The sequence below is a fragment of the Zea mays genome, chromosome 2 (genome assembly GCF_902167145.1).
Source record: "Zea mays cultivar B73 chromosome 2, Zm-B73-REFERENCE-NAM-5.0, whole genome shotgun sequence".
Classification (NCBI taxonomy): domain Eukaryota; kingdom Viridiplantae; phylum Streptophyta; class Magnoliopsida; order Poales; family Poaceae; genus Zea; species Zea mays.
Window position 1 is genome coordinate 215,332,685 of NC_050097.1, and position 144,179 is coordinate 215,476,863.

Here is a 144,179-nt window from a genome sequence, read left to right on the forward strand (position 1 = left end):
CTTTCTTGCGAAGTGTTGCTTCACTAAATGAGAATTTAACTTGAAGCAACACCAAATGATATTGACAAAGAATAGCGCAAGAAAACTTAGAGAAGGAAAAACAAACAAATCACAAGCAATAAACACAAATGACACGGGTGATTTGTTTTACCGAGGTTCGGCCCTCGAAGGCCTAGTCCCCGTTGAGGAGTCCACTCAAGGACGGGTCCTTTTCAACCCTTTCCCTCTCTCCACCGATCACACAAGGATCGGTGAGCTCTTCTTCTTCTCAAAGATCACTCTCGATCCCACAAGGACCACCACACTCTTTGGTGTCTCTTGCTAGCTTTTACAAGCCTCCAACACTTTGGAGGAAGTTCGAATGGGAGTCAAAACTCCACGCGCAAATGAACACTAAGATGAAGCTCACACTATCTCTCAATGGATCTCACAAGGCACTAGGGCTAAACTCAATTGAGTAGCTCTCAATTGCTCGCTCTCTCTTTTGTGGCACTTGTATTGGTTGTAGTGGGCTAGATCTTGTGTATAGGATGTATCAATGAATATATGTGGTTGGGAGGGCTTGAGTATGTCAACTAGATGACTTGGAATGTTGCTTGGACTCCCACACCTTGAAGTGGCCGGTTGGGGTGGTATTTATAGCCACCAAACAAAATATGGCCGTTGGAGAAGGCTGCTGGCGATGGGCGCACCGGACAGTCCGGTGCACACCGGACAGTGTCCGGTGCGCCAGCCACGTCATCCTATCCGTTGGGGTTGGAGCTGGTCGACCGTTGGAGGCTTTGTCCTCATGTGGCACCGGACAGTCCGGTGCCCCTCTGATTCTCTGCTCTGACTTCTGCCGCGTGTACTGTTGCGCACTGTTCACTATCAGAGTCGACCGTTGGCGCGACCGTTGGCGCGAGGTAGCCGTTGCTCCGCTGGCGCACCGGACAGTCCGGTGTACACCGGACGGTCCGGTGAATTTTAGCGGAGCGGCCTTCCGTTTTCCCGAAGCTGGCTAGTTCGAAGCCACTTCTCTTTGGAGCACCGGACACTGTCCGGTGGTGCACCGGACAGTCCGGTGAATTATAGTGGGCTGCGCCTGAGAAACCCGAAGGTGAAGAGTTCGAAGGCAATCCTCCCTGGTGCACCGGACACTGTCCGGTGCCACACCGGACAGTCCGGTGTGCCAGACCAGGGAGCACTTCGGTTTCTTTTTGCTCCTTTGTTTTGAACCCTGTCTTGTTCTTTCTATTGGTTTCTGTTGAATCTTTGACACCTGTAGAACATGCAATCTAGAGCAAACTAGTTAGTTCAATTATTTGTGTTGGTCATTCAACCACCAAAATCATTTAGGAAAAGGTTCAAAGCCTATTTCCCTTTCAATCTCCCCCTTTTTGGTGATTGATGCCAACACAAACCAAAGCAAATATATAAGAGCATAATTGAACTAGTTTGCCTAAGGTAAGTGCAAAGATTGCTTGAAATTAAACCAATATTGATTTCATAAGATATGCATGAATGGTTTCTTTATATTTTTGACATTTTGGACCATGCTTGCACCACATGTTTTGTTTTTGCAAACATTTTGGAAATTCTTTTGAAAATCTTTTGCAAGTAGTCAAAGGTAGATGAATAAGAATTTTGAGAAGCATTTACAAGATTTGAGATTTTCTCCCCCTGTTTCAAATGCTTTTCCTTTGACTTAAACAAAACTTCCCCTTAAAGAAATCCTCCTCTTAGTGTTCAAGAGGGTTTTGATATTAATTTTGAAGAGGGTATATCAATTTGAAATTATATCACAAGTAAGATACCAATTTGAAAATACTTCTTTAAAACCAAATTGAAAGACTATACCAATTGAAAATTCATCATTTCAAGACCTTTTAATTTTTGAAAATTGGTGGTGGTGCGGTCCTTTGCTTTGGGCTAATACTTTCTCCCCCTTTGGCATGAATCGCCAAAAACGGATACTTCGAGTGAAATATAAGCCCTCTCTATAAGTTGTCTCCCCCTTTGGCAAATAATATATGAGTGAAAGATTATACCAATGTGGAGAGCTAGTGAAGAGTGATGGCGAAGGATAAATGGTACCGATAGAGTTGAGTGGAAGCCTTGTCTTCGCCGAAGACTCCATTTCCCTTTCAATCTACGACTTAGTATAGAAATATACTTGGAAACATATTAGTCGTAGTCATGGTACGAGAATAATAAGATATATGCATTTGTACCAAAATGAAAGAGATATGATCAAAAGATATGTCAATTAAGCATGATCATAGTTCTATATAATATAGATTGCTCCCCCTAAATATGTGCATTGATAGGAATACATATTTTGGCCTTGAAATGCCAATTGCACATAATGAGGTTAATGAGAACATATCTATACCATACAGAATGTGAAGTGCATTGTGTCCTAGTATAAGTGTGATGCTCATGACAGTTTATGCACTTATGAAAGCATGTTATAAGTGTCTTAAGCATTTTCCCTTAAGGATTTCAAAGAGGCTTAAGGACCATCCACCTTTGGAACAAAGGTAGCTTATCCTTGTTACAAGGTTAAGCTTTAAGCTCTTTGACAATAAGATTACTTCATCCAGTTTTAACAAAGATGCATAAATGCAGGAATGAAATGTTTGAGAGGTTAAACTAGGTATGAAGCAGGGAAAAATGTATGGACATGCTTTCTCTTCCTTTTATACAAGATATGTAAAGAAAGTATAGATAAGGAAGATTTTAGGTACAAGTTTGAATGAAAGGAGGTAGTTTTACCCTTTTGTACCTTCAAATAGAGATGCTCTCTTCATTGTGCTTTGTCCTTGGTCTTAGTTGCTTAAGACATATACTCAAGACAATGTATGAAAATATTTGCACAAGAGAGAGTTCTACAACTAGTGATCCTTTTCCAAGTCATGATTAACATATATCAAGTGGATCACAAATTGCATAAATGAAACATGAATTCACCTTTTAACTTAGTGCATATCTTAGAGAGATATCGATTTGAAAGAATGAGGCACTAAGAGTCATTTGATGTTATTCTATGATCAAACAAACAATGGATGCGATCAAGAGAGTAACATATTGGAATATGAATTAAGCTTAAAATAGGAGAATCCAATAAGCAAGCTATTTTATCAATGAAAGCAACAATCCTTGATAAAAGCGACATTATTTTAACAAGTTGGATTGATGTGAAGTAGCATACTTTATGAGAAACATTATTCTCATGTAAGAGACTATATGAAATTACTAAGATAAAGCAATAGTCTCAACATAATCAAAATATAGGAATGGACTCCCCCTAAAGATATGCATCAAGTAATTGAAAGAATTGATTTCGATGCATTCACTTTTAAAGACATAAAGGGAGACCCATTACACAACTTGGTCAAGGCTTATAAAATTTGCAATAAACAACTTAAGCCTTGTTATTCTCACAATGAAAAAGATTTAGAATGCTTACAACCACACCATTGATTGTTGTGAAGACCTTATTGTCCAAGTAGGTGTTGTTGTTCTTGATGTTCTTCCTTTTTCATTTGAGTGTCCTCCCTTTGTAGTTGTCTCTTTTTCCTTCCAAACTTATTGAAAATACTCAAGAGAGATGTCAATAGCGCAAGGGAGTATATGATGAATGATGATTTCTTTTTAGAAAATAAATATGAACAATTCATCATCCATAAGTCACAGACATGAAGTAAAATCCCTAGCATTAGTGCACATCATAAGAAAAGAGGAATATGCACTATTTAACCATTTGATCAATCATAGGAATTTACTTCTTCATATTGAGTTTATTAATCATTACTTTAAAAACAAGTCAATATGAGAACATTTATAGCAAGGTATGAAATAGATTCTAATGGACAAGTGCATTAATGAGATTGAGGTTGAATGCACGTCTTAGCCAATTTAAATTCAATAAAGAATCTATTTCTTTACAAAGATATAATTATAGTAAACAGTCATTGATGGGAACTACATTTGGTTAAGAATATGAGTTCTCATACCTTTGCTTTTACCTTTCTTCCTATGGGTGAAGATCAACCCTTTGAGGCTTGTGGTATTAAACTTGCACTTACTCTCTTGTTGATTTTCATAAGTAAGCTCAAGTGAAAAGTTAATGTCAACACAAGCACTAGTTTCCCATTTTGTAATCATTTTGATAAGGAATGAAAAACTAGATTACTAAAAGCATGGAAACTTCATAGCATGAACTAGAATATCCATAGAAGATGTTATGCTCAATTTTAACTCATAAAATAAGCATAACTAATCTTTTAAGATTATGGGAATAAATCTAATCCATAACATGGAGAGCGATAAATGTAGAAGAATCATATCCAATTTAAGCAATAGGACATACAACATAAATTATTGGATTGATTTGTCTTGTCATGATAAATTACGCATTTCCATAGAGAAACTTATTCTCTAAATGTGAGACTACTTAGGTTACTTAGATAAAAACATTAGTCTCACTATTCTAGACATAAAGAAGGATTCCCTTTTATAAGTGTCCTTAGGATTTGAATTCCTTACATGACACCTTATTCTTTTAAGAACATGGAATCCTTTTCTCTATCTAGATCATGGCAATAATATGATAATTAAAGATAAAAACATGTCATGGGAACTTGCAACAATTTAAAGCATGTAGATTGCCATAATATAGAAATGAAGAATATGCAATCTACCATATGAGAGGAATTTCTTCAAAGAATGGTGACATAATTTTAAAAACATCTTAAGTGCTCCCCCTTTTTTTTATGTGACTACACCAGACACATAAGAAATGATAATTTAAGATACTTGCACTTTAAAAGCATAAGTGTTACCATCCTTTGACGTTCCTCCATGTTGTAGGCCTTGATTTTCCGCACATGATGATTCTTTATTTCCTACAACATTAATATCTTCCCCGAGATGATATGAGTTTAAGATATAACAAATTAAAATAACCTTGGGTTAATCTTGAATATAGATCATTGAAGATTGATAGCTTGAGTCAACAAAAATTGAATTGACTTTCTCAAGCACCCCAAAGCTTCATACCATCTCCTCCTCCTGCAAAGCTTGTCAAGTATATTTTGGTACCCATCGCTTGATGGGTCCGCCAAGGTTAGTAAACAAAGATCTAGGAACCCAAAAGTCCTTTGTGTTAGCGCTTGGTAACCTCATTACCTTTCTAGCACAAGTTGCAATTTTGGGTTGCCTAGTTACATGAGAATTAATTGACAAGATAGGAGTGGAGTTGTTACCAATGGGACAATCCTTGCATTGATGTCCCTTTTTCCGGCATGTGTAGCATAGGCGTTTTTCAAGTTTTGAAGATTTCTTCTTTCCTTGTTTGTTGCTTGCTACATGGTTAGTAAAAACTTTCTTTTCTAACCCTATGCCTCTTTGTTTTAAATGGGGACAAGATCTAAGTAAGTGTCCCTTCTTGGAGCATTTAAAACAAAGCCTATCATCCTTGTTAATAATCAAGACACTTTTAATGTAGGGACATGATCTAATCAAGTGCCCCTTTTCAAAGCATTCACTACACTTCTTATTTTCACTTGTATGAAGTGTAACTTGATTATTACCTTGGATGTTACCTTTTATGGAGGCATGGTTGAGGCTTTTGGAAGAGGTGTTGATTTTCTTCTTTTGCTTCCTCTTTTTGGCAATCTTCAAGTCCTTGACATTTTCTTCAAGGGATGTAGTGCATGCCACGGTTGTTCCCGTCTCAAGCTTCTTCACCATGTGATCACGGTTATCTTGAGAAGGTTGAGCAATGCACTTCCCTTTAAGTTGTGTCAAGCTCTTCTTTAGCCTCTCATTCTCTTCTTTGAGCTTTTGACATGTGTCTTCTTTTGTTCCTGTGAATTCTAGCTCAAAAGAAGATTTGCTTGTCGACGGACAACAAGCATTAGCACATGGTAATGTAGTATCAATATGAACACATGTGCATGAGTGAGGTTGTTGGAATTTTAAGTTTTCTATCACAACCTCATGAGCAATGTTTAATATGATATGATCATCTCTAAGATTTTCATGAGAGCATAGGAGCATATCATATTTTTCTTGAAAAGCTAGATTTTCAATTTTTAGCTTTTCTACTTGGTCCTTAAGCAAGGTATTCTTATTTACTAATTGAGCTATACAATGTAAAGCGTTATCTTGCTCAATTGAAATAGTTTCATACCTTTGGACCAAATCAACATGAGAGCACTTTAGCTCCTCATGTTCTTTAGTCAACTCATCAAAGCATTGCATCTTCATGGAGAGAATACTTTCTAGCCTTTGACGAGCTTCGCCTTGCTCTCTCGCTCTTTCTAGAAGTTTGAGCATGATCGCCTTATCTTCTTGGCTTAGGCGAGCGTAGAGTTGCACAAAGCTTCTTTCTTCCTCCTCATCCTCATTTGTGCTTCCGCTATCATTTGCATTAGCCACACAACACATGTGGGAATCGAAATGGGAAGACAAACCTTTTGGAGAGGTGGATTCATCGTTTGGTCTCCATCGATCATTTTATTCTTCTTCCTTGCAAGGGTTAGTATCACAAAGACCAAAGGAAGTAGAAGCATAAAATGAACTATCATGTTTGGACTTATTAAATTTGCTTTTAATTCTAGTCCAAATATCATGCACATCACAAATGGGTTTGTCATATTTTATTATGAAGGCATGGTAATCTTCTTTGCTAAGGGATTTACTTAAGATGTCATAAGCTAGATAATTTAAGCGTATACATCTTAAATCTTCTTCGGAGGCATTTTCCCTAGCATAGTTAAGAGGAATAATACTCTTGTCTAAAATTTGTTCTAATTGTGGATCTATGGTTCGAAAAGCATTTATCACTCTAGTGGACCAAGAAACATAATTAGAACAATCGGAAAGTAATATCTCAAGAGTTACCTCCTTGTTCTCCTTGGACTTTTTGTTCTTTTGGGATCTTCTACGAGCCATCACTTCGAGTTGTTAGACTCAAGATGAAGTGCCTAGCTCCGATACCAATTGATAGTCGCCTAGAGGGGGGGTGGATAGGCGAAACCTAAAAATTAAAACTTTATCCCCCAACTAGATCCCTTGATTAGTGGTTAGAACAAGATAAACAATTATCGGAGAATAAAAGCTAAGTACTTTGCTTGTAAAGAATGTTGCTTTGAAATAATGCGGAATTGATAATCAATATAACTACTAGATATATGGATAGTAAAGCAAGAAGGCTTAGATGAGAAGAGCAATAAGTCAAGTTTCTTTCTTGCGAAGTGTTGCTTCACTAAATGAGAATTTAACTTGAAGCAACACCAAATGATATTGACAAAGAATAACGCAAGAAAACTTAGAGAAGGAAAAACAAACAAATCACAAGCAATAAACACAAATGACACGGGTGATTTGTTTTACCGAGGTTCGGCCCTCGAAGGCCTAGTCCCCGTTGAGGAGTCCACTCAAGGACGGGTCTTTTTCAACCCTTTCCCTCTCTCCACCGATCACACAAGGATCGGTGAGCTCTTCTTCTTCTCAAAGATCACTCTCGATCCCACAAGGACCACCACACTCTTTGGTGTCTCTTGCTAGCTTTTACAAGCCTCCAACACTTTGGAGGAAGTTCGAATGGGAGTCAAAACTCCACGCGCAAATGAACACAAAGATGAAGCTCACACTATCTCTCAATGGATCTCACAAGGCACTAGGTCTAAACTCAATTGAGTAGCTCTCAATTGCTCGCTCTCTCTTTTGTGGCACTTGTATTGGTTGTAGTGGGCTAGATCTTGTGTATAGGATGTATCAATGAATATATGTGGTTGGGAGGGCTTGAGTATGTCAACTAGATGACTTGGAATGTTGCTTGGACTCCCACACCTTGAAGTGGCCGGTTGGGGTGGTATTTATAGCCACCAAACAAAATATGGCCGTTGGAGAAGGCTGCTGGCGATGGGCGCACCGGACAGTCCGGTGCGCCAGCCACGTCATCCTATCTGTTGGGGTTGGAGCTGGTCGACCGTTGGAGGCTTTGTCCTCATGTGGCACCGGACAGTCCGGTGCCCCTCTGATTCTCTGCTCTGACTTCTGCCGCGTGTACTGTTGCGCACTGTTCACTGTCAGAGTCGACCGTTGGCGCGACCGTTGGCGCGAGGTAGCCGTTGCTCCGCTGGCGCACCGGACAGTCCGGTGTACACCGGACAGTCCGGTGAATTTTAGCGGAGCGGCCTTCCGTTTTCCCGAAACTGGCTAGTTCGAAGCCACTTCTCTTTGGAGCACCGGACACTGTCCGGTGGTGCACCGGACAGTCCGGTGAATTATAGTGGGCTGCGCCTGAGAAACCCGAAGGTGAAGAGTTCGAAGGCAATCCTCCCTGGTGCACCGGACACTGTCCGGTGCCACACCGGACAGTCCGGTGTGCCAGACCAGGGAGCACTTCGGTTTCTTTTTGCTCCTTTGTTTTGAACCCTGTCTTGTTCTTTCTATTGGTTTCTGTTGAATCTTTGACACCTGTAGAACATGCCATCTAGAGCAAACTAGTTAGTTCAATTATTTGTGTTGGTCATTCAACCACCAAAATCATTTAGGAAAAGGTTCAAAGCCTATTTCCCTTTCACACACGTCATTAGGCATAGCGTTCCTTAGTGCATAGTGGCCGATAGCAGTTGTTGGGTAAGTCGGCTTCGATGCTTGCATGCAACGTGAGTGGAGGGAGCCACGAAGATCGGCTTCGGCGACTTGCATGTAGCATGAGTGGATAAGGGGGCACGTCGTTAGTTGGCTAAGATAAGCATTACCGTCTTGCGTTGCAGCCAGTGATGTGTGGCTAAACAACTGAGAGAGAGAGAGGACGAGGAGACGCTCTGGATCGAGTTTAGTTTGTATTGCTTGTTTGGTACTCTAATGCCAGAACATTAGTGCCGTTTCATCTCGACATCATCTGACTTTGTCGAGTGTGAACAAAACACTTGAAAACAATGTATACGTGGTATGGTTTTGTATATAAGAGCCGTGGGCTGAGGTTGCCTGCTCTGCATGCGGATTACGATGTCTAATTATATATACCCGCCTTCATCTCCTACTGATGTATCGTCGGAGAGAGGATGGCATGTATTGGCGTAGCACACTCCCTTACCTAGTCAGACCAAGACTAATCAAAGCTCCAGCTAGCTATGGACAAATGGACAAATAAATTTCTCGCCCGGGAAGCCAGGAGTAGGAGGACCTAGGGGCTAGGGCTGGCTGCTGCCGATGCTCCCATATCAGACAAGTTGACGTCGTGCACGTTCTCACAGCCGTCGGCTACGCCAATACCAACATCTACGTACGTAGTCTACAGTCGTGCCCGTGCATTATATAGGATGACAGTACGGCTTGCATGTAGCGTGAGTGGGAGGGCAGCTGCATGCATGCCTACATGCATGCCTGCATAAAGGGAGGTGAGGGCACTTTGTGGTCTACATTAGCTTCTTAATAGTTAATAGAGATTTCAAACCTCATTCTGCGACTGCGAATGGTGTGGCCTACACCATATATGAGTAAACTACCGGAGACACGGTCTTATAAAATAATGAGAATATTGTGCACTTATTTAAATTCTGAAAAAGAACGACAATAGGAGGACACCATTAATTTTAAAACTGACGGAAGGAGGTATGAAACATGGTTTTGGCTATACATGTCCAAACGGGCCGGGCCGACAGTGGGTCCGTGACCCGGCACGGTCGTGGCCCGGCACGAGCACGGCCCGACCCGACTAGAGGCGTGCCCGGGCCGGGCCGGTCCAATAGCCGTGTCGGGCTTGGGTTGGCCGTCGGTGCCGCGGTGCAGGCACGGGCCCGGCACGGTAACGAACCGTTTGAGGGACTGATTTTGTAGCGGACAGTTTATTTTTAGCTATAATACTTATGATATGTTATTATATGAGAGCACTCTGACTTGTGATATGTGTTTATATGTGTATCTGAAATTCTTTGTCTAAATATGTATCTAAAATTGTAAATATAATTAATTAAATCTAAAATAAATTTGAAAATTACATTTAAATTCTGAATTTTGGAGTGTTTTTTTGTTTATGGGACCGGGCCCGACCCGGCACGACAGGCCCGCCGTGCCTCCGGCCCGGCACGACCCGTGTAAGAATAATTGTGCTGGGCCTGGGCCGCGTTAACCAGCCCGCGGGCCGGGCCGGCTCGGCACGATACCAAACCGTGCCGGGATTGGACTGGTGTCCATCGTGCCGGGCTTGGACTGGTGTCCATCGTGCCGGGCCAAGCCGTGCTCGGGCCAGGCCGGCCCGACACGACCCGTTGGACATGTATAGTTTTGGCTTTGTCAATCAAGTATGTGGATGTGGTATAAGATTGACAATGAATTCAATGCTATTCAAGATTATCGGTTTTACTCGTAAGAATATGAATGCTTGAGCATGAAAATATATATATTCAACATAAGAATTTTGGTACATTGATACCTATTTATAAAATTACTAGCAAGTTACTCGTGCTTTGCTACGATTTTTATATATCATATAAATATATATATTAAGATATTTATTTAAATATAATTATTGTTTATTTCTAAACACTAAAGTACGTGTGGTTTGGTGGTTAGTACCAAATTTTTGAAACTGGGGGTCTGGATTCCAGTGCTCGCTCTGCACTTTTTTTTGCGCGGTGTGGTAGCTGTGTGGGTGGGTCGGGTGCTGAGTAGGCGCAGTAGCTGGCTGTGTGGGCGAGTGCTGAGCAGGCGCAGTAGCTGGCTCTGTGGGCGTTAGGTTCTTAATAGAGTAGTATAAATAAATTGGAGCAAGGGGGTGTGGATTCTTAATAGAGTAGTATAAATAAATCGGAGAAAATGGGTGTGGCTTCGGGTGCTTGTTTTTACACTATTTTTTGTATGATGTGATAGCACGATGGGTGAAACGGTTGTATCACCAGGTGGCACATTAGGTTCTTAATAGATTAGAAATAGATAAGACCGAGTCAGCATACACCTTCGCCTTTATTACGTGGTACTCTTGGTAATTTCTTCAATGTTTTATAACTCAAAAAAAAATCGTTACCTTAATTTTGTATTTAAAGAAATTGTTGGTGAAATATACGAATTGACATATCAAGAAGCCGGTTAATATTTTCGTTGTATTTGAGCAAAAAGGAAACACTAGTGAGTTGTTTCTGCATTGGAATTTCAAATACTTCACGAATGTTTCGTTTGTGGAATCTAGTAAGTCATCATTATTTCGCTCAAGTTCTTGTTATATGTGAAATAGAATGAGTGGATCCATCACAACAACATTACTTACCAACTAATCATTAGTATTAGTACAAGAAAAATGATCATTCCACTGAATTTGAGATGCAGACTCATTATACAGGGTCTGACGGCCTGTTTGGTTCGGCTTTTTTCTGAAGAGCTTTTCTGAAAAGCTGGCTGTGGTAAAAAGCTGGTTGTGCAGAGAAGCTGGTGGTTAGAATCTAGGTGTTTGGTTCGCCTGCTGTGAAGAAAAGCTGGTGGTTAGAATCTGGGTGTTTGGATACGCAGATTCTGAGATTGTAGATTCTAATTAAAAAGGAAAACATATATAAACACCGAACCAACAAGAAGGTCATTACATTAAAATTAGTAGAGTTCATTACAACATAACTATCGATACATTGATATATTAAACTACAACACTAATGCATTTGTGTATGGTGTGAAAATTGGTCAAAAATGCCCTTGTTGTCTTATGTGCGTTATATAAATAAGCTCATTTGGACATCACTTATTAATTATGTTCTTTTAGTGCTACCGTATTCTGTATTGATTTTTTATACGAACTATATTCGGAAGCGTGTAAAAGTCAAGCCACAGAAAAAAGAACTGTCGCTAGACAGTTCTAGGCGACGCGGCCTTTCCATCGCTTCCGCTTGTAACAACTGCGGCCGCCAGAATCGCGACGCACAGAAGCTGTTCCAAAAGCGATGCGTTTGGAACCTCGAAGCGCTTATTCCGGCCAGAATCGGCTCCAAAAGCCGATCCAAACAGGGGCATCATCTCATGTAAAACAGATCGATTTCCCAAAACCAAACCCTCCATCTAAAATAGCCGGATTCCTGAAACACTACCCAGTTTCAGGTACTAAAAGGGTGGAAAAAGGCCGAGACGTCTTAAGGTCCACCCGACTTCATATTCCAAATGTAAGAAGTCGAAGTCCCTACGGCCGTGCCTTAGCATAACAGGTCAACATTGCCAACATAACGGCAATTGTGCAAGGTTAGAAAAAAAATGCAAAGGACCCCGGTGCAACGATCCAAAACAAGTTGCACCAGAAAATGAAAACATGGCAAGAGGCAATATGATGACACAGAATTGTACTCCATATCATAGCTTCGTCGTTGCAAAAACTGCAAGAGTAGCAGCTTGCGAGTCACAAAGCATTAAGCAACAACCTTAGCACACAGACTCACAAAAGACGATAACATAGCATAAAGCACCAAGGCAACGGCAATATTTGGCCTTTTTAGGTACAAATAAGTTTCTGACACAGTACTACCCCGACGAATACTGAAAATTAAACATCCTTAAAATACGGTAACTTCTTGGCACGTCACTGTATTGGTTTGTGCACTTAAACAACGGTATCTTCTCGACGCATTACTGGAATAATTGTGATATAGTAGGGTATCTTCTTGTCACGTTACTCCCATGATTGTGACTCAAAATCATCTTAGTCTTAAGCTCCTCTTGAAGAGGATGACGCTGGCCCATGCCCATTAATCCTTGGATCTGGAACAAAGGGGATGAATAGTAGTCAAACTTTAATAATATGGAATGATGCAGAAAACATATATCTTTACAAATAAACGAGATGAATAGTCAAACATAAATAGTATGGAATGATGCAGAAAACATATATCTTGACACAGATGGATTCTTACAGTTGCTTTTCGTGTGCTCCTGCGTAGGTATGGCGAGGTCGAGCTGTTGCGTCCTTCCATGGGCCAGCCCTGGCATGAGATTGGCTGATTGCTAGTCAGAGTCTTCATACACATCGTCATCATCAGAAAGCTCATCAAAAGAACGGATATCCAGCTGGTAGCGCAACATGCCACCAATGCCACCAAATCCTCTACAGAACTGGGATCCCTCCTGAGACTTGTTGGTCACAAACTCCAGCGAGCAACCAAACTTCTTGTATTCATTGGCAAACCATTCCAGGAGAGACATTTTTTCCTGAACTTCGAGATCAGTATTGGTAGATGGGTCACGGAAATTGCTCTGGTCAGCTTCCTGCTCTTTGTTCAGATGTTTTATAATAATTTCCCCAGTAGTACTGTTCTTGATCACATATCTGTTGATATCCAGATTTTCCCACACAATCAGGGTCTCGACAGCACCCATTTCAAGAGCCTTCAGAGTGTCATCAACACCAAAGACATATTTCCCAGTATCCTGACTGATCTCTTCAAAATACTTGCCAATTAACTTCTTTTCTTGAATGAATTTCACATTTGCTAGAATCTCAGCAGATAATTCAATAGCTTGGTTGAAACCGTTCTCGCCACCATACGAAACATCAACCACATTAAGTATCTTGGCTTGGAGTCGCTGATCAAACATGTCAGATTGGCTCAGCTCAGTCTTAAAATCTGCAGAACCGGCAAGAATCAATCCTGCAACATTAGGCTGACTAGTAGCTGGATTGATGAAAAACTGGGTAGCAAGTTCAGCTGTTTTGCGGACATAGTTATGGCGTTTCTCCATCCGAAGCCGAGCAAAACGCAGAGCAGACTGCCCTCCTCTACCATGCTTCTTTGGGAGGTCAACAGTGAATTTGTGAAGCACTTCACGGGTATTGCCACTTAGTGTGCCAAAAAGAGTACCATTACCATCCATAACAATGAACCCAAACTTGTCATCAGATTCCAAGAGCTCATTTAAAGCCTCAGTGTGGAACTTGTTGTCACAAAGGTAGAGTGACACATTGATAGGCTTGAATGGCTCAAAATCAATAGTAACTTTCTTTTCCTTTCCGTCTTCAGTAACAATAGTTCCAGTGTACAGAACCAATCCGTTAGGAGGCACTTTGTTGTAGAGCTTCAACCTCTGCTGAGCTGAGGTGATGGCAGCCAACACAGATTGACGATTAACTCTACTCTTGATGTTCGAAGCAGTACCATATTCATCACCTAACATCTTAGCCACTCGAGCAACCTGATCACGTGGAGGCATGATTAGAGAGATCATGCTTGTGCCATTGCCTCTGGCTGATTCCAATGCCTTGATCAGTTTCTTAATTTTCCAAATCTCAATGTTCCTGTCAGTCTCATGGCTATCAGACATCTTGACAGAACCTGGATGGTTAACTAACCTGCAGACCACAAAATCATACAAACCAGAAGAAATGAGATTCGAGGAGACAACTTTAAAAGAAACAACGGTAGAGAACGTACTAAAAATATTTGCACTAGGAGCTATCCCATCCCTCTTTTGTTTTGGTTAACATTAAGTCATGAATTGAGTTCCTCACAACCCACTTGGACAACCATTGACATCCAAATTAATTAGTCACGCAAACAAAAAACAGAACAGCACTTATGTAAACAATAAATCTTGGCCGAGTGAAATTACTTCAATGGAAGTAGCATTCTTTAACAATCCAGACTCGGAATAAAAGAACAAACAACATCAGCCTATATATAAAGACTACATCATTAAAGATTTATGACACACAAAATCCACTAAAGAAAATATTCAACTTTAGAAGATCTAATCAAATATGGGACAAATAGTTTGCCAGCAATGGTTCCTCAGTGCTAACAGTGAACCACTCAAGGCCCCAAAACAGTAAGGTTTCAAATAAATGTGATCAGAAAAAGTCTGTGCTCCATTCGTAGGCATCTCAATCTCAAATTACTATGCAATGTCCAGCAGGCCATTGCCATTATATAAGAAACCACTTCTAGTTATCTGGAAATTGTAATCACAAATGAAAAGAATTTTAGAAATATAAACAAAAGAAATCAATTAGCATGCATCAGCCAATAAATTAAGGAGATCTGGCTAAAAGTTGTAAATGTAACAGCTTAGATAAGATGTAACTAATACAAAGCTTGACCTTAACATTGGCCACAATTAATTATAGTTTAGCTTAGGACAGCTTGGAATGCTGTAACATTCAGGTATACAGCAATCTTAAAGATCACTCAAGCTCATCTCCTACTAGTACATACAATGTTCAACGTCCAACGTAACACCCAAGCATAGTTGTCAAGGCGGCAAGGCGAGGTAAGGCGACTGACCCCCTTTTTACCTTTTAAGCGATAAGGCGTATGATGAGGCGACGCCTTAAATATAGTTAAAATATAAAAAATATTGATATTTGAGAAAGTATTTAGGATAAAAACGAGGAAAAGATAAAAGAAAAATAAAAACTTAGCCCCCAGCCTACAAATCAGCCCAAAAGCCCACTACGCAATAAAATAGGTTAAGCCCATTTTCTCTCCCTCTCTCTCCCAGACCTCTCCCTCTCTATCTTCTCCCAGTCCCAGCTGCCACTCCCGACTCCTCCCCTCCCAGCGAGGCAGTGACCCAACCGCCTCACTCCCGACTCCCAGAGACCCAGCCACCTCCCCCTCTCTACCCACTGGCGTCTTTCCCTCTCCCTCTCCCTCTCTCTCTCTCCTGTGCTGACCGCTGCTAGAGGAGCCTCTGGAGCCGCCGCGCCGATGCTGGAGAAACCGCCACAGCGCCGCTGCTGGAGTAGCCATGAAGCCGCTGTTGGAGGAGCCGCCGTGCTGCTGTTGGAGCCACCAGTGGCCTCTCCCACTCGCCAGCAGGAGTAAGACGAACAGGACGCCTTACGTCGCCGGGGCGCCTTACCGCCTAAGCGACGCTTAAGCGTCGCCTTGGGGACGCCTTAACAACTATGCACCCATTGTGCAACTAAGAAGTCATTAGTGTTTAGAGTTGTGACAAAATAGTAACTGCTAAGTGAACATTTTTAAGTATTTCCACCTTCAAATACAATGCCAGGTCATAAAAAACAAAGGTATCCTAAATAAAAAAAAAACATCTGGGCAATGAATTACTAAGGACACAGTGCAGTTTGCAAGCAAGGCAAAAGTAACTTGAATGTAGCAATCAAACTAGACAACTGCTTTCCCTCAGTGCTTAGTTGCGTAGATCTATGAGCACTCTAACAGATATGTACATTTGTGCTATAACGTGAGATTTAAAAACAACAATTCACTAACTCAGAATGGAAAAAATATTTCCTCCTACCGCGCCCCAACCCCACAAAGAATTATCGAGCGACTAGTTAGTGTTTCTATAAAATCCCCACTCACATCCTCCGGGCATACTGAACAAATCAAACCAAACAAAAAGCAAAAACTTCGGCTACCAATACAAAGTACAACACGGATCTACAAAATACACACACCTAACAACTCGTGGACAGATTAAGGAACTACGGAGAACAGTCAGCCTAGCAGATCTCGAATCGCGACAGCAGATCTTCTCAGAATTAGACCGAATCAGACGAAACCGCCTTAACGCTACTGAATTTGACGATTTCGTCAACCAACTACGAAGCAAGCGCGACCCGATCAGGTCCGATAGACTCGCGAACCACTACGCGCCACCACACAACGATAAGAATCGACAGCGCTGTGAGAACCTGTCGCCGCGAGGAAGAAAGGATCTGGGTTATAGTTCCTTACCGAGGACCGAAGCGAGGGGAGGAGGCGGCGGCGCCGAGGGGAATTGAGGGCGGCGGCGCCGAGGGGAATTGAGGGCGGCGGGGAGATTCGTGGAAGCCTGAAACCCTGGCGCGTCTGGTTGTCAGCTGGTGTGACCCGATAAGGCCGTGGCTAGATATACCGCGTCGTTGCGGGCTGGCGGGCAGGTACCCGCCCGCACACGGGCCCGCGTGCAGTGGGAGCAAGTCGATTCGAGCGGCCAAATCTAGGGCTACTCGTGTCTCGTATGGCCTCCGGGCTCTCCCGGTTGTGATGCGGCTTGGACCGCACGGTAACTTCTAACTTGCGTGCGGACTACGATGGCTGCAGCAGACTGCATCCAGCGGCCCAACCAAGGGAGCCCAAATGCCCAATCAATTTGGAGGATTTTAGGCCTGATGTGGATGTGGACGAGGCCGAATGCGGCGGGGCACCCAGGTGAATTTGCTTTGCTCGGGTTCTATCTCGAAGCCTCTCGTGTCTCGGGTCGAGGGTACAGGATATAGTTTACATACGTTATGGTCCTGTTTGGCACAACTTATTTTCAGTTTTTTCACAAATTTAAGCAGAAGTTCTACCAAACAGCTAGCTTCTGCAGCCGCTTATCAGAATACACTAAAAGCAGCCAACAAGCAGAAGCTGCTTTTCACCAGCTTATCAGATAAGCTGCTTTTCAACAAGCAGCAGCTGTGCCAAACAGAGCCTATGTATAGAATCTCTTTTACAGACCCTCACATACATCAGCTGTTGGTCTATATAAATAGGAAAAAATAAATTACTAAAAGGTTATTTTGTAAATTTGGTTTGTTTTTGTGGGTCTCCGAGTGATAGATGTGAGGGATTGTAAAAGATAATGTTTATATCCGGTATGTAAAAAAAATTCCCAGGATATAGAGGCGGTCTTCCGCTCTTCCTCGGTTATATGCACGCAACAAAAAAAGTTTCAGCAGGATATACTATCTCATCTATGTAGGTTATTGTAACAAATAATGGCATAAGTACTAGTAGTAGATTAAAGCAGCCATAATACAAAGAGCGTTATCTAATTTCCGGAAGTTCGTGTGACTCAAAGGAATTAGAACGTTACCTTCATGAGGGCTAGTTTCTCCACTGCTAGGGCAGGTATAATTCTGAAAGTATAGATCAGTTTTCCAAGTATAAAAGACAGTATGATAGAATTTTGAGTTTTTAATCATAAATACAATTAAAAAACAATAGAAGAGTCTATTTCTTATATTTTATTAATCGATATCTTAGAAACATTTCAAAAGACCATATATTAAATATGACCATACTTGCCCTCAGTTGCGATATGAACAGGGAAATCAATCCACTGCATCTCCCATGTCAGGACTCCTGTAGTAATTCATGATCGCTGTCAGAGTTGTTTGTCTAGTCCAGCCCTACGTCCATGTAAGTATGGTTAATAATGAGATATAAATTTTACACTATAAAATGTAAGGATCAGATCGTGTTAGGATTGAATTCTATTTCTATTCAATAGAAATAAAGAAACACTTGGATCATGATATATTTGGATCATAATTTAGAACCCTAGCAATTTATAGAGAAACATTTAAATCATGATACATTACCACCCCTGTGTGTACGCGAGTGCTGCGCCGCCATGGCGAGACAAGACCCAGAGACATCTGTTTGTCATTTAACATAACCTGCGAGGTTTCGAAGTCAAACAGAGTACAGTTGGTCAGTCAGTAAAAAAGGGGGGGGGGGGGGAGAGAAATAGCTGCAACCATGGGAATCAGGCGATGATTAATCAAAGAGCTATCTCCTTTGAGAAGTCATTACGCACCGCTTCACTCCATTTCCATTGAGTCAGTCGGAGTCAAGGCTCGAGAGGAAGGATGCCGCGCTGTTTAGTGCTAAGTGACGCAGCCACCTCGCAGAGGCAGAAGCGCACAAGGTCAAATACACAAATCAATTTTAAAGAGGCAGGAGCCCGGTGTGAGTACGTGCGGCAGCAACAGCCGCGTTGGTTGGCGTTGCGTTGGTGTTGTTTCCCTTCTTCTCGTCATTGGTCAAGCGCGGTGTACTTTCTTCACCTCGCTGTAGAGTGACGCGAGCAAAAGGCTCACTCGCTTAGTCGCTTTTTGCTCTCGCTCTCCATGGCTCCTCCACCCATCCATGGTTGGTGCCTTGGTGGTCGCCGTGGCCCGTGGTCGTTTCAGACGTTCTCCCCGTGCAGGAGGCTGGATCCCTTTTGGGTAGAGGCGAGCGGAACTGTTCTCGAGCAAAAAAGACCCCAATGGTTGCGTGAACTTTTGGCCCTGTGTTCTCGGTCATTGGTTAGTAATTTGGAATCGGAACACCGAACACGCGTAGGATCTTGGGCTAAGTGGGATTTTCAGACGACCGCGAGTCCGCGAATGCTTCTGCTGCCAGTTGGTAGTTTCGTATTCTATGGCCTACTGGTCTACTGGGCACGTACAGTAGAGAGCAAGTACAGTAATATATCAGAATCGCATTTCCCTCGTGGCACTTTGTGCCCCCACAAGCCTGACACTTTACGGCAATTTGTACAGCACAAAAAAGATATTAGTTCCCCTTAGTAAAGAAAAAAAAACAGTTTTAACTCCAACTCCAAGCAGCGATTTGGTGCTACAGGAGGAGTAGCCAACTACACAATGTTGAGTCAGTTAGCTAACACTGTAGTCTCCCTGCATCTCAGGTAATCTATCGGCTTGGAATGCCAATGCTTTGCCAAATCCAGACCAGAGCTTCAACAACGCTCCATGCTGGCTTGTAAAGGATAGGTTGGATTCCTCAGGCGAGTCACTCACTGCTATGCGGGCCCGTAAGGGTAAGGCCGTAACGCCATGTAAGCCAGTAGCCAGCTGCCAGCCCACCACCCGAGACAGCCCAGCGTGGTGCACGCCAACGTGGACCTGTCCCGACCCGCAAGCGCCCTGCCGCCCTCACGTGCACCCCTCGCCCGTACGCACGCGCGCGGACGGGGTCCATCTCACGTGTCACGTCGGGCGGTCTGGTCCCCTGCCGAGGCACGATCCAACGGCGGGCGCGGGGCGCCCCACGCTGTGTCTCACAATTGGACTCGTCACGAGGCGGACAAGCACCGGTCGATATGGATCTGACGGCAGCAGTTGCCGGTAGAGGATGAAGCCGACAAAAAAGTTAAAGGGTGGATTAGTTAACGCGAGAGGGTTAACCCCGCCCGACCCATCCCTATTTCATTCGCTGGTCGCGTCGCCACCGCTCGCTCGCCCGCCTCCCCATCCAATTCCAAACGCAAAGAACCGAATTCCATTCCCCACTCGGGCTCCTCTGCCGTCCTCCTCCTCGCCTCGCCTTCCGGCATTTGCTCCAGCTCTTAGACCAGCCGCGCAATACGAGGCTGCCGAAGGGGATGGAGTCGGACGCGTCCACCTCGCCGCGGCGGCGCAGCACGAGCTGCTACAGCGACAGCGGGGACTCCTCCTGCTCCGAGCCCTTCAGCGAGTGCGGCAGCGACGACCTCTCCTTCACGCCCGCCGCGGGCATCCACCGCCTACTGCTCTCCTGCGCGTCCGAGGCGTCGGAGGACGCCATCTCCTCGCTCGTGGCGGAGCTGGAGCGCCCGTCGCCGTCGCTGGACTCGCTCCGCCGCGCGGCGATGGAGCTCCGGCTGCTGGCCAAGCACAACCCGGACAACCGGGTCCGCATCGCGGCGGCGGGCGGCGTCCGGCCGCTCGTCAGGCTGCTGGCGCACGCGGACCCGCTGCTGCAGGAGCACGGCGTCACGGCGCTGCTCAACCTCTCCCTCTGCGACGAGAACAAGGCGGCCATCATCGAGGCGGGGGCGATACGGCCGCTGGTGCGCGCGCTCAAGTCCGCCGCGTCGCCCGCCGCGCGGGAGAACGCGGCGTGCGCGCTGCTCCGGCTGTCCCAGCTCGACGGCGCCTCCGCGGCGGCCATCGGCCGCGCGGGCGCCCTCCCGCTGCTGGTCTCCCTCCTCGAGACCGGCGGCGCGCGGGGGAAGAAGGACGCCGCCACGGCGCTGTACGCGCTCTGCAGCGGCGCGCGCGAGAACCGGCAGCGCGCCGTGGAGGCCGGGGCCGTGCGGCCCCTGCTGGACCTCATGGCCGACCCGGAGTCCGGCATGGTGGACAAGGCCGCGTACGTCCTCCACTCCCTCCTGGGCTCCGGGGACGGCCGAGCCGCCGCCGTGGAGGAAGGCGGCATCCCCGTCCTGGTCGAGATGGTGGAGGTCGGCACCTCGCGGCAGAAGGAGATCGCCACGCTCTGCCTCCTGCAGATCTGCGAGGACAACGCCGTCTACCGCACCATGGTCGCTCGCGAGGGCGCCATCCCGCCCCTCGTCGCCCTCTCCCAGTCCTCCTCCGCCCGCACCAAGCTCAAAACCAAGGTACACACACACACACGCCACGTCTCGCATTATTCCCCGCATTCAACAGAAATATCCAATCAATTCGCCCGTCTCAGCTTAACTCGCAAACTAATGCGCTTCCGTTTTTTCCCCCGATTGCGCAGGCGGAGTCGCTGGTCGAGATGCTGCGGCAGCCGCGGAGCCCGAGCCTCCGCGCGCGACCAGCGGCGGTGGTTGCGGCGGAGTGACGGCCTCCTTCCCAATCATCCCCCCCACTTGTCTTCTTCGGCGAGACGAGCCGGCGCCGGTCGTCCGGCCGGCCGGCGTGCGCGTGTAAATACCAAGCACAGCGTGTTTGCGTCCGCCAGCGAGTGTACAGTTTCCTCAAGCGAGATGTCGTCCGGACGATCGAAGAAGTATCTAGTCTCCTTGTAATTTCTTCCACCCAAACCTTCCGTTTGCTCCCCTTCCGCCTCCACTTTCCACCCACTTTGGGTGTGTGTGTGTCTGCAGCGAAACTTCGAAAAAAAAGCTTCGAATTCGCGTGTGCCCGCGTGGGCTGGGCTCTGTGCTTCTGCTAGTCGCAGGCTCGCAGCAGTGTGTACGTGCGCGCGCTACGTCAGGAAATCAACTTGGTTTTCCGATCTTGTGGTGGAGACCAGCAAGAAAAAGGCTACGTATTCTCTATTCTGTTCTCGGGTTGGCTGGGGGGACCTGCAACTGCAATCGGGATTGGATGATTCCGCGGTTCCGCTGTGGTGGCTGCGGTTTATTACCCACCAGCCACGACCGTCGTCCATCGGCACCGGCCGGCCGGGTCCCTGCTCCGTGGCACGAACGGCGCCCGTCGGGTCGTTCTTCGTTGGCCGTGAGACTTGGTAAATCGGCAACCTTTACCGGTTCAACCGATCGCGATAGCTCGAGCTATTCTAGTGCCATCTTTGTCACCTACTACTCGACTACTCCCTCGCTTTCTTTCCCATAACGAGTACTACACTTACAGAGTTCAAAATTTATCTTAAATAGCTATAAAAACACCTAACACTAGTTGTCTTTTCTTACCCTCTTTATTTTTAAAAGATAATGGTCATAACTTTAATGAAACTTTTATAGTGATACACATGTGTTTTTTTTATACTAAGAACTAGTTTTAGAACTCCATTTTCTCAAAGAATTTCTATTTTTCTAAAAAAAATAAACCAATTTTCTATTTTCGTAAGAGAAATTTAACTTTTTTTTTGAAAAACAGAAAGCGAAAATGAACTAATTTTTATTTAGAAAATAGAATTTTTTTTTTGGTAAAATAGGGTTTCTAAACTAGCCGTAAGGTTGGGAAGAAGGGGATTGCATCACTGACCGAAGAACCGGGCTCTCTCCCCCGCTGCCGCTTCTAGCTTCTTGCCTTCATGTGATCTGGATTCTAGCTGACACGTTGTTGCCTGGCCCGGTGGCAGGCCAACTCGGAGAGAGGGAGAGCTGAAAACGACGGCGATCGCTCTCTGGCAGATGAATCTATAGTCCACCTAGCTGGTGGCACCGTGGTAGCTCCGGCCTCCGGGACAACCACAACGCTTTTGGCGGCCGCTTGGATTGATTGGTATCTTCGGAGATCTGAAATCTCAAGCACGTCAATCGCTTTGTCCTTTGTTAATTTGGCCCATCCGCTGCCGGAATGTATCTCTGCTTGTTTGGGAATGGCGTCGACGCAGAGCAAGTACCAGCTATCTGTCAGACAGATATTTTGCACCTTAATTTCCAGCTGAACGAGTTGATCATCAGGCAGAACCGTTGTTGAACTTCTTTTTTATCGTGTGGTTTAAAAAATTACATATATGATCTGACATGTCTAAGATGATTTTTCATAGCAACGTGCAAGTAACATACCCTTGCTAGACACCAACCAAACACAGTCACCTGAGTTTGACGACGACATTATTGTTTCCCCTAGCTAGTTCTGCCCTGGCGGCCACTCACAACATATCCGATGTGTCTCTCTAGAAGCTAGCAGAGTGCAGTGCTGGTGTGCCAGTCAGTCACCCACGCATCGGCATGACAGGTTCATGCATAATAACATGTGTGGCTGGCTTAATTAGGAACAATGGAGACAACATGGTTGACCCCTTGACGCTGACAAGCTTCTCTAGTCTCTACGCATATGCAGTATGCTGCCATCTCCGTCAAGCCTCTGCACGTTCACTGTGAATGATTGCGTGTCTTTGTTGCGGATTGCTGCATAGATCCGCATGCGAGATGGAAAGAGGCTGTACACGCACACGTCCCATGTGGCCTGTGGGAGGGAGGGAGCAGGCAGCCATGGGCTCGTAGAAGCTGCTGCATGAGCTGCGACTCGCCGATGATTGACCGGGCACACAGCGTAGATAATTTCGAATATTTGACCCCGAGCACAACCGCATAGTCAACGGTGCACCGCTCGGTAGAAACTTCAACGGGACGACTTTGGAATTTCGGAATCGTCCTCTTAGTATCCCGTCCGTCGTCGTCGCGTTCCAAAACTGCGCGCGGACAGTGGCGTAGACAAACAAGGGACGGAGGCCTTCGATTGGAGTACTCCTCGTACTGTTTTGTGCACATAGTGTTGCTATGAATTTGTATGCAGATACGACTCCCAGGGAACTGTCTGGAACAAGAAACCGAGTCAAATCCAGGAAGATTCCTGCTGTCGCATACTGCCGCCGCCTCCTCGACGACGACGATGGACGTTTTCTTGCTCTCACGCTTGTAAAAAACTAAACAACAACATTTCTGGGCTGTCGCTGGCGTGCATGTCTCTGCGCAGACCTACAGGTGTAGCTGTCCTGTCAGTCAGTCACCACTCACCACTCACCATATATATACTAGTACTAGTAGTAGCGCGGGCAAAGGAGATCTGGGCAGGGGTGCAGTGCAGATCCCCGCGAGGTTAAGTTTGTCTTGAACATATTATAAAGATTACACTATCTATAGAGTGAGATTTAAAATATAAGAAAAGATAAGATAACATGGAGAAGATGCAAACTGCTAGAGATAGGACGACATGTCTGTGTCAGTGTGTCACCACTGACACTATGCCGCGCGCCCCGGAGGTCCCCTGCTGCAAAGCAAAGGTGCCGCAATACCAAGGGTTAGACTACGAGTCTACGACAGCAGGTAATGTGATCCCAAATCCAAATAATGTAAAAAGAAATTAAACGACGACAGGTATTGTGATCGTGGGTAAGCTATACTTTTAAAGCGACAAGGGAAAACTAACAACGCGAAAAGGACATATGAATATGATTCCCTCGTAGTATATATGTCCACAGAAACGGCCCGGGTGTTGGGAATTCTCGTCACCAAACCCCGAGTGTGCATGAACACCACCGATCGCCGATATTCCAAAATAAACACGGGTCGTTCTTTTGGGAAGGGGAAACAAACATAACATTTTCGCTCCAAGTTCGGTCGTTAGCTCTCCCTACATCTGTCTCTGTCTCGAAGTTGTTGGGCCCTGCAGTTGATGTGATGCGTCGTGCGTCACGAAGACGATCCCTCTTCTTTGAAAGGATTTCTTGCCATCGTCGTCGCCTCTACTTGTTCCCTCTTCTTTCAAAGGATTTCTGGTCGTTCTGTGTCACCTCTGCTGTGTGCCGACTGACGGGTGTGAGGCTAGGGCGTTGGAGTACTACAGTTCTTTTTTCCCCAACCCCCTAGATATGCATGTAAAGCAACAACCATAGCCTCTGCTCCTCCGGATAATTCCAACAACGGACAGTCATTCAAGGCAGGCAGTGGATGTGGTGGCGTAATGGATATATATGGTTTGGTTTCGGTTGAGGGAGTGATGGATGGCGCCTACCTGACGCATCGGAACCACTGGCGGTGACCTCTCTCTCTCTCTCTCTCTCTTCTCTCGTTTTCGATCGCGACGTGCGATCCCGCGCCCATATCATCCTGCCGCTCGTCGCACGGGCCAGGACACTGGATGATGTGAGGAACAGCAGGCAGGTCGCCGAAGCTCTTAGGCTGTCTTCCAACAAGAGACTGTAAAGCACCCTATACTCTAAATGTAGAGGATTAGACGTCCGGTACAGTCCCAACAACAACTGCTAAAGGCTCCACTAAAATATAGCATGCGTTCCTCGTCCGCTACATTTGGAGTACAGGCGACCGTGCGCTATCAACTGTTCACTCGCGCGTTCAGTCATCCGTTCTCTCCAGCGCTCTCGGAAGCTTCTAGCTGGACCTGGGCGTCACGAGCTGATGGTCCGTGAAGAGGTGACGTGGTGGATATATTTGGAAGCCCTATTTTTTAAAGAAATTATTTTGTGTACATAACACACGATTTGCAACTTGTAAATGAATATTAAAAAAACTTTGATTACAAAAATATTCGTACGTGTACCATAATTTATAATCTGTGTAATTTGATCCGGTTAAAAAAAATTGATGCAACCATTTTTGTTAATATGATTGTTGAAAATATGGAGAATGAGATATAGATGATGAAATTTAGAGAACGTTGTTGGAGATAATGAAGATATAGATGACATAAATTTTTAGAGTGTGCTGTAAAAGATAGAGAATATTCATTTAGAGGATGAAATTTAGAGGACGTTGCTGGAGACAACCTAAAGCCGGCCTCTGCGGCTTCAGACCGTTAGACGTGAGGGTTTTACCCAGTCCAGACTCCAGTTCAGTGAAGGCCCATTCGAAGATTATGGAATCGACGGCCCAGTATCACTTCTTGCCAGGCTCGGAATGTGAAGCCCGTGTCTGGCCTTTCCGATTTGGACAACCGTGGACAATTCCCAGTCCCAGAGAAACTCTCGGATTCCTTGATCCAGGCGTAACAAGATCATATGAATCTCTACTAGGTATATGCCCGTGCGTTGCAACGGAGACATATAATACACAAGTCCCCGTTACAACGTATGGACACTCACCTAGTGTGAAGAATGAAGGCAAAAGCATCAGGTATCTTGCTGCCAGGAACACCGTCAGGGAGAATAGCAGATGGAGTTGCTGACGAGGGGGTCTCTCGGTCGTCGATGTTCCGCGCGGCCACTCGCCCTTCTCTATCTTCCGCCGCCAGGAAGAAGCGAGGGAGAAACAACCCAGCGAGGGAGAAACAACCCCAAACGTACGCACGGCGAACCGAAACCATTTCTCCAGAATATATGAGGTATTTCAAGATTGAATACCAAGACTGCCGAAGCAGTATATGAGGTATTCCAAAACAAAAACAAAAATATACTACGGCTCTCAAAAAATCCAGAGTCAACACCGGAGTTATGCCAGCCAAACATCCCGTTTATGAATTATACTAAGTTGTACAGTAGTGTCATCTCCCATTTTTCAGTTTGCATGATCCCTTTATCTCAAATGCTTGTAGAATAGAACTATGGATCCATGAGAAATCAGACGGTCCCAATTAATACCACGAAATTCGCATGTTCATCATGTTGAAAACAACGATAGAGACATCAAGTTGTGTGCATCGTGCACTCTGATTCGTATGAACTATGCATTTGCCTATGGACAAGGAATCTGAGTATTTAAGAACTCACGCCTGCTGTACATGTACCCATTTATTTGGCTTTTCTACTTTCCACACGCCGGAGCATCCCACACGCGAGATGCTTTGTGGCATGCCTTGAATTTGAATATACTTCAGGCTCCATCCACGGAGACGCTTACCTGTGAAGTGATCAGACACAATGATTAATATAAATACCCAACAGTACCATGGTAAGCATGGTGCCCTTAATATAGCGTGCACCACATTATTTTCTCAACTGGAGCTGAATCTGAAAATTCTGGCCATTGTTTTTAAAACTGTCCAAAGTAGGGTTCAAATGGTTGATATCTTGTGCATTGAAATAAACAAGCAGTGGTACACAGTAATCCAAACAGCAGCATTACCATTTGTTATGTGTGTCATCAAAGATGAGGGACTCAATATCTTGCACCACATGATCATCTATCTCAATTCTCAGGGTAGAGTTATGACCCAACTGCACAGTTATGGACATTAGTAACTACTGTTCCGTGGTAACAGAAAGATCCTTGATGCAAAAGGACTGACCTTGACAAAAGGCGTCCTAAGAGCCCTGTTCTTATACACTGTCGTTCTATCAGGTTGTCTGGACGGGAGGATCCAATCTCTGCAGCCAAGTAGCTCAAGTATGTCAAATTCAATCTAAAAGAAAGTACAGCAAAAGGCGTAAGAGCGTGTGTGAATCATAATATATTCTGTCATCAAAAGTCGCAGGAGAAGCAGTGGCTATCACCTCTTGTCCGGGCGAAGGATTCCACAATGCAGATCTTACACCACGTGAACACGGCCGTCAGAACATGAGCCGGTACGCTTGCTTCTTCTTAGATCGCCTCTCCTGAAGTTTGGGCAGCGACGGAAACCAAGTTGTTGCTGGATCACGGATATAACTTCTAATAGGCAAATAACAGATATAAAGTGCTGATTAACTAAGGATAAACTGTCCTCACAGGCTCAGAGTGAAAATAAGGTTTCAGAAATAGTTATTTTCAATCTAAAAAACGTAAGATAATTCAAAACATACCTGATGATAAGTTTGATGTTGTTTGACTTCTAAGTCTGATGTCATCATATCCTCCAAAGTATGTGCCATTCAAATTGAGTATTGTTGTTTGAGACCTTTGGTACATATTTATTTTATAAAAATGAGAGCAAAATTGTGTACCTGATGCTATATGCAGCAATGTTTAATATAGTCCTAATATCTTCAACTCTGCAACATGGTTATGATCAAGGTCTGTCACATGGTCAGCTCCTCCAAGGTCCTGTACAATATAGTCCTATAACAGCATTGAAATATCAAATGTCAAATAGACTATTTAATACAGGTTGCTGAATCAGCCATAGGGGGGAAAGATAAATCAATCCAACTTGCTGAATTTTCATCTTCCTTTCATAGACAGCTTCACGACCAGAAATATTTAGAGGTGCAGAACCTTTGAATGCAAGCCGCTTCGAGATGCAGTAAATAGACCGCCAACCATGGTAGTGCATCTTAAATCTTGTCCTTCCACTGCTAACAAATTGCTATTCATTAGATTAAAACAAATAAAATTTGAATGTGCAGCTCAACCAATTGGTTCCATGAATCTCAGGTCAAGTGTAACATGAATCACTTTCTAGGATATAAAAATCAAATCCAATGGCTCACATAACACAAGACAGTAATTGGCTAATTGCACATGTGCTAATTATCTCATCTAGAAAAGTGTTATTTCTTCAAAAAAAACGTATGGACTGTGGACATGTATGTATCATTGCATCATTATTCTCGTTGAGTTTTGTGCTGGGTTCCATACGAATATGTTAGCAGACGGAAAACAAGAGGGGTTGATTGAGATTCCAAATATTAATACATCTATGAAGCAAAACTTACCATTTTTCTGATCCACGCCATCGACATGTAGATTTTTTCCTGCATGTAGATAAGAGAAGACATAGAGAGAACAATCATTGAGATAGTGTTTTAAAATATCCACACATTAACAGAAAGAGATAAATTTGATTGAAACTTCTGCTAATAAAAAAGATTCGGGTAACAAGATATATATAAGAACCTTTGACCCAATCAGGAAAAGCTCCCCCAAGCAGGAACAACTCCCCGCTGCTCCAGCAGCCTCCCCCTCCACGTGCCCCACCCGCCCGCATCCATCGACCCACTCTTCACTTGATTGCTCTCTAAAAAAGAACATTGACCATGAGTCATCACATCAAACAGAGACTTAAAACATCCAACTCATACCCCATTCACTTGCTCTAGAAGAAGTGGCATGCATCTTCGCTTTAACAAAGTAGTGGCATGCATATATATTAACTGCATTTTAGCTGAGAACTCATTACTCTAAATGTAGTTAGTTATGAAATTATCAGTACGATCAGTAGTTAGTGAGGAGATGAAGATAATCAACAAATAGGAAACTGAACAGATCCTTATTGTGTCAATCTCAAATTCATTTTCCTATTTGATAATTGTGCCAAATAAAAGCAACATTACAATTTCTCAAATATGGTGAAGTACCCTACTAAATGATTCCACCATAAAAACCTGCCTAATTTTCAATGACCCTAAACCCTAAAAATAGTTAGACCAAGAGCTCTGCCTGTCGCAACGACTGACACGCCGCCGATGCCAGGAGGGAGGTGCCAGGAGGGAGGTCATCACAAGATCTCATTTTTTAACAGGAATTCGATGGGGACGAGAGGTTTGACGCGGCCTTACCGAGATCTCAAGGAGGTGCGCTGTGAGGTTCTTGGCGTCGATCAGGATGACGGTCTCGGCGTTCGTCACCTTCGACTTCTTCATCAAGGACTTGCAAGAACCTCGCAGCAGTAATATTCTAAAAGGGCTTGCAAGCAGTAAGAATTATGGTAACCTACACAAAGCAAATGTCGACCAGTAAAAAAGTTAGGTATTAGTCTTCCAAAAATTGCAGAGTACCTCTTGCTGAATCTGAAGCACATAAGGAGCAGCAAAAAGCTAAAATGACTTTAGTGATATTTGTGAGGTAACACCAGAAGGGGTTTACCAACGATGTTAACTTTGGGATTGAAGAGCTATGTTCAGATCTCCTCCCTGTAAACCCTTCGATTATGACCTGTATAGACAGATGGCTAATAATAAGTCAACAATTTTTTCATGAAAAATGCCACCAACTTATTCAGTGTCTAGCACCTTCCTGGAAATATTTATTAGCAGAGCGAACTCTTCCTTTGTCTTTTACTAAAGAATGCAGCTACACGAATAGGAGCAAAAGGAAAAGGAAGAATTGCAGTTAAATTTATGGGATTCTATGTAGTTCATGAACATAGGAGCACATACAATCATGGACGTCAGTTCTTGTTAGCACAACAATCTGCAGAAGGACTTTACAAAGGAATTCTTGATATACCCTTCAGATTTGAATAAGTTGCAATGTCGATGCATACCTAGCAATCTCGATGCAAGGCGGGGAGTACGCCTGGACATGGAGTCGTCCTCTTCGCCATCAATCTATCTGCTGGATCTGACCACCGTCGAGATGAATCCGACCACCACTGAGACGAATCTACCTGGTGGCTAGATTGAAGGACCGGAGGCTCGAATCCGTACCTTGCACCATCGATGGATGCCGGTGGAGCAGACTTGGAGGCAATGTCGTCCTCATCTCCACGGATACCATGTGATATTGCAATCTACCAGCAAAAAGATATAGTCAAACTGATCCTTCCTTTTTACAGAGCATCTTTAACTTGTAGTCAGCCTTGGTTGGTTTGTATCCTGATTAGGTTACCAATTTTGGTAAAAAAAAGTGTTGGAGGAAAATTTTGGCATCATACAGAAGTTGAAGTAGATAAATAGTGAGGTTCAAAATTTACAACAGACAAGCTCATGAAGGAATCAGGTACCAGTCCCACTAACCATAACTGACCAAACAAGATCATGAAAAGCTAATTATTATCTTATCTATACAACATCACAAGACCATGAAAAGCCAATTAAAATATTCATCACCTAAATAAAACAGGCGAGGTGGACACACAAGAACCAATGGCATTAGATGCCAAGTAGGGTGTAATTATTATCTTACTTGAAGAAATGTCTGTGCAATAACTCTGACAACTGGAGGAAGGCGGATGACAAACAATACCCCAAGACGATTCGGGTAGTTTTCTTGAACCACAGTGATAAACGGTAATTCTTGAATCTTCTTCATTGATCAAATTTACAACACCATGGTCAATTTGAGAAACTGAATTGAAAGAAAATAGTGAGACAATAGCCACTTTTCTTGCAAACAATTAGAGGAAGCGACAGGTGAAAACAAATCTGCAGTAAGTAAAGTAGGGGACAGGAGAGCATAACAAAAGCAATATGAATGTTAGTAGATAGCTCAGTCTCCAGCTAATAGGAAGAAATAGAGAGAAATATTAGTTTCAGATTTGGTTGGAAGCTCAAAAAACAATAGCAGGGAAATTTGCATGATAGTATGTAGTCTAATCAAGGCTGAAGCAGAGTTCATTCCCCACAACATCGGATGGTCGAAAATAGAAACTCAAGATTGCTTAATCACACTAAATATGTAAACATGTCTACTATATCACGAAATAAGAAAATGACTAAACTATGGAACCTAGTGTTAAACTGAAAGTATAGGACTGAACTATATGCGGCTTAGAAATAAATAATGAACTTACAGAGAACCAGTGAGGACTACAAAGATCATGTTGTGACCTTGGCTCCGGTGTACACCATCTCCAGGATCAGCTTAGAGCCATATCAAATCACCAGCGAGTAGCCGCAGAAGAGGAGCAGCATGACTGTGCCCATGCCAAGCCCAATGGCGAGCCCCTCTCGGACGTCGGACTTCCACTCAAAAAAGATAGAACAAGTGTTTAGGACAGTACTGAACATTTAGGAACTTTAATCCCCACATGCTAGTGCTACCATCTCCCCGGTCAAAAATTACAGTTTTTTCATTGACGCAATCGGAACAACATTACAGGACTGAAGAAATGGTTTTTTCATTGACGCATTGCATACCCACCAATTTGGTTATGGGATTGTACATGTCCTTAGTAACCAGTTAACAGAAATAGGTTATGGGATCAATAGAGTTGAGGAACAGAAAAATAGTGCGTGGTATGACACTTAAAAAGGATTTTAACACAGATCATTCCCAAATTACCGAAATGGAATAAACATTTCCAGTTTCTAAGGTTCTGTATTACATAATTGTTCGCAACGAGGAACAATTTGGTGATGCAGATTTTTTAAGCCCAGAGCAAGATCCAAGAATGTATTATTAAGGAGCAGGATTACAATAATTGAAGATGATCCTTTCTGCTACTGGAGCTTGACAACAATTTCCGTTGCCAGATGCATTCCCTACGGAGCAAAGTATTAGTTTGGATAGAAACCAAGTTATATCCAAGCTGAGCTGAGCTACCCATCTCCATGTATGTTCAGCATTCAAAACTAATAACAACATAAGTGTAAGCTATAATTGGCCCCTAGGAGTATGACAGATCTTCGGCCCGCACCACCCTTATCATCTCTAAAATTAAGCACATAGGTCTACTGGATAAAGATTAGAAAGAGCATAAAATACGTCTTTTGATGTACCAGCATAACCTATTTCATTTGAAGGCATCAAATCTTCTCTTGAACGGCTTAAGCATTATGCCTCCAAATTGCTCTCCAGTCATTCATATCGAAGAGATTATTCTCCTGTAAGCTCATATCAACATGGTAGGTTAGACTAAGATTTTGTTTTCCTTCCTCTCATACCGGAGCACAAAAAGACCACCCCATCTTCACATGTTCACCACGGAGGGAATCCATGCCCAGATGAGCTGGTTGCGAGTTCCCACAGTATGAACACTATGTGACCTCTCCAGTTCAATTCATGAGTTCACTGAAGTCCAGATGTTGAACTCATCCATTCTTAGAGTGAATGAACTCGAACTTCGTTTTCCACCTCCGCCATATGCCTACATTTTTATGATGTGGCAGAGATGAACGATCATATCCAACTAAAAGGCCATGCATAGTTAAAAAGAACATAATTACGATGGTGGCACACCTTTGCAATCTCTGATGTATTAACTGTACTGTCAGTAGTCCTCAAGCAAACCTTCAGGACACCCCGTTGCATGAAGACCACTGCTCCAATCGGCCTTTGATGAAAAGGGAAATGTTCTTCAATAAATTACCAAAGCAACACAAAAACAGCATGGATCTGTTCTGTTAAACCTCAATAGAGCTCACACCTTAGTCCAGCAGCAGCACTCCTCTGACTTAGCTCCAAAGCTATTTCATGGCTCAATTGTGTCTGTCCATCTGCTCTGATTGCCTTATAGTATGATAAAAATAATAAAAATATTTAGTATAGAAAATGAGACATTTGTAAAACCGATTGTATCTCTACTACACCATAAGGGTGGTGTGAGGGCGTCCACACCATCACCGTGCCCCCGCCACCCCGCGCGCGTCTTCCCCCGCATGCCGCACGCGTGAGACCCCCCCCCCCCCGAGCCCGCCCGCGAGCCCGTGCCCCCTGCCCGCGCACCAAGCTCCCTCCCCCGCGGCAAACTCCCCCGCGGCAAGCTCCCTCTCCTGCGGCGCGTCTTCCTCCTTGGATGCGACATGCCGCACGCGCGCCAGGCATCGCCCCGCCCGCCACAAATCTCGCCGCTAGGCACAATCCCCACACCAAACGCGCCCCCTGCCCTCGCCCTCGCCCTCGACGGCGCTGCCCGTTGTGATGGCGGGAACCGCGGACGCGCCCCACCAATCCCGACCCCGAGCCAGCCCGCCACCAAACCGCGCCCCTGCCCTCGCCCTCGACGGCACCTTCTTCATGGATGGCGGGATCTAGATGCGACGGAGTAAGAATAAGTTTGGTGGCCAGATCTCCTCTCATATTACCGCGCCCGCCTGATATGGAAGGTCCTAGATCTTTTCTCCCCATTACCGCGGTCGATGGATTTCTCGGCCTCGGCTACGGAGGCGGCGACATTATGAGCGTCGAGGTGCCACACTTCCACCCCGGTGTGCTTCTTGACCAGGGCGGCTTCGGGTTCGGCCTCGGCAACGTGGCGGTCTGCGGCGGATCTGGGCGCGCACTACGCGGCCAACAACATCGTGCTGGCCTCCTTCGCCAGCCAGCTCCTCGATAACGCCCTCGTGCCGCCGCTGGATGATCGTGCCGGCAGGAGGACACCGTCGGACGAGATGGACGACGAGCTGTACGGCGTCGCCGGCTGCAACAGCCACGTCACGGCGAGCTTGCGGTGCCCCAGCCAATCCGGGGCCACGGCGGTCTGGTCGTCGTCCAAGAAGTCGTACGATATCTGTACCAGCGCCGACGGACCAGTAACCGTGCCGGCCCATGACACATACCACCTCGTCGGGGCTGGGCTCTCCGACGCGGGAGGCCTCCACTACCCGCTCGCCGCCTGCAGTGGCGCCAACGCGTCCACGGCGGTGGTGGCGAGCGAGTTGTCGCTGACGCTGTGCTCCAACTCCAACTCCATCGCTTCCTCGAACAACACACTAAACGCCACGGAGCAGTGCTCCTCGAGAGCGAGCCGGTCCGCCCTGACCGAGCTGCAGTGGGCGCGGTCCCGGATGGCGCTGCACTTCGCCGCGGTGGTGGCGCGCTCGCGGTACACGGCCGTGCTCCAGAATTTGCTCAACGACGTCGCGGCCACATGCTGGACGGTGTCGCTGATGTGACCGGCGACTCATGCAGCGGCGTCGGCTCGGTTGGTGCGCCGTCCGCGGTGAGCTCCAACAGGTTCATGGCCTCGACCGAAGACGCTGTTACCCCTACAGCTGCCTGGCGTCCGTCACGCTGTTCTCATCGGTGATGAGTACCAGCTTCCCGCATTGGTCAAAAGCAAGGTCGGTTAGTCCCTTTCCCTTTCTGTCGTGATGTTGAATTTAATTTACATCGCCAGATTTGATAATAAAAAAATGCTGTGATATGCATGTACAGGTTTGTGAGGATGCATGATTTGGGAGGAGTTTGTTCGAGAGGCTAACATCTCTAGAATAGCCCAAGCACCTCCTCGAGCAGATGAATAAATAGGAAATATGAAGGGAGTATTAACTGTAGCAGTCACCCAAATATGATTACAGATCTAGATGTTCAGCGGAGTTTTCCACTTTTAATTGATTCCAAATAGAAGAAATATAGTAGTTTGCTTTATTAGAGAATAATTTGCAATTATATAAAACATATATCTGCAATGGTTCTTATCATGTGACTTTGTTAACTGCTCTATAGTGATTTGATTTCCTTTCACATAGACTGAAGCAAACTACTCTATATATTTATGTTCACCAGTTTAGCCATAGGTTCCAAACACTTGCTCAGATAAGACTACAGAAAACAATCGAAGCAGTTAGAAGAGTGGAACACTGCTGCCTTCTCATCTGAACTTACAGCTACTAAACACAAAGAGGTATGCCATCTTTTCTATATTAAACCTCCTTGGTCTGAGTTCTATACAAGATATTATTACTGCTACCTTCTTTACAGCTGCAGATGACCCCTAAGGATTCTAAACTGGTGATGCTAAAATACTGGTGATACACTACAACCAACAAGGTATGTATGCATTCTGTATTTAAAAATAATTCAATTACACTTCTCTTCCAGCATGAACTTACTGTTATTTCCTTTCTTCTACACCTTGGTGTGTGTTTTTATGCAGTTATTTAATAGCACTATTACACTACTTTCCTTTTCAACAGATTGATTCGCAGCAAGTGTTTGGCTGCATATAAGAAGCTTTCATAATATGAGGTCTCCCGGTGGGTTGTTGAAAGGATGGTCAGTCTTCATGACCAATATGAAGAAGACTGGATCATCAGATGTTTTTTGATCTTGGCTTGTAATTCTTTGCTGTTCCCAACAATCCAGCAAGGCATGTTGCAACACCCCACATCCAAGGATGTATTCTTTTTTTATGGTAATAACCCTTCAGTTATTTTTTCACAGAGGTTTAGTAATTCTGCTTTTATGTTGTAGTTTTTTAGATGCACATGATTCAGTAATTACATTGTGTGTAGATGTATATCACTATAAATATCCAGTAATAACAACCAGTTTAATGAATTCACACGTCCTAATAGTTTAATTATTAGCTAAAACTAATTTGGGATCTAACTTCATTTGTTTTCTTGGCAATTTTTCAAACTGGGTGGACATGATGATAAGAAGGTGATGGTTCCTACTATAATAACTTTGCGAGACATGTTTACTCATGCTGAGTTGAGAGTAAGTAGTTGAACTGTGCTTGATGTTGCCTTTAATATGCGCTCTTTTGATCCCAGAGACTGGGCATACTTGTACTTGTTTGCACATTAGATTATTTCAGATTGCTCTCACGAGGCTCATGTTTCATAGCAACTTTTTTTCATTGTGTATGCTAATTTATATGAACATCACTTTCATTCTCATACTAGAATAGTTTCCGAAATCAATGTTATAAAATCAATTTAGTTTGTGTTTCCTGTGTGTGTCCATTGAAAATAATGCAATACCTGTGATTCTTACACAACTGTCTCATGATTCTTTTGACAGATTACTGCAGGCAAGCGATTGCCAAATCTGGATTTGTGGAGCCAACACCTATCTGTTAAAATTTCTGGATTTCACAAATCACAAGAGAGTTGTAGAGAGTTCGAGCTGAGCAGAGATCTCGGTACTGCTGGCCAGTGGCCACACAGGTAATCTATTCAATCCCTTCCCATTGAAACTGCAATATTTTTTACTGCATTAGTTAAGAAAGCATACATGTACAATAGATATGCAATATACAGTAATAGATATAACAAAAGATCTAACAAGTATGGAAACAAACTAAATAAGCATGCCTCAATATAGTAATCGCACAATTGAGCACCACTTGCTCATAGACATAACACAATGCATATATATGATATAAATCGATAAAACATGTAATGGGGCCATCCAATCAGGAGACTTTCAAAAACACTAGGACAGTCAAGTGAGTTGGAGAAAACATTAAATATATATAACAAGTTTCCCAAGCCACATTGGTTGCCTTGCATTAGATGTTATTTTCCAATTTGAAGTCGGTGCATTTTTGTTGACAATTTTCTCTTTTTATTTCATTTTTCTATATTATTGTGAATTACTAAACCTTGGTGATAGGCCACAGAAACTTATTGTGACAGAGATTGCAGTGCCACCTGTTTCTATACGGCCTTCTGTTGTTGTTGGTAATAGTAGAACAAGGTTTGCTTTCTGTTTCTTAAGAGCTATTGTGCTTATCCTCATTTTTGTTTGGTGATTCAGAATAGCAGAATAACCTTGTGATCATGAATTGCAGTGCCACCTGAGCTTGCCCACGCTATGCATGGAAGGAGCGGTCGCAAAGCTTGCCCCAAATCTGCCTTGCCCCCGCCCCGGCTCTCAATCTCGCCATCCTCCAATCCGTCGATACCAGCACCCTTCAATCGGCCAATCAGCCCAAATCGACACCGCTCCATGGATACCGAGAAAGGTTTCCATCGACGACATGACCTATTTGATAACATGTCAAGCTGGACACCACACCAAACCCCATCCTTCTCTACTCTCGCCTAGGAAGACTACAGTCAGGTACGATGATGCAGTGTATGTAGTTGACAAGCCAGTGTATGTATTTGAAACTTCTATTGTGTGCTACTGGTATCCTAGGTTTTTTTTATCAGTTGCATTTTTAACCGATGTAAGATTAAGCAACCGATAATTAGAGGTACACGTGAGCATATGTTTTTTACCAAATAATTAGAGGTACACGTTAGCAACCTATTTGATAATACACAGTTAAATGTGAAACTTATACCGTTATTGCCAAATTTTTGTTTTTTCAATTTAATCATGTGCTTCTGTATCAAATGTTTTTTCCACTATATAGATTGCTCTTATCAGTTGCTTAATCTTGTGCTTCCGAATCATTGACACTGGTCTGTTATGATACTCCCTAAGTGTAAGTGAAGATGTATAGTCTCTACCCTCTTTAAATACTGCCAAGACATGCGCATTTCTCACCGATTCACCAGCATTTGCAGGAAATGATTGACCAGAAAGAACCATCATGCTTGCTGCTGCAAGTTTGTGGCCTCCAATCCCTCCTTTATGTTCTTGGCTGGTACCATTGCTGGTCGGACAAGATAATTCATTCTTCACACATGGTTCCTTTAGCTGTGAGAGATTTTCTGATTTTATCTGTCCTGTCAAAGGACACAGATTATTTGCCTCCGGACTTATTTTTGGTAAATTCATACCTGGGCAACCTAAATCCAGTGTCTTATCTTCATTCTTTTTCTGTTCAGTGCTAACAGAAGAAGGAATCAATGGTACTGTTGATGCCTGTGACATGTAGGACCGTCTTGGGCCATCAGTTAATCTGCGAACAGATTGAAATCGGATCTATAGGTGTTGATTCAAGGTGAAATTGGATCTGTAGGTGTTGATTTCCCCCATTTTTCACTCCAATATTGCATATTCCATTAGCCTGCGCAACAGATTGATACATGTTTTCAAGAAATCCTTTTTATGAGTGCAGGTGCAGTACAATGTCGCATTCGGCAATTCCTTCCCTTCAATGCTACCAAAGTATATCTGTTTTTGCTTATTAAACCTACTATTGGTTCAGTAATGGATTGCATATACTAAAGTAGTCCTGAAACATCACGTCATTGTCTCTGCACCTCTACATAATTATATTATGCTTAAAGTCTACCACATTTGTTATTTCAACATGAACCACAGGCTGCCCTGAATACTTATTTTTGTTGCATTTTTATTGACCTTATTGCTAGATGTTGGACTTGGGTCCAAATGCATACCAACAGTAACTATAGTAGTAGTAGATGGACAACCATTGATTTGATTACTCTGTCTGCCTGCCTCCATCGATTCAATATTATTGTGCAAGATGTTATTTGTTTGACTGTCCAATATTATCTGAATTCAAAAGCTTTTAATAGTCCAGTTCTTATGATCATGCTTTAGCAGTAGCTAAAAAGATGATCAGTAAATTTAAGTTGCACAATTGTATTACAAAGATGTTCAGTTTAACTGCATAAATTCCAAATTTCAACCTGCTGGACAAATTGGAATTTGTGCAGCGGTTTTTACTGTTTCTCATCTGTTTGGAATTATGATTTGAATTTGTCCTACACATTATAATATGTTCAGCTTAGCTGTACAAATTCCAAATTTAACCATTTCTCATCAGTTATTTTTTCTCTCGAACATGCAGGAGAACTGCACATTAATATATTAAGAAAGGAAAAAAAGGAAAAGGTCTGAGAATAGACCGGATACAAACGACTTCTTGCGGAGGTAAAAAAACACAAGAATGTTTTTTCTCATCAGTTATTGGAACTATCAGTTTTGCTTGAACATATTCTAGGCTATGGAAACTTGAGTGTTGATGCATGCATGCTTGCATGTTTTGTGGTTTTTAGCTTCAGGTAAAGGAAAGAACGGTTCTAATAACTCTTCCATTGTTGCTTTGTACTCACCATTTGCAATACTGATAGTTCCTTTTAAGCTGGGTTTTGGTCAACCAATGGTACAATTGTCCATTTACTTTTTTATATACAAATGATTTCAGATAGCCTATTTGTATTAGATTTTTTTTGCACATTTTTACTTGTCTTCACAATTCAAGATGCATCTTCACTATTAGCTGCTGATTGGTGATTGATTGACTGTGGTGTTAGATTTCCGCTGATAAATCTTATGCTGACCGACACTGTAGCCTATTTTATCCTTATCCAATTGGGCCAACGGTACGTTCTGTTGATTCTGGGTCAGATGTATGTGAAATTTGTTGGCTGATTTTGTTGCTGTGGTAATATACTAATATGTGACAAAATTAATATGGAAGTACATATATGTAAAAATAAGTCGTTTTAGTGGTCAAATCCACATTTCCAGCGATTTATGTTATAGTTCTTTTAAGTTTTTTTGTCTTTCTCGAGTTGTTTTTATGTTGTGTGTATTGTTTAGTGGACATGAAATCCACCTGCACCTTAAATGTGTAGTAGATTTATCTTTCTGGTTTCTCGGTGTTGGATTGTTGCAGGATGGGTTCAAGAATGGTTCTGATATGCCAATAGAGATGGCGATGGCGAGAATGACGAAGAAAATCAATCGGATTCCCATTTATTTTTACGTGAAAGATGAGATATTAAACAACTACTTCTGACTCGCGATCTCGCTGTCGTTGGCTTCTTATTGGAAGAAATCTTTTTGTTTTATTTTTGCCAGTTTATTCTTCTCTGGATCCTGTTTTGTGTTTCCTATGTGGATGGATACCTTAGATGATAGTCTGTGCGACCGGTGATGTGACCAAAATATTTGCTACTCTCGATGGGGCAAGTGCCCCGCCTAATGACCATGAACTGCCAAGATCTCTAAGGCCCTCTGTAATCAGTCTTGATGTGTGTTTCTGAATGTTCGAAATAATGCTTTTATATGAGATTAATGCTTATAACTCGCCATATGGCTGATGAGCTCTATGACCGGAGCTCTCTTCGAACATAGTAGTCTACAATTCTTCACGTGATTGAGTGAACTCTATGGTATGTTGGCTTGATTTCCATGGAATATTGTCAGCCTATCCTATATGTAGTCTTGTCCTTGAGTGGAATAGTTGAAGTTTCTGAGTTCCCCGAACTTATGGTCATCATATTAATATAGCGACAACTTGGATTTTTTGGTAGATTAGGTATGTTATTTTTTACAGACTATGATAGCACTAAATAGACTCGCCTTTCCTGACCCAATATTTTGCCTTCAGCTGCAACCGCTGGTTTATCAACCAATACATGTATTTGGTTATCTGGTTTATTTAGGATTTTTTCCTGAATTTTCCAAGGATTAGTTTACGCGAAGAAAGATGCATTTAAACTTTAGTATTTGTTGTTGCAACTTTTTTTGTTGTAACTATTGCCAAAGCAATTCTTGCAAATAAGACAAAATCCCCTGATTTAAAAATGTCCATCGAAGAAAAAATACTATTGTTTCATAACTTAGCACCCGTGAGACATGGATCGAACTATCATAAACCTTGGAAATGTATCAGTAATATATGAAGTGCATCCCCATTCCTGCTTATTGTGATTCTGTAACCCCATTCACACTGTGGCTGAGACTCGCTGGATCGCTCAAGCAGTACCTCACCAATGTCCTCTTAAAAATGTCCACATTTTTAAGAGGACATCTTGGCCCCAAATCAGAGGAACCCTCGCATTACCTCACCAATGTCCTCTTAAAATGTGGGACCAACAAAGGATTGAGACTTGGGAGTGATGTTGAGCACAGGCATCTAGATGCTATCATCCACCCTTCCAGGGCTGAGACCCTAATTTGGGGCCACTGAAGAGGTCCATAGGTTGACCACCTTTGGTCAGCACTTAGCTAGCCTCTAGGCCTCAGATCTCATGTATCATGCTTACATAGATCATGTGTTTGCCTCCATAAAGTTGGAGTAGCAACCATTATGAGTCAGGGGTCTTCTTATCCTGTTTTTTTTGTAAGATTGTCGATATATTTGTCTATCATTCAAAATTCTATATTGATCTTTTAAAAATTATTTGTGCAATATTATAAGGTTTGTTTGACATCGATTCATTCTATTTGAGTCGACATATTTATAAAAATATTACATATTTATATCTTCAATATAATATTACTGTTATGGTAGTATTTTATCACACAGATTTTATATATCATAGTGATGTTTGCCATTCTGTATCTATGTTTTATATTAAAATTTAACTTTCGTGGCAACGCACAGGCACACACCTATAACAATATAACACACATATGTATATAATTTATTGTGTTATTATACGGTTCCGTTGCAACGCACGGCACTCACCTATAACAATATAACACACATATATACATAAGTTATTGTGTTATTATACGGTTCCGTTGCAACGCACGGGCATTCACCTAGTGATACTTTTAAAACCGATTGTGTCTGTCCATCTGCTCCGATTGTGTGAGCCGCCGACTGTGTTGGCTAGGGAAGAGGGAGCCGGGGACGACACAACTTGCGCTAAGGCACCTAGTCGAGGGCAGAGCTGGAGGCCAACGCGTGGAGCTGCGACACCCTGTCAAAGAGAACCAGGAGGGCGCGGCGGGCGCGAGAGCGGCGGTGCCGAAGGCAGGAGGTGGGTTCGGCTCGAGGTGGCGACGCGACAGTCGTGGGACTCGGCGCCCGTGGCACCGCCATCGCCGCCCCCACCCAGGAATGCGCGAAGGCAGATCTGGACGAAGGCGGGTGGTGGGAGCGCGAACACCTGGGAGAGTGGGGATCGAGCTAGGGTTTTGCGTGTTGTTGAGGGAAAGACGAAGAGAGGGGGAGGCGTGAGGTTGAGAGAGGTTGGGCGATACGTGCCTGTCGTCCGCTCCCGCTCGCTCCTCGTCGCCGACCGGATCTAGCTGCTGTTGTGACCTCCTCCCCTCCCGCTTGCTGGCTGCCGCCGATCGGGTGGCCATGCCCGGCGCTCGTGGATGCGCAGCCCCATACCGACCGTGGTCCACGAGGTCGATGCTCCTCTTCTCGAAGGAGGTCCCAGCGGCGGCGAAGGAGGAGGACGATAGGGTCCTCAGAGGATGAGACCGCGTGGGGGAGCGGGATCCCGCCGGTCCGAGCAGGCGGCGGTGGAGGCGCGGCTCGTTGGCGGATGTGAAGCCAGGGGGAACATCATGGGAAGGAAAAAGGTGGTGGCATGGGAAGGAAGACGACGACGGTGCGGCGAGGAGCAAGCGGGGCCGGGCCGAGCGATCTGGCGCGGTGGGGGAGGCTTGGATTGCGGCGACCGCCGTGGATGGAAGGGTGCGGTGGGGAGGCGTGGATTGCGGCTCTAGCGTGGTGGGGGAGCAATTGAGAGCGGCTGTGGCGTCGTGGGAGCACATCCGTGCGATGAGGAGCGGAGGGAGAGGATTGTGCGGCAGAACATGGTGCACGATTGTGAAGTCTACACTAAAGCCTTATAGAGTAGTAAAGACTACTAATTAAGTACCTAACGTAGACGTCCACACCCAAGATGGTGCACTGTTCTGCCATGCCTCTATCCCGAGAATGCTGCCGCATCCCCTGCCCGCGCTCGCCCACGACCCACTCGGCTCGACTCTGACCTAGCGCATCTTCCCTCGCCCCCGTGCGCGCCGCCACCCGGTCTGCGTGCAAGGACCCCTCCCCCCTACGCGAGATAGTCGCCTTCCCCTCAACGCCGATCCACCCCGCCCTCCTCCCCACGCCGTCGAGGACCTCCTACCCCTCTGCTCCGCGATTACGGGGATCCGAGGCCGCCATCACCGCCCATGATCCTCGGTCGATCCCTGCCATCAACGCGCAGGCAACACCGTCGATGGAAGATGGCGCGCAGGCAACACCGCCCATGTTCCTCGGCCGATCCCCGCCATCAATGCGCAAGCAACACCGTCATCCTCCCCTCTGCTCCATGATCCGCCCCATCACGCCCTCCTCCCCTCGATCTCTTCGGCTACTTCAAGTTGGTTTGGTCCGATCTAAATTGTGTGTCTGCTCAGGTTTCGGGAGGATCAGCGGGCTCGTGGCCAGGGTCCCCCTGTAGAGCGAGGATGTCAAGCTCGTCACCGTCGACGACCCTTTCATCACCACGGACTACATGGTATGCCCCTCGATCTGCTGCGTTCGAGCTCACCCCGCACTGACCCTAGCCACCGTCGGCGAGGCCACTCCCTCCTCAAGTTGGTTTGGTCCGATCTAGACTGCGCGTCTGCTCAGGTTTCGGGAGGATCAACGGGCTCGTGTCCAGGGTCCCCCTCTAGAGCGAGGATGTCAAGCTTGCCAAATATGTGTGATCATGTGCTTGACTGCTTGCAAATTCAACATGTGCTTGCTAATTCATCATGTTCTTGCCAATACATCATCATGTGCTTGCTAATTCAGATCACTCCTTTTTTCTTTTCCTTTATTTTAGTTTATTTAGAGCAACTAAACTAGCCAGATTAGTGTCTGCTACCGATATGTGCCTTTTCCCCATGACAGTTATGAGACCAGTTTTGATTGAATCACCTTCATGTTTTCATCTAAATCATTTTTTGGTGTATCTCTCTACCTGTTTGAGTTCATCGACTGGTACAACACTTCATCTACTCTAAGTTTTGATCTACTCTAAGTTTCAATCATTATTGAACAACACTTCATGGATATGCAAATTTTGAACTTTGTTCTCTGATGCCCATAGAACTGAAAGTGTGGTAACCTTCTATTCATTGTAATAATATTTGCAGCCTAATGCCTTGTTGCTCTACAAAATGTCCCATATGTATTCTTCTGTACTCTAATCTTGTTTGTTGTTGTTGGTCATCCTTATACTTTCCCCCACTATTGCAAGGCGCTGTTGAAGCTATCGCTCCCGCGAATAAAGTTGTTGCGGAACTGGTGGGAGATGTAGCTGCGCCATCGTCAAGGCTGGCTAGGAGGCTACTACATGGATCATGGTGCCCTCCTCGGTGTCAGGGGATATGCTTGGATCAGAGTAGGGGTAGGTGAGGGTGATGATTGTCCATTTATCGCCTTCAATTTCTTCAATACCATTGATATTTAAGTCGTCTCATCGAGCTTCTTTATATATTATTCCGCAACTTAATCTATTTTCTTGTCCCAAAAATCATCACCACATCCAGTTATCTTATGTTGTTTTGATTTGTTGGTTGCTGCTCCCTGGAGAACGTTCATGCTATGGACACAAACTCAAGTGGACGTGGTGTTCGACAATTCAAAACATACCTATTGCATAGATTGGAAAAGGTATGCTTAATGGTTGGATCTAGATTGGATGCTCTTAATAGTTTGGTTGCATGCTTGCACCAAATAAGTGATTTTACAGGATATGTTTTGTAATAAGATAGGCTACTGGGAATTGCTATATTTTGTGAATGGTATTGTGTTTTTAACAAATACTTTGTTCACCTATTGTAGGTTCAGTTTCTCAACTTTGTTCTTTGCCCACAATAAGTGAAATCCATCATGATTGATCTTGGGACAAGTGGGTGGATGGAGTTGGTCTTACTATGGAGGGTGCTGGCCACGGGGAGCGATGTCGCTTATGCTCTGACTCTGCGATGACGTGCTGATATGTTTTTAGAGCCATGGATCGAATTTGTTTGCTTTGAAGGACAAGATCAGATTATTGACTGATAACTCGGCTTTGAATTTGGATGCCAGCCTGCATGATCTTCATCCAGCCTCTTGGTTTGTTCTATGTTCCTTTTATTTGGTGATATTATAATTTAACATGTACTTGTATCTGTATTTGCAAAACTTTGTGGGGTGACTTGTGTTGAAAACAGATCTCTCTCTCTTCAAATCCAGGTACTATGTTGCATGGTATCCCATTCCCCTGGGCATTGGATTCATCAGAGCAGCTCAGCAGATGGGGCTGCTGTTTTACCAGTCATAGGCCTACAATCTTACAATGCCAAAGTAAAGGACTGACATACCACATGAAACAAAGATGCCAACTAAAATGATTGGTGCAGATTAGAGGTACAACTTGAGGCCTGAAACAAGATATCTCTTCTTATTACATGATTTGATGTTTCCATGCTTCATTTTTCTGTTTACTGGGATGAACATGCTTGATTTGTGTTTGCAAAGCATATCAACTACTAGATGGGATACTAAAAATGGTTGGAGTTTTTGAGAAACTAAATCATACCTACTTGGGTCATATCTGTTAGAGCAACTTCTTATATAAATTTTAACTCTCTAATTCATAGATTTAAGGAGTTGCTAAATAACTTTGGTAGTAAAAAATTGTGAGTTCTCCAATAGCTCTCTAAATATATGTTGTATTTTTGTTTTGAATCTATCCATATAAAAAAGTCACACATGTCAACAACCACCTTCATTACATACATAATGTAACCATTTTTTGTTTAGGAAGTTAGTGAATGGTTGTCGAATGTGGATTGCTGGGTTCTTGGGGCTCAGGTGAATGTCCTCATAGTAAGTCCTTGCCATGTGGGTTGCTTATTAAGTGGCAGAGTAGCAGTAGGTTGCTCCATGTTTATTGATCACTATTAAATAGATGGTTCTCCAGATCAATGGGTTTTAAAACTATTGTACTTAAGTCTTCTCTTGTTATGCAGGCATAGTCGTGACTGTTATAGCTCTTTGTTAGCTAGGCTACTTATAATCATCCAATGGATCGAAACCAACAACTGACAATGCTTGGTTACAAGTTACTATAGCCTGAATGCATGCATGTATGTACGTACTTACATATAAATGTATATGTTTAGATGCTTCATTCTCACCTGAATAATCATTGAGTTGATTGCAAAGAGTCATAAAGAGGTGACACAATTCATATCCTGCACCAATGTGTCAATGCGTGTACCGGTGAGATGGTTAGGCTCAACGAACTTTGTATCTAGCCGTGTTAAACACTATACTTGAAATTTTTATTTGACCATGCTATTTAAGGGTCAACAGAAACATGTTCCGGTTCCCCCCAATTTACAAGTAATATCTACGTCAAGTGTGTTCAGATTCTCTTTGCAACGCACGGGAATCAAGTTGAAGTAGTGTTTTCTTGGCAGATGTTCGCCTTTAGGACATTGTTGCGAGGTAATGCTACAATATTGGGGATTACTTCATTCCTTAATCATCTAATATTTTTTCATCGTCTCTGCATTTCTTTCTGCAGGGGAATCGGATATGCCACAGGCTGCGTGATGTTGTTGTGGGGGAACGTTGTGACCGATATGTTCTCTACTAATCTCGGTACCAAGCTCTGACTTCACCTTTTCATCAGATGCAACTTCAGAAGCCCGTGAAGACCATCTACCTCATTGATCTTGTTACCCACCAGATATAAACTCTGATAATCCCCAAGTTAATGCATGTGATTTTTCATCCTATTTCTATAAGGTTTATGCATGTGATTTTTTCCATTGTTTCAGGTCCCAGCCAAAGAGCAAGTTAATGCACTATCAAAGGAATTGTTTGCGCTTTCAAGTGTCATAGGTATTCTGAGCACACTGATGGCTATCTTGTGTTATTGTTTTGACCAATAAAATCTATAATTTATCTGAACAAATTGATGCAATTGTCTCCCTGTTCTAAAATTCACATAGCATGTGATTTTCCCCTTGTTTCAGGTCCCAGCCAAAGGGCAAGTTGATGCACTATCAAAGGAATTGTATGCGCTTTCAACTGTCACAGGTATTTTAAGCACACTGCTGGCTACTTGTGTTATTGTTTTGACCAATAAAATCTATAATTTATCTGAACAAATCGATGCAATTGTCTCCCTGTTCTCAAATTCAATGGTAGTCACAGATCATAGAGAGTTCTATATGTTTCTGTTAGTATGATTGTGTTAAGTTTATATGTTCTATCTTGCCACTTTGCTCTCCAGCAGCTGATACTTGATATGGTTGCAGTTGCAGCTCATGTATATAGACAATAGATGCTATCCCAGTAGATGCACATCCTATGACACAGTTTGCCACGAGAGTAATGGCTCTTCAGGTGAGTACTTCCACTTCTGGCATGCTCTCTTCAAAGTATAATATCATAATTGTGAAATAAAATCGCATTTTCTTGTGATTTATTTACAATTTTTAGAACCGGATGCAAGTGGTATTTAAATTAATTTCCTATTGTGTCATGTATGCTCTTTGTAAATTCTAAAGCCTAAAAATGACTTAGTTTTCCATTTTAAATTAATTTATACATGTTCTTCCACTTCCGTTACCATTAACCCATGAATCTGATTACTTGTATATTTTCTGTTACCATTTACCTGTTCTCACCATTTGAGATTCTAGATGATGGTACCACACTACTCTGCTTGGCCCGTCTTTTTTAGGTATGTTTGTAGTTATTTGTTAAAACATTTTTTCCCTCTCCTTGATAATGAATCATCGACACTAGCTTCATGTAAGCCAGCACAGTGTGGCAGTGCCAGTGGCCGAGATTAGGACGTGATCTTAGTTAACTTTAGGTGTGCTTTGTCATAAATCAAGGCTTGGAAGGGAGCTTTCTGCCTTTCTATGATTTTTTTGTCCATTTGTTCCTCACCCTTTCATCGTTTAGTCACATGTTCTTTCCTTTCATTTTGATTATGAAGCTACAAAATATTTAGTAATGTCACACCGCTCTACGATGATCCATAGACTCATAATGTTATTGGCATTCTGAAGGTGCTCTTTCTTTGTCAATACAATCTAATGAGTGTAAACTATGCTAATGTTGCTTTTTATTTTAGGAGTTTACAACCTTTTTATAAGAGTTCTCTCAAGCTATCTTACAGATGTGAGTGAATCTTGGACAGAAAATGCAGATTACATAATGGTGAGTAGTAAATAATTTTCTCTCGAATGCATAAAATGGTATTGGGACGTGTGTTGCGATGCCACACACAACTGTGAAGTATTAACACCATATGATAGCTGTAATAAAATGAAATGTACCATTTCTATAAGATGACCATGCTAACAGAAGTTCTGGTTCATAAGCTCAAAAATCCTACTTCTAGATTTGTGTTTGCAAAGCATATCAATTACTAGATGGGATACTAAAAATGGTTGGAGTTTTTGAGAAACTAAATCATACCTACTTGGGTCATATCTGTTAGAGCAACTTCTTATATAAATTTTAACTCTCTAATTCACAGATTTAAGGAGTTGCTAAATAACTTTGGTAGTAAAAAATTGTGAGTTCTCCAATAGCTCTCTAAATATATGTTGTATTTTTGTTTTGAATCTATCCATATAAAAAAGTCACACATGTCAACAACCACCTTCATTACATACATAATGTAACCATTTTTTTATTTAGGAAGTTAGTGAATGGTTGTCGAATGTGGATTGCTGGGTTCTTGGGGCCCAGGTGAATGTCCTCATAATAAGTCCTTGCCATGTGGGTTGCTTATTAAGTGGCAGAGTAGCAGTAGGTTGCTCCATGTTTATTGATCACTATTAAATAGATGGTTCTCCAGATCAATGGGTTTTAAAACTATTGTACTTAACTCTTCTCTTGTTATGCAGGCAGAGTGGTGACTGCTATATCTCTTTGTTAGCTAGGCCACTTATAATCATCCAATGGATCGAAACCAACAACTGACAATGCTTGGTTACAAGTTACTATAGCCTGAATGCATGCATGTATGTACGTACTTACATATAAATGTATGTGTTTAGATGCTTCATTCTCACCTGAATAATCATTGAGTTGATTGCAAAGAGTCATAAAGAGGTGACACAATTCATATCCTACACCAATGTGTCCATGCGTGTACCGGTGAGATAGGCTCAACTAACTTTGTATCTAGTCGTGTTAAACACTATACTTGAAATTTTTATTTGACTATGTATAAAATACAATTATACAAGCGCCAATCCGTCCTCCATCTCATGAGCATACGAGCAGTTGAGCACCTCACGTGAACCAGTGCAGTGTGCTAATGCCGCTGACAGATCACTAGCTAGCTGCTTTCGACTTGCATGGCTTTTTTTCTTCTTTGCCTTTGTTTCATGCATGCTTCTTTATTCATCTACTCTAAGTTTCGATCATTATTGAACAACACTTCATGGATATGCAAATTTTTAACTTGGTTCTCTGATGCCCACAAAACTGAAAGTGTGGTAACCTTTGACCAGTTCTTCATCTTCTGTATTTCCATAGCTTGAATTTTCTCGCTCTTCATCTTATCACTAGAATCACAAATAGATTACGAAACTGGTTCTCTTAACAATATAACACATATTTTACATAAATTACCGTGACATTATATGTTTCCGTTGCAACGCACGGGCACTCACCTAGTTAGTATGTAATTTCTTAACAGGCAACGCGGCAGGGGGCACTATACTGTACAGGCCCGGTCATGATGTTTTATCAGCACCAGCCATGTGGATTGAATCTACCTTGGATCTAATACAATGTATGGTAGAATACTTCGACAAGTACAGAAACGGAGGGTGTTTTCAGTTTTCGTGTAATTAATCTTCTTTGTTACGGTGCATGGTCGCATAGCATTTGCAGCCTAGACGTCGCTTCCCTGCTTCTCGCCTCTTGTCAATGTACGGACACATATGTAGGAGATATAAAACCATGTGCGCGCGTAGGTGTTCTGTTGTGTCACGATTCGTCGTCTGCGTTCCCCCGTTGATGGCGCGTGGCAAGGACGTCCCTCGTGACGTTCGTCGCGACGAGGTGGTGGAGGTGGAAGCCCATCAGCCCATGTGTATGTAGCTCTGGTCTTCGGTTCCGGGACCGGGCGACTGGCCCAGACGCATGGCGGTTGGCGGAGCCAGCGGCTGACAAGTTGCCACGCCTGCCGCTGCGCACCTGCTGTGCCGGCGGCCGCGGTATTCCGAGCTCCGGCCTTCCAGTTCCAGAGCAGCTTCCGCGTGGTGGAGTGCTGCTGGAGTCTTGGATATCAAGTACTAACAACGTTTAGGTCATACAAACTAGTCGAGTGCGCGCTTTGTTATGTAGTTTACAAATCTGTACTAACTATTAAGACGGTATTGTAGACTGCCCCCGCCAACAACCGCTCGCCCGATCCCGCCGCGACCCATACAACGCGACCCCCGCCCGCCGCCAACCGCGAGACGCGAACGCCCGCCCGCCACGAACAGCCCGCACGTGTGCCGCGATACGCCCGCCGAGACCTGCCGCGAACCCTGCCCGCCGTCGAAAACCTCCCGCCGCTGCAATTCGCTCGCCCGCCTCTATCCGACCTGAGCTCAATAGAACCCCGCCCGCCGCCGCGAACCCCGCACGCCACGATACGCCCGCCTCCTCCCTCTGGTTTGCACCCGCACCACGTAAAAAGATGTGCACGGCTCGGTCGCCCGCTCGCCGCACCGCACACCCTAGCATAGGAGGCAAAGAAGTACAGAGGGAGGAGGCGAGCAGCAGATACACGGCGTGACAGACACCCAGGAGGGAGGGTGCTGTTTATCCATGCTGCTCCGGCTGAAGATCGTCGTCGGCGTCCACTCGGTGGTGCTCCCGGTTCCTGTTCGAGGCGGCTTTGGCCATGGTGCCTGCTACGCGGCAGTAGAGCCCTGCTGGCGCCGCAGCCGGAGGCCAGCGCTAGCGGCGGCGGGTGGCCTCGTCACGAGGCGGCCGAGGAGCGCCACGGTGGTGATGGCGCTGAAGGAGGAGCCTGAGGGCAGCCGTCGCGGCTTCGTCGGCAGCGGGCCGAGCTGGGACCCCGGGCTGGAGATCCAAGTCCCCTCAGATCCGTTCCTTCTCTGGTATTTGTTCCTATACTCATCTGTATTGGTCAATCTCATCTCTGCAGTGGCAGTTATTTCCCCTTCTTATGTGTGATTTTTTTCCTTGGGATAGGATTAGGAAGGACAGTAGCGAAGCTAGCAAAAATTTTATCGGGGTCATCAGTATTTTCTACTAGATCTTCACTATAGAACTATTGTTATTAACATCATTTTCCATTAGATATTCAGAAATTTACCGGGGTCAGCTGACCCCAAAAAAGGGCTGGCTCCGCCCCTGAGGAAGGAGAGCCTCAACGTGGGGGATCACATCTACTCCTGGAAGGCGACGTGAGTCTACGCGCATCACGGTGAGGTGATTCGTATTGTGTTGCTTTTGCTTATTAAATGGATCGGGTGATTGGATCATATTAAATGGGGTTTCTTTGAACTGAATTTTTTTTAGGGTTGAGATTTAGCTAGCTTCTTGGGCATGGATTGATTATCTAGATAAAACACCAGCACCATTTGGTGAGCATATCCACGAACCCTTTGTTTGTGCATTAAATCAGTATGGTATTGGTTGATTTGTTTCTCTACGTCCAGTTCTTGGAAAAGGCTACTTGCATTGATTCGGCAGTGTGAAGTGTCCTAGGATGACACCTTAGATCCATTAGTTTCTTACAAAATTAGTCAGTTAATTGTGGCAGTTTGCTGTTGTGAGCCTCCCTTTATTTCTCATCTTCCTTTTTAAGTTGTTGGCCTTTCAGAACAATATCTTACTTTTTTTATATACGAGTATGTTGATGCAATGTGAGATAAAAACTCATAGGTTTTGTCACATTTATCTGATTTTATCTTTGGCCTTTGAATATCACACAAATGTGTTTTGTTTAATACTGCTAAATGCTCACAGTGCTATAATTTCTTAGTTGTTTTTTGAGTTTTCAGGTTGTGGATGCTAAAGTTATTCATCTGGACTATAATAATAGCTGCATATTTTTGTCACTTAAAGATGTAAAGGTAATTGATCATTTCCTTTTATAAATTTTTTGAGCATGTCAGGCCTTCCTGTTTTCCTGTGTGGGCATGTGTTACTTTGCCACTTGCATCACCTTTTGGTTTGTAGTTTCATCCAAGTATATCATAGACTGCACACTATGCTTTGGACAGCTTTCCACATGTGTTGCTGCTATGCAGGTGATGGTGGAGACAACACTTGGCAAAGAAGAGTTGAAAGAGGCAGTTTTGATGTGCACTAATAGGGTTAGCTAGGATCTCCATGATGTGCATTTGATGGGGGACTAATTTATCGGGTTGCTAGCAGGATTGGAACAGCATACAGACTGAGGGCAACGATCGTTGATGGAGCTGCCAAGTTAAATGGTTTGTTCAATTGACATAAACAAAGGCAATTAACTCACATTCTACTACGTGGAACAAGAAATAGCCTTTCTAGAGGAGCAGTAGCAGGAACTGTGATATCATGTGTTGTTTATTTTGATTGCTGGTATCTGACTGTTTAGGAGGTAGAAAATGAGAAAAGTCATACCACTCTCATGTCCAAAAGATTCGGTCCAACTTAGTATGGAACATATTTTTTTCTTCCTATAAATTGTCACATTCTCCTCGCGAAAAATGTGTTATCTTGGCAAACACAATAGTATGTTTTTTGTCAACTTGTAATGGCTTTTCAATTAAATATCTTTACACGCAAGGTTTCACAAGCTGAGGGAATGAAGGTTGACATATCCACGAGGTTCTCATATGAAGAACTTTCCGGTGCTATAAACAACTTCAGTATGGACCATAAAATTGGGCATGACAATTTTGGTTTTGTTTAGGGAGTGTTTGAATGCACTAGAGCTAATAGTTAGTGACTAATTCTGCTGATCTTAGAGGCGAGGTCAGCTCAACCTTTTCTCACTGTGTAACATGGATAGGCAATATAGTTGGTGCACATGCACTCGAAAGTTCAATAGACAACTAATGTCTATGACCCCTTAAATAAACTAAATAAAAGGAAGTAATCCATCTGTGTTATGCTTACGATGTGAAATAATTTTCCCTTTTCTCTTTCGTGTGTCCAGAAAGTTGCCATAAAGAAAATAGATACAAATGCATCTCAAGAATTCCTTAATGAATACAAGGTTTTGACAGGCGTCCATCACTCGAACCTGGCTGGTGATCTTAGATTTTTCAGATATAACACATATTTAGTACTTATCTTAATTATCTTAATTACTAACTTACTATGCATTTTGTTTTTCATACTTTCCTCAGAAAATTAATAATAAAATTGACTAGAGTTCATAGAAGATTACATTTCTTAAATATGTAACATACCATTAGATGTTTTCATGCTGGAATATTTTTAACTTATTTTTTGGTACCCATATGTGCGCTTAATTGGTTATATTGTGTTGAGAGTCGTTGTGGATATGGAGGCCGCCCCTGCTCCTGTCTTGGCCAACGGCACTGTCCAAGGGGACACAGTGTAGTGATGATGTCGTTTCGTATCTATATTTCATACAATTTTTTTACTCCCGTAGCAACGCACGGACACCAACCTAGTTATATAGAGATTGCATAGAAAAGATTTTTTGGGTGATAATAGATGTACCTGTTATAGAAGAGAGCTAATGTTATTAGTATCTAAATATTGAAAAAGGAAATAAAGCACAATATATACATAGTAGTTGATACTTAAGTTACTTTATATAAGGGAAGGTATAGACAAAAAGTTGTTCAACAGTTACCATGCTAGTTATATAAGTGCTTTTACACCAAGGACAACAAAATACACATTAATGTAGAGATCCAGTACCTTAACTCTACTTTCGTTGTTATCAGCTTGCTACAAAAATTAAAAATTCAGTATTACCTTTTTAGAGATTGCATTTTTTTTGATGAAAGAAGATGTACCCAACATTTAAAAACTTAACAACTGATGGCTTCTTGCAGAATGTTTTATAGCCAAAATAAGTTATCATGTAATTTTTTTAAGTGCGCGTCGTGCCTGCTTAAAAGGAATACAATCGTAAATAATTAATCTCAAACAAATACATATATGGAGTATAAGAATGAGTGTGTACCTTGCACTGTAGAAAGGTGAATACAAATCAACTGAAGGTAATAAAAAGTAGTTTTTAGAAAGAATATACTATCGATTATCTAAGAAGTTCTTAAGACGAAAGCCACATTTTTTTACATCTTTTTCTCATGAAAAGGCCAAAAAAGAATAGTGTGGAATTATTAACATGAAACCACAGTATAAATGACCAAAAGTAAATAGGATAAGAAAAAAGTAAACACATGATTAAAAGGTATTGTGATCTAAAAAAATGAAGAATGTGTATATAGGGGGAGTGGTCGGAGAGAGAAAATCTCATACATCCCTTAAGCAAATCCAGAATAAATAAGCAGGGGCAGACCCACAGGTGGATCGAGGTGGGCCATGGCACACCCCCTAAGCCAGGCCCTCCATGACCCCGTCCTAGCCCCATTCAGTCGTTCCTTCGACCGTGTGTTGAGCAAGCGTCGATGATGCGTGAGTACGCTGGCGCAACAGATTCGTGAAGGCGTTTTATATGAGCACTAGTCGGTTGTCTATGCGTTGCAACGGCTCAGAACAATACTCACGTAGACTATCCACCAAATAAGTCACATGAACTCAAATTTATAAAAAAAATAGATCAAAATATGGAGTGGTTGCTAAACTAGATGCGCTCCATATAAATTATTGTACTTCATAGCAATTACTAACGTTTAAAACCAACAAATAACCTTTTCTTTTACTGTTAGTGTAACAAATCATTGTTGCTTCATCCAATTCAGTAACCTCAAACACCATGGAGTCCATTGCGCCAATGTGGTCTCAAAAACGACCTAATGCTTGCAAGAGCCAAGAACACAGGAGACGAGCACCGCATGGATCTTCAAATCCTAACACATATTTTGCAGGATCCACGAGCGTTCATCAGAATAACACAAACCATGTGCAGACAATAAATAAAATATTACCACACCCAAATTATGTTTAGTCCTTAGCACAACAAAAAACTAACACCCAAAACAATAGATGAACAACACAAAATTTTTGCAATGACAGAAGAATGTGTGACAGGTACATAGAAGCGGTAGAAACATACCGAGTCAACGCCATGGTAAGAAAAAGGCCATGTAGACAGGCGATGCCGAGCCATTGAACGGGTACCATAGACAGCAAATCAGTGACCCCATCCCTCGCCTCCCCACTTTCAAGGTTTCATAGATCAGGAAGGGAAGGGAAGAGGCGAGCATACATGTTCGTTGCTGGAGATGGACACGACGAAGACCTAGACATATATAGGCGACAAAGGTAGTGTACCGCTAGATACATATATATATATATAGAGAGAGAGAGAGCAAGCAAGCGAAGAAAGAAGCCTAGCCGGAGCAGCTACAAACCAAGAGGCACCTGCACCAGGCGCCAGCCCGAGAAGGGCGAGAGAATGCGACCGCCTTGTCCGCCTTGGACCCGCCGAGGCGACACAACAACACCACCAACTCCGTAGCATATGTCGACTGCTGCCGCGCTATGAGCCTTGATTATCCAATATCTTAGACATGGACTCATCATCACCAAGATAACCTAAGCGTGACAAGCGCCACCATGTCCTCCTCGGCGGCACACACCGAAGAAAGGCTAGGAGGACTCGCTTCGTACTTGCATCGACGAGCATCGGTCGACTCGCAGCTATGACAGTGGGCGGGGGCAGTAGCTTGGGGGGAAGAATGGGGCGAAGGCCGGGAAGCCGAACGGGACGTTCGACGACAGGTGAAAACGATGGTGCGCCATGCTGCGAAACGTCCTCGTGGACGTGCAATAGCCACTGCGCAGGTCGGTGTCGGCGCTGGTGTTGGACGAATACGGGGAGGAGACGTCTGCTCCTACGCCCTCTACCGAGAATGGGTTGCGAGAGGCGGAGACGCGAGGGGAGAGAGAAATGAAGCATGATGGTAAATGAGGTTCAAAAATTTGTATATACATATGTATAATTTATATTTTAAATCAAAACAACTAAGCATGATGTTATACTGTTTAGATGATTTTACCTAGTATATTCTACCCTTTTTCTATCAAGGCGTGGAGGTTGGTTGCACGGGGGACATGCGTGTTTAATTTGAAATAGATGCGAGATTATTTGTAAAAAGAAGGCGCAGGAATGGTAGGATGACCATTGAAACTAATGAAATATATAGATATAGATGTTCTGCTGAGCAGATAGTTTCCTGCTGTATCACGAGGAAAAGCCGTGAAGAAATCAAACGAGAAAGAGAAAGGCACAAAAAAATAAAGAACGAAAACAATGGGCAGTGAAATAAATAAAAATGGCAACCGCGCCGCCCTCATCTCCCTTCATCTCCTCAAGCAAAGCAAAGGCGAGCGCGAGAGAAACCTGAACCAACTTCCCAGACCCGCTACTCCCTCGCCGCGATTTCCTCACATGGCAGCGCTGCGCCTCCGCGAATCACTCGAGAGGAACGGCCCCCGCTTCTATTTATCCGGCCCTTGTCCCTGCGCCGACCCGCGTTGCCCCAGTCCCGATCTCGCCGCCCCCTTCTCCTCCCTCCGCGTCCATCGCACCCGCTCCTGATCCCGCTTGCTTGCTCTGGTTCTGCTTCCGCCGTTTGTCTCGCGGGTCCTGGGAGCTCCTGAGCCCTGGTTCTGTCTCTAGCCTGTCTTGCCATGGGGAAGAGTGAGTTTCTCTTGACGCCGATTGATTAGTGGTGTCTTGTTACCGTTTCACGGGTGGTGTAGTAGTTGGTTCTGATTGGTGGTTTGTTCAGGCAAGAAGAGCAAGGCCCGCGGCGGCAGGGACGACCTGCTCGACAGCAGCGACGCCGACAGCGTCAGCTCCTCGTCCACCGCACTGTCGGATCTCTCCATCTCGTACGCTACCGAGCACGTCAACTCGCAGGAGTTCGTCCTGGACAAGTACATCGACGCGCTCTACGAGAAGAGGTCAGGAGGGTCACTCTTTACGCGCTCTACGAGAACAGCTTCATGTTTGCTGTTCTGGCGCCGATGGTGAAATAGGCATTTCTGTTCGTGTGTTTTTTACTTCGATTTCGTTGAGCTTACTTAACTTATGTGTATTGTAGGCATAGATAGTTTACTATGTCGCATCACATTGTAGCTGGCTGTCTGGCTGACCCAATTGTAGTTGGCCGGGCAATACGGTTTTCTTGTTTGTTTGCATGACGTTCACTATATAATGCACGGGTTCGTCTTGGACTATAGTTTGATGTACTTAAACTGCAGTTGTCTATTATTTTTATTTTACTTTACAAGGTCCGGACCCAGGATAACCTGATGACTAGTAAATAAATCATGAAATATGCTGTAACTTGTTATTTTAGGGTTATTCGGTAGTGGATCGTGTTTTTAGTTTTTACTGTGGTTGAAGGTTGTCTTGGCCCTCATTTCATGGTGGATTGGTGGTGCTGGCTGGAAAATAATAGGAAGCAATTTATGAAATTAGAGTACCCTTCATTTTTTAAAGATAATCTGCCTTCTCAGAATTCCTTTCGCTTTCATTTTACTTCATGGAAGCTATAGGATATTAGCAAAATGAACACCAAATTATGGAGTGTATCCTATTCTTACGGCGACAGGTACTCAAATGGTTAAACCGCAGTCTGCAGCCCAGTTTTCACTTGGATATGATAAATTTGAATGGTCAAAGATTGGAAAATTACTTTCCAATGGTCAAAGTTGTTCAGCTGACGCTTTATTATTTGTGCAATAATGTTGATAGAGCGACAAGGACGAGAAGCCATGTATTTTGTGTATTTGCCTCCTGATGTAATTTCTACGGATGTTTCTGCTGTATTGTTATATTTCGCTTAATAACAACAATTGGCCATGGTTATTAATGCTGCCGATGTTTTCATTTCATATGAACAATAATTTATCATGGTTATTTATGTTGTTTGTGTGTTCATAGCCTACTAACACTAATGGATCATGGTCATTAATGCTCATTGTGTTTTCATAAACTAACCATCCATTATACTGATGCTACTGTATGTATTCTCTTTTAGGGGGTCTACAAGAGAGGCAGCATTGGGTAAACTGGTTGATGCCTTTGAAAGTTTTATGCTCCATGGCCTTGTGGAGGACAAGTATGTTAAGTTCCGTTAGTGAGCCTTAAATTATGAAATGTTGCATGATTTTTTCTTATTTCCCTCTAAATCATATTTTGAATTGCATATTTTAAATTGCCATGAACTCAACAAACTTCCCTGGTATCTCATGGTTGCATTATATACTATCCGGCTTAGCTCTCTTTCCGTTATGGTATGTTTTATCTAACTTGGTGAAATGTATAACCATTGCGTGTTTATGCTTTTGAAGGTATGCCACTCTGATGAGTCAATTAAATAATTCCGTGAAAAGGGGATCTACTAAGGAGGTTTTTCTGGCATCTCATTCCATTGGTATGTATATTAGTATGTATACTGCTCCTGTTCACATTAAGTAGTTCAAAGCAAACACTGTTGTTTTATGACAATGTATTTGGCCATTTTCTTTTGTGTTGTCAGGGTTATTGGCTATTACACTCGGTGTTGGGAGCAGTTCACATGAAATAATGGAGGAGTCACATCCCCAACTTTGTAGGGTACTTCAAGCTTGGTCCGATGCATCAAAGATGATATCTGTATGTATATTTTGTTGTCGTCATTTGACTTCCAATCTTTATCTGCACTTTCAGTAAGTAAATCTAAACTGACCTTCTGTAGGCACTTGATTGTTTGGCTGTCATCACATTTGTTGGAGCATCTGATCTGGCTGAAACAGAGTTATCTTTGAAAGCCATGTGGGATGTGATTCATCCAAAGTCTGGTTCAAATGTAATGTTCTCCATTTACTTGTTATCGTATTTTGCAAGCTAATGCTGAAAGGAGCTGCATCCAGTTTCCTCTGATGACTGTACATGGTTGGAATCTCTGCAGGTGGGAACTGTTCGGAAACCTAGGCCTCCTGTGTTAGCAGCTGCTGTATCTGCATGGACTTTTCTCCTGACTACTATTGGTTCATGGAGGATAAATACCAATATCTGGAAAGAGTTAGTGTTCTCTCATCTCTGTTTTCCTCCTGTTGTATGTTTGTGCACACTAACCTATCGGTGGATTTACCTAACCTACCTTTTTCCTACTTGTTAGGCCCATTGCATTTCTGTCTACTCTTTTGGAAGCAGATGATCGTGCTGTTCGGATGGCTGCTGGTGAAGCATTGGTTTTGTGCTTTGAGTTAAATCTGCTTGATGTTTCTTCTCGTGAGGACGATGGTGTTAACACAGGAGGAACAGCTGGTTCTAAGAACAAGCTTTTCTTGGATATGCAAGCATTAAAAGCAAAAATATCAGGTCTGGCCACTAATCTCTCTGCTGAGGCTGGGGGGCAAGGTGCAGACAAGAAAAAACTTACTGACCAAAGAGACTTATTTCAAAGGATCTTAGATTTTGTCAAGGTTTGTTAGTACCTGCTCTAGTTTAAGAGCTTCAAATCCTTGTTTCTGTTTCACTTATTATTGATGATCATCTTTTTGTAGTATGGTGACTGCCCTGAAGAATCAATCAAGATTGCTGGAAAACGTGATGTTTTAAGGGTGTCGTCATGGTCTGAATTAATCCAGGTGTTTGTTTTCTCTCTCCTTGCCTTGGCTTGCAAAATATTAATATTCTTTCATGTTCTCATTAGCTATTTGTTCTTCTTGTTAATCAGTTGAATTTCTTAAAGGGGTTTCTGGGGAAAGGCTTTCTGAAGCATGTTCAGGTTAGTGTCTTCTGAAAGGTTATTTGTAAACCATGTATTTAGTAAATGGCATGACAAGTTTTGAATTCCTCTGTATAGGAGAATGGACTTCTTCAGGATATATTTGACATTAAGGTTGACAAAACCGAAACCCTGTCGTCCACTAACAAGGTAATAAATCGGCGCCATAGATGTTGTAAGTTGCAATGGTAGTTATAAGTTTGTCAAGTTGATCAGTCTGGGTATAAGCTAACCACAGTAGTCTTTTACTGTGGATGACCATACAACGTTCAAAAGTTCAATCCTTTGGTAAAAGCTGATTATAACCATAAGGCATAATGTTTTGTCCTTGTCTCCTTGATTGCTTTGTGTAAGTTGGTTAACAATATAAACAATGGTATAGGAAAAATGCTATGTTAGCAATTTCATGTGTGATCTCAGTCACCGAAAAAGATATATATCATTATTGGCTTTAGTGTACCCCATGTAGTAAAACTCATTTTCCTGTAAATAAAGTTTCGATCTGTCTGTTTGCATGAACTGTTTAGATTTCACCCATTGAAACCGTAATAAGCATCTTCTGTTATGTCGATCTGCCTGTTCTCTTGGGGTTGCTTTTAGTATTATATATGGATTTCTGATCACAAACAACCCCAAACCTTCTGCAGAAAATCTTTAGGTCTGAAGAGGAAAAAGGAAGAGCTCTGAAATTGAACAAGGAACGTCGTCTAGCCCAGGTAATGCTAATGCAAAATGCCCTCTTCATGTGAAGAACTCTCCTTAACGTCACCCTATTTTTCTTCAGCATCGAACAGTAATAATTAAAATAATTTTATGGATACCTCATGCCTGGAGCTCTAAAAGTAACCCTTGTAAATATTTTCCCTCACGTTACTGTGGGTTCGCTGCAGGGTGGTGTTTCGTTACATGCAGGGAGATAATAGGTTATAAATTTTACACTATAAAATTTAAGGATCGGACTCTATTTATATTCATTTTTAACTAAAATTAATTAAAGGTCCAAATAAATCGTGAAGAAACATTTGAATCATGATTCATTATCACCGCTAGTTAGCCCATGCTCATCATAGCGTGTATATGGCTATGACAAACACTGTTTTGCTATTTAAAGAGTGGAGTTTAAAATAAGGAATGCGATAGGAGGTGGAATAAGGAGGCTGCTAGAGATAGCCTTACATGTTAGTCTCACCATGTATACAATCTTTATCACTATGCTTTTACTAATGCCAGCGAAACAAAAAAACAAGCAATGAAAAGGGTGCATAACCTATGTAACAACTGTAGTCAGAATAATGCTATTACACATACAATGTTTTGATGATTTCAGGTAAGGAAGAATGCTGTCATGTTGGACGACTAACAAGGTCACAAGGGTGGGAAGGCAACAGCCATTCCGCGTCTCTGTTTAAACTACTATTTACTGGGCTGTCATGTTGGGCCGTTGTCTGTGTAAACTACTATTTACTGGCACATTCCATTGGAGGTTGTGCCGTCATAGTACTGAGACACTTGAGTTATACTGATATAGTGCACGTAAGCGATTTACTATTCGTACATATGGAACGTCAGATAGCATGACTTATGTTGGAATAATAAAGTTAATTAGAAGTTCAGCTAGATTCATGTGGGAATAGCAAGAAGTTACTTCGAATTTTAGGGTTTGTTTGGTTCAGCTTCCTAAACTAGATTCGTTGCCAAAAAATTTGGAATCTCAAACAAATAAGTACAATAGAATTTTTCTTTCTATAGCGATCTGTTTGGTTGGATGTCGATATTGAGAGCTACAGAATTGAAATGGGACCAGGAACAAAACTGAGTGGTCATTGAAATGGCCTTGGATTCAATACCAGTGTTTGGATGGCACGAGAAATGGCCTTGGATTCAATACCAATCAATACGGAGCGGAATGACTCGAATTAGGGCATGTACAGTGGAGAGACACCAAAACGGTTCTCCAAGCACAGGAGACAACTAAGAGACTCTATTGTACAATGGAGTGTCTATAAACGTAGTCTATTAATAAATACAAAATTAAATGTATTTGTATAGCATCAGATCGATAGAACAGACGACAAATTCGTACAGTGGGAAGTGAGGCGTCTGTTGCTACTTGGTTTACGAGCCAGAGGCGTCTCTTCACGTAGAGACGGCTCTAAGATTTTTTTGCAAATAACCCCTTAAACACCTTAAGAGACTCCACATTAAACATCACTGTACATGCCCTTAGTGATGACATTGGGTCAGGTTTGGATTAGGTATGGTAAATATCCGCCCGCGACAATATCCGTGAGCATTACTTATACTCGTCTGTGATTATACCCGCAGGTAAGATTTTGTACCCGTGCTCGTACCTATTGGTTATCGGATACCCGCGGGTACACTTAACACAAATAAACAAACTGCTATATAGGGACCTATGGTTGACAAGGTAGAACAAAAAGTCCATGCAGATTGAAAGTTGCCTAGAGGGGGGTGAATAGGGCGAAACTGAAATTTACAAACTTAAACACAAACTACAAGCCGGGTTAGCGTTAGAAATATAATGAGTCCGCGAGAGAGGGCGCGAAACAAATCGTAAGCAAATAAAGAGTGTGACACGCGGATTTGTTTTACTGAGGTTCGGTTCTCGTAAACCTACTCCCCGTTGAGGTGGTCACAAAGACCTGGTCTCTTTCAACCCTTTCCCTCTCTCAAACGGTCCCTCGGACCGAGTGAGCTTTCTCTTCTCAAATCAACCGGGAACAAAACTTCCCCGCAAGGATCACCACACAATTGGTGTCTCTTGCCTTGGTTACAATTGAGTTTTGATCACAAGCAAAGAATGAGAAAGAAGAAAGCAATCCAAGCGCAAGAGCTCAAAAGAACACGACAAATCACTCTCACTAGTCACTAAAGCTTTTGTGGAATTTGGAGAGGATTTGATCACTTGGGTGTGTCTTGTATTGAATGTCTAGCTCTTGTAAGTGGTTGGAAGTTGAGAAACTTGGATGACTTGAATGTGGGGTGGTTGGGGGTATTTATAACCCCAACCACCAAACTAGCTGTTTGGTGGAGGCTGCTGTCGCATGGCGCACCGGACAGTCCGGTGCGCCATCGGACACTGTCCGGTGCGCCAGCCACGTCACCAGGCCGTTGGGTTCCGACCGTTGGAGCTCTGACTGCTGGGCCCGCCTGGATGTCCGGTGGCACACCAGACATGCACTGTAGAGTGTCCGGTGCGCCACTTCGCGCGTGCCTGACTTCTGCGCGCTCTGGCGCGCATTAAATGACTCTGCAGGTGACCGTTGGCGCGAAGTAGTCGTTGCTCCGCTGTCTCACCGGACAGTCCGGTGCACACCGGACATGTCCGGTGAATTATAGCAGAGCGAATTCCCGAAGCTGGCGAGTTCCAGAGACGCTCTTCCTTGGAGCACCGGACACTGTCCGGTGAATTATAGCGGAGCGTCTCTGGATTTTCCCGAAGGTGAGGAGTTCAGCGTGAAGTCCCCTGGTGCACCGGACACTGTCCGGTGGCACACCGGACAGTCCGGTGCGCCAGACCAGGGCACACTTCGGTTATCCCTTGCTCTCTTTGTTGAACCAAATTCTTGGTCTTTTTATTGGCTAAGTGTGAACCTTTGGCACCTGTATAACTTATACACTAGAGCAAACTAGTTAGTCCAATTATTTGTGTTGGGCAATTCAACCACCAAAATCAATTAGGAAATAGGTGTAAGCCTAATTCCCTTTCAATCTCCCCCTTTTTGGTGATTGATGCCAACACAAACCAAAGCTAATATAGAAGTGCATAATTGAACTAGCTTGCATAATGTAAGTGTAAAGGTTGCTTGTAATTGAGCCAATATCAATACTTATAATATATGCATGGATTGTTTCTTCATTTTTAACATTTTGGACCACGCTTGCACCACTTGTTTTGTTTTTGCAAATTCTTTTTTAAATCCTTTTCAAAGTTCTTTTGCAAATAGTCAAAGGTAAATGAATAATATTTTGCGAAGCATTTTCAAGATTTGAAATTTTCTCCCCCTGTTTCAAATGCTTTTCCTTTGACTAAAACAAAAAACTCTCACTAAATGAAATCTCCTCTTAGTGTTCAAGAGGGTTTTGATATATTAATTTTGAAAAACTACTCTCTCCCCCTGGTGAACACAAAGAGATACCAATTTGAAATTTATCAATTGAAAATCCTTAGTTTTAAAATTAGGTGGTGGTGCAGTCCTTTTGCTTTGAGCTCATGCTTTCTCCCCCTTTGGCATAAATCGCCAAAAACGGAATCATAAGAGCCCTTAGAATTACTTTCTCCCCCTTTGGTCATAAATAAATGAGTGAAGATTATACCAAAGACGGAGTCCTTTTGCTTGGGACTTATGCTCTCTCCCCCAAAGATTGAGAGTTGCCCGGAGCGACAACGAAGGATGAGTTACGGAGTGGAAGCCTTTGTCTTCGCCGAAGACTCCGATTCCCTTTCAATACACCTATGACTTGGTTTGAAATAGACTTGAAAACACATTAGTCATAGCATATGAAAGAGACATGATCAAAGGTATATAAATGAGCTATGTGTGCAAGTTAACAAAAGAAGTTCCTGGAATCAAGAATATTTAGCTCATGCCTAAGTTTGTTAAAAGATTGTTCATCTAGTGGCTTGGTAAAGATATCGGCTAATTGATCTTTAGTGTTAATATATGAAATCTCGATATCTCCCTTTTGTTGGTGATCCCTTAGAAAATGATACCGAATGGCTATGTGTTTAGTGCGGCTATGCTCAACGGGATTATCCGCCATGCAGATTGCACTCTCATTATCACATAGAAGAGGAACTTTGGTTAATTTGTAACCGTAGTCCCTAAGGGTTTGCCTCATCCAAAGTAGTTGCGCGCAACAATAGCCTGCGACAATATACTCGGCTTCGGCAGTAGAAAGAGCAACCGAATTTTGCTTCTTTGAAGCCCAAGATACCAAGGACCTTCCCAAGAACTGGCAAGTCCCCGATGTGCTCTTTCTATTAATTTTACACCCTGCCCAATCGGCATCCGAATAACCAATCAAATCGAAGGTGGATCCCCTAGGATACCAAAGCCCAAACTTAGGAGTATAAACTAAATATCTCAAGATTCGTTTTACGGCCGTAAGGTGAGCTTCCTTAGGGTCGGCTTGGAATCTTGCACACATGCATACGAAAAGCATAATATCCGGTCGAGATGCACATAAATAGAGTAGTGAACCTATCATTGACCGGTATACCTTTTGATGTACGGATTTGAGAGCACCTAGAGGGGGGGGGGGGTGAATAGGTGATCCTGTATAACTTAAACTTATAGCCACAAAAACTTGTTAAGTGTTAGCACAATAAATGCCAAGTGGCTAGAAAGGAGTCTCAACAAAACACAATACCACAAGAGATCAATCACAGAGTTGACACAGTGGTTTATCCCGTGGTTCGGCCAAGACCAACGCTTGCCTACTCCACGTTGTGGCGTCCCAACGGACGAGGGTTGCAATCAACCCCTCTCAAGTGGTCCAAAGACCCACTTGAATACCACGGTGTTTTGCTTGCTTTCTCTCAATCCCGTTTGCGAGGAATCTCCACAACTTGGAGCCTCTCGCCCTTACAATTGAAGTTCACAAAGAACACAGAGCAAAGGGGGAATGAGCAACGCACACAAGACTTCAAAAGATCAGAGCAACAACGCGCACACAAGTTGCAACAAGAGCTCGCAACACAACTCAAAGAGTTCGCAACTCAACAAGAGCTCTAGATGCTATCACAATGAAACGAATGCGCGAGAGCGATGTCTTGGTGCTTAAGAATGTTGTAGGAATGCTTGGTTGTTTTCCTCCATGCGCCTAGGGGTCCCTTTTATAGCCCCAAGGCAGCTAGGAGCCGTTGAGAACAAATCAGGAAGGCCATCCTTGCCTTCTGTCATCGGGCGCACCGGACAGTCCGGTGCACACCGGACAGTGTCTGGTGCCCGATTCCTTTCCTTAAATGGCGAAGCCGACCGTTGCAGATCTGGGAGCCGTTGACGCACCGGACATGTCCGGTGCACACCGGATAGTCCGGTGCCCCCTTCCGACCGTTGGCTTGGCCACGTGTCGCGCGCAGAATCCGCGGCCGACCGTTGGCCCTGGCGACCGTTGACTCACCGGACAGTCCGGTGCACACCAGACAGTCTGGTGAATTTTAGCCGTACGCCGTCAGCAAAATTCCCGAGAGCGGCCTCTTCGGCCGAGGCAGCCTGGCGCACCGGACACTGTCCGGTGCACCACCGGACAGTCCGGTGCCCCAGACCGAAACAACCCCTTGGCTGTACACAGCCAACTCTTTTCTTTTCTTTTTCTTCCTGTTTCCAATACTTAGACAAGTATATTAGTACACAAAACCAATGTACTAAGACATAGAAACATACCTTTGCTCTTGATTTGCACTTTGTCCATCCACAAGCATGATTTCACATTTAAGCACTTGTGTTGGCACTCAATCACCAAAATACTTAGAAATGGCCCAAGGGCACATTTCCCTTTCAATCTCCCCCTTTTTGGTGATTTATGCCAACACAACATAAAGCAACTAGAACAAGTGCAAAATCACTTCAAATAAAAATAAATTTGAGTTTTATTCAATTTTGGCATATATGGATCATCCTTTGCCACCACTTGGTCTGTTTTTGCAAATCAAACTCAAATCTCTATCTCTAGGTCAAACACACATGTTGAAGCATATAGAGAGTTATTCCAAAAGAGATTGGTCACAGATTTCAAAAACTCCCCCTTTTTCCCATAATCAACATTTCTCCCCACAAGAAGCCAACTTTTGATAAGAGAGACAATAAAAGAGTTTTGCCAAAACGAAAAGCTCTATTCTACTATTTTCAAAATCTCAAGTGGTAGCTGATCCATTTATTGCTTTGGCCTTTATTTTCTCCCCCTTTGGCATCAAGCACCAAAACGGGATCAATCTTGGCCCTTTAACCCCATTGCCTCACCAAAATCTTCAATTAAGAGTACAAAGGCAATAAGATCATAGAGATGAACTTGGAATAAGTTACCCTCTCATCGGAGTGCAGTGGAAGTCTTGCATGGTCCAAGTCCACCTTTTCCCTTTCAATTCTCCTTCGAGACTAAATCAAGCAAACTCAAACAAATGGTTAGTCTCAAAGGGTCAAGTTGTAGCACATCTCCCCCTAAATGTGTGCATCACTTGCAAAAGGACTTGTGAGGTCCGGGGAGTGCTTGTACAACTTGAGCACCATCAATAAGCAACAAAATGCATAAGGAACATGATCATACATGCATACGCTAAGCATAATATCCGGTCTACTAGCACATAAATAAAGTAAAGAACCTATCATGGACCGGTATGCTTTTTGATCAACGGACTTACCTCCTTTGTTGAGGTCTGTGTGTCCGTCGGTTCCCATCGGCGTCTTTGCGGGCTTGGCGTCCTTCATCCCAAACCTCTTTAGCAAGTCTTGCGTGTACTTCGTTTGGGAGATGAAAGTGCCGTCCTTGAGTTGCTTCACTTGGAACCCAAGGAAGTAGTTCAACTCGCCCATCATCGACATCTCGAATTTCTGCGTCATCACCCTGCTAAACTCTTCACAAGACTTTTGGTTAGTAGAACCAAATATTATGTCATCGACATAAATTTGGCACACAAACAAATCACCATTGCAAGTCTTAGTAAAAAGAGTTGGATCGGCTTTCCCAACCTTGAAAGCATTAACAATTAGAAAGTCTCTAAGGCATTCATACCATGCTCTTGGGGCTTGCTTAAGTCCATAGAGCGCCTTAGAGAGCTTACACACATGGTCGGGGTACCTTTCATCCTCGAAGCCAGGGGGTTGCTCCACGTACACCTCCTCCTTGATTGGCCCGTTGAGGAAAGCGCTCTTCACATCCATTTGGTACAACCTGAAAGAATGGTGAGCGGCATATGCTAGCAAGATACGAATTGATTCTAGCCTAGCCACAGGAGCAAAAGTCTCCTCGAAATCCAAACCTGCGACTTGGGCATAACCTTTTGCCACAAGTCGAGCCTTGTTTCTCGTCACCACCCCGTGCTCGTCCTGTTTGTTGCGGAACACCCACTTGGTTCCCACAACATTTTGCTTGGGACGAGGCACCAGTGTCCAAACTGCATTGCGCTTGAAGTTGTTGAGCTCCTCCTGCATGGCCAACACCCAGTCCGGATCTAGCAAGGCCTCCTCTACCCTGAAAGGCTCAATAGAAGAGACAAAGGAGTAATGCTCACAAAAATTAACTAATCTAGATCGAGTAGTTACTCCCTTGCTAATGTCACCCAGAATTTGGTCGACGGGATGATCCCTTTGAATCATCGCTCGAACTTGGGTTGAAGGTGCCGGTTGCGCATCTTCCTCCATCACATGATCATCTTGTGCTCCCCCTTGATCACACGCCTCCTGTTGATGAACCTGTTCATCGTCTTGAGTTGGGGGTAGCACCATAGTTGAGGAAGATGGTTGATCTCGTTCATCTTGTTCCTGTGGCCGCACTTCTCCAATCGCCATAGTTCGTATAGCGGCCGTCGGAACATCTTCTTCATCTACATCATCACAATCAACAACTTGCTCTCTTGGAGAGCCATTAGTCTCATCAAATACAACGTCGCTAGAGACTTCAACCAAACCCGATGATTTGTTGAAGACTCTATACGCCTTTGTATTTGAGTCATAACCTAACAAAAACCCTTCTACTGCTTTGGGAGCAAATTTAGAATTTCTACCCTTCTTTACTAGAATGTAGCACTTGCTCCCAAATACACGAAAGTACGATACATTGGGTTTGTTACCGGTTAGTAGCTCATACGACGTCTTCTTGAGGAGGCGGTGAAGGTAGACCCTGTTGATGGCGTGGCAAGCCGTGTTCACGGCTTCCGACCAAAATCGCTCGGGGGTCTTGAACTCTCCAAGCATAGTCCTCGCCATATCAATTAGCGTCCTGTTCTTCCTCTCTACCACACCATTTTGCTGTGGTGTGTAGGGAGCGGAGAACTCATGCTTGATCCCTTCCTCCTCAAGGAACTCCTCCACTTGAAGGTTCTTGAACTCGGACCCGTTGTCGCTTCTTATCTTCTTCACCTTGAGCTCAAACTCATTTTGAGCTCTCCTGAGGAAGCGCTTGAGGGTCCCTTGGGTTTCAGACTTATCCTGCAAAAAGAACACCCAAGTGAAGCGGGAAAATTCATCAACAATAACTAGACCATACTTACTCCCTCCTATGCTCAGATAGGCGACAGGTCCGAAGAGGTCCATATGCAGCAGCTCCAGGGGTCTTGAAGTGGTCATCACATTCTTGCTGTGATGTGCTCCTCCCACTTGTTTACCTGCTTGACAAGCTGCACAAGGTCTATCTTTTTCGAATTGCACGTTAGTCAAACCTATCACGTGTTCTCCCTTTAGAAGTTTGTGAAGGTTCTTCATCCCCACATGTGCTAAGCGGCGATGCCATAGCCAGCCCATGCTAGTCTTAGCTATTAAGCATGCATCTAGACCGGCTTCCTCTTTTGCAAAATCAACTAAATAAAGTTTGCCGTCTAATACACCCTTAAAAGCTAGTGAACCATCACTTCTTCTAAAGACAGACACATCTTCATTTGTAAATAGACAGTTATACCCCATGTTGCATAATTGACTAACAGATAGCAAATTATATCCCAAGGACTCAACTAAAAACACATTAGAAATTGAGTGCTCATTTGAGATTGCAATTTTACCTAATCCTTTTACCTTGCCTTGATTCCCATCACCGAATATAATTGAATCTTGGGAATCATTATTCTTGACGTAGGAGGTGAACATCTTCTTCTCCCCCGTCATATGGTTTGTGCATCCTGAGAGCACCTAGAGGGGGGGGGGTGAATAGGTGATCCTGTAAAACTTCAAAACTCAAGCCACAAAACTTGTTAAGTGTTAGCACAATTATGGCCAAGTGGCTAGAGAGGAGTCAAAACACAATAACCACAAGAAATCAATCACAGAGATGACACGGTGGTTATCCCGTGGTTCGGCCAAGTACAAAACTTGCCTACTCCACGTTGTGGCGTCCCAACGGACGAGAGTTGCACTCAACTCCTCTCAAGTGATCCAACGATCAACTTGAATACCACGGTGTTCTTGCTTTTCTTTTCTCAATCCCGTTTGCGAGGAATCTCCACAACTTGGAGCCTCTCGCCCTTACAAAAGATGTTCACAGAGAATCACGGAGCAAGGGAGGGAATGAGCAACGCACACAAGACTTCAAAAGATCTGAGCAACACGCACACAAGCAGCAATAAGAGCTCGCAACACAACTCAAAGAGTACACAACTCCACAAGAGCTCTATATGCTATCACAATGAATCGAATGCGCTAGATCAATGTCTTGGTGCTTAGAAAGGTTGTAGGAATGCTTGGTATTCTCCTCCATGCGCCTAGGGGTCCCTTTTATAGCCCCAAGGCAGCTAGGAGCCGTTGAGAACAAATCCAGAAGGCTATCCTTGCCTTCTGTCGTCGGGCGCACCGGACAGTCCGGTGCACACCGGACACTGTCCGGTGCCCGATTTGTTTCTATAAAAAGCTCATCCGACCGTTGCTTTCTGATGCAGATCTGTGCACAGTTGGCGCACCGGACATGTCCGGTGCACACCGGACAGTCCGGTGTTCCATTCCGACCGTTGGCTCGGCCACGTGTCGCGCGCCGATCGCGCGGCCGACCGTTGGCCCGGCCGACCGTTGGCTCACCGGACAGTCCGGTGCACACCGGACAGTCCGGTGAATTTTAGCCGAAGTCGCCGGAGAAAAACCCGAGAGCGGCTGGTTTGCTCCACGCTGGTCTGGCGCACCGGACACTGTCCGGTGCACACCGGACAGTCCGGTGCCCCAGCCCGAAACAGCCTTTGGCTGCACACAGCCACTCTCCACTTCCTTTCTTTTCTTCTTCTTTCTGTTTCTTACACTTAGATAAATATATTAGTACACAAAACCAATGTACTAAGACTTAGAAACATACCTTTGTTGAAGATTTGCACTTTGTTCATCCATGGACATTGATACACATTTAAGCACTTGTGTTTGCACTCAATCACCAAAATACTTAGAAATGGCCCAAAGGCACATTTCCCTTTCAATCTCCCCCTTTTTGGTGATTTATGCCAACACAACATAAAGCAAGTGGAACGAGTGCAAAACTACTTCAAATAAAAACTAACTTTGAGTTTTATTCAATTTTGGCATATATGGATCATCCTTTGCCACCACTTGGTTTGTTTTTGCAAATCAAACTCAAATCTCTATCTCTAAGTCAAACACACATGTTGAAGCATAAAGAGAGTCATTCCAAAGAAATTTGATCAAAGATTTCAAAAACTCCCCCTAAATCCCATAATCAATACTTCTCCCCACAAGAAGCCAACTTTTCACAAAAGAGACAATAAGAGAGTTTTGACAAAACAAAAGCTCTACTCTACTATTTTCAAATCTCTCAAGTGGTAGCTGATCCATTTATCGCTTTGGCCTTTATTTTCTCCCCCTTTGGCATCAAGCACCAAAACGGGATCAATCTTGGCCTAGGAACCCCATTGCCTCACCAAAATTTTCAATTAAGAGCAAATGGCAATAAGAGTTCATGAGATGGACTTGGAATGAGTTACCCTCTCATCGGAGTGCAGTGGAAGTCTTGCATGATCCAAGTCCACCTTTTCCCTTTCAATTCTCCTTTGAGACTAAATCACAACAAACTCAAGCATATGGTTAGTCTCAAAGGATCAAGTTGTAACACATCTCCCCCTAAACATGTGCATCACTTTGCAACGGACTTGTGAGGTCCAGGGAGTGTTTGTACAACTTGAGCACCATAATAAGCAACAAAATGCAGAATGAACATGATCAAAGGCATAAGCACATGTATGCTACAATTCAATCCAAGTTCCGCGAATCTAAGACATTTAGCTCACTACGCAGCCTGCAAAAGGTCTTCTCATCTAGAGGCTTGGTAAAGATATCGGCTAGCTGGTTCTCGGTGCTAACATGAAACACTTCGATATCTCCCTTTTGCTGGTGGTCTCTCAAAAAGTGATGCCGGATGTCTATGTGCTTTGTGCGGCTGCGTTCAACAGGATTTTCCGCCATGCGGATAGCACTCTCATTATCACATAGGAGTGGGACTTTGCTCAGATTGTAGCCAAAGTCCCTGAGGGTTTGCCTCATCCAGAGTAGTTGCGCGCAACACTGTCCTGCGGCAACATACTCGGCCTCAGCGGTGGATAGGGCAACGGAAGTTTGTTTCTTAGAGTTCCATGACACCAGGGACCTTCCTAAGAATTGGCACGTCCCCGATGTACTCTTCCTATCGACCTTACATCCAGCATAATCGGAGTCTGAGTATCCAACCAAGTCAAAGGTAGACCCCTTTGGATACCAGAGCCCGAAGCAAGGCGTAGCAACCAAATATCTAAGAATCCGCTTCACCGCCACTAAGTGACACTCCTTAGGATCGGATTGAAATCTAGCACACATGCATACGCTAAGCATAATATCCGGTCTACTAGCACATAAATAAAGCAAAGAACCTATCATTGACCGGTATGCTTTTTGATCAACGGACTTACCTTCTTTGTTGAGGTCGGTGTGTCCGTCGGTTCCCATCGGCGTCTTTGCGGGCTTGGCGTCCTTCATCCCAAACCGCTTTAGCAGATCTTGCGTGTACTTCGTTTGGGAGATGAAGGTGCCGTCCTTGAGTTGCTTCACTTGGAACCCAAGGAAGTAGTTCAACTCGCCCATCATCGACATCTCGAATTTCTGCGTCATCACCCTGCTAAACTCTTCACAAGACTTTTGGTTAGTAGAACCAAATATTATGTCATCGACATAAATTTGGCACACAAACAAATCACCATCACATGTCTTTGTAAAAAGAGTTGGATCGGCTTTCCCAACCTTGAAAGCATTAGCTATTAAAAAGTCTCTAAGGCATTCATACCATGCTCTTGGGGCTTGCTTAAGTCCATAGAGCGCCTTAGAGAGCTTACACACATGGTCGGGGTACCGTTCATCCTCGAAGCCAGGGGGTTGCTCCACGTACACCTCCTCCTTGATTGGCCCGTTGAGGAAAGCGCTCTTCACATCCATTTGGAACAACCTGAAAGAATGGTGAGCGGCATATGCTAGCAAGATTCGAATTGACTCTAGCCTAGCCACAGGAGCAAAAGTCTCCTCAAAATCCAAACCTGCGACTTGGGCATAACCTTTTGCCACAAGTCGAGCCTTGTTCCTCGTCACCACCCCGTGCTCGTCCTGTTTGTTGCGGAACACCCACTTGGTTCCCACAACATTTTGCTTCGGACGAGGCACCAGTGTCCAAACTTCATTGCGCTTGAAGTTGTTTAGCTCCTCTTGCATGGCCAACACCCAGTCCGGATCTAGCAAGGCCTCCTCTACCCTGAAAGGCTCAATAGAAGAGACAAAAGAGTAATGTTCACAAAAATTAACTAATCGAGATCGAGTAGTTACTCCCTTGCTAATGTCACCCAGAATTTGATCGACGGGATGATCCCTTTGAATCATCGCTCGAACTTGGGTTGGAGGTGCCGGTTGCGCTTCTTCCTCCATCACATGATCAACTTGTGCTCCCCCTTGATCACACGCCTCCTGTTGATGAACCTGTTCATCGTCTTGAGTTGGGGGTAGCACCATAGTTGAGGAAGATGGTTGATCTCGTTCATCTTGTTCCTGTGGCCGCACTTCTCCAATCGCCATAGTTCGTATAGCGGTCGTCGGAACATCTTCTTCATCTACATCATCACAATCAATAACTTGCTCTCTTGGAGAGCCATTAGTCTCATCAAATACAATGTCGCTAGAGACTTCAACCAAACCCGATGATTTGTTGAAGACTCTATACGCCTTTGTATTTGAGTCATAACCTAATAAAAACCCTTCTACAGCTTTGGGAGCAAACTTAGAATTTCTACCCTTCTTCACTAGAATGTAGCATTTACTCCCAAATACACGAAAGTACGATACATTGGGTTTGTTACCGGTTAGTAGCTCATACGACGTCTTCTTGAGGAGGCGATGAAGGTAGACCCTGTTGATGGCGTGGCAAACCGTGTTCACGGCTTCCGACCAGAAACACTCGGGGGTCTTGAATTCTTCAAGCATTGTCCTCGCCATATCGATGAGCGTCCTGTTCTTCCTCTCTACCACACCATTTTGCTGTGGTGTGTAGGGAGCGGAGAACTCGTGCTTGATCCCTTCCTCTTCAAGGAACTCCTCCACTTGAAGGTTCTTGAACTCAGATCCGTTGTCGCTCCTTATCTTCTTCACTTTGAGCTCAAACTCATTTTGAGCTCTCCTGAGGAAGCATTTGAGGGTCCCTTGGGTTTCGGACTTTTCCTGCAAAAAGAACACCCAAGTGAAGCGGGAAAAGTCATCAACAATAACTAAACCATACTTACTTCCTCCTATGCTCAGATAGGCGACGGGTCCAAAAAGGTCCATATGCAGCATCTCCAAGGGTCTTGATGTCGTCATCACATTTTTGGTGTGATGAGAGCCTCCCACCTGTTTCCCTGCTTGACAAGCTGCACAAGGTCTATCTTTTTCGAATTGAACATTGGTTAGACCTATCACGTGTTCTCCCTTTAGAAGCTTGTGAAGGTTCTTCATCCCCACATGTGCTAAGCGGCGATGCCACAGCCAGCCCATGCTAGTCTTAGCTATTAAGCATGCATCTAGACCGGCCTCTTCTTTTGCAAAATCAACTAAATAAAGTTTGCCGTCTAATACACCCTTAAAAGCTAGTGAACCATCACTTCTTCTAAAGACAGACACATCTACATTTGTAAATAGACAGTTGTACCCCATGTTGCATAACTGACTAACAGATAGCAAATTATAACCTAGAGACTCTACCAAAAACACATTAGAGATAGAGTGCTCATTAGAAATTGCAATTTTACCTAACCCTTTTACCTTGCCTTGATTCCCATCACCAAATATGATTGAATCTTGGGAATCCTTATTCTTGACGTAGGAGGTGAACATCTTCTTCTCCCCCGTCATATGGTTTGTGCATCCGCTATCAATAATCCAGCTTGAACCCCCGGATGCATAAACCTGCAAGGCAAATTTAGGCTTGGGACTTAGGTACCCAACTCATGTTGGGTCCTACAAGGTTAGCACAAATATTCTTAGGGACCCAAATGCAAGTTTTATCTCCCTTGCATCTTGCCCCTAACTTCCTAGCAACAATTTTCTTATCCTTTCTACAAATTGCAAAGGAAGCATTCAAAGCACAATAAATTGTAGAAGGTTCATTCACTACTTTCCTAACAACATTTCTCCTAGGCATTTGATGAATAACATTTCTTCTAAGCCCATTTCTACCATGCATAACATGAGAACTAGAAGCAGTCATAGCATAAGAGTCATAAGCATGTGAATCAAAAACATCATGACCTCTAAAAGCATTTCTAGAATATCTCCTATCATAGTACATGAAAGCATGATTCTTCTTAACACTATTAGCCATAGGAGCCTTCCCTTTCTCCTTGGTGGAGATGGGAATCTTATGGCTTGTTAAGTTCTTGGCTTCCCTCTTGAAGCCAAGCCCATCCTTAATTGAGGGATGTCTTCCTATTGTGTAAGCATCCCTTGCAAATTTTAGCTTATCGAAATCATTCTTGCTAGTCTTAAGTTGAGCATTAAGACTAGCCAGTTCATCATTAAGCTTGGAAATTGAAACTAGGTGTTCACTACAAGCATCAACGTCAAAATCTTTACACCTAGTACAAATTTCAACATGTTCTACACAAGAATTGGATTTATTTGCTACTTCTAATTTAGCATTTAAATCATTGTTGACACCTTTCAAAGTAGAAATGGTTTCATGACAAGTAGATAGTTCAAAAGAAAGCATTTCATTTCTTTTAACTTCTAGAGCATGAGATTTTTGAGCTTCTAAAAATTTATCATGCTCTTCATACAATAAATCCTCTTGTTTCTCTAAGAGTTTATCCTTCTCATTCAATGCATCAATTAATTCATTAATTTTGCCAATCGTAATTCTATCTAGACCTTTAAATAAACTAGAATAGTCTATTTCATCATCGTCACTAGAATTATCATCACTAGAAGAAGCATAAGTAGAGTTTCGAGTACTTACTTTCTTCTCCTTAGCCATGAGACACGTGTGACGCTCGTTGGGGAAGAGGGCCGATTTGTTGAAGGCGGTGGCGGCGAGTCCCTCATTGTCGGAGTCGGAGGAGGAGCAATCCGAATCCCACTCCTTGCCTATATGCGCCTCGCCCTTGGCTTTCTTGTAGTGCTTCTTCTTCTCCCTTTTGTTCCCCTTTTCCTGGTCACTTTCATTATCAGGACAGTTAGCAATAAAATGACCAAGCTTACCGCATTTGAAGCATGATCGCTTCCCCTTGGTTTTAGTCTTGCTCGGCTGTCCATTGCGACCCTTTAGCACCGTCTTGAATCTCTTGATAATGAGGGCCATTTCTTCTTCATTGAGCCCGGCCGCCTCAACTTGCGCCACCTTGCTAGGTAGCGACTCCTTGCTCCTTGTTGCTTTTAGAGCAATGGGTTGAGACTCGTGGAGTGGACCGTTCAACGCGTCGTCGACGTATCTTGCCTCCTTGATCATCATCCGCCCGCTCACGAATTTTCCAAGTACTTCTTCGGGCGTCATCATCGTGTACCTGGGATTCTCACGAATATTGTTCACGAGATGAGGATCAAGAACGGTAAAAGACCTAAGCATTAGGCGGACGACGTCGTGATCCGTCCAACGCGTGCTTCCGTAGCTCCTTATCTTGTTGATAAGGGTCTTGAGCCGGTTGTAAGTTTGAGTTGGCTCTTCTCCCCTTATCATGGCGAATCGTCCAAGCTCGCCCTCCACCAACTCCATCTTGGTGAGCATGGTGATGTCGTTCCCCTCGTGAGAGATCTTGAGGGTGTCCCATATCTACTTGGCATTGTCCAAGCCGCTCACCTTATTGTACTCTTCCCTGCACAAAGATGCTAAGAGAACAGTAGTAGCTTGTGCATTTTTATGAATTTGTTCATTGATAAACATAGGGCTATCCGAGCTATCAAATTTCATTCCATTCTCTACAATCTCCCATATGCTTGGATGGAGAGAGAATAAATGACTACGCATTTTGTGACTCCAAAATCCGTAGTCCTCCCCATCAAAGTGTGGAGGTTTACCAAGAGGAATGGAAAGCAAATGCGAATTCGAACTATGGGGAATGCGAGAATAATCAAATGAAAAGTTCGAATTGACCATCTTCCTGTAGTCGTTGTCGTCGTCCTTTTGGGAAGAAGAGGACTCATCGCTGTCGTAGTAGACGATCTCCTTGATGCGTCTTGTCTTCTTCTTCTTCCCATCTTTTCGCTTGTGACCCGAGCCCGAGTTGTTGGACTTGTCATCCCTTGGCTCGTTGACGAAAGACTCCTTCTCCTTGTCGTTGATCACAATTCCCTTCCCCTTAGGATCCATCTCTTCGGGCGGTTAGTCCCTTTCTTGAAGAGAACGGCTCTGATACCAATTGAGAGCACCTAGAGGGGGGGGTGAATAGGTGATCCTGTAAAACTTCAAAACTCAAGCCACAAAACTTGTTAAGTGTTAGCACAATTATGGCCAAGTGGCTAGAGAGGAGTCAAAACACAATAACCACAAGAAATCAATCACAGAGATGACACGGTGGTTATCCCGTGGTTCGACCAAGTACAAAACTTGCCTACTCCACGTTGTGGCGTCCCAACGGACGAGAGTTGCACTCAACTCCTCTCAAGTGATCCAACGATCAACTTGAATACCACGGTGTTCTTGCTTTTCTTTTCTCAATCCCGTTTGCGAGGAATCTCCACAACTTGGAGCCTCTCGCCCTTACAAAAGATGTTCACAGAGAATCACGGAGCAAGGGAGGGAATGAGCAACGCACACAAGACTTCAAAAGATCTGAGCAACACGCACACAAGCAGCAATAAGAGCTCGCAACACAACTCAAAGAGTACACAACTCCACAAGAGCTCTATATGCTATCACAATGAATCGAATGCGCTAGATCAATGTCTTGGTGCTTAGAAAGGTTGTAGGAATGCTTGGTATTCTCCTCCATGCGCCTAGGGGTCCCTTTTATAGCCCCAAGGCAGCTAGGAGCCGTTGAGAACAAATCCAGAAGGCTATCCTTGCCTTCTGTCGTCGGGCGCACCGGACAGTCCGGTGCACACCGGACACTGTCCGGTGCCCGATTTGTTTCTATAAAAAGCTCATCCGACCGTTGCTTTCTGATGCAGATCTGCGCACAGTTGGCGCATCGGACATGTCCGGTGCACACCGGACAGTCCGGTGTTCCATTCCGACCGTTGGCTCGGCCACGTGTCGCGCGCCGATCGCGCGGCCGACCGTTGGCCCGGCCGACCGTTGGCTCACCGGACAGTCCGGTGCACACCGGACAGTCCGGTGAATTTTAGCCGAAGTCGCCGGAGAAAAACCCGAGAGCGGCTGGTTTGCTCCACGCTGGTCTGGCGCACCGGACACTGTCCGGTGCACACCGGACAGTCCGGTGCCCCAGCCCGAAACAGCCTTTGGCTGCACACAGCCACTCTCCACTTCCTTTCTTTTCTTCTTCTTTCTGTTTCTTACACTTAGATAAATATATTAGTACACAAAACCAATGTACTAAGACTTAGAAACATACCTTTGTTGAAGATTTGCACTTTGTTCATCCATGGACATTGATACACATTTAAGCACTTGTGTTTGCACTCAATCACCAAAATACTTAGAAATGGCCCAAAGGCACATTTCCCTTTCACATCCGCTATCAATAATCCAGCTTGAACCCCCGGATGCATAAACCTGCAAGGCAAATTTAGGCTTGGGACTTAGGTACCCAACTCTTGTTGGGTCCTACAAGGTTAGTGCAAATATCCTTAGGGACCCAAATGCAAGTTTTATCACCCTTGCATTTTGCCCCTAACTTTCTAGCAATTACCTTTCTATCCTTTCTATAAATTGCAAAGGAAGCATTCAAAGCATGATATATTGTAGAAGGCTCATTAACTTTCCTAGAAATATTAACAACATTTCTTCTACCAACATTTCTTTCATGCACAACATGAGAACTAGAAGCAGTCATAGCATAAGAATCATAAGCATGTGAATCATAAGCATCATAACTTCTAAAAGCATTTCTAGAATTTTTTCTATCATGATACAAAAAGGCATGGTTCTTTTTAACACTAGTAGCCATAGGGGCCTTCCCTTTCTCCTTAGCGGGAATGGGAGTCTTATGACTTGTTAAGTTCTTGGCTTCCTCTTGAAGCCAAGTCCATCCTTAATTGAGGGGTGTCTACCGATCGTGTAGACATCCCTTGCAAATTTTAGTTTATCAAATTCATTCTTGCTAGTCTTAAGTTGGGCATTAAGACTAGCCAATTCCTCAGTTAGTTTGGAAATTGAAACTAAATGATCACTACAGGCATCAACATCGAAATCTTTACACCTAGTGCAAATCTCAACATGTTCTACACAAGATGTTGATTTACTAGATTTTTCTAGTTTAGCATTTAAATCATCATTTTTGCTCTTTAAACTAGCAATTGAATCATGACATGTAGACAACTCACAAGAAAGCATTTCATTTCTCTTAATCTCTAATGCAAGTGATTTTTGTGCTTCTACAAATTTGTCATGTTCCTCATACAACAAATCCTCTTGCTTTTCTAAAAGCACATTCTTATCATTCAAGGCATCAATCAATTCATTAATTTTGTCTATCTTAGATCTATCTAAACCCTTGAATAAGCATGAATAGTCTATGTCATCATCATCACTAGACTCATTATCACTAGACGGAGCATAAGTGGAGTCTCGAGTACTCACCTTCTTCTCCCTTGCCATAAGGCATGTGTGACGCTCGTTGGGGAAGAGGGATGACTTGTTGAAGGCGGTGGCGGCGAGTCCTTCATTGTCGGAGTCGGAGGAGCAATCCGAATCCCACTCCTTTCCGATGTGTGCCTCGCCCTTGGCCTTCTTGTAATTCTTCTTCTTTTCCCTCTTGTTTCCCTGTTCCTGGTCACTATCGTTATCGGGGCAGTTAGCGATAAAATGACCAATCTTACCGCACTTGAAGCATGAGCGCTTCCCCTTTGTCTTGGTCTTGCTTGGCTGCCCCTTGTGACCTTTTAGCACCATCTTGAAGCGTTTGATGATGAGAGCCATCTCTTCATCATTAAGTCCGACCGCCTCAATTTGTGCCACCTTGCTACTTGTTGCCTTGAGAGCAAGGGGTTGATGCTCGTTGATCGGTCCATTCAAGGCGTCGTCCACGTATCTTGCCTCCTTGATCATCATCCGCCCGCTTACGAATTTTCCGAGTACCTCCTCGGGCGTCATCTTCGTGTACCTGGGATTCTCACGAATATTGTTCACGAGATGAGGATCAAGAACGGTAAATGACCTTAGCATTAGGCGGACGACGTCGTGATCCGTCCATCGCGTGCTTCCATAACTCCTTATTTTGTTGATAAGGGTCTTGAGCCGGTTGTATGTTTGGGTTGGCTCCTCGCCCCTTATCATTGCAAACCTTCCAAGCTCGCCCTCCACCAACTCCATTTTAGTGAGCATGGTGATGTCGTTCCCCTCGTGAGAAATCTTGAGGGTGTCCCATATCTGCTTGGCATTGTCCAAGCCGCTCACCTTATTGTACTCGTCCCTGCACAAAGAGGCTAGCAACACAGTAGTAGCTTGTGCATTTTTATGAATTTGTTCATTAATAAACATAGGGCTATCCGAGCTATCAAATTTCATTCCATTCTCTACAATCTCCCATATGCTTGGATGGAGAGAGAATAAATGACTACGCATTTTGTGACTCCAAAATCCGTAGTCCTCCCCATCAAAGTGTGGAGGTTTGCCAAGAGGAATGGAAAGCAAATGCGAATTCGAACTATGTGGAATACGAGAATAATCAAATGAAAAGTTCGAATTGACCGTCTTCCTGTAGTCGTTGTCGTCGTCTTTTTGGGAAGAAGAGGATTCGTCGCTGTCGTAGTAGACGATCTCCTTGATGCGCCTTGTCTTCTTCTTCCCATCTTTACGTCTGTGGCCCGAGCCAGAGTCGTTGGATTTGTCATCTTTTGGCTCATTGACGAAGGACTCCTTTTCCTTGTCGTTGATCACGATTCCCTTCCCCTTAGGATCCATCTCTTCGGGCAGTTAGTCCCTTTCTTGAAGAGAACGGCTCTGATACCAATTGAGAGCACCTAGAGGGGGGGGGGGTGAATAGGTGATCCTGTATAACTTAAACTTATAGCCACAAAAACTTGTTAAGTGTTAGCACAATAAATGCCAAGTGGCTAGAAAGGAGTCTCAACAAAACACAATACCACAAGAGATCAATCACAGAGTTGACACAGTGGTTTATCCCGTGGTTCGGCCAAGACCAACGCTTGCCTACTCCACGTTGTGGCGTCCCAACGGACGAGGGTTGCAATCAACCCCTCTCAAGTGGTCCAAAGACCCACTTGAATACCACGGTGTTTTGCTTGCTTTCTCTCAATCCCGTTTGCGAGGAATCTCCACAACTTGGAGCCTCTCGCCCTTACAATTGAAGTTCACAAAGAACACAGAGCAAAGGGGGAATGAGCAACGCACACAAGACTTCAAAAGATCAGAGCAACAACGCGCACACAAGTTGCAACAAGAGCTCGCAACACAACTCAAAGAGTTCGCAACTCAACAAGAGCTCTAGATGCTATCACAATGAAACGAATGCGCGAGAGCGATGTCTTGGTGCTTAAGAATGTTGTAGGAATGCTTGGTTGTTTTCCTCCATGCGCCTAGGGGTCCCTTTTATAGCCCCAAGGCAGCTAGGAGCCGTTGAGAACAAATCAGGAAGGCCATCCTTGCCTTCTGTCATCGGGCGCACCGGACAGTCCGGTGCACACCGGACAGTGTCCGGTGCCCGATTCCTTTCCTTAAATGGCGAAGCCGACCGTTGCAGATCTGGGAGCCGTTGACGCACCGGACATGTCCGGTGCACACCGGACAGTCCGGTGCCCCCTTCCGACCGTTGGCTTGGCCACGTGTCGCGCGCAGAATCCGCGGCCGACCGTTGGCCCTGGCGACCGTTGACTCACCGGACAGTCCGGTGCACACCGGACAGTCTGGTGAATTTTAGCCGTACGCCGTCAGCAAAATTCCCGAGAGCGGCCTCTTCGGCCGAGGCAGCCTGGCGCACCGGACACTGTCCGGTGCACCACCGGACAGTCCGGTGCCCCAGACCGAAACAGCCCCTTGGCTGTACACAGCCAACTCTTTTCTTTTCTTTTTCTTCCTCTTTCCAATACTTAGACAAGTATATTAGTACACAAAACCAATGTACTAAGACATAGAAACATACCTTTGCTCTTGATTTGCACTTTGTCCATCCACAAGCATGATTTCACATTTAAGCACTTGTGTTGGCACTCAATCACCAAAATACTTAGAAATGGCCCAAGGGCACATTTCCCTTTCAGGATTTACCTTCCGTGTCGAGGTCGAGATGCCCATTAGTTCCCATGGGTATCTTGATGGGTTTGACATCCTTCATCCCAAACTTGCTTAGAATATCTTGAGTATACTTCGTTTGGCTTAGGAAGGTGCCCTCTTGGAGTTGCTTTACTTGAAATCCTAAGGAATACTTCAACTCCCCCATCATAGACATCTCGAATTTCTGTGTCATAATCCTACTAAATTCTTCACATGTAGACTCGTTAGTAGACCCAAATATAATATCATCAACATAAATTTGGCATACAAACAAGTCATTTTCAAGAGTTTTAGTGAATAAAGTAGGATCGGCCTTTCCGACTTTGAATCCATTAGTGATAAGGAAATCTCTAAGGCATTCATACCATGCTCTTGGAGCTTGCTTGAGCCCATAAAGCGCCTTAGAGAGTTTATAGACATGATTAGGGTACTCACTATCTTCAAAGCCGGGAGGTTGCTCAACATAGACCTCTTCCTTGATTGGTCCATTGAGGAAGGCGCTCTTCACGTCCATTTGATAAAGCTTGAAGCCATGGTAAGTAGCATAGGTCAATAATATACGAATTGACTCAAGCCTAGCTACGGGTGCATAGGTTTCACCGAAATCCAAACCTTCGACTTGGGAGCATCCTTTGGCCACAAGTCGAGCTTTGTTCCTTGTCACCACACCATGCTCGTCTTGCTTGTTGCGGAAAACCCATTTGGTTCCTACAACATTTTGATTAGGACGTGGTACCAAATGCCATACCTCGTTCCTAGTGAAGTTGTTGAGCTCCTCTTGCATCGCCACCACCCAATCCGAATCTTGAAGTGCTTCCTCCACCCTGTGTGGCTCAATAGAGGAAACAAAAGAGTAATGCTCACAAAAATGTGCAACACGAGATCTAGTGGTTACCCCTTATGGATGTCGCCTAGGATGGTGTCGACGGGGTGATCTCGTTGAATTGCTTGGTGGACTCTTGGGTGTGGCGGCCTTGGTTCATCATCCTCCTTGTCTTGATCATTTGCATCTCCCCCTTGATCATTGTCGTCATCTTGAGGTGGCTCATTTGCTTGATCTTCTCCTTCATCAACTTGAGCCTCATCCTCATTTTGAGTTGGTGGAGATGCTTGCGTGGAGGAGGATGGTTGATCTTGTGCATTTGGAGGCTCTTCGGATTCCTTAGGACACACATCCCCAATGGACATGTTCCTTAGCGCGATGCACGGAGCCTCTTCATCACCTATCTCATCAAGATCAACTTGCTCTACTTGAGAGCCGTTAGTCTCATCAAACACAACGTCACAAGACACTTCAACTAGTCCCGAGGACTTGTTAAAGACTCTATATGCCCTTGTGTTTGAATCATATCCTAGTAAAAAGCCTTCTACAGTCTTAGGAGCAAATTTAGATTTTCTACCTCTTTTAACAAGAATAAAGCATTTGCTACCAAAGACTCTAAAATATGAAATATTGGGCTTTTTACCGGTTAGGAGTTCGTATGATGTCTTCTTGAGGATTCGGTGTAGATATAACCGGTTGATGGCGTAGCAGGCGGTGTTGACCGCCTCGGCCCAAAACCGATCCGAAGTCTTGTACTCATCAAGCATGGTTCTTGCCATGTCCAATAGAGTTCTATTCTTCCTCTCCACTACACCATTTTGCTGTGGCGTGTAGGGAGAAGAGAACTCATGCTTGATGCCCTCCTCCTTAAGGAAGCCTTCAATTTGAGAGTTCTTGAACTTCGTCCCATTGTCGCTTCTAATCTTTTTGATCCTCAAGCCGAACTCATTTTGAGCCCGTCTCAAGAATCCCTTTAAGGTCTCTTGGGTATGAGATTTTTCCTGCAAAAAGAATACCCAAGTGAAGCGAGAATAATCATCCACAATAACTAGACAGTACTTACTCCCGTCGATGCTTATGTAAGCAATCAGGCCGAATAGATCCATGTGTAGGAGCTCCAGTGGCCTGTCAGTCGTCATGATGTTTTTGTGTGGATGATGAGCACCAACTTGCTTCCCTGCTTGGCATGCGCTACAAATCCTGTCTTTCTCAAAATGAACATTTGTTAATCCTAAAATGTGCTCTCCCTTTAGAAGCTTATGAAGATTCTTCATCCCAACATGTGCTAGTCGGCGATGCCAGAGCCAACCCATGTTAGTCTTAGCAATTAAGCAAGTGTCGAGTTCAGCTCTATCAAAATCTATTAAGTATAGCTGACCCTCTAACACTCCCTTAAATGCTATTGAATCATCACTTCTTCTAAAGACAGTGACACCTACATCAGTAAATAGACAGTTGTAGCCCATTTTGCATAATTGAGAAACGGAAAGCAAATTGTAATCTAAAGAATCTACAAGAAAAACATTGGAAATGGAATGGTCAGGAGATATAGCAATTTTACCCAATCCTTTGACCAAACCTTGATTTCCATCCCCGAATGTGATCGCTCTTTGGGGATCTTGGTTTTTCTCGTAGGAGGAGAACATCTTCTTCTCCCCCGTCATGTGGTTTGTGCACCCGCTGTCGATTATCCAACTTGAGCCCCCGGATGCATAAACCTACAAAACAAGTTTAGTTCTTCACTTTAGGTACCCAAATGGTTTTGGGTCCTTTGACATTAGAAACAAGAACTTTGGGTATCCAAACACAAGTCTTTGACCCCTTGTGCTTGCCCCCAACATACTTGGCAACTATCTTGCCGGATTTGTTAGTTAAAACATAGGATGCATCAAAAGTTTTAAATGAAATGGCATGATCATTTGATGCACTAGGAGTTTTCTTCTTAGGCAACTTAGCACGGGTTGGTTGCCTAGAGCTAGATGTCTCACCCTTATACATAAAAGCATGATTAGGGCCAGAGTGAGACTTCCTAGAATGAATTCTCCTAATTTTGCTCTCAGGATAACCGACAGGGTACAAAATGTAGCCCTCGTTATCTTGAGGCATGGGAGCCTTGCCCTTAACAAAATTAGACAATTTCTTAGGAGGGGCATTAAGCTTGACATTATCTCCCTGTTGGAAGCCAATGACATCCTTAATGGCAGGGCGTCTCCCTCTATAGAGCATGCTTCTAGAAAATTTAAAATTTTCGTTCTCTAAGTCATGCTCGGCAATTTTAGCATCTAATTTAGCTATATGATCATTTTGTTGTTTAATTAAAGTCATGTGATCATGAATAGCATCAATGTTAACATTTCTACATCTAGTACAAATGGAAGTGTGCTCAACGGTAGGTGTAGAGGGTTTGCAAGATTTCAATTCTACAACCTTAGCATGCAATATATCATTTTTAGTTCTAAGGTCCGAAATTGTAGTATTGCAAACATCTAATTCTTTAGCCTTAGCAAGCAATTTTTCATTTTCAATCCTAAGGCTAGCAAGAGACATGTTTAATTCTTCAATCTTAGCAAGCAAATCATCATTATCATTTCTAAGATTGGGAATTGAAACATCACAAACATGTGAATCAACCTTAGTTAACAACTTAGCATTTTCATTTCTAAGGTTGTCTATAGTCTCATGACAAGTGCTTAGCTCACTAGATAATTTTTCACATTTTTCAACTTCTAAAGCATAAGCATTTTTAACTTTAACATGCTTTTTGTTTTCCTTGATTAGGAAGTCCTCTTGGGAGTCCAAGAGATCATCCTTCTCATGGATGACACTAATTAATTCATTTAATTTCTCTTTTTGTTGTATGTTTAAGTTGGCAAAAAGAGTACGCAAATTATCTTCCTCATCATTAGCATTATCATCGCTAGAAGACTCATATCTAGTGGAGGATTTGGATTTACCCTTCTTCCTTTTGCCGTCCTTTGCCATGAGGCACTTGTGCCCGACGTTGGGGAAGAGAAGTCCCTTGGTGACGGCGATGTTGGCGGCGTCCTCATCGTCGGTGGAGTCGCTAGAGCTTTCGTCGGAGTCCCACTCACGACAAACATGGGCATCACCACCCTTCTTCTTGTAATACCTCTTCTTCTCCCCTTCTTGTCGTCGCCCTGTCACTGTCACTAGAAATAGGACATTTTGCAATAAAGTGACCGGGCTTACCACACTTGTAGCAAACCTTCTTGGAGCGGGGCTTGTAGTCTTTCCCCTCCTTTACTTGAGGATTTGGCGAAAGCTTTTGATGACAAGCGCCATTTCCTCATTGTCGAGCTTGGAGGCGTCGATGGGTGTTCTACTCGGTGTAGACTCCTCCTTCTTTTCCTCCGTCGCTTTGAATGCAACCGGTTGAACTTCAGACGTAGAAGGACCGTCAAGCTCGTTGATCTTCTGTGAGCCCTTGATCATAAATTCAAAGCTCACAAAATTCCCGATTACTTCCTCGGGAGTCATTAGTGTATATCTTGGATTACCACGAATTAATTGTACTTGAGTGGGGTTAAGGAAAATAAGTGATCTTAGAATAACCTTAACCACCTCGTGGTCATCCCATTTCTTGCTCCCGAGGTTGCGCACTTGGTTCACCAAGGTTTTGAACCGGTTGTACATATCTTGTGGTTCCTCCCCTTGGCGAAGACAGAAGCGACCGAGCTCCCCCTCGATCGTCTCCCGCTTGGTGATCTTGGTGAGTTCATCACCCTCGTGCGCGGTCTTGAGCACGTCCCAAACTTCCTTGGCGCTCTTTAATCCTTGCACCTTGTTGTACTCCTCCCTACTTAGAGAGGCAAGGAGTATGGTTGTGGCTTGGGAGTTGAAGTGCTCAATTTGGGCCACCTCGTCCTCATCATAATCCTCATCCCCTACAGATGGTACCTGTGCTCCAAACTCAACAACATTCCATATACTTTTGTGGAGTGAGGTTAGATGAAATTTCATTAAATCACTCCACCTAGCATAATCTTCACCGTCAAAGGTTGGCGGTTTGCCTAATGGAACGGAAAGTAATGGAGTATGTCTAGAAGTGCGAGGGTAATGTAAGGGGATCTTACTAAACTTCTTGCGCACATGGCGCGTAGAAGTTATGGAGGGCGCGTCGGAGCTGGAGGTGGAAGGTGATGAAGTGTCGGTCTCGTAGTAGACCACCTTCCTCATCTTCTTTATCTTGTCGTCACTCCGATGCGACTTGTGGGAAGAAGCTTTCTTCTCCTTCCCCTTTCCCTTTTTGTGGGACTCTTCCGATGAAGCCTTCCCGTGGCTTGTAGTGGGCTTTTCGCCGGTCTCCATCTCCTTCTTGGCGTGTTCTCCCGACATCACTTCGAGCGGTTAGGCTCTAATGAAGCACCGGGCTCCGATACCAATTGAAAGTCGCCTAGAGGGGGGGTGAATAGGGTGAAACTGAAATTTACAAACTTAAACACAAACTACAAGCCGGGTTAGCGTTAGAAATATAATGAGTCCGCGAGAGAGGGCGCAAAACAAATCGTAAGCAAATAAAGAGTGTGACACGCGGATTTGTTTTACCGAGGTTCGGTTCTCGCAAACCTACTCCCCGTTGAGGTGGTCACAAAGACCGGGTCTCTTTCAACCCTTTCCCTCTCTCAAACGGTCCCTCAGACCGAGTGAGCTTTCTCTTCTCAAATCAACCGGGAACAAAACTTCCCCGCAAGGATCACCACACAATTGGTGTCTCTTACCTTGGTTACAATTGAGTTTTGATCACAAGCAAAGAATGAGAAAGAAGAAAGCAATCCAAGCACAAGAGCTCAAAAGAACACGACAAATCACTCTCACTAGTCACTAAAGCTTTTGTGGAATTTGGAGAGGATTTGATCACTTGGGTGTGTCTTGTATTGAATGTCTAGCTCTTGTAAGTGGTTGGAAGTTGAGAAACTTGGATGACTTGAATGTGGGGTGGTTGGGGGTATTTATAACCCCAACCACCAAACTAGCCGTTTGGTGGAGGCTGCTGTCGCATGGCGCACCGGACAGTCCGGTGCGCCACCGGACACTGTCCGGTGCGCCAGCCACGTCACCAGGCCGTTGGGTTCCGACCGTTAGAGCTCTGACTGCTGGGCTCGCCTGGATGTCCGGTGGCACACCGGACATGCACTGTAGAGTGTCCGGTGCGCCACTTTGCGCATGCCTGACTTCTGCGCGCTCTGGCGTGCATTAAATGACTCTGCAGGTGACCGTTGGCGCGAAGTAGCCGTTGCTCCGCTGTCTCACCGGACAGTCCGGTGCACACCAAACATATCCGGTGAATTATAGCGGAGCGAATTCCCGAAGCTGGCGAGTTCCAGAGACGCTCTTCCTTGGAGCACCGGACAGTCCGGTGAATTATAGCGGAGCGTCTCTGGATTTTCCCGAAGGTGAGGAGTTCAGCGTGAAGTCCCCTGGTGCACCGGACACTGTCCGGTGGCACACCGGACAGTCCGGTGCGCCAGACCAGGGCACACTTCGGTTATCCCTTGCTCTCTTTGTTGAACCCAATTCTTGGTCTTTTTATTGGCTAAGTGTGAACCTTTGGCACATGTATAACTTATACACTAGAGCAAACTAGTTAGTCCAATTATTTGTGTTGGGCAATTCAACCACCAAAATCAATTAGGAAATAGGTGTAAGCCTAATTCCCTTTCACAGATCCTATTCTACCAGGCCGGATACCCGCGGGTACACTTAACACAAATGTTTGCTATATAGGGACATGTGAGCTTTCCGACTGAATTCAATGTTGTCGTGGTCTTCTAGGCCGGATCCGTCGCTGTCGAGGCCTTCCCGACCGGATCTGCCGTCACTCCTATTCTACCATTGCCTCCCCTGGCCTTCGACCGACGTGGCCCCTCTTGCAGGCACGACCACCCTAACCAGCGCAGACGCGAGTGCTACCACTAGTCTTCCTGGCGGGGCTCCTCGACGACCAAACAAAGGAAGAAGCAAGAAGGTTCACAATCCACTGTCGTTGTCTTTTTTTGTTGCGTCGTCGCGCAGACCGTTGACACTCGAATGTCGACCCCTCCTAAGAACGAGGTTGTTGTTGCGTGTCTCCAAGCCGTAGCAGTGCCACTCATGGTATAGTTACCTTCGTCGGATCCGTTGCCCTACTGGGCGGAGGAACCACCCATGCCTGCTCCTCGCCGTCCAACTTGCTCATGGCCCAAGCACAACATCGTCCACCATCCTTCAGGTTGTGCCACCCTCTTCGGTGGAGGACACAACTGGGCTTTGCGATATCGTCTTCTCGCACGACGACTTTAGACCAGTGGCAGACGCATGACGAGAATTCATGGGGGGCCAAAAACCCACATGACAAATCAAGCAAAAGATCGTGAAAACCAACGTTGTATTGAATTCAAGTTTTATATCAATACACGATATAAATTCAAAGAAAAAATAAATGAACAAAAGAAGTAAATATACTGTTAAGTTCTTACTAGCCTAATAAAAATTGGGTGTACCTTGTCGAATATTGATCTCTTTGATGGGCAGGTGTGTCGAGAAAGGGGTGGGTCAAGGGACGTCTCTAGTTGAGAGATAGGGCTCGTTGGTTCGACAAGCTCGCTGACCTCCAAGGACGGGTCACATCATCGCGACGAACGAGATCAGACCTGTCGAGCAAGCTAGCGTCATGAGGATGACGAGCGAGGCGGGGGCACCGGGAAGGGGTGGGGTTGTGTAGTGTCGCGACATAAGGAACGAGACATCGAAGTGGATTGGATCAGGCGGTGTCGATAAGAATGGGACTGGGCCATAGTCAAAATGTTCCTAGATCGATGGATTGAGAAGCGGGGTCATGGGTCGTGGGTCGACACTTTAAAAAGGAAGTATACATCTACGGGACGGGAATATTATGAATTTGATATATTGAGTCTAATGGGCCGATGATCTTGGGTCGATTCTATGGGTCAAGGCTCGTGTTCTCAAATTTCAATAACAACCTAACACCAGTCTAGTATCATCTCATTCTACCATTGGAACTTTAGGTTATCTCTATCAGATTCCCTATCTTATCTTCTATTTTAAACTTTACTCTACAAATAGTGTCATCTACAGTTCTGCGTCCCCTGTTTTACATTACTTGCTGGAGACAGTATTATATTTATACAAACAGAAAAACTTCAACCGACCTAAAACTTCAATTTTTCTCTATACTAACACTAAATGAACATTAGATATATAAGAAAGAGAAAATTGAGGGGGGGGCATGGCCCACTTTGTCCCCCCTCTCGGTCCGCCCCTGCTTTAGACTAGCGCCCCCTCGTCACCTATGACCGTGATGACCTCGACTTTGACTACCTTGACATTCATGGGCTATCATCTACATGAAGTGCACACCGGTCTCTACTCTAGCCACGATATTCACACTAAAGACCGGTGTGCACTTATATCCTCTTGCTTTGCAATTATTGTCCACTCCAACAGCAAACTATACTGTTGGGGATGGATTGATCAGGCACAAGGACATAATCTGGCTAGGATACAATACATGGGCTTAACAACATGTGCTGCAAGCTGTTTATAGTCGAGGGGTAGGCGAACATTCTATATTTCAAGTATCAGAAACTCGTTTTCCTAGCTAGGTATGAACAATGCAAGAACGTTAGACCTGTCGACAAGCCAAAGTGGAACATGTCAAGCTTCCAACTGAAATATTTGGATGTTCCAACTCTATGTTGGCAAGTAATTTGTATGTGTTTCGTGAATGGTTTGCCAATTAGAGTTTGATTGCACCAACACTAAATTATCCTCATCTTAGACGTCATGGTCATTCAAACTTTTAAATCGAGTTCATTACAATACTTTTAACAAATTGATTGATGTAGTGTATCGGGTCGTGCGTCGTTTGGCACGACCCGTGCCAAGTGTCAGGTTGGATCAGGTTCGAGTCGGGTCTTGGGTTGTTTGGCACAACCCTTATCTGACTCGTGCCTAGTGTCGAATCGAGTCAGTTGGCCCGTGCTTTTCCTGCTGGGTGTGTTAGGTTAAGTTTTTTTGGGTTTGGTCGGCTTTTTGGCTTTGGATCGTTTTTTAGATTGGCTAAGGTTTTTAATAAAAAAAATCATGGCCATGTGTGCCCGTGAATGGTTGCGGATCAAAAACTATGACCTATACATATTCATTGTTGTGGTCGGATTGGGTCGTGTTTTTTTAGTATGTCAGATCGGGTTGGTCAAGTCAAAAGGTTCATGCTTAGATCTAGAATATACAATTATATCCAAAAAAGTTCTTAATTTGATTTTGTGAAGTATACACACATGTATGAGTAGCAGTCCGTACTATGATTTTATTTTTAATAAAAATATTACTCAATTACACCATCTAGGTATACGGATCGAACAAACATTGTGAAACAGGGTGGCGATTCCAAGCTGCAACCATTTGTATTCCGTAAGTTAAGCAATGATTCTGATATCTGGATACCTGCAGAAGAAATCAATGACAATGAGACGTGCCTATGAAAATAAGAGATTATGATATCTGCAATGCAATGATTATATCTATTATATGGGCCCCTAAGCCTGTAATGCTTGGGCCGAATCCATTCAACAGTCCATCTATGAACGGCCTCTCACAATGTTCTCTTGTCTCTCTCAAAAAGCCCGAAGAGAAGTAATAAAGCCAGCCTCCATTCCCCGCCAATGTGCCAGGCAGTTGCGATCTCCCGTGTCGTGCGCCGGCGTTTCAAATCCGCCCCGCGTCACCCGCCACAAATCAAGCTCCGCCTCCCCCACCCATTCTCTCCACCCCTCTCAGCATCGCACATTTCGCACCAGCTTTCTCTCTCCTCACCCACCCTTCTCCACGAATGGCGCCTCCGCCCACGCTGACGTCGTCTCGGTCGTCTCCCTCGCTGCCCTCGTCGCCGCACAGGCCCGCGCTCCGGCCGGGCAGCCTGCAGCGGCTGCTCCGCCCGCCAGACCCGTCCGACGACGACGACTCCGCCCCGACGCCGCGCTCGCAGTCGCGCTCCAGCTCCCGTGAGCGCGCCCTGCTCCAGGTCACCAACATCACGCCGGCGCTCTCCGGCGCCGACCCCTTCTCAGGCCACCACGGCTTCTACCTCCGCCTCTCCGACTCGGCCCGCTCCTGCTACGTGTCCCTCCACGCCGACCACGACGACCTCATCCTCGCCAACGGCCTCCACATCGGCCAGATCATCGAGGTCGACCACCTTGTGCCGTCCGTCCCGGCGCCCGTGCTCCGCGGCTTCCGCGTCCTCCCCGGGCGTTACCCCTGCGTCCAGCAGGAATCCGGCGATGACGACGTCGTCAAGGAGGTCGTCTCCGAACGGCCGCGCCGGCCGTCGCCGACGCCCCCGCTTCCGGAGAGGAGAGCGCGACAGGCGAGCTCCCCTGCCTCCGTCGCCCACTTCCACAGGTCACGGTCAATAACGAATCTATCTGAGGCGGGATCGCCGGCGAGGAGGAGGGAGAGCATGCTGAGGAGCTTGGACTCCCCGAAGAACCTGAGGAAGATCAGTGTCCCGTCCGTAGACGGCAACAGCAGCGACGACGACGACGCGTCGTCGTCCTACTCGTCGTTGTCCACGGCGAGGAGGAACTGGGATTTCAGCGGGAACATCAAGGACGTGAGACCCGTCGCTCCCCGGAGACGTAGCAACAGTGTAAAGCCATTTCTTGCAGCCCATATATATACAAGTGTTTACTTCACCAAAGTAACTAGAAATCAAGCTAATCCAGTGAAATTTGCTGTATCATGCAGGTTTCTCCAGGTAAATCCGGCTCAAAAACCATTGCACAGCAGAACGACGTGGTGAATGATCCACTGGAATCCGTGAGGAGAAAGGCAGAGAAGGCGTTCAAGGTGCTCTCCAGGAGGAACAGCCACGCGTCTATCAAGGCACCCAGAGACAGCTCCGGTGCCGCCACACCGATGTCGCATAGTGCTTCATCAAGTGGCATCAAGTGGTGCGAGAACAATGTGATATGGAGCTCACTCTCCTCAAGCTTGGTGCGTCATGGAAAGGTATGTATGCTACTACTTCATCTGCTCCTTTTTCTCCTTGAATGAAGGCTTGAATCTGTGCCGTCGAAGTTTCTACTAGTTCGCATACTTTACACGGCATGCTGTTCTTCTCTTCTGTTACCCCAATAAGCTAATTCTTCTGATTTCCCATGGCAGGAAGCAATGAAGCAGAGAGACATGGAGCTGCAAGCTGTGCTTGATGGACTGCTAGAAGCATCTGCCTCTGAGAAGTTGATAAAATGCCTGAGGTGAGCAACGCTGAGAGACTGCAAGTATGATTTGTTTACGGTAAAGTACTAGTATGAGAAAACTGATATCTGATTATCTGAAAAAAAACAACACTAGAACTAACTTTCTAAATCTTCAGAAAATGTGTATGCATGGTGTAAGAAGCATCATCTCAATATTCATTTCTCCTTTTTCAGCAAATACTCCGAACTACATTCTGACAAGGACGACGACCCAAAGGAGGTCATCAGCAGGTTCTTGAAATTCTCTCAAGAACTGGATCATGCCATCTTCATTGCTCAGTCACAGGCCAGACTCAGGCACCCAAAAGCATGCTGTTCCAACTCAACACCCTCAGCTTCGCCTAGAGCTGCTACGAAGGCAGCGTTGGACAGGAAGCAATCTGCCATATCATGGGTCAGAGCGGCCATCGAAGCGGATCTGTCACCCTTCTCCAGCCACACGACGAGAGGCGCATCTGAATCCGCGAGGGCGTCATCAGCGGCCGAACTGAAACCCGTGAGCCCACTGTTCTGTTCCAAGCCAAAGTGCAGCTGCAGCAGCAGGCTCTCGAAGAAACCCGCTGATGCTTCCACCGAAGGCGGCAGCCTAAACGCAGCAATGGACCTGGCTATCGCGATGCGCTCCGACGGCAACCGGTGGTTCCTCAACTACATCGACAAGTTCCTGGACGACATCGAGGGCGACTACGCGACGTGTGACTCCCAGGTCGCGTCCTTTCTGCAGCAGCTGAAGAAGGTGGATGATTGGCTCAACGGCGTGGTGCGACATGAGAGGATGCTTTCCATTGATAGAAGCGGCAAAGACTGTGTGTTGTCAGAAGAAGAAGAGAGTGACGCGTGCGAGAGAGTTCGGAGGAAGATATATGGGGCGCTCCTCAGACATGTGCAGTATGCTGCAATGGCGCTCGAGGGTATCAACAGTGTAACCGATGAAGAGAAAGAGCTGTAGACTGTAGCCAGGCACACAGATAAAAAGAACATACAGGAGGTTATTGTGCAGCATATGGTCTGTCGAATGCTTTGGTGTTGAATACTTGAATAATATTGTTGAAAAAATAGTTGCGCTGATAAATGTCGATCACTCTGGAAACGTAGAACTAGATGACTGAAACTTCTGCACTTCTTTTTTTTTCGCGAATACGTGGGAGGCCTACGCATCTTTGTATTAAGAAGATGAAAACATGATTACAACTAAACAGAAATATAAACAAGATTGGGCGCTAAAAGGAAGAAGAAAAAGCATTGGTGAAAAAGACATTGACTGGTAAGTTGTAACAGAAAGCAAAAGGAACCCAGGAGGACGGCGCATGATAAGAACTAGGTCGAAAGCACCAGTAAGTAGCCAAGCTCAACTATACCAGAAAGCTACACGGTCCGTATAGAACGAACGTCAACAACAAGTCATAGATAATGAATTTGGGTGTCCTGCATCTGAACCAAACACGAAGTTTACCTCGATCGAAACCGATCGACAGTCTGTTTTGGCTAAGTACCAGGTGTCCTGAATATCGTTATATGAATCGAACAAATAGAATGTCGTTATGCATGTGATTGGTTGCTTATTTTCGCTTTAGTGTTTGCTTGTCCTATACAGATAAGCTAGAACCAACATAAATGTATCTAGTGTCTTAGGTCCCGTTTCAATCTCACGGGACAAACTTTAGCTTTCTGCTAAACTTTAGTCATATGAATTGAAGTGCTAAAGTTTAGCTTCTTTGGGTGTTTGGACTACTCTAATAAAGTTTAGCATATTGGAATAAAAAGACACACATGCCCCTAATACGGAGAGAGAACTAGGTTAGAGGGTATGTGGTGGAAAATGGGTTCCCTGGCCCACGTTTAGCTCCTTTTAGCACTCCTTAAACAGCTTATGAGATAATATGTGCTAAATTTTATCACACCACCATTAGCTCTCATGTTTAGATCACCAAATGGCTAAAAGTAGATAAAAAAAGCTGCTAAAGTTTATCTCGTGGGATTGAAACAAGACTTTAGTCTTTGATTGTCCTGTACAGATAAGCTATGTTTTGACAAAATTGAGTTTGGTTGTTTATATTTTATTGCAGGTAGTCATATCTATGTTCCAATAGAGGTAGGAAAAGTGATAATTTAATTATTTTTGTGTGTTTACCGTTTTGAGTAAATCATTGTCCAAATATGATACACTAAATAATGTGCATTTGGTCTACTTTGAGTATTGTGCAGACCTGCATAAGTTTTTTTTTTGTTTGAAAGTTACTGTTGAGGAGAAGGTCTCTGACCCAAGATCCAAAATGACAATCAATATTTAGATGTTTTTTTAGTCAAAGATGTTAATCTAGACAAAGAAAACTCACCATTGATCATTGAACTCTCATAGGATTACTTCGGAGAATGTGGACGAGCCAAAGATGTTGCAAACAAAGCTTCGATGCCGACAAAGAGAACCTTCGCCAGAAGATGACGTCCAAAGGGAACATATCAGAAGAGGAGATAGAAGAAGTTTCGATGAGGAGAAGATGTGCGTGACACGCCTGCGCGGTAAATTGACATAATTATAGTAAAGTTATTATGTAATAAAAATGCATAAAAATATAATTCCGTACGAAAGTGTACCGAATCTTGACCCTATAAATAGTTGAACAGTGAGCACCATAAGGGTCGGACATTCAATGTAATCGCCTTTGCTATATTCAAGTCTCCATAGAACCTCCGGAGGTATACTCGTAATGCCAAAGTTTGTGTTTGAAAATGATAACACCTCTAGCATTCATAGGCATCCGAAGTTCGTATTTGTCTGTACAAAAGCATCTTTATTTCCGACTGTAGACAGATTTTAGACTGTTGTACATTTGTTCATACATGATTAAATAATTATATTCAAAGATAAAACTTGTCATCTATATACTCCTTTTGAACCTTTGATAAACTTCTCTTCTCCAAAGGTTCAAAAGGAGTATTATCGAAGAATAGCAAAATGGTCCCACCGTACCATCTCTCGTTTTGAACCTTTAGAGAAGAGAAGGATCTATCAATATAACCATGTTGCTCTGTTGTTGTTTTTTCATGATTTTGATAGATCTCCAACACACAATGGGTTTTATGCGGATATTTGAACTATGCGTTTGCAAGTGTGCAAGCGTGAAGCAAATGTTAATTATGATCGGTAACCATGCTACTGCTTTTGTCAAACTAGTTTATCTTTTAATGTAACCAAGATGACATTTTCTACTAGTATAAGTTGCAGAAATACAAATGCTAGCCTTGAGTGACATTAAAAGTTATTTGTCTTAAACGTGAAGCCGATCATATAATTGGACTGTGGAATATTGATTGTATTGCATAGGAGATGTGTACAATGTATAGACTCACATGACCCTAACCCTAATGGACCAGCAACTCAACAGTGGTGCTGGCTCACACACACAGTCTAACATCCCCCGCAGTCTCAATAGGGGCACCACATACGATGAGACTGGAGTGGAAGACGAAGATAGGAGCCGACGAGTTGAAATCCTCCCGTAGTCGCAGCGTCGTGAGGGTGTGAATGTTGCGGCTGGAGTAGAGACCGGTGTGGACTCCGAGAAGACGATAGCCCCTGGATGCCGAGTTAGTCGAAGTCGTGATGACCGTGGTCGGGAGACACGCATCAGTAGCCTGTTCTTCGGGAGGGGTCGACGTTCGAGCGCCAACGGTCGGCAGGGCGACCCAACAAAAGAGCACCAGCAGGCCGACCTTCTTGCTTCTTCGATCAACCGAATGTCGAGGAGCCCCGCTAGGGAGGCCGACGGTAGCGCACGCGGCTGCGCCGGTCATGGTGGCCGTGCCTGCGGCAGAATAGAAGGGGTAACGGCGGATCCGGCCGGGAAGGCCACGACATCGACGGATCTAGCCCGAAGATGATAATCCGGCCAAATGGACGACAGATCTATCCAGGAAGGCCGCAACAACGTGGATCTGGCTGGGAAGGCCGTGACAGTGACAGAACCAACGATGGCAGTGACGAAGGGGGTGGGCGACGAGGCGGGTCTAGCCTGGATCCGGGCAGGGGCCTGCGCCGGACCTAGCAGGAAGGGTTGATGCTAGCGACGGGAGAAGCTCGAAGTTAGGGGGCGTTGCTGGCGCGTCAACGCAGTCAGGGAGGAAGAAGCATGACGGCCAATGCCACGGCGAGGAGAGCACGGCGGCCAGGGCACCGCTGGTCAGAGCAGGCGCGACCTAGTGGCGGGGGCGCTGGCGAGTGAGCACAGGCGCTGCCACTGCTGGGGAGGCGTCCATCTCTAGGCATAGCCGACGACGCAGCTGGAGGCGTCCCGGTAGTGCGTGCGCGGGCAGCGACGAGGGAGGCCACCGGGGAAGCTGCTGGCAGCATCTGAAGGGGGTTGGGTCGACGTAGAGGAGGTCGACGCGATCGGAGGCGACTTTCGACGGGCGGGGGACGCCCGCGAGGAAAGCCCGACAGCTGGGACTGGCCCCGGTATGGGCGGATCTGAGTCGCCGGTGGTTGGGCCGGCACCGCGAGGAAGGAGAGGGAGAGGTGGCCGGTGGGGAGGTGTCGCCGTGCCGTGGTCGGGGAGGGGGGGTGGGGAGCGGCCGTGCCTCCGTGCACTGGTGGGGAGGGGCGGCTGCGTCGCCAGAGGCCGGCGGCGGGGTGGACGGCCGCGCCCGCGCCGCGAGTGGGGAAGGCGGTGACCGCTAGAGGCCGACCGCCGGGCGGATGACGCGCTTGCGCCGCGAGCGGGGAAGGCGGGGTGGTCGGGGCTGCGCTCGCCATAGGTCGGCGACGGAGTGGATCAGTGCCGACGAGCAGAGGGAACGCCGGCGGTCGGATCTAGGGGAGGAAGGGGAGGGCCGGCGGCTGGGTTGGTGGTCGTCCCCGGGAGGGAACTCCTGAGGGCGGCGACGTTGGAGCAGGGCGACGACCGTTGGGGTGGAAGGGGAGGGGAAGGCCGACGAAAGTGGTGGGTTAGAGGAAGGAAACCCTAATCTGATACCAAATTGGATTGTGAAATATTGATTGTATTGTGTAGGAGATGTGGTACAATATATATACTCACATGACTCTAATCCTAATGAGCCGGTAGCCCAACAGTGGTGCCGCCCTACACACAGAAAACACACACATTCTAACACATATCACCACGACCTTTGATCGTTTAAATGGTCACAGCAACTTCCTTGTATGCCTTTGTTGGAGATACCAAGAAGCAAAAACAAAAGAAACTGAAAAAGGTGCTTCATTACAAGTATGATACAGGGGACCATATGATCCACAACAAAATGATTCCTACGCGATTCAATGTTAGAACCTAGCACCGTAGCTCCGGATAGAGATTCATTTTTATTACTTTTGCAGAGAGTAGATGTTCAGATCAACATTGCCGATGTTAATTCCATTGTACGCGATTGGCGCATACATCCATGTGTCGTCACAGCTCAACAGCTGCACAGAAATTTTAGACATGCGGTTAGTGTTAAGTCACATTTTTACACTATAATATCACTTTTTTTTGGTTTTATGCATATCTTCAGTCTCTTCTGACATGCAGATTTCGATGACACACCTTAATCTGGAGCTGTAAAAACTTGACATACTGCGCCGCTTCCTCGAGCATCGTGCTAATGTCAACCTGTCAGATCACATTTACCCGCCCAAGTTAGACATGAATTTTTGCAATAACCAAATTACACGAAAGAAACAATGCGTTGCAGGTAAATATAGTTCCATGAGGAACTAACTTACTTTTGTTCCATTTGGAACCAAGTTCTGCAAGATTCTCAACCTTTCGTTGATCCTCTCTCTCCTCTTCTGCAGAATTCACATTTACACCCATCAGAATCCCAGATCAAACCCCCCGAGTCATTTTTGTAACTTGTTTGTGTTAACTTTTTGCAAAAAAGAAAAAAAACTTCTGAATTTTTTGTACTTACTTACCCTTGCATAGAGACTCTGAGGTTCAGTTGCTGCTCCGCGGCTGGCCCTGGCGCAGGTCTTCTTGGAGCTTGAATTCGTATTTCCTTCGAAGTTCCCGTCCTCGGAGGTGCAGCTACTGGAGCTTTGCGTGTCAACACAGGCATAGCCGCCATCATCGTCGGCGTCGCCGATGTTATCCTTTTTGCTCGCCTTCCTGGATTTCTTTGATCCCTGCATTGCATCAGTAAGCACGGATTGCAACACTCAACTGAAAGTAATCATTGAAGCATAAGTATTTCTATGTTTATTACCTTGGTGGTAGCACTAGCACCAGCCTTCCTCTTCTTAGCAGCAGGTGCGGCGTTGGCTGCTTCTTCCTCAATGACTGATGAACGTTTGCCATGCAGAGGGCTCGAATCCTCAGTGAGGTAGGCGACAGCGCAATGTGGATCGAAGCCGCTTGGGGGGAGCGGGTCCCTGACTGGAAACTCAAAGTTCTCGGCTGGATCAAGCAAACTGGTAACGCTAGAGCTATGGTCTGGCTGAGGCCAGCACTGTGGAGGGACAGCATAGTTGAAACAGCTAGAGGAGAAGTTGGCGGAGTCGGTGTCAAGGGTAGGCAAGAACAGGGCTGCTATTGCTTCCATGGACTCATCCACATGCTCATACTCGTAGGTGAAGCAGTGATCATCAGCCGCCCCAAGAAACTGAGCCATCATGTCGATCTCCATTGTTGGCGCAGATGGAGCGTAGGATCCCTCCATTTTAGTAGTAACGTGGGAGGAGGGCTCAAGGCAAGGAGAGACTACAGCTCGGAGAAATTCTGCTGCTGCTGCTGCTACAATGCCTGAATGCTCCTGCCTTGTGCCCCCCAAAAGGGTATTTGTAGGTAGGGTGCAGGTGTCCCCCATTGTTGACCAAGGATGGTAGCTTCACAATCAGCATCAGATTGTCTGTCTGGCCTTTTTAGCGAGCAAAAACTAATCTTCAGAGTCAACCCCGTGGGGCATGGTGTTAAGTTGTTGCAGCAGAAACTCTTGATCTTAATACCGACAGAATAATGAAAGCTGCGTGCAACAATTATGTCGCGGTACGCGAGCCGAGCCACAGCATTGTATAATCTTCCAGGCAGGATTAGTGATGCCGATATTGTTTATCTCGGGGAGGAGATTGGCTCGGCCATTGGAGCAATTACTCGCCTTGCAGATCGTGAGGAGTGGTGGCGAGCTGAAGGCGGAGAGATTGTGTGAATGGTGGTTGTCAAGCTCACGGCTAGGATCATGCCGCCTTGTGCTTCCCGTGGAGGTTGCAGAAACAGTTGTTCCCATTCCAGCATCTCCAAGAGCTGTCAGAGAAAGACATATTCCGTCGCTCAGAACTGCCGGCGAGACACAGATTTCCGCCTTCATATATATTTGCTGTTGTAAAATGCCTGTGGCTTCAATTATAACCTCTAATTATCACTTTATGAGCAAATTGTTTCAAACCATGAATTACAATTAGGCGTCAGTTGTATGAATAAAATGTTTTCTGGTTGTTGCCTTGTTGTGTACTCAGTCTCCAGGAACTCCGTACATGCAAATGATAGTGTTATGGGGTGTTTGTTTGGATGCAGGTGCTAAATTTTACTTCCCGTCACACAGGATGCTTGAGTGCTAGTTAAAAATATTAAGTATAGTCTAATTACAAAACAAATTATCTATTAAGTCTAATTAGTTCATGATTCGTCCATGTGATGCTACAATAAACATTTGCTAATCATGAATTAATTAGATTTAATAAATTTGTCCCGTCTTTGCCTTTATATATGTAATTGTTTTTATAATTAGACTATTAATATAGTCAAATTAGTATTAAAACATTACATTTGACATGGACTAAACTTTACTCAGGTGAACTAAACACTCTCTTAGTAGCATTCAACTGGCATATCTGGTCCACATTGTACTTTAGTGTACAAGATGTACATATTAAATTGTGTCCATCTATTTCAGATCTAACATCTCTTGATGTCTTGTCTATTCTATAAAGAACATACACTGAGTATGGTAGAAGTGGTAGAGGGTAGTCCCACATATACTTGATGGAGATTGTAAGTTTTTCAATAAAGGAAGTAATGTTATTAATAACCAAGATTAGAATATCAAGAAGATACAAAGTCTTGGCTAACTTACGACTTATGTTGAACACACAAAGCCATATCAAAGAAAAGAAAATAAAAGGAAACATCAAACATGCTCTAGTGACCTTCAATTCGAAGGCTAAATCGCGACCCATGCGTCTAGGAGAAAAAAAAAGCCTTGAGCACTTACATAAAAAGTTGTGATCCCGGTGCAACCCACTCCTACAAATACGCCCAATGTAATATAGCTCACCTTGAGAGGCAGTGGGCCACTATATGGATAACCTTCAAAGAAGAAAGCACATCTTTTTTAAAAAGAGAAATAATTCTTCCAATCAAAGTGACCAGCAAATAGATGCCACGTCTAGCATAAACAAGGGTGTCAGTTCGACATCAAGACCATGTAACCAATCACTAAACATATGTTCCATATTGTCAGGTTGCTCTTTCTCAAGCAAGGCAACACTCAAAGAATGAATGGTTAATTGTTTCATTCTTATGGAAAAAGCAACAAGTTAAATCACCTTGCCAATTGTTTATATTCTTGCAGATTTTGGTCATGATTTAAGAATAACTTAGCTTGAACTTGTTCTAAAAAACCCTAATTATGACAATATTTTCAAATCTACGATTGAATCATAAATTGGATTGAGCTCAAATTTGTGGAGACCTTGGAAACACATTTTTCAAGGTGTGTGTAAAATTTCATCTCAATCGGAGTCCATTTGATTTAGTTTCACATCAAATTCGAGTTGCTGAAACGAGCACCTGATAGCGACACAGTTTTAGATCAATTCAGACTTTTCGGTGTCTGATTTGTAATCCATTCGTTTTGCTGGTCTCATGTTAGTCTTAGTAACACTTTGTAATCATGAGATCATTGGTTTGTTGAGGTGCTATTGGTTTGAACGCTTATTTCATCTCAATTAAAGTGAAGAGCTCAATTTCATTTTTTGGCAGAAAATTTTTGATTGGCTCCCATTCACCCCCCTCTGGTCGCCTCATCGGTCATTCAATGCAAAATATATTTGTATACTATTATTAGCAATATGTAGGCGACATTTATGTGCTATATTTTTACTGTCGAGGAGTGAGTCGAAGATCGTTTCATAAGTTACAAAGTAGGAACACATTCCGTTGATACATAAAATTATTTCTCATATTTTATACCATGAATTAGAGATAGGCTTATATCTGAATATGAGCTTTGTAAAGAAGTGGAATGTCAAATTCTAAGCCAAATAGACTATCTTATTAATAAATTTTAATTCCTACAAAATAAATAGATCCAAACGATCCCTTAGCTAATTTATCTTTTGTGAGCACCACCCTATGTTGTAAGGAACATAGAAAAACTTTAATTTTTAACGGGGCTTTTAGTTTCCACAAATTTCTGTTTAAATTGGGGACGTTATTAAACACTAATGCTGTATGTAGTAATTTTACTAAGAACTGATGGACATCGTACCTGCAGTGAAACTTAACACTATCGTACTTTTGTTCTTCTTAATTGCATCTTTGTCGCTTTAATTGCTTTCGTACACACCATAGCATTAGAAAACTAAAGGTTATTCTGAAACATAGGCGCAATCATGAATACTTTTTTTGCTCTGCTCGTTGCATACCTCTTTCTAACTGGTCCTCTGGAATTGACTTATTGTGTACTTGAGAAACTTGAGCTCACAAGATAATTTATTTTAGTTTGGAATGTACTGTATGCTACTTTGCAATACTCTGCACCAATCCTGAATCGCCGTATACCTGACTGGCACCGTATTTTAGCAATTTAACTTGGCGTACTTCCATTCTTAGATTCCAATTTAACTGTACGACTGAAAGTCCTGTTATAAGGAATTAGCATCCGCTGCGCGTACTTGTACTCTAGGAATTTGTCTAGAGTAGATTGTTGTTCTTAACGAAATTTAAAAGTAGATCTGAGAAGTCAATAAGCACCGTTTGGGCATTATATATGTAGCGCTCCAACTGACATGCAAGTGCTCCTTTCGTTTTTTTATTTATCATCGTTTAGTTTAAAAATAAAATAGCATGCGATAAATATTGGAGAATGGAGATAGTACATACTTGGAAATATTAAGCCCACGGTACTAGTGCTTTGTACTTTAAGAATAACTCAGCTTGAACTTATTCTAGAAAACTCCAATTATGACATTATTTTCAAATCTGCGATTGATTTAAAAATCCGATTGAGCTCACAATTTGTGGAGACATTGGAAACACAATTTTCAAGGTGTGCGTGTAAATTTTCAGCTCAATCGGAGTTCGTTTGATTTAGTTTTATATTCATGGACTGAATTTCGAGTTGCTGAAATGAGCACTTGTTAGCGACACAATTTTAGACCGATTCAGATTTTTTGGTGTTATATTTGCGATCCGTTCGTTTTGCTGGTCTCATGTGAGTCTTAGTAACATTTTGTAATCATGAGATCATTGGTTTGCTGATGTGTTATTGGCTTGAACACTTATTTCATTTCAATTGAAGTGAAGAACTCAATTTCAATTTTTGACAGTAAAAATTTGATTGGCTCTCATTAACACCCTCTGGTTGCCTCACCGGTCATTCAATGCAAAATATATTTGTATACTATTATTAGCAATGTGTAGGAGATATTTATGTATAATATTTTTACTGTAGATGATTGAGTCGAAGACCGTTTTATAAGTTGCAAAGTAGGAACACATTCCGTTGATACATAAAATTATTTCTTATACTTTATACCATGAATTAGATATAGGCTTATATCTGAATCTGAGCTTTGAAAAGAAGTGGAATGCCAAATTCCAAGTCAAATAGGCTATTTTATTAAGTAAATTCCAATTCCTACAAAATAAATAGATCCAAACGATCCCTTAGCTGAATTATCTTTTGTGAGCACCACCCTACGTCGTAAGGAACATAGAAAAACTTTAATTTTTAACAGGGCTTTTAGTTTCCACAATTTTCTGTTTTAAATTCGGGACATTATTAAACACTAATGTTGTATGTAGTGATTTTACTTAGAACTGATGGACATCGTACGTGCAGTGAAAGTTAACACTACCGTACTTTTGTTCTTCTTAATTGCATCTTTGTCGCTTTAATTGCTTTCGTACACACCATATCATTAGAAAACTAAAGGTTATTCTGAAACATAGGCGCAATCATGCATACTTTTTTTACTCTGCTCGTTGCATACCTCTTTCTAACTGGTGCTCTGGAATTGACTTATTGTCTACTTGAGAAACTTGAGCTCACAAGATAAATTATTTTAGTTTGGAATGTACTGTATACTACTTTGCAATACTCTGCACCAATCCTGAAGCGCCGTATACCTGACTGGTACCATATTTTAGCAATTTAACTTGGAGTACTTCCATTCTTAGATTCCAATTTAACTGTACGACTGAAAGTCCTTTTATGAGGAATTAGCATCCGCTGCGCGTACTTGTACTCTAGGAATTTGTCTAGAGTAGATTGTTGTTCTTAACGAAATTTAAAAGTAGATCTGAGAAGTCAATAAGCACTGTTTGGGTATTATATATGGGCAACGACTAATAAGCAAACAGATACTTATAGCGCTGCAACTGACTTGCAAGGACATACTTGGGAATATTAAGCCCACAGTACTAGTGCTCTGTACTTAGCCAAAAGTTCACAGCAAGAGTGCAAGACACTTGTTAATTAACTGAAGCTTATTGTACTCGGATTCAAGTTCTAGCGTACCATTAATTGTTTAGTAGTATATTCTCTAATTTGGAGAAAAAAGCTTAAACAACTAGCTATTGGACAATGGTTTGTATCATCTGTTTATGTTCTAGCCTACGTATTTCAGTCATGTTGACCAATAGGGGCCAGAATATATAGAGAAGTTTCGTGATGAATTCTGTCAGCAAACTGAAAATGTATATAAGACCTTTTGGGATCTTTTAAGTCCTATAGAAAGATGAGCTAGAGCTAACTCAATGTCAGCTAGAACTGTTGACATTTGCTCGACATGGTATATTATTAACAGTGGATCAGTTGAAGAAATCTTGAATATTTACTAATAATGTTCACCCTTGGTTCACAAAGCGAGAAGGAAGTTTCCAAAGTTGATCAATGGATCAAATTATTTATTTATAAAGAAAATTTACATTTCAGTTTTATTAGAGTACCCTTCCACATGTGTTCATCCTGCCTGCCTCCATGCACTGAACCTGCTTTGAATATCAACATGCTCCAGTTAATTGCATAAAGAAAAGTATTGAAGTTTACTTAGCAAAACTATGTTGAGATGCATTGTACATTCCATTTATACAGCTCTTACACAACAGGATCACGAATTTTTTTAAATTGCGAGACAAGGATTAATTATAGTCTGCTGTTAATGCAAGCATTAAAAATAGCTGGTCTTCGCTGTCACTGTTGTCACCAATTTAGGCAGCAAAGCTTGTGTCGGAATAATACCACACACATAGAATCCGTCAAGATTTTCAGTAGCTTGGTTCACTGTATTGGAATAAAAGTACACCAATATTACCTCACTAACTATACACCACAAAATCAAGATGAATCATTTTAAACTCCAAGCAAACGTGTCTCTGCTAAAAACTATTTAAGGTATATATAATCACAGTGGTTATCTCACTATGATGCACTATTGTACAGCTGATCTTAATTGCTGAAGCGTTAATGACACCGCATTATACTAACACATCGATCGGGATCATGAAAAACTAGTGCCAAGTTCTTTAATGAATATTCGATCCTTGTCAAACATGTTTCACATGAATAAGGAACCTAACTACCGGTCCCTAACCACCTAACATCCATATTAACTCCTTGTCTGATGTATACTGTAGTAACTAAATGGATTAGATAAACTAAGAGCTCAAGTTCATGTGTATAATAACACACTCCATGGAACCAAAACAGAAACACAGACTATTTATATAGGGCACTGCTACGGAGGAGGTATGACTATTCGAGTACAACTTGAGTAGTACCCGACAGTTAATATCACTTCTATGGAAAGCTAGCTCAGAAATGCAATCGACGATTTAATTAAATACATTGTTGTAACAGATTTATACTAAAAAACATTTGGCATTGGTTTAGTTTCATGAGGAGATTAATTATATTACTTGGCGCTGCTTGCGTGTCACAGTTTAACACCCAGTCACAGAATAAGAAAACTTTATACCCTTCAATTAGAACTTGTTCAGTTGCACATGGATTAGAAGAGATTTGGTAAATTCTCTTCTATTTAATTTTAACTAGCAAGAAATTTAATCCCCTTAAATTTACTTCAAATCGAACATGCCCTTAAGATGATCTTTTTGTTTATGTTCTTGATTAATGCAAACTACGGTTGTCACAGTCTGAGAATATATATAGTCTTGGTACTGGTAAAGTGTCTTCCAAGAGACCAGAACTCTAACAACATAAGACAACATATAGGACGTGATTAGTTGCCTGGCTGAACCCCGCCAGGCCCAACTCAGTCACCAACTCTGTTGTTTTGTTGCCTGCATCTCCTGTTGGGTGAGGTAGAGACAGGCTGAGCAGGGAAGCCCATTTTAGGCGTATGAGCTTAGCCAGGCTAGGCACAAAAACTGAGGTCTGGTTTTAATTAGTTTTCTTGTTATATCTCTTGATTAATATATCTAATTAAAGAATAGATTTCACTTTTGTGTTCATGATAACTTTATGAACAAAATTAGATCTCACTTTCTATATTTAATAATTTTTAATTTTTTCCGACTTCTTTTCCATCTAGCCAACCAATCAGAATCTAACGTGGACCTGATACAACAAAGAAATGGGACCAATCAAACAACCATGGTCCATTCCATACCATCCCAATTCAGTCTAGCTCAAAATCTCAGATATGCTCAACAGGGCCACCTAAACCAATCAGACTGGGCCTAAGAGGTAGTGTGGCACTCCTGGCATCCTCCAGGAGCCAAGCTTATAAACATGTTCTCGTAATAATCCTTTTTGAAATTTAGGAATCCCGAGGAAAAAATAATTCCACCATTAATTGATACTAAGACAAAATTGTATGATTTGGTTCTTAATATTGAAGCAAATGCATGTTGAACATACGTATTATGTTTTATTCATATTTATTGGAAGCAAACGTAATTGTACTATCAAATGTATGCGTTAGAGTTATATAGATAGAAAAATACAGCTTCACAAATCATCCCGTATGATTGCCCCGTTCATTAATTTGGCTAGTTTAAATAAAAGATAATGTACTACTATTGAATAAACGATCAGCATACAACGGACGCGTACGGTACACCCATAATTAAGTGTATTGCACTATTGCTGCATGGTAGTTAATAAATGACAGGTTATCATTAACCACTCTAAGGTATACTAATACGCAATGGGAAAGGTGGGCCGGCAAATTCGGAGGCCCTCTACTAAACTTCAAAAGAGAGCCTATTAAGCCTATTTTATAGAAAAAATATAACTGAAATTACATTGAAATAGAATACATGTACTCTGAATTGCAAAAACACTTGTGACTCTTTATAATAAATTTATCCATAGCTCTTTTTACGAAATTATATTGTAATTAGGCCTATTACTGAGCTCAAAAAGTTTTAGCCCCCCCCCCCCCTCCAAAGAATTTTGGACTCTGTGCAATCACACTTGCATAAAGCCCAACCCCGCGTAGTGTCTCAAGTTTCTAGCTTAACCTTCCAATTAGGCTCTGTTTCAAAGCTTTCAAACTAATAATTAGCAGTTAAAATTAGTTTATAGGTTTAGAACATGTCGGCTAATAGACCAACTAATTGTTAGTTATATCTAGCTATTAGTTGTTAGCTCCTCCAACATAGCTAACAACTTAGTAGCTGACTAACAATTAGCTCTAGAGGTTGGGAACATGACCTTATTAGCCTGTGTTTATAAGATATTTGACAAAGTACGAAGTCTTTGGCATATTTAAGTTATTTTTACACTATTTATTTTGGAACCAAGCTAACACTTTTCTTCCAAAATGGATGCATGCATGTTTATAATATTTAAATTAAAAGTTAGGTCAAAATTAAGCTCAACAAACTGTAGAAGATAAGCTCAAAATTTAAACTAATCGAAACCTGAAATTATTATTCATGATTAGAATGTGGTGAGTTCTTAATAAAGGATATAAGCGCACACAAGCGATCCTTAATAACATTCTTGAGATTTAATGATAAGAGATTAATTAACTACTAATGAAGACAACGCGTTCAAGAGCATAAATAGTTGGTCATTAAACATGCCAATACTATTTACAAAATCTCGATTAAACAAATAATGACGTGGCTTATAGTGAAGTTGAATCTTACTCTTACCCATTGTTAATGTTTAGCATTTTAGAGCCGATTCGTTGAAAAGGAGATCTCGAGAATTATGCAACTGACATTATTCATGGTATAGTTCGGCGGTAGTTATAGTTGCAAGAACGTGGAAGGAGATTGTTTTGATCACATATGATCATTTTTGTGTGGCTAATCTTCAACCTAAACCTCTATTTAATATTAAGATCGATGTACACATGTACGTGACTGTTCGCTTCGGATTAAAGCTTCGAACTGCTACAGCTTTAATTCATAGACACAAAACACTATAGAAACAGTAGAAAGTCGTTACACATTAAAGCCATTGGTAAAAAATCACATAGTCCTAAAGAAATCGGTAAGTACCTTTTTGAGTGATGAATAATTTTATTTAGAGCATTTACAAAAGTTATCTCCGTTCTGACTACAGTTAGTTATGCAGTCAGTTTGGCATCATGTTGAATATCAAGGTAGATTTTCACTAGCACAACATCTTCGTCATTTCTATATTGTCTTTCATACATACAGACGAAAAAAACATCTATAGTACTGCAGACGAAAAAAACATATACGATGCGCGAAATCGGCGACACCAAATAGAATATGTGTAGTACATCTTTCATTACACAATGGCGAAGGTACTCAAGAACGGGGTATCCAAGGCAAGGCTCATGAACCTCGACCAAGTCCACGCCACATGAGAGGGAGGCCTACCCCGAGGCAGCAGTCACGGCTTGCCCGAGTTAACCTCGGGCGGAAGACCAAGTCACAGCTCGTCTGAGGTCAACACCGAACGGGAGACGCGATCACGGCTTGCCTAAGGTCAACCTCGGGTGGGAGACAGAGTCATGGCTCGTCCGAGGTCAACCCTGGGCGGGAGACGTAGTCACGGCTCGACCGAGGCTAGCCTGGACGAGTAGCGCATTTCCGACTCGCCTGAGAGCGTCTCAAGCGATGCTTCGGAAGGTGCCCAACTCCGTCGACCAACTCTGCGAGGCGGGCCGGCCGACCAACTCTTTGGCTCGCCCGAGGCCAACCTCGGACGAGCATCGCATTTCTGATTTGCCCGAAGGTGTCTCGGACGACGCTCTAGAAGGAGCTCAGCTCCACCGACCAACTCTGCGAGGCGGACCATCCGATCAAGTCTCCAACGACCAACTCACTATCGAGCAACTCGATGAGGCAAAGATTTGAGTCCAGCGCTACTAATCCACGTCAGCTACGATGGACGCGTCACCATCAAGCCATGTCCAGACATACGCACAACACGCTGAATGGGCACCGGAGTCACTACAGTGACCCGTACAATGGAAGGACGCGACAACGCGCCATACCGAGTGTACGTCTACGCACGCTGAGAGGTGATGAAGGTCTCATGACGACATGAGAAACCACATCATGTACGACCACACCATGAGACTGATTCATGGGACCTGCCACACGCCACTACAAAGACGTCAACGGTGGACTCGCTATAGGAGCTAGAGTAACAGACGACGCCATATTGGGAGTACGGCTATACATGACCCTATGGAGCACCCACCACGATAACCTAGGAAGCAGATCTCTCTCTCTCTCTATATATATATATCCAGTAGATTACAAGTCCCACTGTAAGGTTGTACCCTTGAGATATAAAAGGGCAGGCCCCCCTCCTCTTTCATGGGAAATGCACATGACCATGCAAGCCACCCGGTGTAACACACTCTACTGCAATACTATGATCAACACTACACTGGACTAGGACTTTGGCCTGGACGAGTATAACCTAGTGTCTTAGTTCTCTGCACGGATCTCTGTGATCCACCATTCGAAGTGAGTCTGCGCTTGCATCCCACCGAACACAAATCTTATTGTCCCCTGGTTTCCGAAACCACGACATGAACATTTTCTAATAAATATTAATCAAGAACCTAGAGCTAGATAGCATCTTCTAAACAACTTTCTAAATCTTAAATTTAAGAAGTGAATAAAAAATGCTTCTCCAATAGTTCTTCAAATAGACATGCTAAATTTTTAGTTACTTGTTATCCAACCTCTTTTGCTCTTCAGATTTGGCAACTCGATACACTCCCCAAATATGGTTGGTGCTGATTTCTTCACACTTGGTGCTTATATTTTCCCTTTCTCGCGCAACGAAGTAGCTAGGTCCCCACATGCCTTGCTCACGTCGCCCCTAGAAAGCAGGCTGTCAGAGAGACAGAGTCTTGATCTGACCCTTAACTAGCACACATACCGCCAGAAAAAAGGTCCACCAAAACTAGATTCATAAGTAAACTACTCCATAAATATTAAGAATTGTTGGAGACTAAACTATTTTTACTCCTAATAACTATTTAGCAACTTGCTAACCATGAGTATAGGGAGCTTTTTTGTGAACTTTTGGAGTTGCTCTTAGACATTGAACATTGGCGGTAGTCGGCAAGGACAACAAAGCCTAGACGAGCACGTGTTGAATTGAGGTGGGGTGGCAGATCCACGCTTCCATTCCACCAAAGACCTTGTTCGGTTGCTTGGGATTGGAGGGGATAATCTCCTGCAATCCACCTCTAATCGAAAGCCCTAAAGAAATCTCCCTTTCATAATGTACAAATACTTGTATCCAACTGACGAAGGAGATATTAAATTCTTATATCTGAACAAGTGAAAGCGCCAATGCTGGCCACTGTTCACACCACTAGAATGGATCCTACAACTTTTATAAGGGAAAAATAAATTCTATAGTAAATTGCTCAAAAACTTCTCGTTGAGAAATGCTTCATATCTGATATATATCAAAGAAAACAAAAAAAAATGACTAAAAAATAAGTGTATCAAAGACTTATTCTTCATTCCATCGTTTACAACCCGTTGGAGACTTGAAATTCGTACTAAAATGACAGCAAATAAAAGGGACACCTACACGTAGTACGTGACCCAGGCCTTTTAGCTCTGGTCACCCTCCTCCTCCACCTCATTTTCAGGGCCCTTCATCTTCGTCCGCTTTTCCTTCATCTGACGAACCTCCACGGGGTTCGTCATATAAGGAAGAGATGGTTCATTCCTTCTTTGCGGCATATCCTACTATCCTCCTCCACCAGGTCCCTATGGTGGTAATGACCCTGGTGGCTATTGAGTCTTGTGCATCTCTCTGTTTTTGTACTTATTGCCAAAAAGGGGGGAAATCGAGGAAGGAAGGGTTTGAAGTAGAGTAGAGTTGAGTAGTTTGATTGATTGGCCACTCAGTGGTTTGTATCTTTTATTTTGTAATATTTGTGCAGTGAACATCGGGTCTGTACTAAATATTTTAATTCTGTGTTGTGATGGTCATCTGGTCATTAACATATTTTAATCTCATCTGTTGCAATTGCTATATGATCATATGATATTTGCTACTGCTAGTTTCTTGTATGATGTGTAATGAGATTAGTCAAAGAGTAGTTATATGCATCACATTTTCTAATATATAACACTCTTGCACCCCTCGGATAATTGTATATAGTATGAACTTGTTTACCTTCTCCAAATGTGTTGCAGGCTTGACATGTTAGGACAACACGTTAATTCAAAACAATTGCACACATTTAGGGGGAGCCACATATGTACAATTATCAAAAAGAATTTTACTGCTTCAAATATTTATCTTTTTAACCTTATATGTTTCGGCATCAATCACAAAAAGGGGGAGATTGAAAGTGCAATTAACCCTAACTGAGGGTTTTGATGATTTAATGACAAAACAAATAAGGGTACTAACAAGTTTGCTCCTAGTGTATACTCAGTATCTACAGAAATTAAAGGAGCTACAACTTTAGTTGAGAATTGGAAAGGTAAGTTTTAAGCACAAAGCAAACACATCAGTGGTGCCTTAAAAAGATTCCATGCGACGACCGTGTAAAATTTTATATATATCTTGAGTCGCAGGATCTACTTCTCCCTTAGTAGATCTCTGGCTGGGTGGCGGAGTGCACCCGCCCTAAGTCCTGAGATGAGGAGGGGCTTAGGCGTTTCGCTTGATTGATGGAGAGAAGGAGCAGTGCACAAGAACACACGGGGATTTAGAGTGGTTCGGGCCGCCGGAGCGTAATACCCTACTCCACTGTGAGATGTATTGCTTGGGGGCTTGTATGAGCTAGTGAGTCTTAGATTGCGTGTGTGTGTAACATCGCATGCCTCCCCTTTTATAGCTGAAGGGGGGCATGCACAAAGGGACTGGGCACCGACATGTGGGCCCAGGGACATAAAGAATATAGTGCTTGGATCCTCTAATATCTGTTGTCGAGACAATCCTCTTGCGCCCTGACGCCCAAGATCTGCGTATCCTTGGTGTACCGGGGAAACTTCTGGCGGAAGAGAAGATGAGTATAGCGCGCCGCTCAGCACAGGCATATTGTTCACCAGCAGACCTAGCAGGCGGGCTGTCTGCTGGATGACCTTGACGCCGCCTGCCAGCGGATGGGACAGGACGCATTTAATGCTGAGAGGGCACGTCGCCCATCGGCGCAGTGGCAGGCGGCGCGTCTTTTCCCCAATAAATGCAGGGGCTGCACGGCTTTTCGTCAGGGTCGACCCGGTAGCTTATGTCATGGGCCACAGCAGCGGGTCTCCACCTGAGTGGGAAGTCGAGGCGAGGCCCGCACACGTGTCAGCGCCGGACCCCTGCACACACCGGGGTCCTTCTCGCTCCGGGACCTTGCTGGAGTTCGGATTTACCCGAAGGCTCCGGACTCGTATATAGGGGTCCGGTGTCCTTTCGTGGGGGTCCGGCCTTACTGGGGTGTGGTGTCTTTCCCTGCCACGTGGCGTCCTTTGGTCTGCCCATCCAACAGGGTCAGACGCGGTCCTCCGCGCGGCCAGGGGACATCGCATGGGTGCGATGTCTTCATGCTCCATGAGAGAGTACCCCTGATTTAGGGTACCGACAACGATGTTTGCTATTTCTCAAGCCTCTAAATTCAAAGATGATTTTTTAAAACCAAAATTATTTGGACACTCTGTGTACGACTGTTGTTAGGATTAAAAAACGAAGAGTGTTCCTGTTGAAAAGCAGTTGAGTTTTTTTAGCTGAGTTGAACTTCTTCATCTGAGTTGAGCTTTTTCGGTTGAGTTGAACTTCTTCAGCTGAGTTGAGCTTTTTCAGCTGAGTTGAACTTATTCTCAGCTGAGTTGAGCCTTTTCAGCTTAGTTGAACTTTAACTTCAACTATGAAACCATCTGGTCAAAACCAGTCGAACTTGCCTCTGGGCCAGTTGAACCTGAGTTTTCTCTCCTAAACTTTCTGGTCAAAACCAGCTGAACTGGCCCCAGGGGCAGTTCAACTGGTCTCTGGGTCATCTGCCCAGTCTGACCTGTGGCAAACTATCTGTCAGCCTGACACCAGGCGGTAGGGGCAGTTCAACTGGTGTCAGGGACTTTTTGACCAGTCTGACCAGCAGTCTGCTAGTCAGACTAACTGTCATTTTGCCCCTAGCGGTTGAACGAGCCTCCCACAGAAAAGTCGAGCCCAACAACTCTTTTTTAGGAGACTCTATAAATCCCCCCCTCATATCTCTCTCCTCATTTACCCTGGTCGCCCCCACACTTATTGCTCACCTAACTTGAGACAAAAGCACACACACACACACTCTCTCTCTCTCTCTCACACACACACCCAATCTAGCTCTCAAATCAAATTGATTGAAGGTGCCCTTTTGGGGTGAGGTTTGTGCTTGTGCCCTCGGATCTAATTTTCCTCTCCTTGTCATTCTCATTTCTTGACCTTGTTGCAAACACCTCATGTGCGATATTTTTGTTCTTGGAACCCTAGGGTTTCTAGACGGATTGAAGTTTCTTGGGAGTCTCCAAAGTTGTGGACGACCACAAGAAGTTTGTATTCCCCGCTCTTGTGAGCAGATTTGAGAAAAGAATCCCTTGACCTTGGTGGTCGGGTTGTGGAGGATTAGGGTTGGAAAATACCCGCCCCTTTGTGGGCTCCTCAACGGGGAGTATGACACCTTTGTGGTGTGGCCGAACCTCGAGATAAAATCTTGTGTCTTGTGTTCTTGCTTGACCTGTATTTGTGATTTTCTTTTAGCCAGATAGGCATATATATTCATTCGTCGTGTGGATCTCGTGGTGAATTAACTCCCGTATTTCTCACCATCCACACTTAGTTTATCCCTCTCGTTTTCCATTCTAGAAATCCCTCTTGTATTTCCGCGTAGTTCAAAGCTTAGATTTATTGTAGCAGTTAGGCTGATTCAGAGTAGTCCAACTTGCCTTCATAGCAGTTGAACTAGCCTGCACCAGTTGAACTGTAGATTGGACATTATCTCGAAGTTTGTGCTGATAATTTTTAGGTTTAGCCTATTCATCCTTCTCTATGCTACTTTCACGTATCCTGAAAGTTTTCCACCTCTTTTGCCTGCCGAAATGTGATGTGTTTGTAAATGAGAAGAGCTCAGGGCAAAACATTGCATGTATCATGTTATTCCATTGATCTTGCCACAGTTGTACTGTCTTGCCATCTTGGATGGTCACTTTTGAAAGTCTTTAAAAATATCCATTGTTTTTAGGACATCTCTCCACCAGAATGATCTAACCTTCCTTGAAAATGAAATTGATCCATTTCTATAGTGATTGTTCCAGACTATGTCGACCCATGGGACATTAGCTTTGTTAAGAAATTTGTGAATGTTTTTCATGAGCAAAGCTTTATTTTGTGTTACCAGATTCAGAACCCCCAATCCACCTTGCCTTTTTGGTCTTCACGCTAGTTTCCACGCCGCTTGAGGAGGCTACTTAGCATTTATATCTGCTCCCCTCCATAGACAATGTCTTCGATACTTATCAATCTGTTTCACAATTGTGCTTGGGATCTAAAGGGAACACATATAGTAGGTGGGTAAAGATGAGAAGGCTGCATTAACCATTTGCAACCTCCCTGCCAATGACAGAAAAGTGATGTTGAAGAAAGCCTCCGATCAATCTTTTGGACAAGAGGAAGAAAATCTTCGAGTCTTGGTTTGGTTAGCCCCATAGACCATAGTAGATAACCCCAAATACAAATAGGTGAAAGGGAACGATCCTATCTTGCAGTGAAAAGTGTTGGCAAGAATCTGCATTTTTCCTCGGATACATTTGTAGGATAGATGCACGGTTTTCATGCCATCAATTGCCTGCTAACATTTTTTTGTGTTGTAGATCCAGCGAGAATGATGCTTAATTAGTTTCAGGAAATGAGATACCTTTTATCCACACGGGAAGGAAGCAGGATATGTATATGTGTGTGTTGATTGGTTCCCACCAAACAAATGTGTAGTTTGCTGCTTCCTAGACATCTGGGATATTATGGGCACTTTGTTTGCTTTTGGAACTGCACTCTAATTGCCGTTTGTAATGCTTGGTGGTTCCAAACTACAGCTGTGCTCTATAATATATGGTTTGTGCACAGAACGTTCCGGTTCTGTTCTCTTCAAAAAACGCATGGCAATGCAAGCACCGTCCCGTTTACCATATCAGCTAAAGCTTTTATAAACGGTAACAGTTAGAGAAAGATATTTTTTAGATAACCGAACAAAGGTCCCAACCTCTACATTGATTTAGAAGGTATTTGGCTCGCCGAAATGTAACGTAAATAGATTACATGTGGTAATGGATATTAATACTTTTGTTTGGTTGAGCTCTTTCTAGTAATACTAGGTACTACTATCCAATTCAATTGTAACTAGTAACTATTACCGTCGGTAAGAGATCCTATTATCATTCTCTTAACAACGTCTGAACCAAACAGATGTAGACAACCGAACCGATTACAACAACTATAAACAAATTTCGAAAGAATTTTATCATCGAAACGAAGAAAGGCTAAGCTTCAGTTGTATTCGAAAACCGAACGGACATCGCGCGTGCTAATCGCATCTGTTGCCAGCCTTCATCACAACTGGGCTGGCTGCACTCGAACGCCGCCTCAGCAACTCCAAGTAGGAAGCACAATGGGGTCTCAATCGGCCACGTCGAAGGCGTCAACAACTGAAGAACCTGATGGGAGCGGGTACGACGTCCAAGCGTCAAGTACAGCGGGCCACAATGGATCGTGTAACCAGGAGTGGGCTGTACGTGTGTGGGTCGTGGGTTATGAACGACGTCCTGTGCGGGCGCTGGCCGATGGGTCGCAGTACTTAAGTAACGATCGGAACTCTGAATGGGCATGGAAGAACAGAATACAGAAAATACTCGCCCTTTCTTCTACCTCAAGCATTCCATTCCTGCTACCTCGGATCTCCCTCTTCCTCGAATCCACAGTAGCAAACTAGCAGGAAGAGGTGGAGGATTAAGGAAGAGAAACTCTAACCCTAAGAAGCAGCTAGAGATGTGGAGCCAGAGAGGACGAAGGCGACGCCGGAGGGAGGAGGAAGATGATGTTGTATCTGTTCTGTTTTATCATGCCCTCTTGCTGTTCCTCTTGCTTCTTGTAGAAAACGCCCATGTACTGAGGCCGAGGCCCAAGGCCCATACGACAGCCCAACTGTAATCCTTGACATCAACCACGCCACGCGCCCACGCTCTCTCAGTACACAAAGACACCACTCTGCCCACCTCTCGAACGATCAGCCTCTCCATGGCGCTAAGCAAGCCACCGGCGAAGCTGCCAGGTGCAAAAGCTACTCGATGGCCAACAACTCGATGGATCAACAACTCGATGGCCAGTTGCCCACTGTGTTCCATATAGCGGCCATTTATATCTATATATACAGAAAGATCTTTGGTGTGCCCATAATATATAAATGGATCAACAATTCGATGGCCAGTTGCCACTGTGTTCCATTTCCATATAGCGGCCATTGTCGCCCAGCACACCGCGAAGCTGCCAGGTGCAAAAGCTACTCGTGCTTGCGTCGAAGAAATCGTGCTACTACTAGCTCTGACCCTGCTGGCTTTGGAGAGAGGCCAGGCCAGGGTCTCCACTCGCCGTCAAAGGTGCAGCGCTGGCGCCACGTTTGCTCAGCTCCTCTACTTCCCTACGTACACAGCGCTAGTCTATGCTCTAATAATAACACGTTTCAGCGGGGACTATAGATGTCCAAATGGGCGGCCCGGCCCAGCCCGAGCCTGTTTAAGTCCGGCCCGTTTGAGCCCGAATAGATAACCGGGCCGGGCCGGGCCGTCCGACGGGTTACCTATGCCAACCGAGCACGGCACTGAACCGGCCCATCCGTGTCGGGCTGGCTCGGAAAGCACGGCCCATGAAGGAGCCCGTGCCAGCCCGAGCACGACAAATACACAGTTGGAAATTTACACAGTTTACATATTTGCACATGCACATAAATCACACAGACATACAATTAAGTATATACAGAGTTACAGATTCACACTTGCACAAGCACAAATCAGAAATATAAAGATAAGTAATATAAAGGATTAGAGTTGTTCGTGCAATGACCGCTTCATTAAAAACCTTTCTAGGTAAAAACTCACTCCTCGTGAGAAAACCCTAGAAAGGAAAAAAGAGTACAACCCAGCTTTGATTTAATAGTTCATGTCAAGGTTGTTTTGGTTACATATTACAACTTACATCACCAAATTTCCAAATCAACAAAATAGAGTAAGAACTAGGAAGATAAAAGTCCTAAGGGTCATCAAGATAAAGTCCTTCAAATGCATCTTCAAGTTCTTGATCCTGTGTACAGTGCTGACCTCTAGCTTCACCAAGTTCCCAGTCTTTCATGCAAAGAAGCATCTCTACCATTTCTGGTGCTAGGCGCCTTCGTCGTTCCTCGATTATCCTGCCACTGAGACTAAATGCAGATTATGAGGATATAGTTGAAACAGGAACAGAAATAACATCCCTAGCTAAGATGGAGAGAACAGGATAGGACAACTTATGTTCATGCCACCAGTTTAGGATATTGAAGTCCTCATCAAACTTCTGCAAAGTGTCACTATCCAGATAGGAGGACAACTCTGTGTCAAGTGAACTAAGGCCAGCACTAGAGTGTGCTTGTTGAAGCAAAGCAGATGCTGATGTTCCACTACCAAGGTTAGGTGTGGTAGAACTAGGATAAGGGAACTCAGAGGTACAATCAAATGCATAAATCAATCCCTAGTTTTGTTTTCTTTTACCTGTGACAGTTGGAGGAGGAGCCACTTGCTGCCTAACTGCACCAAACTTCAGATCATATTTGTTAAACATTGTACACAGTTCACTTTTCACACATGTATAGTAAAGTGAGTAGTCACTACCAGATAGCCCAGATAATAATCTCAAGATATTGCTGAAACCCCTTAGTTTGGCTCTAGGATCTAATATAAAAGCAAATGCATAGAGCATAGGAATATCCCTCCAATACTTAAGAAACTTAGACTTCATAGGAGCAACAACATGTCTAAGCAATGCATCATTCTCATACTGATTTAAATGCTGGACAATGTCAAGGATGTTATGCATTATAAGTGGAGATGTAGGATAGTAAACCCCAGAAAGTGTCACAGTAGCATCATAAAACAGTTCAAGAAACTCAAGCAACTTTTCAGCCACATACCAATGTGAATTTGTCAACGGATTAGGCTCATCTGGTTTTCTAGGATAGTTAGTGTCCATGAAGACACCAAATGTTTTCTTGTAAGGAACTAAATGCTTAAGCATAAGATATGTAGAATTCCATCTCACAGCCATGTCAATGCCAAACTTACGAGGGCACACATTCATAGCAACACAGTAGCCCTTAATTGCAACAATGCGTTGATTAGAAGCATTCAAGAAAACTATTGTAGTTCTAAATGAATTAAGGTAAGGATTTAACCTTTTCAAGCCACACCTCACAATCAAGTTTATAATATGACAAGCACAACGTTGATGCAAGAATAAAGTACCAACATAACCAGACAATAATGGACTAAGCCTCTCCATTGCCTTAGAATTGGAAGAGGCATTTTCCAAAGTGATAGAAAAAACTTTATTAGCTACTCCATAATCCTCAAGCACAGTCATAACCCTCTCAGCAATGTTCTCACCAGTGTGAGATGTTTCAATTAGTCTAAGCCCAATTACTCTCTTTTCTAATAGTCAGTCCTTAGAAACATAATGAGCAACCACACTAAGATAGTCCTCCTTAGCATTACCACTCCAAATATCAGACGTAATTGCAATAGAAGTAACAGATTGCAAGCATTCAACAACTTTCGTACGCCGATCAGTAAAGAACTTAACAAAGTCTCTAGATGTGGTTTGTTTAGATACCTTTTAAAGACAGGATTATGAGATAGTCTAATATACTCTTCAAAAGCATGTGACTCAGCAAAATTAAGGGGAAGATCAAGGATAGCAATCAACCTACACATCTGAGTTCTAGCACGATCAGGACAGTAATCCCAGTTACGCACAGAACCATCAGGGTTAAACTTAAGGACTGACTGCTTGCCCTGCTTAGCAAGCTTAACTTTGCAATCGCGTTTGAAAGGGAATTAGGCTTACACCTAGTTCCTAAATAATTTTGGTGGTTGAATTGCCCAACACAAATATTGGACTGACTAGTTTGCTCTAGTGTATAAGTTATACAGGTGCAAAAGGTTCACATCTAGCCAATAAAAAGATCAAGTGTTGGATTCAATAAAGGAGCAAAGGGGCAACCGAGGGCACCCCTGGTCTGGCGCACCGGACTGTCCGGTGTGCCACCGGACAGTGAACAGTACCTGTCCGGTGCACCAGGGGACTCAGACTCCAACTCTTCACTCTCGGGAATTCTCGGAAGCCGGCGCGCTATAATTCACCGGACTGTCCGGTGTGCACCGGACATGTCCGGTGCTCCAAGGAAGCTCGGCCTCCGGAACTCGCCAGCCTCGGGTTCGCGCGGCAGCCGCTCCGCTAAAATTCACCGGACTGTCCGGTGTGCACCGGACTGTCCGGTGAAGCACGGAGCAACGGCTACTTCCGCGCCAACGGTCACCTGCAAGCGCATTTAATGCGCGCTCTGCGCGCGCAGTCGGCAGGCGCGCCCATACCGGTGCACCGGACATCAAACAGTGCATGTCCGGTGTGCACCGGACACCCAGGCGGGCCCACAAGTCAGAAGCTCCAACGGCTAGAATCCAACGGCATTGGTGACGTGGCAGGGGCACCGGACTGTCCGGTGTGCACCGGACTGTCCGGTGCGCCATCGAACAGAGAGCTCCCAGCAACGGCCACATTTGGTGGTTGGGGCTATAAATACCCCAACCACCCCACATTCATTGGCAATCCAAGTTTTCCAACTTCTAACCACTTACAAGAGCTAGGCATTCAATTCTAGACACAAACAAAGAGATCAAATCCTCTCCAATTCCACTCAAGCCTTTAGTGACTAGCGAGAGAGATTTGTCGTGTTCTTTTGAGCTCTTGCGCTTGGATCGCATTCTTTCTTTCTCTTTTGCTCTTGTGATCAACACTCAATTGTAACCGAGGCAAGAGGCACCGATTGTGTGGTGGCCCTTGCGGGGAAGTTTTGTTCCCGGTTGATTGAGAAGAAGGAAAGCTCACTCGGTCCGAGGGACCGTTTGAGAGAGGGAAGGGTTGAAAGAGACCCGGCCTTTGTGGCCTCCTCAACGGGGAGTAGGTTTGCAAGAACCGAACCTCGGTAAAACAAATCCACGTGTCACTCTCCTTATTTGCTTGCGATTTGTTTTGCGCCATCTCTTGCGGACTCATTTATTATTACTAACGCTAACCCCGGCTTGTAGTTGTGTTTATATTTGTAAATTTCAGTTTCGCCCTATTCACCCCCCCTCTAGGCGACTATCAATTGGTATCAGAGCCCGGTGCTTCATTAGAGCCTAACCGCTCGAAGTGATGTCGGGAGATCACGCCAAGAAGGAGATGGAGACCGGCGAAAAGCCCACTACAAGCTACGGGAGCACTTCATCGGAAGAGTCCCGCACCAAAAGGAGGGAGAAGAAGAAGAGCTCCTCCAACAAAGGGAAGGAGAAGAAATCTTCTTCTCACCACAAAGAGAAGAAGGAAAAATCTTCTTCCCACAAGCCGCATCGGAAAGGCGATAAGCACAAGAGGATGAGGAAGGTGGTCTACTACGAGACCGACACTTCATCAACTTCTACCTCCGACTCCGATGCGCCCTCCGTCACTTCTAAGCGCCAAGAGCGCAAGAAGTATAGTAAGATCCCCCTACGCTACCCTCGCATTCCTAAACATACACCTTTACTTTCCGTCCCATTAGGCAAACCACCAACTTTTAATGGTGAAGATTATGCTATGTGGAGTAATTTGATGCGATTTCATCTAACCTCTCTCCACAAAAGAATATGGGATGTTGTTGAGTATGGTGTACAGGTACCATCAATAGGGGATGAGGACTATGACACGGACGAAGTGGCCCAAATCGAGCACTTCAACTCCCAAGCCGCAACCATCCTCCTTGCCTCCCTAAGCAAGGAGGAATACAACAAAGTACAAGGATTGAAGAACGCCAAGGAGATTTGGGACCTACTCAAGACGGCGCACGAGGGTGATGAACTCACCAAGATCACCAAGCGGGAAACGATCGAGGGGGAGCTCGGTCGCTTCCGTCTTCGCCAAGGGGAGGAGCCACAAGACATGTACAACCGGCTCAAGACCTTGGTGAACCAAGTGCGCAACCTCGGGAGCACAAAATGGGATGACCACGAAGTGGTTAAGGTTATTCTAAGAGCTCTTATTTTCCTTAACCCCACTCAAGTACAATTAATTCGTGGGAATCCCAGATATCCACTAATGACCCCTGAGGAAGTTATCGGGAATTTTGTGAGTTTTGAATGCATGATTAAGGGCTCCAAGAAGATCAACGAGCTTGACGAGCCTTCCACCTCCGAGGCACAACCGGTTGCCTTCAAGGCAACGGAGGAGAAGAAGGAGGAGTCTACACCAAGTAGACAACCAATTGACGCCTCCAAGCTCGACAACGAGGAGATGGCCCTAATCATCAAAAGCTTTCGGCAAATTCTCAAGCAACGGAAGGGGAAGGACTACAAACCCCGTTCCAAGAAGGTTTGCTACAAGTGTGGTAAACCCGGTCACTTTATTGCAAAATGTCCTATGTCTAGTGACAGTGACAGGGGCGACGACAAGAAGGGAAAAAGAAAGGAGAAGAAGAAGTATTACAAGAAGAAGGGCGGCGATGCCCATGTTTGTCGGGAGTGGGACTCCGACGAAAGCTCAAGCGACTCCTCCTCCGACGAGGACGCCGCCAACATCGCCGTCACCAAGGGCCTCCTCTTCCCCAACGTCGGCCACAAGTGTCTCATGGCCAAGGACGGCAAAAAGAAGGTAAAATCAAGGTCCTCCACTAAATATGAAACATCTAGTAATGAGGATGATGACAAAAATGAGGAGGATAACTTGCGCATTCTTTTTGCTAACCTTAACATGGAACAAAAGGAAAAATTAAATGAACTAATTAGTGCCATCCATGAAAAGGATGATCTCTTGGACTCCCAAGAGGACTTCCTAATCAAGGAGAATAAGAAACATGTTAAGGTTAAAAATGCTTATGCTCTAGAAGTAGAAAAATGTAACAAATTATCTAGTGAGCTAAGCATGTGCCATGACACTATTGCCAACCTTAGAAGTGAAAATGCTAAATTAATTGCTAAGGTAGATTCTCATGTTTGCATTGATCCTAGAAATGATAATGTTGATTTACTTGCTAGGATTGATGAGTTAAATGTTTCCATTGCTAGCCTTAGAAATGAGAATGAGAAACTAATTGCTAAGGCTAAGGATTTTGATGTTTGCAATGCTACTATTTCCGACCTTAGAACTAAAAATGATATGTTGCATGCTAAGGTTGTTGAACTAAAATCTTGCAAACCCTCTACATCTAATGTTGAGCATATTTCCATTTGTACTAGATGTAGAGATATTAATGTTGATGCTATCCATGATCACCTAGCCTTAATTAAAAAACAAAATGATCACATAGCTCAACTAAATGCTAAGATTAGAGAGCATGACTTAGAAAATGAAAAATTTAAATTGGCTAGAAGCATGCTTTATAATGGGAGACGTCCTGGCATCAAGGATGGCATTGGCTTCCAAAGGGGAGACAATGTCAAACTTAATGCCCCACCTAAAAATTTGTCTAACTTTGTTAAGGGCAAGGCTCCCATGCCTCAGGATAACGAGGGTTACATTTTGTACCCTGCCGGTTATCCCGAGAGCAAAATTAGGAGAATTCACTCTAGGAAGTCTCACTCTGGCCCTAACCATGCTTTTATGTATAAGGGTGAGACATCTAGCTCTAGGCAACCAACCCGTGCCAAGTTGCCTAGAAAGAAAACTCCTAATGCATCAAATGATCATGCCATTTCATTTAAAACTTTTGATGCATCTTATGTACTTACTAGCAAATCCGGCAAGGTAGTTGCCAAATTTGTTGGGGGCAAGCACAAGGGTTCCAAGACTTGTGTTTGGGTACCCAAAGTTCTCATTTCTAATGCCAAAGGACCCAAAACCGTTTGGGTACCTAAAACAAAGAACTAAACTTGTTTTGTAGGTTTATGCATCCGGGGGCTCAAGTTGGATACTCGACAGTGGGTGCACAAACCATATGACCGGGGAGAAAAGGATGTTCTCCTCATATGAGAAAAACAAAGATCCCCAACGAGCTATCACATTTGGGGATGGAAATCAAGGGTTGGTCAAAGGTTTGGGTAAAATTGCTATTTCACCTGACCATTCCATTTCCAATGTTTTTCTTGTTGATTCATTAGATTACAACTTGCTTTCTGTTTCCCAATTATGTCAAATGGGCTACAACTGTCTTTTTACTGATATAGGTGTCACTGTCTTTAGAAGAAGTGATGATTCAATAGCATTTAAGGGTGTGTTAGAGGGTCAGCTATACTTAGTAGATTTTGATAGAGCTGAGCTCGACACATGTTTAATTGCTAAGACTAACATGGGTTGGCTCTGGCACCGCCGACTAGCCCATGTTGGGATGAAGAATCTTCATAAGCTTCTAAAGGGAGAGCACATTTTAGGACTAACCAATGTTCATTTTGAGAAAGACAGGATTTGTAGCGCATGCCAAGCTGGGAAGCAAGTTGGCATCCATCATCCACACAAAAATGTCATGACTACCGACAGGCCGCTGGAGCTACTACACATGGACTTATTCGGCCCGATCGCTTACATAAGCATCGGCGGTAGTAAGTATTGCCTTGTAATTGTGGATGATTATTCTCGCTTCACTTGGGTATTCTTTTTACAGGAAAAATCTCAAACCCAAGAGACCTTAAAGGGATTCTTGAGACGAGCTCAAAATGAGTTCGGCTTAAGGATCAAGAAAATAAGAAGCGACAACGGGACGGAGTTCAAGAACTCTCAAATTGAAGGCTTCCTTGAGGAGGAGGGCATCAAGCATGAGTTCTCTTCTCCCTACACGCCACAACAAAATGGTGTAGTGGAGAGGAAGAATCGAACTCTATTGGACATGGCAAGAACCATGCTTGATGAGTACAAGACACCGGACCGGTTTTGGGCCGAAGCGGTCAACACCGCCTGCTACGCCATCAACCGGTTATATCTTCACCGAATCCTCAAGAAGACATCATATGAACTCCTAACCGGTAAAAAGCCCAACATTTCATATTTTAGAGTTTTTGGTAGCAAATGCTTCATTCTTATTAAAAGAGGTAGAAAATCTAAATTTGCTCCTAAAACTGTAGAAGGCTTTTTACTTGGTTATGACTCAAACACAAGGGCATATAGGGTCTTTAACAAGTCCACTGGACTAGTTGAAGTCTCTTGTGACGTTGTGTTTGATGAAACTAACGGCTCTCAAGTAGAGCAAGTTGATCTTGATGAGATAGGTGAAGAACAGGCTCCATGCATCGCGCTAAGGAACATGTCCATTGGGGATGTGTGTCCTAAGGAATCCGAAGAGCCTCCAAGTACACAAGATCAACCATCCTCCTCCATGCAAGCATCTCCACCAACTCAAAATGAGGATGAGGCTCAAGCTGATGAAGGGCAAAATCAAGAAGATGAGCCACCTCAAGATAATGGCAATGATCAAGGGGGAGATGCAAATGATCAAGAAAAGGAGGATGAGGAAGAACCAAGACCGCCACACCCAAGAGTCCACCAAGCAATCCAACGAGATCACCCCGTCGACACCATCCTCGGCGACATTCATAAGGGGGTAACTACTCGATCTCGGGTTGCTCATTTTTGTGAACATTACTCTTTTGTTTCCTCTATTGAGCCACACAGGGTAGAGGAAGCTCTCCAAGATTCGGATTGGGTGGTGGCGATGCAAGAGGAGCTCAACAATTTCACGAGGAATGAGGTCTGGCATTTAGTTCCACGTCCTAACCAAAATGTTGTAGGAACCAAATGGGTCTTCCGCAACAAGCAAGATGAACATGGTGTGGTGACAAGGAACAAAGCTCGACTCGTAGCCAAAGGGTATTCACAAGTCGAAGGTTTGGATTTCGGTGAAACCTATGCACCCGTAGCTAGGCTTGAGTCAATTCGCATTTTATTGGCCTATGCTACTTACCATGGCTTTAAGCTCTATCAAATGGACGTGAAAAGTGCCTTCCTCAATGGACCGATCAAGGAAGAGGTCTATGTTGAGCAACCTCCCGGCTTTGAAGACAGTGAGTATCCCAACCATGTTTATAGGCTCTCTAAGGCGCTTTATGGGCTCAAGCAAGCCCCAAGAGCATGGTATGAATGCCTTAGAGATTTCCTTATTGCAAATGGCTTCAAAGTCGGCAAGGCCGATCCTACACTCTTTACTAAAACTCTTGAAAATGACTTGTTTGTATGCCAAATTTATGTTGATGATATTATATTTGGGTCTACTAACGAGTCTACATGTGAAGAGTTTAGTAGGATCATGACACAGAAATTCGAGATGTCGATGATGGGGGAGTTGAAGTATTTTCTAGGATTCCAAGTCAAGCAACTCCAAGAGGGCACCTTCATTAGCCAAACGAAGTACACTCAAGACATTCTTGCTAAGTTTGGGATGAAGGATGCCAAACCCATCAAGACACCCATGGGAACTAATGGGCATCTCGACCTCGACACGGGAGGTAAGTCCGTGGATCAAAAGGTATACCGGTCGATGATAGGTTCTTTACTCTATTTATGTGCATCTCGACCGGATATTATGCTTTCCGTATGCATGTGTGCAAGATTCCAATCCGACCCTAAGGAATCCCACCTTACGGCCGTAAAACGAATCTTGAGATATTTGGCTTATACCCCTAAGTTTGGGCTTTGGTACCCTCGGGGATCCACATTTGATTTACTTGGTTATTCGGATGCCGATTGGGCGGGGTGCAAAATCAATAGGAAGAGCACATCGGGGACTTGCCAGTTCTTGGGAAGATCCTTGGTGTCTTGGGCTTCAAAGAAGCAAAATTCGGTCGCTCTTTCCACCGCCGAAGCCGAGTACATTGCCGCAGGACATTGTTGCGCGCAATTGCTTTGGATGAGGCAAACCCTGCGGGACTACGGTTACAAATTAACCAAAGTCCCTTTGCTATGTGATAATGAGAGTGCAATTAAAATGGCCGACAATCCCGTCGAGCATAGCCGCACTAAGCACATAGCCATTCGGTATCATTTTCTTAGGGATCACCAACAAAAGGGGGATATCGAGATTTCTTACATTAATACTAAAGATCAATTAGCCGATATCTTTACCAAGCCACTTGATGAACAATCTTTTACCAGACTTAGGCATGAGCTCAATATTCTTGATTCTAGAAATTTCTTTTGCTAAGCTTGCACACATAGCTCTTTTGAATACCTTTGATCATATCTCTTTTATATGCTATGACTAATGTGTTTTCAAGTTTATTTCAAACCAAGTCATAGGTATATTGAAAGGGAATTGGAGTCTTCGGCGAAGACAAAGGCTTCCACTCCGTAACTCATACTTCGCCACCACTCCGAGCAACTCTCTCTTCTTTGGGGGAGAAATGAGCATCAAGGAAAAGGACTTCATCCTTGGGGGAGAGAGTAAAAGCTCAAACGCAAAAGGACTTCGTCTTTGGTATAATCTTAACTCACTTATTTATGACCAAAGGGGAAGATTGCACTTCCAGGGCTCTAATGATTCCATTTTTGGCGATTCATGCCAAAAAGGGGGAGAAATGAGCCCAAAGCAAAAGGACCGCACCACCACCACCAAATTCAAAAACTTAGTGCTTTCCAAAAGTCTTTATCATTTGGTATCCTATTGTGTTCAAAAGGGGGAGAAAGTAGTATTTCAAAAATGGTATATCAAAACCCTCTTGAACACTAAGAGGTGGATCTCTTTTAGGGGGAGTTTTGTTTAGTCAAAGGAAAAGCATTTGAAATAGGGGGAGACAATTTCAAATCTTGAAAATGCTTTGCAAACTCTTATTCATGTACCTTTGACTATTTGCAAAAGATCTTTGAAATGGATTTACAAAAAGAATTTGCAAAAACAAAACATGTGGTGCAAACGTGGTCCAAAATGTTATATAAGAAAGAAACATTCCTTGCATATCTTGTAAGTAGTTATATTGGCTCAATTCCAAGTAACCTTTGCACTTACATCATGTAAACTAGTTCAATTATGCACTTCTATATTTGCTTTGGTTTGTGTTGGCATCAATCACCAAAAAGGGGGAGATTGAAAGGGAATTAGGCTTACACCTAGTTCCTAAATAATTTTGGTGGTTGAATTGCCCAACACAAATATTGGACTGACTAGTTTGCTCTAGTGTATAAGTTATACAGGTGCAAAAGGTTCACATCTAGCCAATAAAAAGATCAAGTGTTGGATTCAATAAAGGAGCAAAGGGGCAACCGAGGGCACCCCTGGTCTGGCGCACCGGACTGTCCGGTGTGCCACCGGACAGTGAACAGTACCTGTCCGGTGCACCAGGGGACTCAGACTCCAACTCTTCACTCTCGGGAATTCTCGGAAGCCGGCGCGCTATAATTCACCGGACTGTCCGGTGTGCACCGGACATGTCCGGTGCTCCAAGGAAGCTCGGCCTCCGGAACTCGCCAGCCTCGGGTTCGCGCGGCAGCCGCTCCGCTAAAATTCACCGGACTGTCCGGTGTGCACCGGACTGTCCGGTGAAGCACGGAGCAACGGCTACTTCCGCGCCAACGGTCACCTGCAAGCGCATTTAATGCGCGCTCTGCGCGCGCAGTCGGCAGGCGCGCCCATACCGGTGCACCGGACATCAAACAGTGCATGTCCGGTGTGCACCGGACACCCAGGCGGGCCCACAAGTCAGAAGCTCCAACGGCTAGAATCCAACGGCATTGGTGACGTGGCAGGGGCACCGGACTGTCCGGTGTGCACCGGACTGTCCGGTGCGCCATCGAACAGAGAGCTCCCAGCAACGGCCACATTTGGTGGTTGGGGCTATAAATACCCCAACCACCCCACATTCATTGGCAATCCAAGTTTTCCAACTTCTAACCACTTACAAGAGCTAGGCATTCAATTCTAGACACAAACAAAGAGATCAAATCCTCTCCAATTCCACTCAAGCCTTTAGTGACTAGCGAGAGAGATTTGCCGTGTTCTTTTGAGCTCTTGCGCTTGGATCGCATTCTTTCTTTCTCTTTTGCTCTTGTGATCAACACTCAATTGTAACCGAGGCAAGAGGCACCGATTGTGTGGTGGCCCTTGCGGGGAAGTTTTGTTCCCGGTTGATTGAGAAGAAGGAAAGCTCACTCGGTCCGAGGGACCGTTTGAGAGAGGGAAGGGTTGAAAGAGACCCGGCCTTTGTGGCCTCCTCAACGGGGAGTAGGTTTGCAAGAACCGAACCTCGGTAAAACAAATCCACGTGTCACTCTCCTTATTTGCTTGCGATTTGTTTTGCGCCATCTCTTGCGGACTCATTTATTATTACTAACGCTAACCCCGGCTTGTAGTTGTGTTTATATTTGTAAATTTCAGTTTCGCCCTATTCACCCCCCCTCTAGGCGACTATCAGCGTTGATGCCTAAGCAAATGACCAGTACCACTAGTAGACACGACACTCAATGTACATTTGCACCAGTGACACTTACCACCATACCTGATCCTCTTGTCGTCTACAACCTTGTATAGTGGTTCAAAATCCTGCCACACTTTAGATGTGCAAATTCTCGTATGCTTCTTACCATCAACATTTTCTGAAGTATTTGCATCTCCAGAACCAATGTTGGTAGCAGCACCCTCCTCTAAGTTAATAGGGGCAACACTGCTACCATTGTTAATGAACTGAGATGGACCATCCTCATCAGCGGGCACAATCCTCATATCATTGTTGATGAAATGAGAATGACTGTTCTCACCACCAACATCTTGCTCCATCACAGCTCAGAGGCCGGAGCACCAGTTCCGTCGCCGCCAAGGTGGCGCTCACCGGTTCCTCACGACCTTGTACACATGTGAAAACCACATAAATTCAGTTCATATAAACAGATATTCACTAAATGGGAGAACAAATCAGTGAATCTCTAAATGACAAATATCACTAAAGCTTAACAGATTAGGAGCTGAACAACAACCTGATCAGGAAACAGTCAGTTCACTAAAGCACAACAGTTCACTAAAGCTTAACAGATATCACTAAATGGGAGAACAAGACAGTGAATGACAAGAACTAGACAGTGAACCAGACAGTGAAGCTTAACAAATTAGTTCATCAGTGCACTAAAGCTTAACAATACATTTGTACAGTTCATTTGTATCCAAGACAGTTCAATAAAGCTTAACAGTTCATTTGTACTTAACAGTTCACTAAAGCTTAACAAATCAGTTCATCAATTCAACTAGATCAGGAGCTTAACAACAGTTCACTAAAGCTTAACCAGATCGGTGCACTAAAGCTTAACACAGTTCATCAGGTGACCATACATCAACTAGATCAAAAGCTTAAGAGCAGCTCACTAAACCTTAACAGTTCATAGTGCATACAAATCAGTTCATCAGTTCAACCAGATGAGGAGCTTAACAGATATTACTAAAGCTTAACACAGTTCATCAGGTGACCATACAACAACCAGATCAAAAGCTTAACAGCAGTTCACTAAAGCTTAACAGTTCATAGAGCATACAAATCAGTTCATCAGTTCAACCAGATCAGGAGCTTAACAGATATCACTAAAGCTTAACACAGTTCATCAGGTGACCATACATCAACTAGATCAAAAGCTTAACAACAGTTCATCAGTTCACCACACCAGTGAGCAATAGATCAAGAGTAGGATATGGTTACCTTTGTGTTGGATGAGCTGGACAGGGAGATGGCACCAGTGAGCCGTAGATCCGGAGCACCAATTCCGTCGCCGACTCGCCGTGGAATTGGATGGAGTCGGCGCGCACTGGTTCCTCACGGATCCACACACGCACACAACTCACAGGAGCACTGGAGCAGGGAGGTGGAGCACCGGAGCACTGGAGCATGGAGGTGGAGCACTGGAGCAGGGAGGTGGAGCACCGGAGTTCGCTGTGTGCCGCGCACGGAGAGGCAAGAGCCAGGGACGGAGGGACCCCGAGACCTTGAGAGCAGGGAGCACCGGACTACCGGAGATTGTCGTACGCCGCACCGGGAGGAGGGAGCAGGGAGCACCTGAGTTCACCGTGCACCGCGCCAAGAGGAGGGACCCCGAGACCGAGAGAGCAGGGAGCCGCCGGAGTTCGCCGTGCACCGTGTCAGGAGGAGGGAGCCAGCGAGCCGCCAAGAGGAGGTACCCCGAGACCGAGAGAGCAGAGAGCAGCGGAGAGGAGCCGAGGAGCGGATGCGCGGCGCGATAGGATTTGATTTAGGGTTAGGGTTACGGGCGGCGAGACGGCGACGGCTGCGACGCCCATTTATGCAGCTGGGGCTGGGCTGCTAGGGGGCGGGGCCGGCCGGCTGGGCCGCTGCGAGAAGTGGGCTGCTGTTTTGGGGCTGGGAGACTGGAAGTTGTAGCGGGCCAGTTTCTAAGCCCACCAAATATCGGGCCGTGCTCGGGCCAGCCCAACGTGCTGAGATGGCTGTCGAGCACGGCACGCTCGCCGGGTCGGGCTGAGCCCAGGCCCGGATTAACCCGTGTCGTGCTTGTGCCGTGGTAAAAACCCGTGCTTCGTACCGTGCTAATGGGCCACGTGCTTTCTGGACATCTATAGCGGGGACATCGTATATGCCCTAATGACATGCTGTTTCAGTGAAGTTGTTATAAAATTAATGCCCATAGTCTATATAGATAGAGTTATCTGATCCGAGCGTCCGTCCATGAGCACGCCACTGCGTGCCTACGCCGTGCCAATCTCACACGTTGCCCACGCTTGTTTGATTAATTTCTGCTCCGACAAAATGCCCATAGAGTATAATCTGATCCGAGTGGTAGTTAAGTTAATTTCGCTGGCAATGTAATTGATTAAAAAAAGTATAATTGATTGATTAATTAATTGGTACGTATGCACTGCAGTAGCTACTCGCCATTGATGGATAAAATGGTCCGCTGACGGTTGGTTGAGGATGTATGAAACTACTCCCGCTGTCTCAAAATATAAGTCATTCCAAGATTCTTCGAAAGTCAAAGTTTTTTTCAAGTTTAACTAAATTTATACAATACAGTAATAACATTTATGATATCAAATGCATATCATTAGATTCTCCATTAAATATATTTTCATACTATATATATTCTGTGTCATAAATATATATGTTTCTCGCTATACTTATATTGGATATGCATGCGTGTGGGAAGTATCAATGTAAGCAGCGTATGAAGGGCGTGAATCGCTAAAACAGTAGATCTGGCTATATCACTTCAATCTCTTTGAAATGAATCGAGATGACTAAGAAGGGCTGAATTAGGACTCCTAAAAACTTTTCTAATCTAAGCCACAAATAAATCCGTAAAACAAAACTTACGCAAATATGTAAACTAGGTTTTGACTAAGTGTTGTTATCTCTACCGCAAAAAAAATTTTGCAATCTAAATTTCAATCCTAACAATTTTAAACCAGGAACAGAGAGAAAAGAAATTAAGTACTTAAATATAAATACGAAAGCTAAAGAGTAAAGCTCCAGATGTAAACTCCCATGTACCGAATGTTATTGGAGGCGAGAAGGAGGCTGACGTCAGCTAGATTTAGGGTACCGAACCCTTTACCATACATTGCTGGAGATAGTCAGACAGCCTCAGACTTCGTGACTTTCTTCTTCCCTCCACCGCTTTAACGGCTCAAACATTAAGTTAAACATGTAAATGCTTGTTGAATGACTTCACCACACAAGGCCACAAGGATGATCTTTAAGAGCCTTGATCAACTAGCCTCTCCATGGCGCTCAGCAAGTCACCAGTGAATAAGGCCGCCCAGCAGGCCAGCACCATCCGCACGGGTACAAGTGCTCCGTGTGCGACAAGGTGTACGCGTCCTACCAGACGCTGGGCGGGCACAAGACGAGCCACCGGAAGCTGCCGCCGCCGGCGGCGGCCACGCCAAGAGACGAGGCATTGTCCGGCGACACCGCACATGCAAAGGAGGAGAAGCTGCACCAGTGCTCGCTCTGTCGCCGCACGTTCCCGTCGGGGCAGGCGCTGGGCGGGCACAAGACGAGCCATTGGAAGCCGTCGCCGGCCGCGCCAAGAGACGAGGCCGAGGCATCGTCCGGCGGTACCGCGCACGCAAAGGAGGAGAAGCTGCACCAGTGCTCGCTCTGCCACCGCACGGGCGCTGGGCGGGCACAAGCGGCTGCACTACGAGAAGGACAAGGACGGCGCCAGGGACCAAAGAGGCCAGCGTGGCCGCGGTGGCGACAGCCGTGGTGCGGGATTTCGACCTCAACCTGCCGGCCGACGTCGAGGGCGCGCCGCCGGATGCCAAGCGGGCATGCACGGACGATTATGCGGCGATGATGGTCGTGCTGCAGGACTTCGACTGGCCGAGTGTGCGACGCCGGATGCCAAGCAGGCATGCACGGGCGATGCTACGAGTTGTTTGGTATGTTAGTTTATGTGGTTATTAGATTGGTTCGTTGATTGATCGCGCTGCAGACCTGTAGTTGCTAGATCGATCTGGTAAGCATAAGCACAGCTGCTTTTCCTTCAGTTCGTTCAGAGACGTCAGACGCATGGGATCTATATTGCCCGTGCATAAAACTATGCTCCTAGTCGTTTCCAATTTGAGTCATGATGATGATTAATTGATTATTTCCAACTGGCCATATCCCTCAACGGAATGCTTGCACCTGGGCAGCATGGCGCATCATCATCCCCAGACACGTGGAACCGCTAGCGGCCGTAGATATGGATAGGGCCAAAGATAAATGGTAACGGTTTCAGGTCAGGCGTCTGCCTCCCACGCTACCGGCCTGCGCAGCGGCTGCTGCGTGAATCTCTATATATTCTAGAGATATCCAAATGGGCCGCCCGGCCCGGGCCCGGTGAAGCCCGGCCCATTTTAGGCCCGGCCCGCCAGGCACGGTTAGAAAACCGGGCCAGGCCGTCTAGGCACGCGGGCTCAATTTTCTGTCCGAGCCCGGCCCGCAGCGGACCTAAACGGGCCGAGCTGGCCCGTTTAGCACGAAAAAAGCGGGCCGAAAAGCGGGCTATACGGGTCGGTAAGCACATTTTAGTATAAAAAAAGCGGGCTTAATGGGCTTAGAGCTAAACGGGCCGTGCCGGGCTAGCCCACCGTGCCTAGTTTCTTGTCCGAGCCCGGCCCGCTTATTCGTGCCGGGCCGTGCCGGGCTCGGACCGGGCCCAAACAACGGGCTTCGTGCCGGGCTCGCGGGCCTCGTGCTTATTGGACATCTATAATATTTTCCAACTTGCCTAGTGCCCATCTCTCGAGTCTCGAGCAATCAGCGCCTCTCCATGGCGCTCACCAAGCCAGACAACCAGGCCGAGTGGGAGTACCTTACGTCATGCCTCATCATGCTCTCGCGCGGCCTCCGCGACGGTGACGCGGCCAACGCCACGAGGGCGGTGGGCGCGGCGCCAACGTCTGCGAAAATGGCCGACGGGTACAAGTACAAGTGCACCTTGTGCGACAAGGTGTTCGCGTCCTACCAGGCGTTAGGCGGGCACAAAACGAGGCACCGAAAGCCGCCGGCAGCGGCAGCGCCAAGTGACGGGGCGTCGTCCAGCAGCACCGCGCACGAGAAGCTGCACCAGTGCTCGCTCTGCTCCCGTACGTTCTCGTCGGGGCAGGCGCTTGGCGGGCATATGACGAGCCACCGGAAGCCGCCGCCGCCGGTCGTCGTGCTGGACTTCGACCTCAACATGCCGGCCGAGGCCGAGCCCGAGTCGAGGCCGCGCCGCCGAATGCCAAGCGGGCATGCACAGACGACGATGCTGCTGGTGACTGATCCTCCGGTCGTTCCAACGGCGGCGGGGAGGTGCCTGACCAGGCGGTCTAGGTTGTTATGGTGGCAGCATTCTTCTCCTCTCTCATACATGACACCCACGCACATCAGCACATGCCATCGATCGCTCCATGACACCGACTCGTGTTTCTCTTTCTCTACGTCCGATGGCGGCGACGCCGGTATGCAAGTTGAGCTGCTGGCGCCCTCCGTGAGCCCCATGTCCGCTAGGTCCTCAAAGGCCTCTCCCGCTCGTGTTTCGCCGGTTCTCGTGTCGAGCGGCGGCGACCAAAAGAGCCATGTGTTGGTGGAGTGGCTCTACGACAGCGGTCCCACTACAGCAATTCAAAGCAATCCTGTCGGCTACATTAATTCCCGTCGGCCTGCGTGCGGGCCGACGGGAATTAATTAATCCCCGTCGGCCAAAGTAAGGCCGACGAAAATTATTTAATTCCCGTCGGCCAGTCAACGTAGCCGACAGGGATTAACTAACTCCTGTCGGCCCGCGTACAACCGTCGGCGATTAACTAACTCCCGTCGGCCGCGCCGCCAGGCCGACGGGAGTTATTCGAAATAACCACCGCCGTGCCTTTCTTCTTCCTTTCTGTTTCTTTCACCGCGCGCTCTCTCTACGCCCGCGCCCGCGCCGCCGTTCTGCCCACCACCGCCCGCACGCCGCCGGCCGACGTCGCCGCCCCGCCGCCGTCACGCCGCTCGCCCAGCCACCGCACCGAGCCCACGGCCGCCGCCCCCGCCCACGGCTGCCGGTCCCACGCCGCGCCGCCCCGCGCCCACGGCCACCACCCCCGCCCCCGCCCCCGCCCGGGCGCCCGACGACCGCCGCCGAATGCCGTCGCCCGCCCAACGCCGTCACCCGCCGCCGTCCACGGTAGCCGCAGCTTCCCCACATCGACGTCGTCCACCGACGTCGTCCACCACCGTCGTCCGCGCAAAGCATTCAAGGTATATTATATATATTGTAGTGTTTTATTTTCGTCGGTTTTTTATGGCCGACGGGAGTTAACTGTTATGTGATTAAGTTTTGTTTAAATTTGTTAATTAACAGTGTTATTAGTCTTCATATTTTTAATTTTATGTTGCAAATATAAAATGTGTTGTTTAATGTTATTAGTTAATGAATTGGATGATATGTTATGTATATATATATGTATGTGTGACGTTTATGTGTTATGTATATATATAGTTATGTTATGTATATATATAGATGTATGTGTGATGTTTATGATATGTATATATATAGTTATGTTATGTATATATATAGTTTAACTATTTATCTATAGATGTATGTGTGACGTTTATAAACATGAATGTCTCACACACGCAATTCTTACTCGTACACACAGCCGCAATATGGGTGATAGACGTGATTGGATGTATGAAGGTTTCAAGAAGGGTGGGTGTCACATAAGTGAATGGTTTGCCAAGACGCAGATGTTTCTGGACCATGCAGCTGCTTTGTCACAAATAGATAACATTAGGTGTCCATGCAATAAATGTAGAAATATGACGAGCCACACCAAGAGGCAGGTCACGCTACACCTGTGTTCGCATGGTTTCGTGCCAGGCTATAAGGTCTGGTATCTCCATGGTGAAGATGTTGAACGAGCAGCAGAAGTAGAAGATGATGACGGTGAAGATGATGTTGATAGGATGGACCAGATGCTTGAGGATCTGCAGCCTGAACTGGCACTAGATCATCATGATTCACCTACACCGGAGGTTCAGAAGTTCTTCGACCTACTCAAAGCGTTAGAAGAGCCTCTTCATGGGCACACTAACGTGACCGTGCTGGAATTTGTGACCCGGCTGATGTCAATCAAGTCCAAGTTTGCATTCTCAATTAATTGTTACAAGGAGCTTGTGGATTTGATTAGCGAGGTTCTTCCTACGGGTCACAAGATGCCCAAAGACATGTACCAGTCCAAGAAATTGCTTAAAGGTCTTGGTATGGAGTATGAGAAGATTGATGTTTGCCAAGACAACTGTATGCTTTTTTTGGAAGGAACATGGCAGAGAACAGAAATGCTTAAAATGTGGGAAGTCGAGGTACGTGGAGCTTGTAAATGAAGATGGGGAGAAGGTGGTGACAAAGGTTGCACATAAACAGCTTCGGTACATGCCTCTCACTCCTAGAGTGAAACGTTTGTTTCTCTCGAGGAAGACCGCTATGCACATGAGGTGGCATAAAGATTGTACGGACAGACAAGATGGGTTAATGGTGCACCCGTCAGATGGTGATGCATGGAAGGCTCTTGACAAATTTGATCCAGATTTTGCCAGCGATGCAAGAAACGTTCGTATCGGCTTGACAACTGATGGTTTCACGCCGTTCAATATGACTGCTGCGTCGTATTCATGTTGGCCTGTCATTGCCATACCGTACAACCTTCCACCTGCTCTTTGCATGAAATATGAGTTTATGTTCCTATGTTGCAAATATAAAAAGTTCGAACGTTCAAAGTATATAGATTCCTGCATTTGTAAGGTTGTGAATGATGTATAGGCGGCATATGGGGAGGAGATGGTTCGTCGCCATGACCCTGACTCCGACTGGCGCCATGAACCGGTGGATCCCTCGGTGGTGTACGCAAGTGGTGGTGGCAAAGCGCATGGACGGTAAGCTCTAACTTATGAAATTATATGGTTGACACTAAATTGATTATGCAGTAATAACATTTTTTGAATCACTTATAGATACGCACTCTTCGACGGATTCATTGACTCGTCGTCGGTGAGATCTTAGAGGACGGGTTCATCTTCCCGTAGCTCATGCTCTCGTCGACCGAACGAGCAGGAGTTGGAGATTATGAGGATGCGTGAAGAGATGAGACAACAACGCGAATTTATGGAGGCTTGCAATGCTCATAATCAAGCGATGTATCAAGTGAGTACACATAATCCGAACTCTAAATTATTATATTTCAATACAACATCTTCAGTAGTAACACATATGTGTTTAACAGTTAATGCAGCAACAGGGCATGACAACAAATTTTCCACCGCCACCACAATGGAGCCAATTTGCAAACACACCAGTTCCACCACCACAGTTCACCACCCCTCCGACACATATACCTGCACCTGGAGATAGGGTATGTTTGATAACTCTCGATTAATTTATACACTTGTATACTTTTTGATATTTGCATTTAACTTGTTGATATTTGCTAACTTGCATAGGTTACGCCTGAAGCGGGTGGTAGTGGGTCTGATCCAGCAGTAGGGCCTGGATTTGTTGACTCGCTCTTCGCGTTCCTCCTGGTGGTGGTGGCGGCAGCGGTCAAATCTCTAACCACCCAAGTGGTGGTTATCTCTAAACACTTAAACTCGTGCTCGTTATGTTTTTAACTCCTGGACGTTATGTTTGTGTAAACACTTGATCTTAACTCGTATCAGAAATGTTTGTGTATGTTATGTGACGGATTTAACCTATAATGCGTTTGTGATGTGTATGTTCATGTGGATGATATATATGTTTGTGATGTGTATGTTTTGTGATGTGTATGTTCATGTGGATGATATATATATTTTGTCATATGTTTGTTTGTGGAGAAATACCTAATTTGATGTTGCTGAATTATAGATTAACTCCCGTCGGCCCAGTTAATCCCCGTCGGTTTGACCATAGCCGACGGGAATTAACTATTAATTCCCGTTGACCCAATTAATTCCCGTCGGCTGACTGGGTCGACGAGAATTAATTATTAATCCCCGTCGGCTGGTAGGGCCGACGGGAATTAATTGATAACGCCCGTCGGTTCTCCTGGCCGACGGGAATTAGCCATAACTCCCGTCGGCCATTAACTAGCCGACGGGGATTAATTATTCCCGTCAGCCGCCGACGGGAATAACCGTATTCCCAGCATCTAACGGCTGTCGGCTAACAACCGACGGAAATAAGCCTTAAACCGACGGGAATAAGTAATTCCCGTCGGTTTAAGGCTTATTCCCGTCGGTTCCTGGCCGACGGGAATTAATTGATTTCATGTAGTGTCCGACGTAGACATCTCCCTCCAGCGAACCGAGAAGAGCAGCAGAGCGTAGCCAGGAGAGCGTGCAAGGACGACGAGAGGAACAAGAAAACGAATCGTTATTTTAAGTTGTGTAATCAGTGATATGTTGAATAATTTTATATCAACTTCACGTGTAAATTGGTGTTAGAGCATAGCTGATTGAAGTTGGCTGCGGCACTTCGACCTCAACCTGCCGGCCGAGGCCGAGGGTGCGATGCCGGAGACCTAGCGCTCGTTCCAACGGCGGCGGGGTGTTTGGTAGATTAGTTTTGGTTGTTATTGAAATCGATGCTTGATTGATCGCTTTCTTAATTTCGGTTGCGCTGCGTTCGTCGGCTGCAATCGATCTGATGAGCACAAACAGTTGCGGTTTCTTCGGTGGGTAGATAGTATGCAAGAAAATTTCTGCTTTCCTTTTCAATTTCAGTATGAAAGTGAAAGTTGTAGATTAGTTTCGGTGTCGATCATGAGCGAGTTGCACATCTTGTTGCAGCCCTGCGGATGATGATAACGGATCGGACCGGAAGATCTGCTAGCTAGATGCCAGTACTAGAACACGGCCGACCATGACACTGCTCGCAATAAAACACGATCAGCGCGGTCACATGTGGGTTCGTGGGGGCGTCGTACACTAGCAACTTCAGTTGGTAGTGCTCCTCCGCCAGAGAGGCGGTTTAGTTGGAAGAATCGTTTTGGAGCTGTTTTTAGTTTTAAAAAGCCGATTCTAAAAGTTATATTCATAATTAATTCATAATTAATGCTAACATACACTATGACGGTTTGTGGTTATTTGGTTGCTTAAAGTTGACAATGTATTTATGATTCCTGTGAAGAACATCAACATATTAAAATGGTGCTGTTGGATTACTCCTAATGCTTTGCTCAAATTCGCATCATTCATGCGGGGTGGTGCAAATCGGAACAGCTTGTGATACTAGATGCTACTCCTATTCTAATAAGCCGCTATAATAATGGTGCACAATAAAATCAAAGAACTCGTTCGATCTGGGAGGGTTGTGGCTTGAGATCCCCTACCGTAGTAACTGATCGTCTGTCATAGAGATGGCAACGAAGAATTACCTATCGGAGAATAGCTCTCCATCCGAGTTCCCACGACGAAAAATTTCCCCCCTACGAACACTTATGGGAGACATTTCTTCCTCATTTCCATTCCCCACGGAAATAAATCCTTGACGAGAATCTATGTTCCTGCTTAAATTATAATTAGAACATACATCATTTGTTATTAATGCAAAAGATTAACACTTATACACATTATTTGATGTTAGAATTTATTATGTGTATATCAAACTGAACACATTTGTATAATGAGTGATCTCTTGACAATGTAATTAACTAGTACACGAAAACATCATCACATACAAGTTTAACGGGTGCCTGTGGGGATTGGGGATCAACAATGCTTGCTCCCCGTCAGGGAAGAATTATTACCATTTACATCCCCGTAGGAAAAAATTTCCCTATCACCATTTCCTAATGGAGAAATACCCTGCGGGGAATCGGGGATCGAGGTCCCATTGCCATCTCTAGTATATCATGTGGTTATCGTCTCTTGATATACAAGTAACCAATGTGCTTGCACTATGCTGAACAGAGGGTCTATAGTTCCTGCAGACTACTCAGTGGTGTGTACAGTCGTACTGGATTCTGTTTTTAAAGTAATGGCAAGAGCTCTACCTCTCAATTAAGAAGAAAGAAATTGATCCATTTTTAAAGAAAACTGGGTTCAAAACCTACACAAGGTGCACAAGCAACCAAGACAACAGCAACCCCACACACATTACTCATCCTGAGTCATCGTTGCCTAACTCAACACAAGAGTCGAGCAGTTCCGACTCCCCAAGACGGACAACACAATGCCAAAGGAAACCCGACGACGACAACAAACACCGGCACAGAAGGAGGAAGACCGCGGTGCACCGTCGTTGTCAAGCCTCGAGACACCCCCTTAAGATAGCTCTGATTTTTCACCAACGAAACTTCCAAATCTTGATCCTCTGCCCCGCCCTTGACATTCGCGAAATATTTGAAGTAAACCAGTCCACGAAGAAGGAGGGTTCACCATACGTTATCGTTGTCGAGCCACATCCCCTGACGTAGCAGCCTCGACTTCACGATGCAAGCCCCACCTTTGCATGCAAACCGGTCACCGAAAAACGAAAACAACCACCAAAGCAAAGACGTGGCTAAGACGAACTTCAATAGCGACGCCTTCAGGAAGGGAGTTACGTCGGGGACGCCACCGTCGCCTATCCGAGATGGACCAGGCTTTCTCCCACAAAAGACGGTGCAGGGAATACGACGCCCTCAACAGGGGTTGTGGGGCCCACTAGAGTAGCCGTCGCTGAGGCTTTCGCGCAAGAAATCTTCTGGCACAACGTCAGGCCAGGACCCCGGGTCAAAGCAAGGTACCACTATCATCGTCACTGCACTGACAACCCACACAAACCCATCTAGATGGGCATCGATGTGTCGGCTGACATAATAACTGCAAAGTTTTGTCGACCACCACCACCTCTGTTTGGTCCCATAGAGGTTATAAAAATAAAAACAAAGCTTTAGCGTCTTCAAGAGACTAGCTAAATGGTTTGTCAAGCCAAATTTTGGCTACTCCAAAATAAAATAACTCTACAACAGACTAGCCATCTAATTCACCAAGTTATTCGACTCTCCAAATTGGCTCCCTCATTAGCCAAATTTGGCTAGCCACTCTAACTAGTCAAACTAGATAGATAGTCTGTTGGAGTGAGATGCTACTTATAGAGTGTAATCTTTATGCAAAGGTAAATATAGAGTCAAATAAAGATCCAAAAATGAAGAGTCCCTTGGAGATATTTGCAAAAGTAGGAACAGTACGCTTCTTACTAAGTAGCATGGTTAATTAGTTTAATCATCATATAACACTAGCTTGTAAATAAAATTAACTACAATAATAGGAACAAACCCACTAATAACAGAATAAATTGTAGAAAATCAATCCAAAAACAGCTCGGAGGAAAATCCATCATGTATACATTCATAGGAACACAAAGTATGTTGCAATCTACAGTTCAGAGTAGAGGTTTAATCAAGTAGAAGGTAGAAAAAATATTACCTTGCTTTAGACATATATAATAGAATGTAAGTTAAATATAGTACGTAGAGGCTGTACTGGACACAGTTCTACCTTTGTTCTAAGGTAGGAGTAAATCTCATCAATAGATTACCATGTGAAGTCAAGCCAATTAAGTGCCCAGTTTTTTAGGAGTTGCTTCCTTTTGATTTCATCCGCAATGAAAGTTTTAGCTGACATACAATAATAGAATGGTTTTTTAGTGTACCATGCATGCAAAGGGAATATTAGCTTTACAACTCCTTCAGTTTCTAGCATTGTCAATAAGGATTCACTTTGCTTCCAATGGAACATTAAAATGCATCCATACGTATGTATTTCAATCACATCAATATATATCTATGACGACAATCATACACTTACAATGTCATATATCAAGTATATATTTGCACTTCCAATTTTCAATAAAAATGGACGGTGCTTACGAGAACTATAGAAATGTGCATATATGTTTTCCAATCAGGTGCCAAGCTACGTTCTGTGTGGGGATGCAAATGCACCCCCTAAAAATGTCTGATAGGGACCCTTTCACTCTTGGGTAGTTATACCAACCAGTCTCGTTCTCTAAAACATGAAATTATATTATGTGTGAGAGAAAACAAACAATTTTGTTTTTAACTTGAATCCATGGCACTGATCTTGTCTCAGCTTACTACTATCCACCAAGAAGAGAAGATTGGAAAGAGGGCAAGCACTCACAAACGAAGGTCGGGGCAGTGACACCCACTGCGGTGGTCAAGGTAGTGCTCCACGCCTCCACCACCAAACAAAGCACCAGGGATTCAGGGACAAGCCTCTCACAGAAAGTAGAAAAGGCGAGAGGGAAGCGACGACACCATACTGTGGGTTGTAGTCCATGATGGATGAGAGGAACCTGGGGAGCGCAGTTACATAAGCCCTTTCAACAGCTCTATCATTACCTCTTCAATACTGTACACATCACTCTTAACAATATAAATGTCGTGCAACCTCAAGGCACTTGAGCCAAATGATGCAAATACTTCAACTGAAACTTTGGGAGAAGCTACACCAGTGTTGCTCTGCCACCGCACGTTCCCGTCGGGGCAGGCGTTGGGCGGGCACAAGACGAGCCACCGGAAGCCGCCACCGCCTGCCGGTGGCCACGGCCGCGGCAGCGCCAAGAGACGAGGCGTCGTCCGACGGCACCACACACACGAAGGAAGAGAAGCTGCACCAGTGCTCGCTCAGCCATCGCACGTTCCCGTCGGGGCAAGCGCTGGGTGGGCACAAGCGGCAGCACTACGAGAAGATAAGGACAAAGACGCTTCTAGGACCAACGAGGCAAACAATGCATTTGCAATTTTATCCCGAATATATGTCAGTTCGTACATCTTTTTTGTCCACAAGAAAGTATATATAAATAAAATTACATTCTCCTAGCAAACAATGCATTTGCAATTTTATCTCGAATATTATTCATGTCTCCCTCTCCCTCATCACCATCCAATTGGCTTGTAGTATCTTAATGTGTTGAAGCAGTAGGCGTATAGTTCTCATCTCGATCGCACGGATCAAACTCTTCATCGACCAGTTTACTATCTCGAATGAAATTATTTAGAGTCATACAAGCATGTATTATTTTTTACTGCTTCAACATTGGATAGCTCGGTAAATCCAGTAAAATTCTCTATTTCATCCTCAAAACACCAAAAGAACACTCAATATGATCATGTGAATGCCGAGCCATGGCCGCACAAAGGGCTCGTTGTTCTGTCTCCGTGCTCGAGACCGTGCCCAGCAGCGCTGGTGAAGTTGAGACCACGCCCCAAACCCGAGCTGGCAACTTCGCGCCCAGGCCTGCGCTCGCCCTCGACGTCGTCGCTCTAGGAGCTGCTCAAATCGCGTCCCCCTCGTCGCACGCCAGCGATGGTGCCACGTCCTCCTATGCCTGCAACTCGCCATCCGAATATTTGGCCGATGTTGCATTTGATTCGTTTTCTAGGAAGGAGTTGGATTGTGATATCCTGGCCCCTAGGATGGCGCCATCCGAAAAGTCCAATCCTCATCTCAACGTGCTCCTATACTTCAAGGTTGCGGCAAGGTTTTCCTCGACGTCGAGGTCGTCCATGGACGGAGGAGCCAATG

At 44.4% G+C, this 144,179-nt stretch overlaps 5 protein-coding genes, 2 non-coding genes and 2 pseudogenes across 11 annotated transcripts; 6 read left to right on the forward strand and 3 right to left on the reverse strand.

Annotated features, from left to right (window-relative positions):
• Positions 1-12,306: 12,306 nt before the first annotated feature.
• On the reverse strand, positions 12,307-16,770 carry LOC100272775 (eukaryotic peptide chain release factor subunit pseudogene; annotated as a pseudogene). The gene is made up of 3 exons (NR_158588.1): positions 16,671-16,770; positions 12,885-14,317; positions 12,307-12,732 (listed from the first exon to the last, which is right to left on the reverse strand). The product of NR_158588.1 is annotated as a eukaryotic peptide chain release factor subunit pseudogene (transcript).
• Positions 16,771-19,904: 3,134 nt separating this feature from the next.
• On the forward strand, positions 19,905-21,699 carry LOC100281873 (exodeoxyribonuclease V). The gene is made up of 2 exons (NM_001154793.2): positions 19,905-21,072; positions 21,198-21,699. Exons 1-2 carry the CDS (start codon positions 20,074-20,076, stop codon positions 21,279-21,281), a joined length of 1,083 nt encoding a protein of 360 aa, NP_001148265.2. The 5' UTR covers positions 19,905-20,073; the 3' UTR covers positions 21,282-21,699.
• Positions 21,700-26,445: 4,746 nt separating this feature from the next.
• On the reverse strand, positions 26,446-32,967 carry LOC103647797 (uncharacterized; annotated as a pseudogene). Its single transcript, NR_161195.1, has 12 exons — positions 32,816-32,967; positions 32,629-32,722; positions 31,241-32,536; positions 30,634-30,795; positions 29,993-30,238; positions 29,286-29,661; positions 27,732-28,079; positions 27,591-27,625; positions 27,303-27,456; positions 27,098-27,176; positions 26,935-27,026; positions 26,446-26,709 (listed from the first exon to the last, which is right to left on the reverse strand). The product of NR_161195.1 is annotated as an uncharacterized protein (transcript).
• Positions 32,968-39,706: 6,739 nt separating this feature from the next.
• Positions 39,707-39,789, forward strand: LOC111591018 (small nucleolar RNA R12). Its single transcript, XR_004856784.1, has one exon. It is a non-coding gene; the product is annotated as a small nucleolar RNA R12 (small nucleolar RNA).
• Positions 39,790-39,913: 124 nt separating this feature from the next.
• LOC111591001 (small nucleolar RNA SNORD24) lies at positions 39,914-40,000 on the forward strand. Its single transcript, XR_004856770.1, has one exon. It is a non-coding gene; the product is annotated as a small nucleolar RNA SNORD24 (small nucleolar RNA).
• Positions 40,001-56,188: 16,188 nt separating this feature from the next.
• LOC100191547 (uncharacterized) lies at positions 56,189-61,384 on the forward strand. 2 transcript variants are annotated; one of them, XM_008668819.4, is made up of 13 exons: positions 56,189-56,558; positions 56,650-56,824; positions 57,907-57,987; positions 58,220-58,302; positions 58,408-58,523; positions 58,606-58,716; positions 58,819-58,931; positions 59,029-59,335; positions 59,417-59,500; positions 59,605-59,640; positions 59,719-59,790; positions 60,288-60,356; positions 60,968-61,384. In XM_008668819.4, exons 1-13 carry the CDS (start codon positions 56,549-56,551, stop codon positions 60,998-61,000), a joined length of 1,290 nt encoding a protein of 429 aa, XP_008667041.1. In that variant the 5' UTR covers positions 56,189-56,548; the 3' UTR covers positions 61,001-61,384. The 2 variants fall into 2 exon arrangements, with proteins under 2 accessions (XP_008667041.1, NP_001130449.1); NM_001136977.1 differs by having other exon boundaries at positions 56,296-56,558; positions 59,590-59,640; positions 60,968-61,353.
• Positions 61,385-91,935: 30,551 nt separating this feature from the next.
• Positions 91,936-94,306, forward strand: LOC100381895 (uncharacterized). The gene is made up of 4 exons (NM_001174675.1): positions 91,936-92,684; positions 92,783-93,046; positions 93,203-93,294; positions 93,472-94,306. The coding sequence occupies exons 1-4, from the start codon at positions 92,496-92,498 to the stop codon at positions 94,244-94,246; spliced, it is 1,320 nt and encodes a 439-aa protein (NP_001168146.1). The 5' UTR covers positions 91,936-92,495; the 3' UTR covers positions 94,247-94,306.
• A 4,131-nt stretch (positions 94,307-98,437) lies between these two features.
• Positions 98,438-100,056, reverse strand: LOC103647798 (transcription factor bHLH84). Of its 2 annotated transcripts, none has more exons than XR_002267719.2 (5): positions 99,502-100,056; positions 99,208-99,421; positions 99,020-99,085; positions 98,841-98,906; positions 98,438-98,719 (listed from the first exon to the last, which is right to left on the reverse strand). XR_002267719.2 is itself a non-coding variant. In XM_008672307.2 (5 exons), exons 1-5 carry the CDS (start codon positions 99,952-99,954, stop codon positions 98,621-98,623), a joined length of 894 nt encoding a protein of 297 aa, XP_008670529.2. In that variant the 5' UTR covers positions 99,955-100,055; the 3' UTR covers positions 98,438-98,620. The 2 variants fall into 2 exon arrangements, 1 of the variants encoding a protein (XP_008670529.2); XM_008672307.2 differs by having other exon boundaries at positions 99,212-99,421; positions 99,502-100,055.
• Positions 100,057-131,822: 31,766 nt separating this feature from the next.
• Positions 131,823-133,621, forward strand: LOC103649285 (zinc finger protein 36). The gene is made up of 4 exons (XM_020549148.1): positions 131,823-131,877; positions 132,920-133,169; positions 133,313-133,510; positions 133,594-133,621. The coding sequence occupies exons 1-4, from the start codon at positions 131,823-131,825 to the stop codon at positions 133,619-133,621; spliced, it is 531 nt and encodes a 176-aa protein (XP_020404737.1).
• Positions 133,622-144,179: the final 10,558 nt, after the last annotated feature.

Bases quoted from the DNA above. Each gene is read 5' to 3' on its own strand.
- LOC100281873 (NM_001154793.2), top strand. From the start codon at position 20,074: ATGGAGTCGGACGCGTCCACCTCGCCGCGGCGGCGCAGCACGAGCTGC. The intron at 21,073-21,197 runs GTACACACACAC...CCGATTGCGCAG, and splicing joins GCACCAAGCTCAAAACCAAG to GCGGAGTCGCTGGTCGAGAT.
- LOC100191547 (NM_001136977.1), top strand. The intron at 58,303-58,407 runs GTATGTATATTA...TTGTGTTGTCAG, and splicing joins TCTGGCATCTCATTCCATTG to GGTTATTGGCTATTACACTC. The intron at 59,791-60,287 runs GTAATAAATCGG...AACCTTCTGCAG, and splicing joins CCCTGTCGTCCACTAACAAG to AAAATCTTTAGGTCTGAAGA.
- LOC100381895 (NM_001174675.1), top strand. From the start codon at position 92,496: ATGCTGAGGAGCTTGGACTCCCCGAAGAACCTGAGGAAGATCAGTGTC. The intron at 92,685-92,782 runs GTAAAGCCATTT...TGTATCATGCAG, and splicing joins CCCGGAGACGTAGCAACAGT to GTTTCTCCAGGTAAATCCGG. The intron at 93,047-93,202 runs GTATGTATGCTA...TTCCCATGGCAG, and splicing joins GCTTGGTGCGTCATGGAAAG to GAAGCAATGAAGCAGAGAGA.
- LOC103647798 (XM_008672307.2), bottom strand. From the start codon at position 99,954: ATGGAGGGATCCTACGCTCCATCTGCGCCAACAATGGAGATCGACATG. The intron at 99,086-99,211 runs GTAAGTAAGTAC...TGAATTCTGCAG, and splicing joins CTCAGAGTCTCTATGCAAGG to AAGAGGAGAGAGAGGATCAA. The intron at 98,907-99,019 runs GTAAGTTAGTTC...GTGATCTGACAG, and splicing joins TGGTTCCAAATGGAACAAAA to GTTGACATTAGCACGATGCT.
- LOC103649285 (XM_020549148.1), top strand. From the start codon at position 131,823: ATGAGCACGCCACTGCGTGCCTACGCCGTGCCAATCTCACACGTTGCC. The intron at 133,170-133,312 runs GTCGCCGGCCGC...GAGAAGGACAAG, and splicing joins AAGACGAGCCATTGGAAGCC to GACGGCGCCAGGGACCAAAG. The intron at 133,511-133,593 runs GCATGCACGGGC...ATCGCGCTGCAG, and splicing joins CGACGCCGGATGCCAAGCAG to ACCTGTAGTTGCTAGATCGA.